Genomic DNA, 144179 nt, shown 5'->3' with positions numbered 1-144179 from the left:
ACCCACACAGACACAGGAGAAGACAATGTGAAGACAGGCCAAGACTGGAATGACACAACTACAAGCCAGTGAACGAAAAGAAAGTCCAGAAGACCCCAGAACTCAGAAGAGACAATGGGCAGATTCTTCTCCAGAGTCTACAAAGAGAGTAAGGCACTTGATTTCAGACTTCTGGCCTACAGCTATGAAAGAACATGTTTCTGGTGTTTTAAAATGCCAAGTTTATGTTTTGGTGATGGAGCCATAGGAATATCACACATTTGATATGATACAGGCACCTATAATGGCAGAGGCTCTAATAATAGCTCTTACTGAGTGTCTTCCGTATGCAGAGCATTTTGCATGTGTTGTTTCTTCTAATTCTCCTAACAATGCTATCAAGGAGGTGCCACAATCATTGCCAATCAACAAATGGGAAAACAGGCTCACTGGCATTCCAGGGAGGCAAGGAATAAGTACTGAAAAGATCATGGTTCACCCCCATCTCATCTGTTGTACAATTTGAAATGTGCACACATACATCACACTCTGAAGTCTGCTGAAATTTAAATATTTGCTTCCTAGATTTTCTTTTTTTTAAAAGATTTATTTATTTATTTGAAATACAGAGTTACAGAGAGAGAGGTTTTCTATCCGCTGGTTCACTCCCCAAATAGCTGCAACTGCTGGAGCTGAGCTGATTCAAAGCCAGGAGCCAGGAGTTTCTTCCGGGTCTCCCACGTGGGTGTAGGGGCCCAAGGACCTGCACCATCTTCTATTGCTTTTCCAGGCCATACCAGAGAACTGGATCAGAAGTGGAGCAGTCGGAGTTAGAACCGGCACCCATATGGGATGCCGGCACTTCAGGCCGGGCCTTTAACCCACTGCGCCACAGTGCCCGGCCTCTCTAGATTTTCTAATAGAAAAATCCTGGATAATTTAATAGAAGCTTCAGTTTTCTTTCTCTTTGGGGCCTCCACTTTACTGATATCTTAAGTCATACTTCATCTACCTAATAAAATTGCCTTGTCTGCCTGAAACAAAACTGTGTTAAAATACTTAGGAATCATGGCCTAGAAAAATTTTGTGATGGATGCCTTCTTGCAGCTGAGAGTGACTAGGGAGGAAATTGGAGCTTTCATCTAAGCCACGTGATGGAGAAGACAGAAAGCCCTATCTAAGTTGTCTGGATTTGGTGCTGTCATTGAAAGTTGGTGGAGCAAACCAAGACAAGATAATGAAACTCCTAACTCAGAGACCACAGGTGACCATGAACTGTTCACGCTTGGGTGCAGATAATGAGAGATTACAGAACTCTGAACTGAGCACTATAGGAATGCGAACGGAAACGCAGAATGAGGTTGCAATGGACAGGGTGGGCGTGAGCAGCAGCAGGTCAGGTGAACTTCTTCCCTGTTAGAGAAACTTAGTGGATGCGAGGAGAAAGATGAGAAAGGAAGCCAGTGATTTTTAACAATCTCAGGGTGCAAACAGAGCTCTCCTTAGATTTGAAAGCAAGCAGATAAAACGCAGTTCAGTAATTCTTCAAAAATGGTCTAGGGAGGGTCTGAACTATGTGGGAGTCCTTTGGAGAGCCAAAAGCCTAATTTCAGGGAAACTAATGTTTTAACAATGTGTTGATAGGCTTTGCATGAGCCAAAACTTCATTCAAAAAATATTTCACTAACACTGAAAGGACAGAGAATGGGAAGTAGGTGTTTCCTTCTAACTCTAACCCAACTGCAGCTCCTGGGATGCCCTGCACAGAGACGGTTTAATCAACAAGAACTGAAAGATTAAGTGCTGTCCTATAGCTTAACTCTGCCACCTATGAAGCCTAAGGCTATGGGCAGCTAACCTAGGTCTGTTTTTCCTGGTCTGTTAAGTGTGGATAATAATGTGCATTCACAGGATGTTTGTGAGCATTAATAGAAAAAACAAATATGCAGTCATTATAACATAGTAGCTGACACACAACACAACGCACATTTAAAAATTCTATTCTACTTTTACATAGACAAAATTGAAATAACTTAAAAATCGTTTGGATGTGTCTCATATTTTAAGGTTAGCATTACTATAGTACTGTACTTTCCTTAGTTTGAAAAATAATTATGTACTGATAAAGTTACTATCACCCCTTCTTTTCTCTAATGAAAGTGGTAAAAGTTTACAAATCTAATAACATGAAACTCCATAATGTTCCTTATTCTAGTATCCCTCTGGTTGGTTTCCATTCTTCAAGGTATATAAATCTAAGAAGTTTCACACGTCCTATACCCCAGATGATGTGAGACAAATGGGGAGGGTAGCAAAAAAGATTTGAGAAGATTTGAGAATGTATATTCTCACAGTTCACACTGCCTCTGAGTGCCAGTCCATAATATCACTTCTAGATGATTATTGAAGACATGAACATGAAAATAGAACAATTAAATATGACACTTCAGAGTCTAAAATCCCATGAGATTCTGCTTGATTAAAAATGATCCATGTGGAAATTTACAAAACCTGAAATTAGTTTGACTATATTCCAGAGTCTTCTCACACACACTAATAATTCAGCACAGACAGATGAACAGAATACCAGACCATGGAGATCGTTAAAAGGAAGCATTTTGATCTAATGCTATCAATAACAAATTGGAAATAATCATATGTTCTTACCTTCACTCCACACATGTCCAGAATGCAAAATGATTATGTGTTCATGAAACTCAGAGATAATTAAAATAATGTTGCTGGCACATAGGAGTTCAAGGTCCAAAGAGTGAAGCAGATATTCTTTAAGTGTTACAACAGAGAAATAGACAAAGGGTTATGGTACTCAATAATTTTATTTAATATAAGTGTTATAATAGAGAAATGAACAATGGCTGTGGGAATGCATCATTGACAGTAAATTAAACTACTAAGCATGATGACAGATATGACAACCATTCAGTAATCAGGTTCTTAATTCACTGGTTACAAATGGACAAAGACAGTCCGTGAGGCTCAATATTTATCTAAAAGTGAAATATTTCTAATTTCACATTCATTTTTTTAAAAAAAAGATTTATTTATTTTATTTGAAAGGCAGAGTTACAGAGAAGCAGAGGCAAAAGCAGGGAGAAAAAGAGAAAGAGAGAGAGAGAGAAAGAGAGAGAGAGAGAGAGGTCTTCCATCCGCTGGTTTACTCCACAAGTGGCTGCAATAGCTGGAGCTATACCAATACGAAGCCAGGAGCAAGGAGCTTCTTCTGGGTCTCCCAAATGGGCTCAGGGGCCCATTCTACTGCTTTCCCAGGCCATAGCAGAGAGCTGGATCAGAAGTGGAGCATCCAGGACTCAAACCAGTGCCCATATGGTATGTTTGGACTGCAGGCAGGGCTTTACCTGCTATGCCAAATGCCAGCGCCTAATTTCACATTCTTCCTTTTTAAGATCCCCATCTCTTCTGCTTGTGATCAGAAACTGAGGACATTATGCCAAAAAGCATTGAAAAACTTTTTTTTGCAAAACAGATTTTATATATATATGTACGTACACACACACACACACACATACAAAAGCTCCTACAGCCCATTGCTTATTTGATCCACACTATATATTTGAGTAGTGGATTACTGTATTTGTTTTTCATTCACTTGGTAGGTATACTAGCTATGAGACAAATGGATTCAGAGAACAAAAGGCTATAAGAAAATAAATCTAACAAGATGGATCAAAGATGGCTGAATAGGGTATAGAAACACTAACTTCAGCTGCTTTGGAATATGAAAAGAAAAAAGGGAAGACCACGATTCCAGGGACCTGACTGATGGAAAATCTTGGCAAAGAACTGAAATAACGGGGAAGACTCCACGGGGCAGAAGGAGAGAGGACAGAGACACCACTGCAGCCAGCCACATGATGTATCCAATTGTCAACTGTGAGCCAACAGCATACAAGAAACACACACCTCTGAATGTCCACTGAAGGAATACACACTCCAATAAGCCACAGAAGCATGTTTCTTTTTTATAGAGAATCATTCATTCTTTTTTATAGAGATTCGTTCATCCTTTTTTAAGATTTTATTTTTATTTATTTGAGAGGTAGATACAGACAGTGAGAGGGAGAGACAGAAAGGTCTTCCTTCCATTGGTTCACTCCCCATATGGCCACAATGGCTGGAGCTGTGCTGATCCAAAACCAGAAGACAGGTGCTTCTTCCTGGTCTCCCATGTGGGTGCAGGGCTCCAAGCACTCAGGCCATTTTTTACTGCTTTCCCAGGCCATAGCAGAGAGCTGGATTGGAAGAGGAGCAGCCGAGACTGGAACCGGTGCCCATATGGGATGCCGGCACTGCAGGCAGAGGATTAACCTACTGTGCCACAGTGCTGGTCCCCAGAAGTATCTTTCAAAGATAGAAGTCATCAGAGGAAAAATCTAACAGGTAGTTCCATAAATACCTAAAAATAAATGTAGAAGCACAAGAAACATGAATAAGGGAAACAACATGACTCCCCTAAAGGAACAAACAGCACTTCAATGTTAGAAGGTAAAGATGAAGAAATTGGTGAGATGCCTGAAAAAGAATTTAAAAAAAAAATGATCATAGGAGTACTCAAAAGCAATGAGAAGCAAATTCCTAAGTTAAAGAAATCCACACATGACATGAATGAAAAATATTCCCTGTGTCATGGAAAAATTGAAATCAAACTGAAATATTTGAAATGAAGAATTAAATATATCAAATAAAAAATACAGTGAAAAGCCCTAAAAACAGACTTGGTGAGGCAGAAGAAAGAATATCTGAGCTAGAAGACAAATCTTTGGAAATATCTCAGATCAAAAATTAAAGAAGAAATTTTAAAAAATTAATAATGTTTGAGTTTTATGGGATACTATCAAATAGCCCAACATATGGGCTTTAAGAGTTACTGAAAGTGCAGAAAGAAAAAATGGATTATAAAGCCTATTCAATGAAATGATTCTGGAAAATTTCCTGGATGTGGAGAAACAGAGAAGCCCAAGTACATGAGGCTTATAGAACTCCTAATAGATATGATCAGAAAAGATCTTCACCATGACACATTATAGTCAAACTTTCAACAGTAAAACATAAAGAAAAGATTCTAAAATGTGCAGGAGGGAAATGCCAGATTACTTTCAGAAGATCTCCAATTAGACTCACAGCTGATTTCTCATCAGAAACCCTACAAGCTAGGAGAAAATGGAAAAATATAGTACAATTATATATATAAAAAAAAAAAACTGTCAGCCCAGAATACTGCACCCTGCAAAGTTCTCATTTATGAATGAAATTGAAATAAAGACCTTCCATAACAAACAGAAATTGAAAGAATTTGTCGGGGCTGGCACTATGGCACAGCGGGTTAAAGCCCCGGCTAGCAGTGCTGGCATCCCATATGGCTCCTGTTCGAGTCCTGGCTGCTCCACTTCCAATTCAGCTCCCTGCTAATGCACCAGGGAAGGCATCAGAGGATGTTCCAAGTCCTTGGACCCCAGTACCCATATGTGATACTTGGAGGAAGCTCAAGGCTCCCTACTATGAATCAGGCATCAACTTAATTATAAAACCAGAAAAAGATATAACAAAGCAGGAGAAGTATAGGACAATATCACTGATGAACATAGATGCAAAAATCCTCAACAAAATACTAGCAAATCAAATCCAATAATACATCAGAAAGATCATTCACCTGGACGAAGTGGGATTTAGCCCTAGAATGCAGGGATAGTTCAACATACACAAATCAACAAATGTGATATATCACATTCACAAATTGAAGAATAAAAACCATATGATTATTTTAATAGATCCAGAGAAAGCATCTGATAAAACACAACATCCTTTCTTTTTTAATTTTTAACTTTTATTTAATAAATATAAATTTCCAATGTACAACTATTGGATTATAGCAGCTTCCCCCCCCTTCACCTCCCTTCCACCCACAACCGTTCCATCTCCTGATCGCTCTCCCATCCCATTCACAACAAGATTCATTTTCAATTATCTTTATATACAGAAGATCAATTTAGTATATACTAAGTAAAGATTTCAACAGTTTGCACCCATATAGAAACGCAAAATATAAAATACTGTTTGAGTACCAGTTATACAATTAATTCACACAGTACAACACATTAAGGACAGAGATCCTACATGGGGAGTAAGTGCACAGTGACTCCTGATGTTGACTTAACAATTGACACTCTCATTTATGACATCAGTAATCAACCAAAGCTCTTGTCATGAGCTGCCAAGGCTATGGAAGCCTTTTGAGTTTGCCAACTCCAATCTTATTTAGACAAGGTCATATTCAAAGTGGAAGTTCTCTCCTCCCTTCAGAGAAAGGTACCTCCTTCTTGGATGGCCCATTCTTTCCACTGTTTTCTCACTCACAGAGATCTTTCATTTAGGTCATTTTTTTCCAGAGTGTCTTGGCTTTTCATGCCTGAAATACTCTCATGGACTTTTTTAGCTGGATTAGAATGCCTTAAGGGCTGATTCTGAGGCCAGAGTGCTGCTTAGGACATCTGCCATTGTATGAGTCTGCTGTGTATCCTGCTTCCCATGTTGGTTTGTTCTCTCCTTTTTAATTCTATCAGTATTATTAGCAGACACTAGTCTTGTTTATGTGATCTTTTTGACACTTAATCCTATCATTATGATCAATTATGAACTGAAACTGATCACTTTGACTAGTGAAATGGCATTGGTACATGCCACCTTAATGGGATTGAAATGGAATCCCCTGGCATGTTTCTAGCTCTACCATTAGAGGTAAGTCTGATTGAGCATGTGCCATACTGTACATCTTCTTCTCTTATTCCCACTCTTATATTTAACGGGGATCACTTTTCAGTTAAATTTAAACACCTAAGAATAATTGACAACATCCTTTCATAATAAAAACCTTAAACAAATTGGGTACATTCCTTAACACAATCAAGGTAATATATGACAAACCCACAGCTGGCATCATATTGAATGGTGAAAGCTGGAAGCATTTCACTAATATCTGGAACCAGACAAGAATCATCATGGTAATCAATGCTATTCAACATAGTCATAGAAGATGTAGCCAGAACCATTAGGCATGAAAAAGAAGTCCATGGAATTCAAATTGGAAATGAGAAAGTCAAATTATCCCTGTATGCAGATAGCATGATCCTATATAGAGTGAAACCAAAAGACTACACTAAGAGACCACTGGAACTTAAGAGTTTGATAAAGTTGTAGGATATGAAATCAACACACAAAAATCAATAAATGTTGTATATATAGACAATGCCTTGGCTGAGAAAGAACTTGTAAGATGAGTCCCATTCACAATAAATACAAAAAGTTTAAATACCCAGGACTAAATGTGACCAAGGAGGTGAAAGATGTGTACAATGAAAATTACAGGGGCTGGTTCTGTGGCATAATGGGTTAAACCTCTGTCTGTAGAACCAGCATCCCATATGGGCACTGGTTCAAGTTCTGACTGCTTGACTTCCAATTTAGTTCCCTCTGATGGCCTGATAAAACAGTGGAAGATGACTCAAGTGTTTTAGCCCCCTGCACCCACACAGGAGACCCAGAAGAAACTCCTGGCAACTGGCTTTGGATCAGCCCAGCTCTGGCCATTGCAGCCATTTGGGGAGTGAACCAGAAGATGAAAGACCTCTCTGTCTGTAACTCTGCCTCTCAAATAAATAAATAAATCTTTTAAAAAAGAAAATTACAAAACAGAAAAAGACACCATTAAATGAGAGAATCTTCCATGTTAGTGGATTGGGAGAATTAATAGCATCAAAATACCCATACTACTAAAAGCAATTTACAGATTCTATGTGATCCCTATCCAAATACCAGTAAGATCTACTCAGATCTAGAGAAAATGATGCTAAAATTCATATGGAAACACAAGAGATGCCAAATATATAAAGCAATCTAAAATAACAAAAATGAAGCTAGAGGCATCACAGCACCAGATCTCAAGATATACTACAGGGCATTTATAATCAAAACTGCCTGGTACTGGCACAAAATAGACATGTAGATAAATGGAGCAGAATAGAAAATCCAGGAATCAGTCCTCACATCTACAACCAACTAATCTTTGACCAATGAACTAAAATCGATCCCTCAGAAAGGATAGTTTCTTCAGCAAATGGTTCTGGGAAAATTGGATTTCTGCATGCAGAAGTATGGAAAAATCAACTCAAAATGGATCAAGGATCTAAATATACAACCTGATCCCATCAAATTACCAGAAGAAAACACTGGGGAAACTCTACAAGCATTAGTATAGGCAAAGACCTCTTAGAAAAGACTCCAGAAACACAAGCAATCAAAGCAAAAATAGACAAATGGGATTACATCAAGCTAGGCTGCAAAGAAAACACTCAACAAGGTGGAGAGGTAGCTGACAGAATGGAAGAAAACATTTGCAAACTACGCAACTGAAAAGAGATTAATATCCAGAATCTATAAAGACTCATGAAACTCAAGAACAATAAGCAAACAATCCAGTTAGGAAGTAGGCAAAGGGCTTAAAAAGGCATCCTTCAAAGGATGAAATTCAAATGGCAAAAGACATATGAAAAAATGCTCAGAATCACTAGCCATCGGGGAAATACAAATCAAAACCACAGTGAGGTTTCACCTCACCCAATTAGAATGACTGTCATGCAGATATCAGAAAACAATAAATGCTGGCAAGGATAGGGGAGGTACCCTACTCCACTGATGGATGGTGGGAATGTAAACTAGTGCAACCATTGTAGAAGACAGTATGGAGAATCCTCAGAAATCTGAAAGTAGATCTACCATATGATCCAAAAATCTTACTCCTGACAATTTACCCAAGGAAAATAAAATCAGCATGCAAAAGAGATATTTGTACCCCCATGTTCATTGTGGCTCAATTCATAATAGCTAAGGCATAGAATAAATCCAGACGCCCATCAACTGGTGACTGGATAAAGAAAATGTGATAGGGGCCAGTGCTGTGGTGTAGTGGGTAAAGCCTCTGCCTGCTGTGTCAGCATCCCATGTGGGCACTAGTTTGAGTCCTGGCTGCTCCACTTCCAATGCAGCTTCCTGCTAATGTGCCTGGGAAAGAAGAGAAAGATGGCCTAATTGCTTGGGCCCACTGCACCCATGTAGGACACCCGGAATAAACTCCCGGCTCCTGGCCCAGCTCCAGATGTTACAGCCATTTGGGGAGTGAACCAGTGAATGGAAGTTTCTTTCTCTCAATAACTCTGCCATTCAAATAAGTAAATAAAAGAAAAAGAAAGAAGAAAAGAAAGGAAAGAAGGAAGGAAGAAAGAGAAAGAAAACAAAAAGAAAGAAAAGGAATGAAATGCTGTCTTTTGCAACAAAATTTCATGTAATTGGAAACCATTATACTTAGTTTAAATAAGCCAGGCCAAAAATGACAAGTTTCATATGTCTTCCCTGGTATTCATATCTAATAGAATACAAAAAAGTGCCATGTAGATGGGTGAAATTGACATTTTGAGATTTGATTATTTTTCACAGCTCTGTCTCCACTGCTGAGGAACAGTGTTTTTTTTTTTTTTCTTTCTTACTATTTGTTAAATTCTTTACTTAGTGAAGGTTAAGCTTATGAGTACAAAATAAACTGAAAGTAGCTCATTGTAAACATTAAAAATAAAGAATAAGGAAGGAAGGAAGAGGGAGGGTGGTGGAAGTGTGGTCAAGAGAGAGTATAGGGTGAAAGTATCACTATGCTCCTAAATCTGTGTACATGAAATACATGAAATCTGTACACCTTATATAAATTAAAAAATTATTTAAAAAAGAAATCTACCAAAAATTACAAGAAGATTGATGTTATTGCAAGGCAGATTTCAAAGATGTTAGTACCTTTCTTTTTAAAAATTCAAGGTTTAGACGACTCCTGAAAATCTGTGAACTGAGCATCTCAGGGGCTGGTTCTAGTCCTCCTTGTTCTGACTTTACCTGCATGTGGGAAGTCGTCACCCCTTGTCATCACTCTCTTAATGGTTTTTTTAATTTATTTTTAATTTATTTTTTTATTTTTTGACAGGCAGAGTGGACAGTGAGAGAGAGAGACAGAGAGAAAGGTCTTCCTTTACCGTTGGTTCACCCTCCGATGGCCACCGTGGCCGGCACATCGCACTGATCCAAAGGCAGGAGCCAGGTGCTTCTCCTGGTCTCCCATGCAGGTGCAGGGCCCAAGGACTTGGGCCATCCTCCACTGCCTTCCCGGGTCACAGCAGAGAGCTGGCCTGGAAGAGGGGCAATCGGGACAGAATCCGGCACCCTGACCGGGACTAGAACCCATGTGCTGGCGCCGCAAGGTGGAGGATTAGCCTATTGAGCCGCGGCGCCGGCCAATCTCTTAAACCTATAAAATTAGAGGCTTGTATTCATCTTTTAGATTTGAGTAAAAGCAAGCCGTTGAAACTGGATTAATTTTCAAAAGAAATTTTATTCACATCAGTAACTGAAATTGGTGGCTTCAGACCTAGCTGAATCTAGGAGCTTTAAATGTCACCAGAAAACTCCTTTGTGCCTAAAATGATCTCTTGAAACCTTTTCTTTTTATATTTTTAGAAGTTTAATTTTCATTTTATTTGAAAGGCAGAGGGAGATAGAGAGAGAGGGAGAGAGAGAGAGAGAGAGAGAATCTTCCATCTGCTGGTTCATTCCCAAATGCCTGTGACAACCAGAAGTTCGGAACTCAATCCAGGTCTCATACGTGGGTGGCAAGTACTCAGGCACTTGAGACATCACCTGTTGCCTCCTAGAGTGAGCACTAGCAAGAAGCTTGATGGAAAACTGAAGTAGCCGAGACTCAAGCCAAGCACTTCAGATATGGGGTGTATTCATCTAAAGTGGCAAGTTAACCATTGTGCTAAATGCCTACCCCAAAACTGTTTTTAGATAAGAAAATTTTCACCAAGAAAGGCCTAGTGATTTGTCCAAGTCTCACAGGTAGTCAATGATAGAATCCAAACTGTGCAAACCTGTGTTCTGCATCTTTTCAAGGGCACAAACTCCAAGCATCATGATAGAATCAAAAGAAAAAGGGTCACAAACTGAGCCCCACCACTTCACTACTCAGACAAGAAAGACCATAACCTATACTTCTGAAGATGCCATTAGGAACCTCTGTGTTGCCTAATTTGGTTGTTTGACTCTTCTTTGTACACATCACACCTGTTTCTGGACTGTAGAAGATGCTTTGAGTCCTTGTTTTTGATGTCTAAGAATACACTCATGGTTACCATAACAACTGTCTAGTGGTGACTCCTTTGTGGAGAGGAGGAAACCAACAACAATATTGTTTCTTTTTGTTGATCTACAATATCCCTGAAGGAGGGGCCCAGGCCTGGATGACTTCCTTTTTAAGCTTTTTAGATGATGATGTACAGGCAATGTTAGCAGTCCTGGTGTGGCCCTGTAAATCCTTATTAAGATAGATTTGACCGAAGTTTAATGTCATTCAATTCCATAACAGCAGTTTCACTGCAAAATTTCCCACATTAAATACTTGGTGAGTTATTTAAAATCTCATAATTTTATTTTTCTTATGAAAACATCTTGTTCTTGGGGCCAGCATTTTGACCCTTGTGGCATAGCAGGTAAAGCTGCTGCCTGCAATGCTGGTATCCCATATGGGTGCCTGTTCATGTCTTGCTGCTCCACTTTATTTTTTTTAAGATTTATTTATTTATCTATTTGAAGGGCAGAGTTACAGAAAGGCAGAGGCAGAAGAAGAGAGAGAGAGGTCTTCTATCTGCTGATTCACTCCCTAAACGGCCACAATGGCAGGAGCAGGGCTGATCCAAAGCCAGAAGTCAGGAGCTTCTTCCAGGTCTCTCATGTGGGTACAGGGGCCCACTGCTTTCCCAGGCATGTTTTCAGCGAACTAGATTGGAAGTGGATCAGCTGGGACTCGAAACAGCGTCCATATTGGATGTCGGCACTGCGGGCAGTGGCTGTACCCACTATAATACAGCACCTGTCCCAATACTGCTCCACTTTTGATGCAGCTCCCTGATAATATGCCTGGGAAAGCAGCAGAAGATGGCTCAAGTGTTTGGGCCTTGCTACTGGGGCCACCTGGGGAATGAACCAGCAGTTGGAAAAACTCTCTCTCTCTCTCTCTCTCTCTCTCTCTCTCTTGTAGCTCTGACTTTCAAATAAATAAATATTTAAAGAAAAAAAAAAGGATCTTGTCCACTCTGGCACATCATGCGATTGCTAGCTTTCCAAGGTGCAAATCCATGAATATTCTTAATTAGAACTGTGATTCTCAATCTCCTTCAGATCGGTTTATGTTGGAGCTTAATTGCAGCAAGGGACTAGGAATATCTGGCAGGCCTAACAGCCAAGATCTGTGCTTCCGAATGCACCATAGGAGTAACCAGCAGAGTGATGTGTCCCTGTGACTGCTGATATGCAGTGGAAGTGTGGAAGAAGAACAAAGCAAAGCAAATAATGACCTTTCAATTAAGACAAAGTTGGCTCTTCTACTGCAAGCATAAGCAACAGCATAAAACAGACAAATCTGCCATTCCCATAATTTAGAGATGGTATAAAGAAGCATCCCATGTTTTATATTAGTGGGCTGTTCAATATTTGGTAGCTCTTTTCAAAATAATTTTATCTTCCTTTCTTAATTAGTGTGAAGCTTAGAAATAAGTTAGAATCAACTTCATGTTATTGACTTGATTTATACCAAAACATTTGTAACATTTATGATCCAGGCAGTAATAATCTTCAAGGGAATGTCACTTGATATGTAAAATGTTTGAAAATGGAACAAAAATATTTAGTAGAAGAATTGTACCTTATCCTTGAGATTTTAATGAAATAAATTTAAATTTAGATGTTCATTGTTAAAAGTTATATGAGCTGTTTTGGTAAAGAATAGTGGAAAATGTATTCAGGAAATATTTATGGAGCATATACTGTTTATAAACTCTTTTTGGGATATAAAGATTATTGTTGGAATGTGTACAATTTATTAGAAGAGACAACAGAGAAACTAATTACTAGAATTACAGGCAATATGTGACAAAATGATAGGTGTTCAAAGAATGTAGACTTTGAATTTGGCAGGATCAAGCTGAAAGGATCAAAAGAAACAAAATTTTATAATGAACAAAGGAAAAGATAAGATGGAAGTGAGAATTACTGGGTACCTTCAATGAGAAAAGCATATTACAAATTTTATATATATGTGTATATATTATCACATTTAATTTCTGAAACTCTAAGAAACTATAGATGAATATACTGAAATTCAGAGTTGTAAAATTAGTTTCTACATGATCACTTAGGCAGCACCAGTGGCACTGGAATTTCATACTGGGCATGATCAGAGGCAAGTTACCAGCAAAGTTTGTTCATTTGTAAGGAGATATGGGGAAAGAAGTTAGAATGTAGTCAATCAAGGTAAGACCATACAGGGCTGGAGTACCAGACTATGAGGTCCAAAGTCAACTCCACAGATAATATGTATCATTCCAGAAAACTCAGCCATGGAATCTATACTCTGAGATCTTTGGAGCCTAATGCTACAACCTGTGAGTGTTTCAAGCCCTCTGTACATCTTCCATGCTTTCCTTCATTTATTTCCTCTCATTTCTCAATATATCCATGCTCCCGTAGTTTGCATATATATGCATGCATGATTACAACTCCGTTCCAGGTATCCATAAAAGTCTACTAGCTTCTAATATGCTATGAGTTTGGAAACTTTTCCATAGATGAATGAAGTCATGGGGAAAGATTACCTTAAACAGTGAGATGCCTTCTGCCATCACGTGGACCAACCCCTCTGTGCCTGTTTGTTGTTTTTCAACTCCTTTCTCTTATGACACAGGCAAGAAATTGCTCTTGTTTGCCCCTTGCTGAACAGTTCCACTCTCCCAGGGGTGGATCCTTGGCACTTCATCTTCAACCCCAAGACCTTGAGGTTTTCCCTCTAGACAAATCCAAGTTCTTTTTGGAAGCACTTCCAGCAGGATAGATGGATTGGATCAGTGAAAGCCTGAAGGTCATTGCCATTGTGCGCCATGAGCCAACAAAGACTTTATCCAGATGTTGGCAGTCAGAATGGAAGAATAAAGGATAGACGGGGGACATTAGAAAAGATAAATTATTTTTCAAACGACAGGAAGGAGAGCTTTGCTGTTTTGCAGAGTCCTTTGTACCCATGACAACTACCTAAATTCCTAATGTGTTTTATAGTATTTTTTCCTCCCTGGTCAAAAAGCTTTCTATCTAGGTTTTGGACATAAGGCAGTATTCTCTCCAGTTAGAAAACAGAGTATCAGCAGGTGGCCTCAGAAAAGAATTTTCCTAACACACTCTACACTTTCATCAGGAAATTTTTTCATGACACTCGATGTTTTTAAAGTCATGATTCAGTTTCCAGGTACTTAAACTCTTGTTTCCATTTAGTTTGCTTTGAAAAGCAACAGATTAGTCAGAGCCCAAGATTGTCTATGATCTGCTGAGCGGCAGAGATCACTGACACAGTGAGAGAGCTGGGAAGGCGAGCCATTTGTCTTTTCAGCAGGCACATACAAATGATCTTTTCCTGCCATATGTTCTAGAGAATTCTTTTCGTTCCCTTCAGGTATTTGACCCCCCATTGAATAGAGGCATTGATCAAAGTTGAAGCTTGGAGTGACTGGAGGAGGAGCTTTAGTTTTCAATGAATCAAATCTTTAAAAAGAATTGAAAGTGAAATTCTTGATATTTAATTTCTATTCCTGAATCTTTGGGTTATGTGAACATGAGGATGCTGCTTAAGTATTTTGTATTTCTGTTTCTTTTTTACAACATACACAGCCAAGAAAGTCGATCATGAGAAAGAAATCTTTTTGACTCGTCTTGACCTTAGAGATGGAACCTCTGAAGTGAAGGATGGTAATTTGAAATAAAGCTCTTTGTGTCTATTTTCCAAGGAATTATGACTTGGAAGGTTCATGTGAGGTGAAGGAGAACAAGAAGAAATAGACATCAAGTTGAGATGCTGAGCCAAACATCTGGAGGAGAGAATGAGAGCATTCTGGGAAAACAGATGGAGGGGAGCTTGGCCAGATAAAATTAAAGGCAACGCTGCCGAGTATCTGATTAGCTAAGAGAATTCTACTTAAAAGGAAAGTGTCTATAAAACCTGTATTTTAAATAGTCTCTTGACATGAGAACACTTTAAAAAATTACAGCTCTTGGCAGCCCTGAGGTTTACTTTGAAGGTTTTAATTTACTAATTACTGGGTGCATTGTTGCTTTGCTTTTTTTATTAGAAACAGGACTCTAATTGATAATCAAAAGGCTTAGAGATAAAGATGCACACTAAAAATTATTTCTGTCCTATTTCAATTAGCCCACTGAAATTCCATTTGAAAAATTATGTTCTAAATCAAGCATTTGTGGATGTGAGTTGAATATCTGTGTTTATTGGGAAAAGCTGATAAGCCCTCTTTGATAATTAGCTTTACCTCTGCAAAAAAGAGCTTGCTTTGGTGTATGAACATTTTTATGCATTAGCTTTATTGATTATGGGGGCTAAGGCTCACAAGCTTTGCAAAGTTACAATAAAAATTTTAAGATCTGATCTTAAAAATTGTATTCAATCTAAAAATAACTTCTATACTCTAAAATGGAAATTAACAATATTTAGAATATTTAATAGTAGCAAAATCAAAATTTCAGAGATGTTTGCACATTTTTACAGTCAAAATATTACATTTTGTTTAATGCGACAAACGTGACAAACGTGTGCATGCTGCACGGAGGTCTGAAATTGCCCTGCTGGGGTCTAGAGAAACATCTTTCTCTGAAAGCACACACATTCTTCTGCTATACATTTCCTTTGTGGCCCAAATATCCCCAACTCCCCCAGCTTTCAGGGAGGTCACTCTTTATTAGACAAATGGAACATTTGAGTCCCAAGTCCGTGAACTGGGTGGTGTCCAATCAGGCTCCTCAGGATTCTGTGGAACTCTGCAAAAGCCACTTGCTATCCCAGTTTACTCTTGCCCAGACTCCCTGCTTCTCAATTCTTCATCTCCTCTGACTTTCTCACCTTCTATAGCTGATCTCCTCTTCCCATGCTGTGTGAAGCTACCTTCTCATTGCTTCTAAAATTCACAACTAAATAGAAGCCGCGTGCTACAGCAGACATACAGCCTAGCAATTAAGATGCCCATGTCCCTCCTCTCAGTAGCTGAGTTCAATACTGGGATGAAGCTCCTGACTCCAGGTTCTTGCTAATGCAGATCCTGGGGGACAGCAGTGATGGCTCAAGTAATTGCCACTCACTTAGGAGACTTGGACTGTGTTCCTGTCTCCTGGCCTCCTGGTTTTGGCCCTGTTCAGTCCTGGTTATTATAGTCATTAGAGAAGTGAACCAGTAAATGGGTGCTATCTCTCTCTCTCTCTTTCTGCCTCTCTCCTGCTGTATGTTTCCATCTCTCTCCTTCTTTCTCAAATAAGAAAAGATTTTTAAAAGCCATTACACAAGACAGATTTTCTAAATATTTATAAATAATGAAGAAGGATTAAGAACCTCATGAAATAGCAAACAGCTGAAAAGTGGAGATGAGAGAACTCTACTTCTCATTCCTCTGCCATCCCTTCAGGGGAAATTTCTTACTAGTGCTTTCTTGCTGTGGGCCCCGGCCTGCCCCCATATTGCTGGGCCCACTGTCCCAATCAAGGTCCGCGTTCCAACCCTCCTTTATCCCAGCTCCCAGAAGAGTAAAAGTGAGCACTCCCATCCCAGACCAACCTGATCACTTCCCTGGTGCTTCCTTTTGCATTAGCGGTCATGCCCTTATGGGATTTTCCTAGAAAAGACACTTTTTGCCCTTAGATAAATTTTTGTCAAATCTTTAAAGTGTGGGATGTGCTAATGCAACATTTTTTTAAATGTTTGGAATAGTCATTTTTCCCTCCCAACAATACTCCTGAAGAAAACTCCTGTGCGTTGAAGTAACAAATGGCGTAGGTTTCAATTCCAAGATGGCAGAATAGGGAAGGAGCTTACTGCTCTAGTCTAGGGGAGATAGTTAAAAAAAAAAAAAAAAGTGGAGAGAATGCAATCTCAGAGAAGACTTGGAGAGAAAACAGCAGAAGAAACACCACACAAATTAGAGGGACACTGTGGATCTACGTGGACGGTGTGGATGTGTACAACTCAAGACCCCAGCAGCGGGGAGCCTCAGCACCAACTTTGCAGAGTGAGGTGAGACCAGACTGCAGCAGCCCAGGCACTGGCAATAAAGCTGCGGGAAGAGACTGGTGTGAGTCTGCCTGGGAGCCCTGAGGGGGACAGTGTGCCTGCCAACCTAGAGGGGAAAAAGGAGGGTACGTTCCTCCCTCTCCGACCACTTGGCACGCATGTTCTGTAACTAGCCAAAAGAGGGCAGGCCCCACTTTGGACAAACATAATAGCTGCACCAGCTCGTGTCTGTACCCAGCAACCAGCCAAGAGTAGACGCCTGAATTTGGCTGGGAGAACTGACAGGGGGTTGGGAACTTGTGACTGTGGGAACCCTGTTTTCTGGGACTATGAAAAAACTATGGCTGTCTGGGAAGACTCAGGGTGCGGCTGAGTCTTTAGGCAGTCATGTGGGTGGTTCCACACATTTGGGAGGCCCTGATTCCCTGGTGATGGTCATTGCAGCAGAATTTGTGCTCACATCGAGGACTGCATGAATCTTTTGTGTGGTTCTTGGGGCAGCTCAGATGAATATTGTATCCACTGAAGCTAGTGTCCAGGCATCAGTCTCCTTGGAGGAGAGGAGGTGAGTGGGAGAGTATGCCAACAGAGCTTATCAAACCTCACCTCTGATTTAAAAAAAAAAAGAAGAAGAAGAAGAGATTTACCATGCCCAACTTAGGTGTCAGCTTGGAACTCCCCTCACCCTGGAGCACCGAACAGAGCTTCCTGGCCACACACAGCACATGCCTCTGCATATTGACTGAAAGAGTGGACATTCTACTAAGCCACAAAGGCATAATCCAAAGACAAAAGCCATCAGAGTTGGGGGCGGGGGGGAACAAGCATAGTCACAAATGCCTAAATATAAATGCAGGAATCCAAGACAAGAATAAGAAAGACAACATGACACCCCCAAAGGAACATAACAACATTTCAATATCAGAATGTGAAGATGAACAGATTGAAGAAATTCCAGAAACAGAATTCAAAAAATTGATTGTAGAATTACTTAGAAATAATCAGAAGCAAATCCACAAATTAAAGAAATCTGTACATGACATGAATGAAAATTTTTTCCCATAAATTGAGATTTTAAGAAGAAATCAAAATGAAATATTGGAAATAAAGAATTCAAATTAAGATTAAATTAAAAATGCAGTAGAAAGCCTTAACAACAGCCTTGGTGAGGCAGAAGAAAGAATATCTGTGTTAGAAGACAAATCTCTGGAAATTTTACAGTCAGACCAAAAAAAAAAAAAAAGCAGAAATTAGAAAACTAAAAGCAGTGTTGTAGATTTATGGGATACTATTAAATGATCCAACATATGGATACAATGACTTTGAACAGCCCTTGTCTAGACTGTTGAGGAAAAGTTTTTTTATATATACTATTTGTTGAACTCTTTACTTAGTATAGAGTTAATTCTATATGCATAAAGTTAATTGAAAATAGATCTTAGTCTAGTCCCGGTCGGGGCACCGATCCTATCCCGGTTGCCCCTCTTCCAGGCCAGCTCTCTGCTGTGGCCAGGGAGTGCAGTGGAGGATGGCCCAAGTGCTTGGGCCCTGCATCCCATGGGAGACCAGGAGAAGCACCTGGCTCCTGCCATCGGATCAGCGCGGTGCACCAGCCACAGCGCACCTACCATGGCGGCCATTGGAGGGTGAACCAACGGCAAAAGGAAGACCTTTCTCTCTGTCTCTCTCTCACTGTCCACTCTGCCTGTCAAAAAAAAAAAAAAGAAAGAAAATAGATCTTAGTAAAAAATAAGGATGGGAGGCTGGCACCGCAGCTCAATAGGCTAATCCTCTGCCTGCGGTGCCGGCACACCGGGTTCTGGTCCCAGTCGGGGCGCCAGATTCTGTCCCGGTTGCCCCTCTTCCAGGCCAGCTCTCTGCTGTGGCCCAGGAGTGCAGTGGAGGATGGCCCAAGTGCTTGGGCCCTGCACCCACATGGGAGACCAGGATAAGCACCTGGCTCTTGGCTTTGGATCAGCACGATGCGCCGGCTGCAGCGACCATTGGAGGGTGAACCAATGGCAAAAGGAAGACCTTTCTCTCTGTCTCTGTCTCTCCCATTGTCCACTCTGCCTGTCAAAAAAAAATAATAATAAGGATGGGAAAAATAGAGGGAGGAGGAAAAATGATGGGAGTGCAGGTGGAAGGGTGGTTACATGGGAAGAATCACTGTGTTCTTAAATTTATATTTATGAAATGCATGAAGCTTGTATCCTTTAAATAAAAGGTTTCTGGGGAAAAAAACAAATGGCATAGGTTTCAGTGGATTTCTTTCCCTTGTATAATTTTCATCTTCTTATTTTTCTTTATTGTTTTGCTAAGTTTTTGAAAAATACTTCTTGGAGATTCAAGTCCTTACTCCATGATGGAAGAAACAAAGCTTTTGCTTGCACAGATTACTTATTTCAACCAAAATTCTGACTGAGCAACAATAAGGCATGGGGTGTGCTGTAGACACAATCACTATCAGAACAGTAGAATTAGAAGAGACAAACGTGGCACTGAGAAGTCAACAAAGGCCCCCAGGGAAAGGGCACATCTGCTCCAGACTCTGCCGGAAGCAGAGGATCATCTCCTAGGAACGTGAGGGGCCATTTTCTTTGATATTTTCCTTTTGATTTCATTTGACTGAAAATGTGGTCAAAAGGTTCATTTTGTCTCAGTGGTGTGATTTGAAAGACAAAACCCCCAATGACGTTCTAGACCACGATTAATGAAGAAAATATTCAATTATTTTTACAAATTTACTAAGCTATAAATGGGCTCAAGGTACTCTTTTTTTTTTTCAAAGATTTTATTTATTTATTTGAGAGGTAGAGTTACAGACAGTGAGAGGGAGAGACAGAGAGAAAGGTCTTCCTTTCTTTGGTTCACTCCCCAGATGGCCGAAACAGCTAGAGCTGCGCAGATCCGAAGCCAGAAGCCAGGTGCTTCTTCCCGGTCTTGCATGTAGGTGCAGGGGCCCAAAGACTTGGGCCATCTTCTACTGCTTTCCCAGGCCACAGCAGAGAGCTGGCTCAGAAGAAGAGCAGCAGGGATTAGAACCAGTGCCCATATGGGATGTCAGCACCGCAGGTGGAGCATTAACCTGCGCCATAGTGCCAGCCCCTCAAGGTACTCCATTAGTCTTACTTAGACCTAGTGTAGTAGTTTTCCCATCTCACAGATGATGGTTGTTTAAAATCCACTGATGACAAGTACTGTGCTGGGAGACAGGGACAGATGTGAGGGGACCAACACACTAAGATGTGGCCTCTCCTCTCTTGATAGCCAAGTGAGAGATGACACAGTACAGAAGAAAAATCACAAACCATGAAACAATTGGTATACCAGAAATGCACAGGGAGCTGCTTTACATTACTGGATTCCAGGTTGCATCTCATCTGAGAAAACAAGGAAACTGAACCTTAAAAAAAAAGCCAGTTATAATGAAAAGCAAGAAATGACACTGCAGATTTGTGATTTCAAAAGAGAACTCCAGTGTTATCAGAAAATAGATTGTAGGGCACATAGACCAATGCAGCATTTATTACAGTGGTTCAGGTCAGCAATGATGATAAATTGAACAAAGTCATAATACAGATTAGAAACTAAATGCAGCCCTGACGAGACTCTCTAATATACTTCAGGGCATTTTGTAAGACAGGAGTATGTTCCAGAGACCTACAATTATGTTGGGTGGTAGGGGAGAAGTGAATAATACATAAAAACATTCATTCCTTTTGCATAGACCCTGTGCTTCTTACTGCAGCAGGAGGAGCGTATGGGTATTAACACAAATGGCCTTACTGTCAGCTGGTTCAATGGTCCATTTAGGACTCTTGTCATGTCCCTGCGTTCTTTGTTAGTGGAATCCAGCTGACAGCTGGTAATGATGGGAGGCAGGGGTAGGGGACAGCAAAAAATGTCAATCAAAGACTTGGAATCCTGAAAGTGTCTGGTCAACGCTCTGTCCCAGGAGCAAGCAAGGTTCTTCATGCAGACATAGAGTATCCTGCTCTGACACATGGCCTCCATATCTATTGAAGAAATAGATTGTAAAGAAGTATATGGAGAAATCCACATACCCATACCTATACATACATTTATATAGTTCCACTATTTCATCTTTGAGCGAATCCTGGTTCTCTCAAAAACAGCAGGGCTGGTATACCTTTTCTGATACACTTACAAATATTGTTTCTGACTTAAATGAACTATTATTAGACACCAAAACATTATACTTTCTCTCTTAGAGTCACAAGCACGGTAGCAAGTACAGTCTAAAATAGAACAAACAAACAAACAAACAAAAAAAAAAAACAAGTCCCAGAGAACCACTAGAGGAGACTCTAGGTGCACTTTCAGAGCATCCTTGGTGACGGTCATGCTAGCAGCTGTCTCTTCTTCGCTGGTGGGGAGGATGAGTCTCACCAGTAGGGGGTGGGGGGTGGGAATCAGAGGTAGCAGTGGATAAAAGGGTATATTTTGTTAACTCTGGGAGCTCTTTCTTTTTCAAAATTTATTTTATTTATTTGGAAGGTACAGTTACAGAGAGAGGTAGAGGCAGAGAGAGAGAGAGAGACCTTCCATCCACTGGTTCACTCCCCAGATGGCTGCAAAGGCTGGAGCTGCGCCGATCTGAAGCCAGGAGCCAGGAGCCAGGAGCCAGGAGGTTCCTCTGGGTCTCCCACGTGGGTGCAGGGGCCCAAGGACTTGGGCCATCTTCTACTGCTTTCCCATGCCATCTGGAAAGGAAGAAGAGCAGTCGGGACTAGAACCAGCACCCACATGAGATGCCTGTGCTATAGGCCAGGGCTTTAACCAGCTGCCGCACAGTGCCAGCTGCTGGGAGCTCTTTCTACATTGAAGCCTCTAGTCTCCATTTTTTCTTCAATAAATTCCACTCCATCTTTCAAACTCTCTCAACGTCTCTGTAAATCTTCACCTTTTTACACTAATCCTTGACAATTTACTGCTCTCTGAACTACCATTATGGTGAAGTGGTTAAGATCTGAGTACCTTGGGATCAGTCCTGTTTGAGTTTGAACTCTGATTCTGATATGTATTTATTGAGTGAATTCTGGCAAGTTATTAACCTCCCTTAGCCTGATGGTCAAGAAACCTAATATTTATAGATCATTGACTCTATGACGGACCTTGTCTTAAGCACTAAACTTCCATGATCTCATTTAAAATCAACTCTGTGAGAGTCCATGATTACCCTTATGTTATAGATGAGAAAATGGGAGGAAAGAGCAAGGTGCCCATGCTCAAGGGATCACACGCCTGGTAGTGGAGACTGAGTACACTGAAGAAATACCTGGGGAGGAGTCCTCTCTCTGCTGGGAAAGGGCCAGGCCACATCTGGGACCAGGACTTTGCAGTCTGATTCGAGAGCCTGGCATTAACCCCTGAACTCACTGCCTCCCCCATCCCTGTGCGCTAGAGTTGTAGGTTATAGTTAAAAATGTGTAAGTGATAATAAATACATATAGTACTTACATGGTACCTGCACTACACAAATTAAAAGTATTATTATTAAGAGTGTCCACGTAGATTTTATTATTACCTACTTACCATTAGACATTCGTTTGTATTAATTCTAAATCTGTCCTATCTTCTAACCATCTCACAGTGTCCTTGAAAGAGGCCTGGTCAACTATCTAATTTCCCATAGCACATACAGAAAAACCTTGTACCAATGTCTATGGGTTATAGATAATTCTAGACTGAGGCAGTTTCTATTGCCATGTTTTTCCCCAGCATAATCCAAAACAATCAGCATTATGGCAAGCATGTGTTTATACAGATTCTTGTCTTCCGTCTTCATAATATGTGCTGGCCTGAAACGCATTTGGGTCATTGACCCTGTCATTAACCAGAGTTATCAAGACAAAGGACAAAAAGAAAGAAAAGGGGGATGGAGGGAGCAAGGGAGAAAGAAAGGGAGGAGCAGAAATTCTGTCTCCTTTTCAGACATCTTTAAGTGTCCTTAAAACAAGCTGTAGCACTGCTCTGTTTGATGCCATTTCTCTGTTTGTCCCAATCCCTGACTTCTGAGGGTGATTGCAAGTTGTCTCAACCACCATGTGGGGAACACGTTAATGCCTTTTCAAAAGCAGGCACAATGGAGTGCGTGGCAGGTCATGAAAACACCATTCTGCTCTAACAGAGCCAGTGTTGCCACCCTAGGAATCCGGAACGGGTGTCCTCTGCAAAGTTGTCAAGGAGGTTTCTATTTTTGGCCTCCAGTCTGTTTCGGCAGCAACGAGAAAAAGAAGGCCAGAAGAACACAAGACATCGTAGAGGGCATCTGTAATATCTGTGCGAGGGACGCGGAAGGCACTTGCATGTGTCAGATGGAGGGGAAAATGGGAAACAAAAGGAAAATCTGCAGGCACATGATTTAGCATTCATTTATGCATTCATTCAACAAATATTTGCTGAGTGCTGTCTTGTAAAGCCCAGCCCAGGGTAACCTTATGGAGGGGATCAATATTAAAGAGGCTCTGCCCCTACTCTCACCTTACAGGCAAGTCGGGAAGATTAGATGGGTACACATTTATTATTTAGTGACGTCCTGTAAACATTGGAGTGGGAATCTCTGACCTAAAAGTCTGTATTAGTCTTACTACCAAGAGCAAAGACACAGAAAAGCCTGGCTCACAGCATCATCAGCCAGCTCTCCCACTTTACCATAAATCAACAGCACCTGTTCCTGTGCCACAGACTCGGACTCAGGGAAACACAATTACTGAGCCCTCCTGCCCTCGGAAGTAGCAATGGCTGTGTGAGTTACACTGACTGCTGCGGGTTCAATGGCAGAGGATTTCAACACTCTAAAAGAAGCAGTGGTTTAGGACAAAAGCTATGGAAGCATATGTAGGACTTTGCTTCTCAATCCTGCCTTTTGGTTCCTCGACAAATGAACCTCTCTGAACCTCTCTCTTTCTTCTCCTTTAAAAAGTGAGTTGAGAGGATTCTCTGAAATAATGTTGTAAGATGCCTAGCAAGGAGGGTTCAAAAGACATTAAAATTGGTTGTGTGCATTTTGTATTCAGAAATCTATAGTTATGCTGAGTGCCAGTCCTGCAACTTAGTCTTGACTCTTCCTTTAGTCTTTTTTTTTTTTTTTTTTGGACAGGCAGAGTGGACAGTAAGAGAGAGAGAGACAGGGAGAAAGGTCTTCCTTTATTGTTGGTTCACCCTCCAATGGCCGCTGCAGCCGACCCGCTGCACTGATCCGAAGCCAGGAGCCAGGTGCTTCTCCTGGTCTCCCATATGGATGCAGGGACACATGCTACAACATGGGTGAGCTTTGAAGTTATATACAGGTGAAATAAGCCAGGCAACAAAAGGACAAATATTGTATCAATGCATTTACATGAGGGACCTAGCATGATCTGATTCCCAGAGACAGAAATTAAAATGGTGGCTGTCAGAGGCTGGGAGAGGGAGAAATGGAAAATCGTTGACTGGGTAGGGTGTCAGTTGGGGAAGATAAAAAATTTCTAAAAATGAATGGTGGTGATAGCTGCATAGCAATGAACATGCTTAATGACATCAAACTGTGTACTTAAATTGGTTAAAATTGCACATTTTGTCTTCTGTATGTCTTACCACAACAATAAAAAAGAAGGAAACGATGAAATGGTAACCCAACATCACACAAGACTAAAGGAAGGGCCAGCACTGTGGCTCACTAGGCTAATCTTCCACCTGCGGCGCCGGCACACCGTGTTCTAGTCCCGGTCGAGGCACCGGATTCTGTCCTGGTTGCCCCTCTTCCAGTCCAGCTCTCTGCTGTGGCCCAGGAGTGCAGTGGAGGATGGCCCAGGTGCTTGGTCCATGCATCCTGATAGCTACTGATATGGAACATTTTTCATGTGTTTGTGGCTATTTGTTTCTTCTTTTGAGAATTGTCTATTAGGGCCCTTTTCCCATATCTTAGCTATATTGGGTTTTTGTTGTTGTTGAGTTGAGTTCCTCATTGTATCCTGGATATTGATCACTTGTCAGATAAGTAGCTTGCAAATATTTTCTCCCATTCTGTCAGATGTCACTTTATTGATAATTCCCTTGGCTGTGCAAAAGCTTCTGAGTTTGATATGATCACATTTGTCTAGCTTTGTTTTTGTTGCCCATGCTTTTGGAATCTTAACCAAGAAATCATTGCCTATTTCCCCTATGTTTTCTTCTAGCAATTTAATAATTTAAAGTATTATATGTAGGTCTTTTATCCATTTTGAGTTGATTTTTGTATATGGTGAAAGATAGGGATCTAACTTTATTCTTATACATTCTTGTAGAGTTTTACTGGCACCATTTATTGAAAAGACTATCCTTTCTTCAGTGTACATTCTTAGCACCTTTGTCAAAAATCACTAGACTTTATGTATCAGGATTTGTTTTGGGGCTTTCTTTTCTGTTCCATTTATCTGTGTGTCAGTTTTCTGCCAGCATCATGCTGTTTTAATTACTATAGTTTGTAGTATTCTTTGACATCATGTATTATGATGTCTCCAGCTTGACTTTTTTCCCTCAGGATTCCCTTGGCTATTTGGGGTCTTTTGTGGATTCATATCAATTTTAGCAGGTTTTTTTCCTGATTTTTATTGGTATTTTGGTAAGAATTGCATTAAATATGTTGATTGACTTAGTTACTATGGGCATTTTCACAATGTCGAGTCTTCCATTTTTTGTGTGTTCTTGATAAATTGTTTCTTCAGTGCTTTATAATTTTCATGGCAGAGCTCTGTCATATATTTGATTAGATGTATCCTTAACACTTTTTTAAATAGTTATGATGAATGAGATTACATTCCTGAATCTTCTTTAAGCAAGATCACTACTGATGAGTAAAACTCTACTGCTTTTTTCTATGTTGATTTGTGTTCTATGACTTCACAAAAATAGATTTACTGTTTTTAACAGATTTGGGTGGAGTGTTTAGCTTTTTCCATGTACAAGATCATGTCACATATGCAAGCATGGATATTTTTATTTCCTTCTATCGAATTTTGATCCTTCCTCATTTCCTTCCTTCCTTCTTTCCTTCCTTCCTTCCTTCATTTATTTCTTTCTTTCTTCTCCATAATTGTTCTTGCTAATACTTCTAATGTTATATTGAATGAAGTGGTGAAAGTAGACATCCTTGTCTTGTTCTACATCTGAGGTGAGATACTTTCAGATTTTCCCCATTTGGCATATTGGCTGTAAGTTTGTTTTGTATAGCCTTTATAATTTTGATTCATGCTCCTTCTATACCTGATTTGTTGAGAGTCTTTTGTAATTTGTTAAGCATGATTTCATGTGATAAAGTACTTCCCAGTTCATTCAGGATAAAAGTTTACATGACTTTCATGTCTTACTGCTGTTATAGATCTGACTTTAACTTATCCCCCAGTCTTATCTCCTCATCCTTGCCCTCCTCCTTTCCTTCTTTGCCTTCCATTCTCATGGGAACTCCACATACTGTTAGCACTCCCTGCAGACTTCTCCCACCTCTGACTTTTTGTCCACACTGTCCTTCAACCAGGAAAATAGTCAATCTCTTCATCCATTGCATCCAGAACCCTCTTTCTTTGCATAGCTCCCCAGTTTCTTCTACAGGAAGAACTAGTAACTTGTCACTCTGTGCACTGTGACTGAAGTATCAGTCATCCCAGTCATGCCCTTGCATTAGTTTTTTCTATTCAGGTTTCTATCTTCCCTACCAGACCTTGGAAAGAATGAAAGATAGAAGGGAAGAAATAAATCAACTGATTAATACTAACATAAATAGCCTTATTGTATGTTATGACAAGTTACTTCTGCACAAGTTCATTGAACCATTATGTTGAGGTCAAAGGGAATGGAAGATAAAAACATAATGGTGAACAGAGTGAGAGAGATCTGATTTCATCCATTTTCTTCCATTCAGTTCAACAACTCAGGAAACATTTACTCGATAGCTGTAATGGCATCAGCAATAAAAAATAAGAAAACCAATTTCTTGATCTCCAGGAGCTCAGATCTAGGACAAACAATTTTTTTTCTCTTTTCCCCTTTATTTCTTTTTTTTACAAACTTTTATTTAATAAGTATAAACTTCCAAAGTACAACTTTTGGATTACAATGGCTTTCCACCCCCCCCCATAACTTCCCTCCCACCTGCAACCCTCCCATCTCTCGCTCCCTCTCCCATTCCATTTACATCAAGATTCATTTACAATTATCTTTATATATAGAAGATCAATTTAGTATATATTAAGTAAAGATTTCAACAGATTGCACCCACACAGACACACAAAGTATAGAGTACTGTTTGAGTAGTAGTTTTAGTGTTCTCATTGTACAATACATTAAGAACAAAGATCCTACATGGGGGTAGGTGCTGCTGTTGATTTAACAATTGACTCCTGCTGTTGATTTAATAATTGACACTCTCATTTATGATGTCAGTAATCAACCAAAGCTCTTGTCATGAGCTGCCAAGGCTATGGAAGCCTTTTGAGTTCACCAACTCCAATCTTATTTAGACAAGGCCATATTCAAAGTGGAAGTTCTCTCCTCCTTTCAGAGAAGGGCACCTCCTTCACTGATGGCCCATTCTTGCCCCTGGGATCTCACTCACAGAGATCTTTCATTTAGGTCATTTTTTTTGCCACAGTGTTTTATCTTTCCATGCCTGAGAAACTCTCATGGGCTTTTTAGCTGGATCAGAATGTCTTAAGTGCTGATTCTGAGGCCAGAGTGCTGTTTAGGACATCTGCCATTCTATGAGTCTGCTGTGTATCCTGCTTTCCATGTTGGATCATTCTCTCCCTGTTTTATTCTATCAGTTAGTATTAGCAGACACTAGTCTTGTTTATGTGATCCCTTTGACACTTCATCCTATCTTTATGATCAATTATGAACTTAAACTGATCACTTTGACTAGTAAGATGGCATTGATACATGCTACCTTAATGGGATTGATTTGGAATCCCCAGGCACATTTCTAGCTCTATCATTAGGGGTAAGTAGGACAAACAAATTTAAGCTTAAACTACAAAAAGTGGATTGTCCCCTAAAAAGATGTTTCTTAAAACTTATGGTAACAATTCATTAATGAATGTGAAATCCATACAGTAGAAATTAGCCAGCATCAAAATAGGACAAGGAAGAAAATATTAGAATGAAAGGTATAAGAGTTTTCAGTGTTATCTGTGGAAGGCATTATGTGTGTTATGTGTGTGTGTGTGTGTGTGTAGTTGATTAGTATAAACTATATTTCTCACAATGGGTTACAGTCAAATCATTGAGTAAATTGTATTAAAACATCTGAATTTAGCACAAGAAATTAGGAAGAAATTATTTATATATTTTGAATCAAAGGGAATTGTGTATAGATAAATTCCCAACAATTCATAGAAAAATAAGTAAATACTATTTGTATGGCTTTAAATGTGGCAACAAATTCTTTGACATTACTTCCCTAGATTGATGAGATCTATGTCCCTCTTCCTTAAATGTGAGTGGGTTTTTTTTATTGCTTTGACCAATTAAATACCATAGAAATGCCACAATGGGACTTCTAAGACTAGGTTATAAAAGATCATAGAGTTTCTACCTTCTTTGCTGGGGCCTTGGGTCACCCTGTAAATTCAATTACCCTAAGGTCTCCAAGCCAGAGTAGGCACATGTGAGCTTTCCAATCACCAGTACCATATGAGCCAAGCCTTCTAACCATCTCCAACAAAGTACTACACCTGTGGGTAAAGCCAGGCATACATTGCCCAAATTCCTGACCCATTTAATTGTGAGATACAGTTTTAAAAACCAGTGTTTAAAGCCAGAAAGTCTCAGTTCTTTGTTAGAATAGATGAATATCCAGAACACCAAATTAAAGTGAGTTTTTAAGCATAGGGGCACAATCTATGAATGGGACATAAAGTCAATCTAGTGGGTATTGACTATAATTTCTTTCAACTAATGAAATATGAAAGAATAGGTTTAAAATATCAACATGTCACAAAATAAAATTACTGTTTCAAGACACTGTTTCAGTTACACATATACATTTGTACTTACATGTTGGATTTCAATGTAATTTTTACCAAAGATTATAATCAAAAATCTTTTTGAGCAACACTGTATTAAAACAACTGAATTTAGCATGAAAATAGACAAAATATTTACAGACATTGTCATATAATGTAACTTCAAAAGGCATGGTCCATAGACATTTTCTAAGCTTTGAAGTCACAGAGACGTGAATCAATGCCATTTGTTCATCATAATTCACAGAAGCTTGTACTACTTCTATGTGTTCTTATAGCAATTTTTGCCATAATGTTTAGATATTGTAATTATAATTTGTGAATCATTGTACTTTATACTAACATGCATAAAACATTATGTTTTGAAAATAAAATATTTTCTAGTGTTTATTCTGGTAATCATTCTAAAGACTAGAATAATGAAACTCAGGGCTTCATTTTGAATGGCTCCTACTCAGTAATAAAGATTTGACCAAACTAAATACTGCATTGGAATTCCCTTCACTCTTGTTGGACTGATAAGATGTCAGTATCAACACTTACAGACTCAACCAATAAAAAGCTTCTTCCTTTGGGCTAGCATTGTGGTGCAGCAGGTTAAGCTGTTGCTTATTATGCTAGAATCCCACAAAGGAGCAGCAGTTCGAGTCCCAGCTCTCTGTTTCCAATCCAGCTTCCTGCTATTGTGTCTGGGAAAGAAGCAGAACATGGCCCACCTGCCGGGAGCCCTGGTAGCCATTTGGGAGACCTAGATGGAGTTCCTGGATCCTGGCTATGGCATGGCCCAGACCTGGCTGTTGCAGCCATCTAGGGAGTGAACCAGCATACAGAAATTCTTTCTCTGTCTCTCCCTTTGTTTTTCTGTCACTCTGCTTTTCAAATAAATAAATAAATAATTATTTTACAAAGCTTCCTCAAGATGTCCTGACACACAAGGGTGACTACAAAGAGTTTATTTTTTAGTGTGAATTACAGATTTATGCCATAATGTTTTATAATAAATTAGGTTACTATAGTAACTTGATGGAAAATATAAGTAGCAAGCTAACAGCTATTTGGATCATTTATATCATCATTTCGTTGTCACTCTGTTGATTTCTATTCTCCTCCTATTGAGTACTGATCAGAGTTGCAACAGAATTTCCACCTGGATGAATTTTGAAACAGCATTCCATAATTCACTACTCCTGAAATTTCCTCTAAAGATAGTTATAAACAGGAGAAACTGACTTATTCTTGGAAAATCTTGGTCCAAGCCTTGATTTCTATCACAGACAGTGATTTTGATCAAGTCAGTCTCTCCTTGAACTATTTTCTGACCAGTAAACCACTAATGGCAATTAGTACTTCCCAGGTTGTGCTTTTCAGAATTAAAATTTGATAATTAAATTATGTGATTTTTTCCCATAGCTGGGCATGTCATTTAGTAGTAAGAAACTTACGTGGTGAGAATTCTTTCCAAACATATCCCATCAAATGCTCATTAGGTGCCAGAAATACCCCATGCTGCATTGCTTAGCAATGAATAGAAGTATGAACCCTGCCCTTATGTAAGTAAATACATATGTAAGTAAAATGTACAGAGTGCCACGATGGAATGAATACGGTGTCCTGAGAGACAGGAAACACTTCAGAGGAGGTGATGCAGAAGGGTTAGTAGCCCCCAGAGGCGAAGCAGTGTCAGTCACAGAAAGGGGCAAGGCTTCAAGCAAATGATCAAAACAATCAAAACAAAAACAAAAATAAAACAACAAAGCCAGAGTCTGTGACCAAATGACATAGCTCAAGGGGGCTGGAGAGGTCTTCAATCACTGCATATGGGAGGAGGGTTTATACAATACACTTGACCTCTCCATGTGGGACCTGGGAGAGAAAGGAAAGTGTTTTTTAAAAATCTGGTATTTCTCAATTTGATGCAATCCCAAATGTTAATTTTGGTTTTGACTGCCTGTGCTCCTGGGGTCTTTTCCAAGAAGTCTTTGCCTGTACCTATATCTTGCAGGGTTTCTCCAATGCTGTCTAATAATTTGATGGTTTCGGGTCGTAGTGTTGGACCTCTCAGTTGTAGAGATGCCCACTTGCTCGAGAGGACGCCCAAAAATCCAGACTCCAGACCAGTTGATGCAAAAAGCATGAGGTATTTATTGTACGTTTGCGCAAACGGGCCCCCACCTAAGGCGGTGAGGAGCCCTGAGCGGCAGTTTCACACAGGTTATATAGTCAACAAATTAGCATATGGGATTGGCCGGTTCGGAGGGACAATTAGCATACCGGAAAGTGCTGAGGAGAGTGCTGAGGGAACCAGCTGAGGAGAATGCTGAGGAGAGTGCTGAGGGAACCAGCTGAAGAGAATGCTGAGGAGAGTGCTGAGGGAACCAGCTGAGGAGAATGCTGAGGAGAGTACTGAGACTCTCCGAAGGGGAGTGGCAGCTCTGCTCTGGGCATGCCTAGAGGTTCTCTAAAGGGGATAGACTTTTCCTTCCCAGAGAACGTGCCCGCTGGACCCTGGGGAACATCTATCCTCTTAAGAAGCCCCTGATATCTGCCCAGGCCTAGTTTCTTGTCCCTCTCCCCCCATAAGGGTCCTTCAGTAGATTTAAGTCTTTAATCCATGTTGAGTGAATTTTTGTGTAAGGTGAAAGGTATGGGTCTTGCTTCGAGCTTCTGCACCTGGAAATCCAATTTTCCCAGCACCATTTATTGAATAGGCTGTCCTTATTCCAGGGATTAGTTTTGGATCTTTGATCAAATATAAGTTGGCTGTAGATGTTTGGATTGATTTCTGGTGTTTCTATTCTGTTCCATTGGTCTATCCTTCTGTTTCTGTACCAGTAACATGCTGTTTTGATAACAACTGCCCTGTAGTATGTCCTGAAATCTGGTATTGTGATGCCTCCAGCTTTGTTTTTGTTGTATAGGATTGCTTTGGCTATTCGAGGTCTCCTGTGTCTCCATATGAATTTCAGCATCATTATTTCCAGATCTGAGAAGAATGTCTTTGGTATCTTGATTGGTATTGCATTGAATGTATAAATTGCTTTTGGGAGAATGGACATTTTGATGATATTGATTCTTCCAATCCATGAGCATGGAAGATTTCTCCATTTTTTGGTATCCTCTTCTATTTCTTTCTGTAAGGTTTTGTAGTTTTCATCGTAGAGATCTTTAACGTCTTTGGTTAAGTTTATTCCAAGGTATTTGATTGTTTTTGTAGCTATTGTGAATGGGATTGATCTTAGAAGTTCTTCCTCAGCCATGGCATTGCCTGTGATTTTTGTGGATTGATTTTATAACCTGCTACTTTGCCAAACTCTTCGATGAGTTCCAGTAGTCTCTTAGTAGAGTTCTTTTTCAAAAAGGGAGAGAAAGATCCAACATGGGAAGTGGGATACACAGCAGACTCATAGAATGGCAGATGTCCTAAACAACACTCTGGCCTCAGAATCAGCCCTTAAGGCATTCGGATCTGGCTGAAGAGCCCATGAGAGTATTGTAGGCATGGAAAGCCAAGATACCATGGAAAAGAAAAAGAAGAAGAAGACCTAAATGAAAGATCTCTGTGAGTGAGATCCCAGTGGAAAGAACGGGGCCATCAAAGAAGGAGGTACCTTTCTCTGAAGGGAGGAGAGAACTTCCACTTTGACTATGACCCTATCAGAATAAGATCAAAGTCAGCGAACTCTAAAGGCTTCCATAGCCCTGGCAACTCATGACTAGAGCCTAGGGAGATTACTGACGCCATGAACAGGAGTGTCAAATTGTTAAGTCAGCAACAGGAGTCACTGTGTACTTACATCCCATGTGGGATCTGTCCTTAATGTGTTGTCCAATGTGAAGTGATGCTATAACTAGTACTAAAACAGTATTTTTACACTTTGTGTTTCTGCGTGGGTACAAACTGATGAGATCTTTACTAATTATATACTGAATCGATCTTCTGTATATAAAGAGAATTGGAAATGAAAAAAAAAACTGGTGTTAAATTGGAAATGGCATAGAAAATTAATTAATTTTAAAAAAAATATTATGTAGGATCTCTGTCTTTAATGTGCTGTACATTGTGATTTAATGCTATAACTAGTACTCCAACAGTTTTTTTTTTCACTTTGTGTTGCTATATGGGGCAAACTGTTGAAATCTTTACCTACTATATACTAAACTGATCTTCTGTATATAAAGAGAATTGAAAATGAATCTTGATGTGAATGGAAGGGGAGAGGGAGCGGGAAAGGGGAGGGTTTTGGGTGGGAGGGAAGTTTTGGGAGGGGGGAAGCCATTGTAACCCATAAGCTGTACTTTGGAAATTTATATTCATTAAATAAAAGTTTAATAATAAAAAAAAGGTAATCTCTAAAAAAAAAAATCTGGAATTTCTTGGAGTACATCATCCATGTACAATATTGTTTAAGAATCATATAAAGAAAAGAATTATACATTTTCAGTATTAAAAATGTTGAGAGTACCTAATGTCTTCCTTTTTCTTTTTTTAGTTTTGGGTTATAAAACCAACATTGTTTATTTAAGTAATTACATGTGACCAAGAGCAGGAAATAAAAGTCCTCAAATCTCCATTCTTCTAGTTTTAATGGTGATTATAGAAAATGATCCTATCTTTAAACCTTTTTTTTTTTTTTAGTAACCCGATGTCACACTGCTGTTTGACACAGTAGCAAGAGACTTTGTAGATTTACTCATTCATGCATGCATCCAATTAGCACTTGTTATGGACTACACACTATATGCGTCTGGCAGGGCACTGGAAAAGATAAAGACACAGTCCCTGTTGCTAGGGCCTCAGAGCCCAACCCAGGACAGATAAGTAAACTGGAGGGGGTGGCAGCTGGAGGGAGGCTCCCAGAGCAGGCATGTAATAATGGTAGGCACGAGGCAGCACACCCAGTCAGGATGTTGTACATGGTTACATAATGACAGAGCAGGATCTTTGCATTTTGGGGGACCAAGGGAAGGAAAAATTGGCTAGTGAAGGAGGTCTGTTTGGGGTAGGATTATTGGTTATGGATAACCAGTAGATGAGCTTTTAAATGTTTGTTTATTTAATAAATTTGAAAAACAGAGCAAGAGACACAACCAGTTCTCCTATTTGCTGGTTAACTCCCCTACACCTACAATAACCAGGGCTGGGTTGGGCTGCAGCCAGTAGCCAAAAACTCAATTTAGGACTCATGCTTTGGTGGCAGGAACCCAAGCACTTGATCCATCACCTGCTCCCTCCCAGGGTGTGCATCAGTAGGAAGCTGGAATCAAGAGCAGAGCCAGGACCCAAAACCAGGCTTCAATATGGAATGCAGACATCCCAAGCAGCATCTTAACTGCTATGTCAAATCCTGCCCCTGGGACTGGCGCTGTGACATAGCAGGTAAAGCCACCGCCTACAGTGCCAGCATACCATATGGGCGCCAATTTGAGTCCCAGATGCTCCACTTCTGATCCAGCTCTCTGCTATGGCCTGAGAAAACAGGAAGATGGACCAAGTCCTTGGGCCCCCTCACCTGCATGGGAGACCGGGAAGAAGCTCCTGGCTCCTGGCTTCTGATGGGCACAGCTCCAGCTGCTGAAGCCATCTGTGGAGTGAACCAGCAGATGGAAGATTCTCTCTCTCTCTCTCTCTTCTCCTCTCCTCTCCTCTCCTCTCCTCTCCTCTCCTCTCCTCTCCTCTCCTTCTTTCTGTGTGTAACTCTGACTTTCAAATAAAGGAGAGAGAAGGAGAGGCAGAGAGAGAGAGAGAGGTTTTCCCTCTGCTGGTTCACTCCTCAGATGGCCGCAGCAGCTGGAGCTGTGCCAATCCGAAGCCAGGAGCTTCTTCCAGGTCTCCCACATGGGTGCAGGGGCCCAAGGACTTGGTCCATCTTCCACTGTTTTCTCAGGCCATAGCAGAGAGCTGGATAGGAAGTGGAGCAGATGGGACTCTAACTGGAACCCATATAGGATGCTGGCACTGCAGGTGCTGGCTTTACTCACTATACCACAGCACCAGTCCCAGTAAATAAATCTTTAAAAAAAAATCCTGGCCCTAATAAATGGCCTTAAACACAGAAGTGATGTGTCTTTTTTATATCCATGAAAAAATGTTATTATATTTTAAGAATAGCTTTTAGAATTTTATATACATAAAATACATAAATCATAAGTGTACCACTCAGTGAATCAAGAATTATATTTGAGGGAGAGATGATGCTATTCTACAGCAATTTTCAGTCATATAGTTGGTATCTCATATTTTAGTACAAGCAGGTGTTTACATCTTTCTATAAATCTATGCTGAGGTTTCAACTAAAAATTAAGGCTTTATTTTTTTCTGACCTATACTATGACAGGACAGTGTTCTATTACTGAGTTGTACAGATGAGGATCGAAACTACTACAGTAAGCAAGACATTGCTAGTGGGCTGTGGCCACAGGCTGCCCTTAGGTTGCCTTGTGCAGTGGCTGGCTGGGGCAGGTACTTTCAGAATATAGCAGGAAGAGAAACCTCAGGAAAGAGAAGCAGGGAGAGCCCCGTGGTCAGTCTAGCTCCAGAGCCTCATGTGCACTTGCTTGAGGCCCAGTGCCCCTCTAGAAGCCAGACCATTTTGATTCTTTCTTTCCACTTTCCAGCAGCAACCTGGATCCCTGGTTGGGGACCCAGCATCTCTGTGCCTTGGTTTCCGCCTTTGTGCCACAACCAAGCAGCTCCCTCTTTTCCGGGTACTTTTGCCCCTGCCCCTTATGCTTATCCATAGCCCTGCTCATTTCTGCCTTACTCAGAATTCTGCTCTCAGGGCTCCTGCAGCCTCATGATATTTCTCTGTGCTTCCACTCCTCTACCCTCTGCTACTGCTGCTGCTGCAATAGCCAGAGTCTGTTTGGAGCATTTTGTTCAGCACCCCTAGCCTCGTTGAGCAGAGAAGCCTGTACTGGCTCCTTCACAAAACACGGACCACCTGGTGTCTCTCTTGCTTTGACCAGCTGGGCTAGGGCAATAGGACAGATGAGGTAGAATATAAAATTCCTCTGTACGAAGAATGCCTTGGGCTGCTGTCTAAGCAAGAAATTTGGTATCGAACTTTCCCTCTGCATGGGGCAATTTTTGCTATAATGACAGACACCTCCTTTATAGTAGTGCCATGACAATTGATAGAATTCAAAATTCGTATCAACACAGCAGACTCATAGAATGGCAGATGTCCTAAACAACACTCTGGCCTCAGAATCAGCCCTTAAGGCATTCGGATCTGGCTGAAGAGCCCATGAGAGTATTGTAGGCATGGAAAGCCAAGATACCATGGAAAAGAAAAAGAAGAAGAAGACCTAAATGAAAGATCTCTGTGAGTGAGATCCCAGTGGAAAGAACGGGGCCATCAAAGAAGGAGGTACCTTTCTCTGAAGAGAGGAGAGAACTTCCACTTTGACTATGACCCTATCGGAATAAGATCAAAGTTGGCGAACCCTAAAGGCCTCCATAGCCTCGGCAACTCATGACTAGAGCCTAGGGAGATTACTGACGCCATAAACAAGAGTGTCAAATTGTTAAATCAACAACAGGAGTCACTGTGTACTTATGTCTCATGTGGGATCTGTCCTTAATGTGTTGTCCAATGTGAAGTGATGCTATAACTAGTACTAAAACAGTATTTTTACACTTTGTATTTCTGTGTGGGTGCAAACTGATGAAATCTTTACTAAGTATATACTGAATCGATCTTCTGTATATAAAGATAATTGAAAATGAAAAAAAAAAACTCTGGTGTTAAATTGGAAATTGCATAGAAAATTAATTAATTTTTTAAAAATATCATGTAGGATCTCTGTCTTTAATGTGCTGTACACTGTTATTTAATGCTATAACTAGTACTCCAACAGTATTTTTTTTCACTTTGTGTTGTTTTATAGGGGCAAACTGTTGAAATCTTTACCTAATATATACTAAACTGATCTTCTATATATAAAGAGAACTGAAAATGAATCTTGATGTGATTGGAAGGGGAGAGGGAGTGGGAAAGGGGAGGGTTGCGGGTGGGAGGGAAGTTATGGGAGGGGGGAAGCCATTGTAACCCATAAGCCGTACACTGGAAATTTATATTCATTAAATAAAAGTTTAATAAAAAAATCGTATCAGAAAGACAGTGTAGAGTAGATGATTGTTTCAGAAGAAGAGGTAGGTTGAACCTTATTGTTGTATTGTTGCTCCCTAAGAAGGCTCTCTCTGCACAGCACCATGAATGTCCCCTTACAATGGATCCTGTGTACTCAGAATTCCATCTACCCTCTTCCCCAACAGCCAACAGGCATTGTCTGATCAGATCCTTGCTTCCTCTACAGTGTCAACAAGAATCCTTCCCCACCCACGCACCTGAAGCTTCAGCCCCACCAGCCTCCTGTCTGTTACTCAGCACTGAAGCTCTTTTCTCAGCTCAGAGTGTTGACACCAGGAGTGTTGTTCCTTCCACTCCCCCAGAATCAGATTCCTTCTCATCACTTTGGTCTCAACTTGAATGTCAGATCCCCAAAGAGATCTTCCCTGACCTAGTGAATCAGAAATTCCAGGGGTAGGCCCAGCTCACACTAAACTTGGAGAACCACTGATTAAGAAAACATATGGGAAGAATTACAGTGTTAGCCAGAGAGAGTCTGAGTGCTAAGGGATTTATGCGACACCACAGATTTATACGGATAAATAAATATGCTGTGTAGGTATTTATACATTGTTAATGTCACAAGTTCTGTAAAGAAAAGAGATTAAACCAAGGGCTAATGATGAGAGTGTGCTGTGAGTCCTGAAGTTCACAAAAATTATTTTATTCATTAAACGAGGTAGTGGTGATGGTCAAATCTAATGGAGGCAGAGTGGTCAGTGTAGGTGGCCTGTGTCCTAGATGCACCTTGAGCTGTCATGTGAATCGGAGGTGCCCAAGTTGCTGCAAAAGCAGGCCCAGGCAAACACCTTGGAATAGAGAAATACTGGGTATGTTTGAAAATCAGAGAGATTGAGGTGCTTAAAGCACAAAAGCCAGGGGCAGGAAGCGGATATTGAATGTACAGGGTTAGACACAGCCAGATGACACACGGCCTTGACCAATGGCTGTATTTCATCCCTTGTGGTGGGCAGTACCTGGGGTATTTTAAGGAGCCCGAGGACATAAAGGGATTCCCACTTTTTTTAAACTTGATTTATTGATTTGAGAGGCTGAAAGAGAGATGCATACACAGAAAGAAACAGATAGGAAGAAAGAGAGATCTGCAAACCACTGGTCCACTTCCCAAATACTTGCAGCTACAGGAGTGAGAAACTGAGTCCAGGTCTCCCACATTGACATCAGGGACTTAACTGCTTGAGCTATCACCTTTGCTTCTCAGGTGTGCATTAGCAGGAAGTTGGAGTCAAGAATTGGAGCCAGCCTTTCTCTCTGTCTCTCTCTATCTCTCACTATCCACTCCGCCTGTCAAAAAAAAACAAAAAAAACAAAACAAAACAAAACAAAAAAAAAAAAAACGGCCGGCGCCGTGGTTTAACAGGCTAATCCTCCACCTTGCGGCACTGGCACACCGGGTTCTAGTCCCGGTCGGGGCGCCAGATTCTATCCCGGTTGCCCCTCTTCCAGGCCAGCTCTCTGCTATGGCCCCGGGAAGGCAGTGGAGGATGGCCCAAGTCCTTGGGCCCTGCACCCGCATGGGAGACCAGGAGAAGCACCTGACTCCTGGCTTTGGATCAGCGCGATGTGCCGGCCGCAGCAGCCATTGGAGGGTGAACCAACGGCAAAAAGGAAGACCTTTCTCTCTGTCTCTCTCTATCTCTCACTATCCACTCTGCCTGTCAAAAAAAAAAGAATTGGAGCCAGAACTCAAACTCAGTCACTCCAACATGGAACGCAGGTGTATCAACTGCCATCTTAACAGCCGGGCCAAACGCTCGCCTCTAAGGATTGTGTTTTTAAAAGATTATTACATTGCATAGAAAATTAATCAATTTTTTAAAAATATCATGTAGGATCTCTGTCCTTAATGTGCTGTACATTGTGATTTAATGCTATAACTAGTACTCCAACAGTATTTTTTCACTTTGTGTTGCTATGTGGGTGCAAACTGTTGAAATCTTTACTTAATATATACTAAACTGATCTTCTGTATATAAAGAGAATTGAAAATGAATCTTGATGTGAATGGAAGGGGAGAGGGAGTGGGAAAGGGGAGGGTTGCGGGTGGGAGGGAAGTTATGGGGGGGAAGCCATTGTAATCCATAAGCTGTACTTTAGAAATGTATATTGATTAAATAAAATTTTAAAAACAAAAAAAAAAAAACAAAAAAGATTATTCTGGGCATTGCGTAGCAAATGGTTCATGGAGGTAGGGGTGTACCTGATGCCTTGAACACCCGACAAATATGAATTCATCTTATCCTTACACTCCATGGCAGAGATGTGACATACCTCCCCCTTCCATTTGTGAGTGTAACAACTGAGGCATGGGAGCTCAGTAATTTCTCTGAGGTCCCACAACCGGTGGATGACAGAGCCAAGATTCAAATCCAGGCAACGTGAACTCAGAGGCAGGCCTCATAACCACTATGCTAAAATAAGCATGCTATTCCTGCCTTCCGCACTGACAAAAGACAGCTTTGAACTGAAAATAGTAGGCTCTAGTAAAGTGTTTTGAATACTAAGAAGGGAACTCTGAGAATTTAACAATGCCATTATATTATATAAATATAGCTCGTTAAACAAAGCATAATGAATAGGCTCCTAATCTTCTGTATATTGTGGTTAAAAGCAGCACTAATATTTGTGACAAGAAAAACAATTAGTATATTCATTAAGTAGAGTCCTGCTTATACTTCATTCATTAACATTCATCATCTATGGAACACTTGAACCAAGCTAACCCATCAGCCCCAGAGTCATTAGTGCTGTCAGCAAATGATGAAACTTTAATTTTTAGGGCATGTTTTAATTTTATAGACTAACAAAGGACCCACTTTAATCACTGTTTTCCCTTAATGATACATGTGATCAAAATATCGACTATTATTGAAGCTAAAATTTATTATCCTTCACAAGAGAACCATAAACTGCATCCTAATTAATAGTTCTATTTATTTCCCTCACTTTCTCAAATATTGTAACTCTTATTTGACCTCTCATCAGAAATACACATTCTGAAGTGAAACCTATTGGTATTTCTAATGTGGTATAGTTCCCACGTCTAAGTCACTCACAGAACTCCGTGTGTGATGCCAGAGAAACAAGAATACCTAGAAAGGAGGCTCCCTAATATTTTGGAGTGTCTCAGACACCACTGAGAGTCTAAGTAAACCATAAGCCTCCCATCAAGAAAAATGTACAATGCACACATTTTGAAGAAATTCGCAACACTCCTGAAATGTATCCTCTGCCCACTAGTAATCCCAGGTTAAGATCTGTGCTCGGGACATTGGTTAAGATGTCTGCATCCCATATCAGGGTACTGGGGTTCAACACTCAGCTCCACCTACTGACAGCAGCTTCTGCTCATGCCGATCCTGAGCAGCAGCAGTGATGGCTCAAGTAATGGGATTCCTGCCACTCACAAGGGAGACCTAAAGTGAACTGGCTCCTGGTTTCAGCCCCGCCTAGCCCAGGTTGAAGGCTGAATGAGTAAATGAGAAGCATATTCTCTCTCTCTCTCTCTCCCTCCCTCTCTTTATCTCCCTCCCTTCAAAAAATTAATTTAAAAAGACGTTGAATGGGAAGTGGGATACACAGCAGACTCATAGAATAGCAGATGCGCTAAACAGCATTCTGGCCTCAGAATCAGCCCTTAAGGCAGTTGGATATGGCTGAAGAGCCCATGAGAGTATTTTAGGCATGGAAAGCCAAGACACTCTGGGGGAAAAAAAAAAAGACCTAAATGAAAGATCTCTGTGAGTGAGATCCCAGTGGAAAGAATGGGCCATCAAAGAAGGAGGTACCTTTCTCTGAAGGGAGGAGAGAACTTCCACTTTGACTATGACCTTGTCTAAATAAGATAGAAGTCAGTGAACTCAAAGGTTTCCATAGCCTTGGCAACTCATGACTAGAGCCAAGGGTGATTATGGATGCCATAAACAAGAGTGTCAATTGTTAAGTCAACATCAGGAGTCACTGTGCACTTACTCCCCATGTAGGATCTCTGTCCTTAATATGTTATACAATGTGAATTAATGCTATAACTAGTACTCAAACAATACTTTATACTTTGTGTTTCTGTGTGGGTGCAATCTGTTGAAATCTTTACTTAATATATACTAAATTCATCTTCTGTATATAAAAATAATTGAAAATGAATCTTGATGTGAAGGGAATGGGAGAGGGAGTGGGAGGGGGAGGGTTTCAGGTGGGAGGAAAGTTATGGGGGGAAAAAGCCACTATAATCCAAAAGCTGTACTTTGGAAATTTATATTTATTAAATAAAAAATTTTTAAAAAGACATTGTGCTTTAATTTCACTTGACTGTTTAAAAGTAACTAAAGTAGGCCAGCGCCACAGCTCAATAGGCTAATCCCCTGCCTGTGGCGCCGGCACACCAGGTTCTAGTCCCTGTCAGGACACCGCATTCTGTCCCGGTTGCTCCTCTTCCAGTCCAGCTCTCTGCTGTGGCCCGGGAGTGCAGTAGAGGATGAACCAGGTGCTTGGGCCCTGCACCTGCATGGGAGACCAGGAGAAGCACCTGGCTCCTGGCTTTGGATCAGCGCGGTGCGCTGGCTGCTGTGTACCTGCCACAGCGGCCATTGGAGGGTAAACCAACAGAAAAGGAAGACCTTTTTCTCTGTCTCTCTCTCTCTCTCACTGTCCACTCTGACTGTTAAAAAATAAATAAATAAATAAAAGTAACTAAAGTTTATCACTGGTTGTTGATAAAAGCCCTCCTTTAAAAAGAATACTAGTTGAGGCTGGCCCTGTGGTGTAGCAGGTTAAGCTGCCCCCTGCCGTGCCAGCCTTCTACATGGATGCCAAATCCTAGCTGCTCCACTTCCAATCCAGCTCTCTGCTATGGCCTGGGAAAGCAGTAGAAGATGACTCAAGTCCTTGGGCCCCTGAACCCTCATGGGAGAATCGGAAGAAACTCCAGGCTCTTGGCTTCAGATCAGCCCAGCTGCACCGTTGCAGCATTTGGGGAGTGAACCAGTGCAATGAAGATCTCTCTCTGTCTCTCTGCTTCTGCCTCTCTGTAACTCTGCCTTCCAAATAAATAATTCTTTAAGAAAAAAATGAAATTAAAAATTTAAATAAAATAAAGAAAAGAATACTAGTTAATAGTAGTAGATGGAAAGGTAGAAGTAGAAAATTTGCCACGGAGAGAGTTTTAATATTGGTATGATATTAGATGGCTTATGACATCATTGTTACTTTCCAATGTGATTTAATAGCATTGTATTATATAGTAGGGTGTTCTTATTTTAGGAGACTCATGTTCAAGTTTTCACTACTTAGAATTTTTTGTAATTAGTATTTGAAAATAGAAGCATTCAGTTTTTTGAGTATTTTAAGATGTTGAAGAAAAAAATGTAGGTTTTACATGGATATTCTAAATTAAAAGCTGATATTAGAAAATTGCACTAAAATAAGTTTTAAGGTTTTTCTAGAAATATGATTAGGCTTAGGTTACTAAAAAATAAGGGTACCTCCATTTAGGATTATAAATTGCAACAAGTCACCTTAATTCAAGTAATCTGAAATTTATTTGCAGATGTGTTTTATTTAATGTTTTCTATTTGTAGCTATTAATACCAAACTCAAGCATTGCATTATAAATTTCTCAATGACTCTGAAATATTATTCCAATTTAAGGTATACCCGAATTTCAGCATACAACATCATGACAGGTGGAAGTGATAGCAAATAGTCATTTCTACCGCACAGAATCAGTAGATAAAAATAATTTTAATGCTTCATTATTGTATATAAGAAAAATTGAGGGGCCAGCTCTGTGGCACAGTGGGTTAAAGCCCTGGCCTGAAGTGCTGGCATCCCATATGGGCACCGGTTCTAGTCCTGGCTCTGCTCCTCTTCTGATCTAGTCGGAGTTACACAGAGAGAGAAGGAAAGGCAGAAAGATAGAAGTCTTCCATCCACTGGTTCACTCCACAGATGGCTGCAATGGCCAGAACTGTACTGATCTGAAGCCAGGAGCCAGGAGCTTCCCACAGGTCTTCCCACACAGTTGCAGGTGCCCAAGGACTTGGGCCATCTTCCACTGCTTTCCCAGGCCATAGCAGAGAGCTGGATCAGAAGTAGAGCAGCTAGGACTCGAACCGGCACCCATATGAAATGCCAGCACTGCAGACAGCAGCTTTACCCACTACACCACAGTGCTGGCAATGATGAAACATACATTGAAATAATAACAAGGTACCATTTGTATTCACCAAATTGAAAAAATAAAAAAAAAATCTTGTAAAGTCATGGAGTCCCATACATTATCAAGGAGCTGTAGAAACAGGAACACTGAGATGCAGCTGATGGAAATGTATATTGACTCAACCACATTTGCCAATAAAGTAAAAAATGTATATACCTATGGACTAGTACTTTAATTCAAAGCATATATTACAGAGAAAATCTTTCACATGTGTATCAAAAGACACATACAATAATGTACATAACAATGTTGTTCATTGGAGCAGAAGACTGGAAACAAACAAAATGATGAACATGACACCAAATAAATAATGTTCTATTCAGCCAATGCAAATGAAATTAATCAAGTGAGTTACAGCTAAATACTCTAACATGGATGAACCTATAAATACAGTATGTAAAAGCAAATTGCAGTCAGATTCTACTTCCATAGAGTTCAAAGCATGCAGAGGTCAACCTTATGTATTTTAGGGGTGCATGTATATGGAGTTAAATTAAAGACATAGTACTTTATTATTATTCTTTATCACTTTCCATCCAGGTTTTGCAACCTCACATAATTCTTTGTTGTCAGTAGCTGTCTTGTGTAACTGCAGAATGTGTAGCTGCTCACCCGGCATCCCTGAGCAGATGAGAGCTTCACTCACCCAATTTTGACAACTGAAAATGTCTGTAGGCATTGCCAAGTGTCCCCTGGGGGCCAAAATTCTCCCTATTCTGCCTTACTGAGACCACTGCCCTACCTTAAAAAGTACATAGAAAAGGTTTATTATGAAAAAACTTTGCATGAATTTTTTCCTTAAAATTTATTTATTTATTTGAAAGGCAAAGACCCCAAATGGCTGCAATGGCCAGAGCTGGGCTGGTCCAAAGCCAGGAGCCAGGAGCTTCTTCTGGGTCTCCCACATGTGTGAAGGGGCTCAAGGACTTTGGGTCATCTTCCACTGCTTTCCCAGGCTCATTAGCAGGGAACTGAATTGAAACTGGAGCATCCAGGACTTGAGCCAGGACCCATATGTGATGCTGATGTCATAAGGACAGCTTCAATCAGTATGACACAGCGCAGCTACTTTGAGAGCATTTTTAAAAATTTTGGCGATCAAATAAGCTTACCTTTTCTTTCCACAAACTTATTGAAGTACCCTTGTACATATAACTTTTGTAAATCTTGTTGTTATATGCGAATCATTACATATTTTAAATTTGTTTTAGAAATAATAAAACTGCTCATGGCCAAATTCATGAGATTAGTTTATTGATGAAATTAGACTTGGTAGAGCAAACAGAAATCTTGTGTTCTTTCTCTAATGTTTTTTCAAACTCATGTTACATGAACTTGATAATTTTCTGCCTCTATATGATACCTCAGGCAGGTTTTATGCCTTTTTTATCTATAAAAGTAGCATTTTAATAAAGTTAAACCTAATAAGTAGACAAGAGTTATCATGCTTTTGGATAGAAGACTTGGTATAATGAAGGTGTCATTTCTTTCCAACTTCACACACAAATTTAATAAAATCCTAATCATAGTCTCAGTAGCAATTTTGTTAACCTTGATAATGATTCCAAAATTCATGTGGAAAGATAAAAATACAGGGCAGTAAAAGGGGATGGACATTTCCCTACTGGAAATCAAGCCTTCACATGAAACCAGAATAATTAAGACAATGTGTATCTTAGACAAATGAAGCAATGGAAGAAAATAGAGAGCCCAAACCAGTAGCCTGGGATATTCAACAAGGTAAGCTATGGTAACATATTTGTCCTGAGATCCCAGAGGCTAAGGACTTAGAGCTCACTTCTTGCTCACAGGGAACCCTCTGCTAACACAGATGAGGCGATATAACAACCCAGGCAGCTCTATCTGCTGCTCTGCCATCTCAACACAAGGTTTCCCATTCTTTTCAACAGAGAGAAGAGACAAACTGAAAGACTGAGTGGGACTTTTCAGTCTCATCCCAGAATTGGCATATGTCATTTCTCTTCACAAACCGTTTGCCATTCCTAGTTACATGGCCCAGTCAAACTGGAGAAGAGCTGGAAGTAGAGACTTTCAGGTAACCAGAAAAACAAAATAGCCAGGTATTGTTTTAGTGGTGGCTACCTTACATATGCAAGAACTTGATATATGAAACAAGTGACATCACATACCAGAAAAATGAAATCTTCAAAAACTAGTAATGGATAAATTTTCCATTTTGAGAAAAATGGAAAATTAGATCCTTACCTCACATTATGCTCAAACATTCCAAATGTATAAAGATACAAAAGTGGAAAACAAAACTCTAACACTTCTAGTAGAAATCAGAGGTTACTATCTTTGTGAAATCTAACATAAATAGATATCTTCAATAAGACAAAAAGCACCAAATATAGAGAACAAAGTTGGAATATTTAACTAAGAACAAAGGAAAGAACAATATTTAAAGTAAAGCTTAGACTTGGAGAAGGTATTTGCATTATACTCCTATAACAACAACAGATTGTATTGGAAATTTAAATAACTCCCCAAGTGAATGAGAAAAAGGAAATGGAAAATATACAAAAACTGAATTACGTGAATAGGCAATTCCACTTTCAGGTAAAAGATATTTATTGAAATATTATTCGTAGTAGCAGAAAATGAGAAGCAATTAAAATGCTTAAGAATAGAGAAATGGATGTATACTCTGTGGCATATCTCAAGCAATGAAATTCTAAGCCATAGTTAAAATAATCAAGACCCACTTGTGTCCATGATAGGAGTTGGAAAACATAATGTTGAATAAAAAAGCAAGTTGCATAATATGTATGGGAATGGAGCCATTCATGTACACTTCTGTTCTGTATGCTGTTTATGCATGCACATGAATGAAGGCATCATAGAAAAGAAGACTATACATCCATCTCAAGATGTGGGTTTTCTTTGAGGAGGGAAACAATGGCTTAGAAGTCCTTCCCATTTTTACATCGAGTGTTTTCTTCTTCATACCCCACCCCAAAGATCTGAAGCAAACATGGTAAAATGTCAGCATGTACTAAGTCATGGTAATTGGTAAACGTATTTTTTATATTGCTCTCTATACTTTTCAGTACATAGAAATATGTCTTAATAAGAGGAAGCAGAAAATGCTAGAAGAACATATTTAGATATATAAGCTTCTCCTGGATCAATAAGAGATCCTAAATTAGAACCAGTGTACAAACAATCCATCCCTGGATACTGTAGCCTGTCACGGATTGATCTGCCATACTGAGTTCCTTTTGGACTGATTCTTACCTTTACCACTGGTGCCCATTGAAGGTCTTTGTAAGAACTGTAGTATTTGTAAGAACAGATTCTCCCTTAACACTGGGAAACTTCAGAGGTGCATTGTGTTCATGGGTCACAGGGATTACAGTTTTGTCCATAGGCACAACATCTTATTTTATTTTATTTTTTAAAGATTTTATTTATTTGAGAGAGAGAGTTACAGACAGTGAGAGGGAGAGACAGAGAAAGGTCTTCTATCTGTTGGTTCACTCCCTAAATGGCCGCAATGACTGGAGCTGCGCTGATCCAAAGTCAAGAGCCAGGAGCTTCCTCCAGGTCTCCCATGTGGGTTCAGGGGCCCAAGGACTTGAGCCATTTCCCACTGCTTTCCCAGGCTATACAGAGAGCTGGATTGGAAGAGGAGCAGCCAGGACTAGAACTGGCACTCATATGGGATGTTGACACTGCAGGCAGAGGATTAACCTACAGCACCACCGCAAAGGCACTAGGAGCAATATTTTATCTTTCTTTCTTTCTTTTTTTTTTTTTATTTGACAGGTAGAGTTATAGACAGTGAGAAAGAGAGACAGAGAGAAAGGTCTTCCATTAGTTCACTCCCCAATTGGCCGCAACGGCCGGAGCTGCGCCGATCCGAAGCCAGGAGCCAAGTGCTTCTTCCTGGTCTCCCATGCAGGTGCAGGAGCCCAAAAACTTGGGCCATCCTCCACTGCCCTCCCAGGCCACAGCAGAGAGCTGGACTGGAAGAGGAGCAACCAAGACTAGAACCCGGCACCCATATGGGATGCCGGCACTGCAGGCGGAGGATTAACCAAGTGAGCCACGGTGCAATATTTTAAATAAAGGCATGGATGACTTCCTCAGAAAAAGCAATCTTACAAATATCCCCATTTTATGGTTTTGAATATGCATGGATCATGTTGCCGGTAATAATCAATGGCATTTTAATAGCTGACATCATGTTGGCTACACTGTAAGGTCAAACTTATATCGTATCTGGTTATGAGGCTGCCTGGACATCTACTTCTTACATTAGGAAGTTTAGGCCAAGTTGTGGCAAATGAGGTCTCAAGTTGACCGTCTTCCTCCATAGTGCAGCTCACTTGCAAGACAGGGCTCCACGCTGTGTCATGCACAGACACATTGCTTAAAGCTCCACGTTCATTCACAGATCATTTGTATCTTAACTCCAGGAAGATTTATGGAGCAGACCCACAACTAACACAAAGATTTTGCTTTAGAGAGATTTAGTAGATGTGATCAAATCCCTTTAAATACAGACTGGCCAAATGGTTACAAATGGATGCTTTGTGTGTGGTGTCGCTTTCTTAAATCAACAAATCTTATTTCACATGATATATCACCATAAAGGTGACACAGAAAGCACCACTCTAAAACAATTCTAGTGTCATGGCCAATAGCTGGCACTTCTTCTTGGGAAGAACAATAGTTTTCAGGATAGTGCAGTGACACCAGTTTTGAAATCATCTTGAATATCTGATTATATTCAAAGCTGCCTCACATGCACTATTATTGTAGCCTTTCTGGCTCACTGTTGCAAAAACCCCACAGAAGTGGATTTTCATACTGTTCAAAAGAAGTTAGATTATTGAGTAAGATCAAGAAGGAAAGGGAGAGATGAAAAAAGGAAAGAAAGAGGCAGACTCATTATCTTCTAGAAGTTCTGAGTTATAAAATGTGGGAGTGAGGAGTGTGTGTGTGTAATCCAAGCCTTGATTTTCCATCATAAAATTCGGAAAATAATCCCCTCATATTTCCTCCCTCCTTCCCTCTCTCAATTCCCCCATCTTTCCTTTCTTTTTTAAATTTTTGCAATAAATATTTTCAATACAGTTATCTTCTTAGAATTGTATCTACAAAACACATGAAATCTGTTCTCTTCATATTATTAAAAAATTTTCTATAAAGAAAAAGTTAGGGCCAGCACTGTGGCACAGCAAGTAAAGCCATCACCGCAGTAACCAGCATACCATCTGGGCACCAGTTCTAATCCCACCTGCTCCATTTCTGATCCAGCTCCTTGCTGATGGCCTAGAAAAGCAGTGGAGGATGGCCCAAGTGCTTGGGCCTCTGCACCCATATGGGAGATCTGGGAGAAACTTCTGGCTCCTGGCTTCAGCCCAGCTCCAGCCGTTGTAGCCATCTGAGGAGTGAACCAGTGGATAGAAGATATCTCTCCCTCTCTCTCTGTCTCTCTCATTTTCTACCTCTCAAATAAATAAATAATTTTTTAAAAAAGGAAAGAAAAAGTCACTTCATGGTGGTATCATTGTGACTTAAAATTGCCGTATTTCCATTCATACCTTACCAAGAATTATTGGTGAATAATTCATCTCAAATTTCACTTGTCTATATTTCCTAAATATTTTGTAATGCACTTGTATAATTCAATAAGCAGAAGAAAAGAAGTACTTCGATTCAAAAATGCTTCAGAGTTTGCCAAAATATTTTGATTTCATAGTATAAATTTATTTCTTCCTTATCTAGTTCTACTACTCGCAAATGTGAAGTGTGGTGCTGACTGGGAATTCCTTGATCTCTTTTGCTTTGCTATAAATTTGAGATAACTATGTCATACTATTTACAAAGTTATTGTTTTGTCCCTGTCATTTCTAGCAGATTACAATATTCAACTGGCAAATTTTAACTAGTAACAAAGCAAATACAAGCAGCATTTCCTTTTTTTTAAACTTTTATTTAATAAATATAAATTTCCAAAGTACAGCTTATGGATTACAATGGCTTTTTCCCCCCATAACTTCCCACCAACCTGAAACCCTCCCCTCTCCCGCTCCTTCTCCCGTTCCATTCACATCAAGATTAATTTTCAATTCTCTTTATATACAGAAGATCAATTTAGTATATACTAAGTAAAGATTTCATCAGTTTGCACCCACACAGAAACACAAAGTGTAAAATACTGTTTGAGTACTAGTTATAGCATTAATTCACAATGTACAAAACATTAAGGACACAGATCCTACATGAGGAGTAAATGCACAGTGACTCCTGATGTTGACTTAACAATTGACACTCTGGTTTATGGCGTCAGTAATCACCCTAGGCTCTAGTCATGAGTTGCCAAGGCTATGGAAGCCTTTTAAGTTCACTGACTTCTATCTTATTTAGACAAGGTCATATTCAAAGTGGAAGTTCTCTCCTCCCTTCAGAGAAAGGTACCTCCTTCTTTGATGGCCCATTCTTTCCACTGGGATCTCACTCGCAGAGATCTTTCATTTAGGTTTTTTTTTTTTTTTAAATTTTTGTTTTTGTTTTTTGCCAGAGTGTATTGGCTTTCCATGAATAAAATACTCTCATATACTCTCATGGGCTTTTTAGCTGGATCAGAATGCCTTAAGGGCTGATTCTGAGGCCAGAGTGCTGTTTAGGACATCTGCCATTCTATGAGTCTGCTGTGTATCCTGCTTCCCATGTTGGATCATTCTCTCCCTGTTTTATTCTATCAGTTAGTATTAGCAGACACTAGTCTTGTTTATGTGATCCCTTTGACTCTTAGTCCTATCATTATGATCAATTATGAACTGAATATGATCACTTGGACTAGTGAGATGGCATTGGTACATGCCACCTTGATGGGATTGAATTGGAATCCCCTGGCACATTTCTAACTCCACCATTTGGGGCAAGTCCGATTGAGCATGCCCCAAATTGTACATCTCCTCCCTCTCTTATTCCCACTCTTATATTTAACAGAGATCACTTTTCAGTTCAATTTCAACACCTAAGAATAATTGTGTGTTAATTACAGAGTTCAACCAATAGTGTTAATTAAAACAAACAAAAAAGTACTAAAAGAGATAAAGTATTAAGTTGTTCATCAACAGTCAGGACAAGGGCTGATCAAGTCACTTTTTCTCATAGTGTCCATTTCACTTCAACAGGTTTCCTTTTTGGTACTTGGTTAGTGGTCACTGATCAGGAGAACATATGATATTTGTCCCTTTGGGACTGGACAAGCAGTATTTTCTTTACTGAATTTTAATAGGCTTCCCTTGCTGTAAGGCCTCTTGACATCATAACATATATATACACAAAATGGTACATTAAATAATGAAATAACAGTATAATGTAAGTACATCAATAATTTAATATATAATAAGACTTGACAAAAATAAAGAACATAGCAGTAAGATGTGACTTCATCTAGTGGATGAGACCAGCCTGCACAGATAAATATACATATTTTAAAGGTCAATAGCCATAGAATCATGCACAAATGTTAAATGTGTCATTTTTGTCCTATTCAAATGGTTCTCCCATGAGACTTTTCCTATATTTCTAAAATGTGCTCTCCTTCTCTGGCTTTTTCCAAAAATTTATTTATTTTTATTATAACATTTACTACTTTACAAAATGTATTGTCTGTTTTCTGCAATATATATTATGCACATTTTAACATTTCTGAAATTGACATCCATACAGTAAGCTGCATGGAGTATGCACACAATTGGTATTCCCTAGCTAAAGGTCCTATATCTGTAGGTTTAATCAACTGCAGATCAAACATGTTTTGAAAAAATTGCACCTGTACTGAACATGTGCAGATTTTTTTTTCCTTGTGGTTACTCCCTAAGCAGTATTTGCATTGTATTTGGTATTGTAGTTAATTTGGAGTTTATTTCAAATGTACTAGAGAATATATGTGCATTATATAGAAATACTACATATTCTATAAAGGACTTGAGCGTCTCCAAATTTTGGTGTCTGTAGCAGGGTATTGGTACCAATCCCCCAAGGATAATGCAGTAATGTTTTCTTGCCTTCTTTTCCTCCTGTACCTCCTAACCATTTTTTCACTCTACTAGTTATCAAGCTGAGAATAGCCTTGCTCTCCACCTACCTGGAGGCATATAGCATGTCCGTTAATGCTTGTACTCTCTAAGAAGATAACCCATTGTTTCTCCCCAGGATAGAAACCTAGGAGAAACTGAAATTAATGGCCTCAGGCTCTCTTAGACTGAGAGAAGAAAAGAATTCTAATGAAGTGACCACAATCATTTTTCAGGAATTTTTGGACTTATACAACAGGAGTGCCATCCAATGGTTTCTGCTTTATCTCTCCAAATTCAGATTGGTATTCCAAATCTGAATCTCAGACAATTTCATAAGATCAGATTTGTCCACACAAATAGCAAACAAATCAGACTGTCAATGTTTTCCTAAGTGCCTTGAAGTTGAAAATCACAACTTGCCTTCATTCTGCAGTGGATGCTGCATGAATCATGCAGATACTCACCCCCTCTTTTCAAGACAGACACTGTCATTTCTCCAGTTCCTGAGTAACTGAGTCCTGCTAACAAGGACCAGCTAACCTCAGCTCCCCTCCCATCCCACATCCAGTGACTGACCAGGGACATAAAGGCTGGGTCCCCAATACCAATGTGAGATAATGACACAGCATGACCACAGCTCCAGAGCGATTTGTGGAACTGAGGGCTCAGTGCTGATGTCTCATACCACTATTTCTTCCTCTGTCCACTATTTCTTCCTCTGTCCACTCTTGTTCCTTCTCTTTCCAAAAAGGGCTGATCTGGAGATTACTATCTCCCATGAAAACTGGTCTGCGGCATTTTTTGTATTAGAAATGGTCAAAAAAAGTGGAAGTTCTCTCCTCCCTTCAGAGAAAGCTACCTCCTTCTTTGATGGCCTCATTGTTTCCACTGGGTTCTCACTCACAGAGATCTTTCATTTAGCTCTTCTTCTTTTTTTTTCCAGAGTGTCTTGGCTTTCCATGAATAAAATACTTTCATGGGCTCTTGAGCCAGATCCAAATGCCTTAAGGGCTGATTCTGAGGCCAGAGTGCTGTTTAGGACATCTGCCATTCTATGAGTCTACTATGTCTCCCACTTCCCATGTTGGATCCTTTTCTCCCTTTTTGGTTCTATCAGTTAGTATTAGCAGACACTAGTCTTGTTTGTGTGATCCCTTTGACTCTTAGACCTATCAGAGCCATCAATTGTGAACTGAAATTGATCACTTGGACTAGTGAGATGGCATTGGTACATGCCACCTTGAAGGGATTGTATTAGAATCCCCTGGCACGTTTCTAACTCCACCATTTGGGGCACGTTCGATTGAGCATGCCCCAAATTGTACATCTCCTCCCTCTCTTTTTCCCACTCTTATATTTAACAGGGATCACTTTTCAGTTAGAATTTAAACACCTAAGAATAATTGTGTGTTAATTACAGAGTTCAACCACTAGTACTAGAACAAAAAATATACTAAAATGGATAAAGATTTACATTGTACCTAAACAGTCAGGACAAGAGCTGGTCAAGTCACCGTTTCTCATAGTGCCCATTCCACTTTGACTATGACCATGTTGGGATAAGATCGAAGTTGGCGAACCCTAAAGGCTTCCATAGCCTCGGCAACTCATGACTAGAGCCTAGGGAGATTACTGATGCCATAAACAACAGTGTCAAATTGTTAAATCAGCAACACGAGTCACTGTGTACTTACTTCTCATGTGGGATCTGTCCTTAATGTGTTGTCCAATGTGAAGTAATGCTATAACTAGTACTCAAACAGCATTTTACACTTTGTGTTTCTGTGTGGGTGCAAACTGATGAATTCTTTACTTAGTATATACTGAATCGATCTTCTGTATATATAGGTAATTGAAAATGAAAAAAAAAAACCTGGTGTTAAATTGGAAATTGCATAGAAAATTAATCAATTCTTAAAAAAATATGTAGGATCTCTGTCCTTAATGTGCTGTACATTGTGATTTAATGCTATAACTAGTACTCCAACAGTATTTTTCACTTGGTGTTGCTATGTGAGGGCAAACTGTTGAAATCTTTACTTAATATATACTAAACTGATCTTCTGTATATAAAGAGAATTGAAAATGAATCTTGATGTGAATGGAAGGGGAGAGGGAGCGGGAAAGAGGAGGGTTGCGGGTGGGAGGGAAGTTATGGGGAGGGGGAAGCCATCGTAATCCATAAACTGTACTTTGGAAATTTATATTCATTAAATAAAAGTTTAAAAAAAAGAAATGGTCAAAAAAATTACTCAAAACAAAGATTTTGTAGCTGGATCACCCATGATCCAGTGAACAGTGTTGTTCCTGGTCACTGATGGTAACAAACCCAGGAATGAGGAAAAATTTTCATTGATGATAAGCTGCGATGATATATTGGTGAAGTGGAATGTCGAGGAGCTCTGATGTATGAGGCATTTGAGAAAAACAGAGGAAATAGTAATAATAAAAGTGATTAATCACTAATTAATGTCAGTGTGAAATTCAAAACTGCTTTGCAGCATATAAAATAACTCTACAGGGAAAAGTTGAGAACAAAACCCAGGACATAAAGCTAGAAGCAGCATAACTGCTAATAATTCAACATGGCTCTAATGCCATGGCCAAGGCTCCAATTGGGAAGCAATGGACTTTGAGACATGAGAAGTGGATGTCTAGATTGATGCACTCAACAATCTTAAATCTCCATATTTTCCTGAATCCTCCACCAAAGTGCTCATTTTTCCCTTTTACAGGCTAATACTCCCTTAAGGGACCACAAGGTAGAGGGACTCTGCCCCTGCAGACAACTTGCACTCCACTCAGGATCTGCCCCAACTTCCCCTTCTGGCCACCAAAACAATTAGGTAAATCTGCCTGCAGTGCCAGCATCCCTTATGGGCACTAGTTCAAGTCCCGGCTGCTCCACTTCCTATCCAGCTCTCTGCTATGGCCTGGGAAAGCCAAGTCCTTGGGCCCCTGCACCCACGTGGGAGACCTGGAGGAAGCTCCTGGATCCTGGTTTCAAATTGGTGCAGCCAATTGGGGAGTGAACCAGTGGATGGAAGACCTCTCTCTCTCTCTCTGCCTCTCCTATCTCTCTCTCTTTCTCTCTCTCTCTCTCTCTCTCTCTCTCTCTCTCTCTCTCTCTCTCCTCTCTGTGTAACTCTGACTTTAAATAAATAAATAAATAATTTTTTAAAAAGGAGACAATGATCCACACTAAGTAATGTAGAAATACTGTGGCATAAAGTGGAAGAAAGGATGAAAGGATCTACAGCATCAGAAAAATAGGCAATCATAAGGACAGCACATAAAGTTGAACTCTACTTCCAGTAGACTAACTCACAAGAGGACCCATAAAGCATTATATCTGACAAAACAAAAAATGAGTGTACAAAAAACAGAAGCATCATTGGGAAGTTCACAGTTGAGCAATTTCTGTAGATCGTGGTTGACCGGTAAGAGATGTTATTACAGAATTGAGCTCCCTAGTACCGTGTGGATCACTGGATCTCAAAATAATAAAGATGGGGGAAGGACAGTACAGCCATCAGAAGCAAGGCAAGGTTGTACCATTACTGCCATGAGTATCAAGGACACAGTGACTTCTACAGAGTGTTGACCCTTAGAAACAATGGAGATGCTTAAAATAAAAAAAGCATCCTAGGTAAGAGTCTTTGAAATCCCTTCAGGTGATTTTAAAGCTCCCCCAGATGACCATTGTGTGCAGTCTGATGTAGAAGTTACCAATATGTCAATAATTCAATTAGCCTACAACCTACAACTTGCTCCATTTTCCTGTTTAGCTAATTATACAAGAAGTAGTAAAATGGTCAAAAGTTTGGTGCTGGATAAATAAAATGTGGAGAACTAGTATATAACGTTCTCTTGAGCAACTGGTATGTTTTGGGCCATTGGCAACCAAACTCATTTCTTCCTTCACTTAAGAAGTTCAAAACAGGGTTTGTGGCCAACTTATTGCTTTGAATAGAACTTTATCGTTTCTTCTGCCAAATGTTAACCTCATCCCTGGCTGTCTCTCATTTTTGCAATCCGACTTCACTTTCACCTCAATTTTTTCATGCATTTCTTGTCATATTTTATGTTTTATGTATTTTTGTAGGCAACCTCAAATCCATATTTTGGTATAAAGAGGAACAAGTGAAGAATAGATTAAATGAACAAGAAAAGGAAGCAAAAGTAAAGGGGAAGAGAACAAAGAATCATGTTGAGCTAGTAGGAGTGGAGGCAAGAATGGATGTGCAGGACTTGAATTATTCAGAACATAGATTATCAGAAGCTGCTTTTAAAAGACCATTATTTTAGAGTGAGAATTCACTACCGCCATTATTTTAACACCGGACAGATAAATTTGTAAGTTGCATACTTAAGTGAGAGGATGAAGAGCGGGAGGATGAATCTGGCCATGGTTGTTCTGAGTCCTGTTACCCTGACTGAAGATTGTTTTCAGTGTTTGCCCTCAGGCATTGCCAGGTCTCTCTGTCTGCCTTTGGTGCTTAAATCCCAGAGCATTCATAACATGTGCCCACAAGGCTGTCAACAGAGGAGGCCGGGTGTGGGGGTTAAGACAGGGGGTTATGTTTGGAAATCATTCTCATCTTGTCCATGGAGTGATATTTATTGTAACTGCAGATCTCTAAAGTTCTATCTGATTCTTTTATATCCACTAGCCCTTGTGTGTTTTATATTAAGATTCTATGTCATGAGAGGGAAAGTGAAAGCTTTCTCTGGAACCAGTCTGGAGTGGAAACCTAATAATGCTTTTTCAGGCTAGATAAATGTCCTAAATGAAAGTGCCCAAAAGTCTGGCATTAAGCCTCTGATTACAAGCTTTTGCTCTCTCTCTTTATCATTGGTAATTACTTAGAATAATACAGCCATGCTTTCCATATGTATTAGAAATTTAGAAAAGTAGCATGCACACATTGAACTTTATTTTTCCTCTCTGGAAGGTAAATGACCATGATTAATAACAATGACACTAGGGAGACTCCTGGGCCACTTTGCCCCCTAAGGAAAAAACGAGAAAATAAAATCAAGCTAAAACGCATTTGTCTTCATTTCTAGAGCAGCGTTATTCGCCTCTGTTTATTTAATGGTGTGTTTTATCAGACTTAGGCTGGAATTGCCCAATATTCCTGTGACTCCTAGAGGATTTATAAAGGCCCTGTTATAGGTCCTGGACTAGACTTATCATGCAGTCTGACTTCCCACTCTCAGGTGCCTCAGGGTACTCTAGAGACATCTACTTTAAAGGAAGTAAATACGGGCCCCTTGGACCATAACAAAGTGTAGAATGAACCTCCAAGATTCTTAAGCCCATGGAAGTCCTTCACATTATATATAGGCTACCCAAGCCTTGTGCCAGAACTCCATAAATGCTTATGGGAGCTGGGAAATCTGAAACCAGAGGGCTCTTAGGGCAGCAGGTAAGCTCCTCCCTTGAGTATAAACAGCTGTGAGAACCTATGTAGTATTTATCTCTCCTGAACTGAAGCAGAAATAAGGGCTCACATTTGTATGATGCCTCAATGCTGACCATGAACTTTTCACAAACTTGGTCACAGGATCTAATAATAAAACTGTAAAAGAGGTAGAACTGGTATTATTTTCTTTACACAACCATTCTTGCATCATCCCCTAAATATTTATGTCCCTTGGCCTATCATATTTTTTGATATCTATGAAGACTATACAAAATAATTAACCAGTTTCATTGGTCAAGCTAGTAGAGATGCTAAACAATTATCATCACATCTTTTTGCACAGGATGACAACTTCTAGGCTTCAGCCTCCTTGTCTTAAACATTAAGGGTTGGTTGCTTCCCTATCCTAGCTATTATGAATAATAATGTAATAAACATGAGAATATAGATATTTCTTTGAGGTACTGATATTGCAGGTGATTCATATGTTTGTGGAGATTATTTCACAATGTTTATTGTATCAAAACATCAAGATGTAGACCATATATAGATTTAGTTTTAATTTGTCAGTTATACCTCAATAAAGTTTAAAAAAAAGGGGGGGGTGGTATTGTAGGATTTTTTTGACATCCATCTACTCTCAATTCTCTATTGGCATATTAAAAAGGCCTACCTGGCATGCTAACCTGAGCAGGCAATAGTGCAAAGTACATGACAAACAGGTAAAAATGTATGTAAACAAAGAAGAGCAGAATTAACTGGATAAGTTATAGCCTATCCAAGAAAACAAACACCATGGAGGACCAGGGAAGGTATGTAGTTTAAACTGTCAACGTTACCAGTTTGGGTCATCTGTCTGTAAAACTTGTAATACAGGAGAATTAAACGAGGGATATTTGCATATGTAGGGAGGACAGAAGTGAATCCAACTATGAGACAAATGAAGAATATTCTGGATTTCAAGGTTGAGCAGACATCCACATAGGATAAGATAAGATCTCTTACTGATAAAAAGATCTGGCTTCTGTAACAATGGTGGAAAAATTCCATTTTTCCATTTACCTTGCTAGTCTGCCTTCTAAAAGTTTTGCTAGGTTGTCTCCCTTGATTTTAACCTCTAAGTACAATTGTGACCCAAGGCTCAGTTTCAGGGCTTTTTCTCTTCTCTACCTTCCATCTATCCACATATCATCTCACTTAGACTCATAACTTCAAACAACATCTCTATGCTACGACTCCTATGTTAGTGTTTAGACCTGTCTGCCTCAATGAGATTTATATCCAAACCATCCCAAATAATTCATGACCAAAATTTACTCATGAGCTCCTCTCTACCCATAAGTGCCATCAACCAGAATCACCTTCATCCCTTAGTCTTCCAATCTCAGCAAATGGCATCACTTTCTGATGGTTACTTGAGCTCCAAATCTAGGCATTATCCATTATTTTTTCCTTTCTCCATCTTCCACATTGACAACTACTTCTTTCTATAAATCCTATCAATCTCCTCCCAGCAGCATATCCTAATCCATCTACTTTATTCCATCTCTACTGCTACCACAATCCAAATTGCCATCATCTCCTGTCTGGACCACTGTATTCATAGTTACAGTATATCCATTTGCCAGACACAGTATTGATCCTGGAGGCATGGATATCGACTATAGCTAGATCAATCTGATTCTCTCTAGCAAGAATTTGAATTTTGTTTGAATGTGATAAGAACACTTACAAATTCAACCCTCTTAGCAAATTTTTAAGTATATTCATATAATACAGTGTTGTTAATTGTACACTGTGCAACAGACCTTTAGGACTTACTGATATTGCATAGCTGAAACTTTTTACTCTTTGAATGAAGGAATTTTAAACCTAATTAGGGACCAGTGCCACGGCTCACTTGGCTAATCCTCCACCTGCGGCGCCGGAACCCTGGGTTCTAGTCCCGGTTGGGGCGCCGGATTCTGTCCCAGTTGCTCCTCTTCCAGTCCAGCTCTCTGCTGTGGCCCGGGAAGGCAGTGGAGGATGGCCCAAGTGCTTGGGCCCTGCATCCGCATGGGAGACCAGGAGAAACACCTGGCCCCTGGCTTCGGATCCGCGCAGTGCACTGGCTGCATTGCACCGGCTGTAGTGGTCATTTGGGGGGGATGAACCAACGGAAAAGGAAGACCTTTTTCTCTCTCTCACTGTCTAAATCTGCCTGTCAAAAAAAAAAAAAAAACAACCCTAATTAGGGGGACACATAGAAATAACTATCATATTTCCATTTCAAGAATCTAGTTGGAGCCACAACAGTACTAGCACCAAGGGGAGCAAATCAAATGACTCCTGACTCTGAGATCAAATTCACAGGAACTCAAGGCCTTGTCATTCAGCTTGTCTTTGATTAGGTCAGCCAGCCAGTGCCTCTCTCTAGGGAAAGGTGTAGTGACAAGTTTTCCTTGGGGGTCCCTGTGAATTCACAAATAAGTCTTGGTTGGATACTCACCATGACAAATGACAAAAAATGCCTAGTACAGCTCTAGTCCTGATGTTAGACATGAAACTTCTGTATTTTATTCAGTATTTTTCCTTACTGCCTAGAATAGTGCCTTGATGACACTATAATACATTAACTAAATATATGTTAAGTGGATGAAATAGAAGAGGTGGGAAGAGAAGGATCAGACTGAATTTGCATGCTGAGATGAGAGATAATATGTCGTTCTGTTTATGAAACTAGAAGATCAATTTTTGTGTAGCCTGGATAGCTGGAGTATGAGGGTTGGTGAAACAGCTGGCAGGAGAGGAAACTGGCAGTCAGTTCATGAACTTTTGTAATCCAGATAAAAGCTTGAACTTCAGGAGAGAATAAAGGGACATCTTTTTAACAATTTAAGTAGGGGAGAAAATGACAAAATTTATATTCAGAAAAGACATTTAGGCCATGATGTGGAGGTGTGGTTTGGGAGAGGAGATGGACTGAATATAAGAGAATAGTTCACTTAATTTAAGAAACCTTGGTGGCTATCTGTGGTACCAGTTCTGTGTAGCACTATTTTGAGAGGGTCTTCACAGGTAAGATCATGATTTTGGAGAACTAGTGTATAGTGATGATGTCCTAATTTCTTCTTTGTCTAACAAATGAATGGAGATGACACTGACTAATCTAGAGAACATGGGGGAAGCAGCAGGTGATAGGGGAATGAGTTGAGTTCTAGGTGATGAACTGAGGTCTGGACTTGATGCATTTAGAACATACAGGTGCAGAAACCCAAGAAACATGTGGAGATAAGGGTCTGAAGCTAAGAAGAGATGTGTAAGCTGGAGATGTGGATTTGGTAGTCATCAGCATAAAGATAAAACTGAATACATGAAAGTGAGTGAGATTATGCAACAAAATAATGGAAAATGAGAAGAGAGGAAGACCCAGAACAGTTCTGGGGGACACAAGTACTTAAAGACAGACAGAAAATACGGAACCTGCAAAGAGTTGCTAGGCAGATTGGAGACACAGGAATGTTTTTGAAACCAAGAGAATATTTCAAGATTTGAAGAAAAAGTCAAAAGTTGGCTCCCAGGGTACATATTAGCAGAAATGTGGAATCAGAGGCAGCATTTGGACTCAAATCCAAACCCTTCAATGTGGGATTTGAGCATCCAAGTCATATCTTAACTACCAAGTCAAATGTCCATACGAATATACTTTCATTTAAACACAGAAAACTCTCCCACAAACCAATCCTTTTCTAGCAATTATCATCTCTCTCCTCCCCTACAAAGAAAAACTTCTAAAAAATTACTGCCCTCACTTCTTGACGTTCTCCATTCTTTTTCAGTGCTCCCTCACAGACTCTCTTGTATTCCCTTCAGTGAAATCATTCTCTGCAAGTCCTAGTGATGATGTATTTGCTAATGTAATGCAAACTTTAGGTCCTTATATCATTTTATTTCAGAGCGGCTTTTGAAATGCAAGTATGTGTTTATCCTTAAACAAAAAAAAAAAAAGGAGGAGATAGTAAAGGGAAAGATAGCAAAGGCAGTAAATACAAGGAAATGCAAGTAAATACAGGAAATGAGAGATCCTAAATGCTTCCAGACAACCCTTTATGTAGTTCCCTATAATCTGTCTCATATTTTCCACGGAAACTGTTTCAGTTTTCTTTTTTAAAACATTTATTTATTTTTAACCTATTCAAAAGGCAGAATTAGAAAGAGACAGAGAGATTTATTTTCTATTCCCCGGGTTCATTCCCCAAGGGCCTGCAACATCCAGGGTTGAACCAGGTTAAGGCAAGGAGCAGGGACTCACCTGCTTGGCCATTGTCTTCTACCTCCCAGAATGCATTGGCAAGAAGCTAAAGAGTAAGCAGAGCAGCTGGGGCTCAAATTGGTTCTCTGTTAGGGGATACAGGCATCCCAAGAGGCTGCTTAACTGACTGTGTCACACACCTACTCCCTATTTCAGTTTTTCACTCTCCCAAAACTCTTGACCTCCTCAACCCCACTCAACTATCAACTGAAGGTAGCTCTCTGGACCTTGCAGAGTAGACAGAAACCATGAGATAGCAACTCCCGGGACTCTGTTTTCCTGTATATCTCTTCTTACTTTCCTTCTGATATGCCGAAGTCAGTTTTTCAACTCCTTATAGAGTTATTGGCCCATTCCTTTCTCTTTTGTCCATTCCCTTAACATTTCAAATAGCCTATACCCTGTGCCACATGTGCAGTAGGCCTTGAAGATTCAAAGCTGAAGACAGAGTCCTTCCTGTCTAGGAGTTCAGGGTCTATGGGAGAGGATGATAAATAACCACATTATAAAATGGATAATTGAAATAAAGTATTACTAGTGCTATGGTAAAAGTGTGAATAGTCCTGAGTAAACCCAAATGGTTCCTTCAGACTCGGTTGGAAATCCCGAGTGCCTACTTAACACACTAACATCTTTTTAACATCTACTTAACACACTTAACATCTTTTATTAAACAAATGCCATGTTTCAGGTATCAAGTTGTGGAACAACACAGGAAAATCCATAACATACCCTTAGTCTTCCCTTGAATCAAGTTTACAGCAGGGTGGTAAGTATGATAGACAATGCAATTACCACCATGTTGAGTTTGCTACATTAAGAATGAAGTGCATTCATGTATGAATAACTGAAATGGATGAAATATTCAAATTGTATAAGTTTTAAAGTGACATTTGAAATATGTCATTTCCAATGTCTTCTCTCTCAGTAATGCCCAGTCACCATCTGGGCATCATCAGTAAGAAACAAGACTCCTTCCAAATACCCTCAAAATGAAACTTACCATTAAGAAAGAGGATAGTCACTAAAGAGATCAAAAGAACTGTGTGGCAGACACTGTTGCATACCTCCCAATATCATCATTTTTTCAACTTCCTTTTAGTGCTAGAAAACTGAGTTTTGGCTGAGGATCCCACCATTCAACTAGAGGCTCTATTTTCCAAGCTCCTTTGTAGATAGGCATGGTCATGTGATGATATTCAGATCAATGGGTTATATACTTCACATATTCATTTATTTCAATTTATTTTATTTGTTTGAAAAGAGAGAGAGAGAGAGAGAGAATGAAGAAGAGCTACAGAGACTTTCCTTCCACTAGTTCATTCTTCAAATGCCCACAACAGCCAGGCTGAGCCAGGCCTAAGCCAATATCCTTTAACTCCATTGGTGACAGGGACTCAAGTACTTGAGCCATCACCTGCTGCCTCCCAGAATTCACATTAGCAAAAAGTTGGGTTGACAGCAAAGGAGACAGGACTCAAACCAGGCACTCTGATGTGGACCAGGCTGTGAATGAATTGCTGTGCCCTTGGGCTGAAAAGAGGAAGTGATACTGACAGTAAAGTGTGACATAGTCCTTCTAGCACACTAGTCATGTGGGTTCTCATTACACTGAGTGTCACAGAAGCAGTTAATAATTTTACATCAAGGTGTGAGAGGGAGCCAAAAATCAAGTAGTTGAGGTAAAGGTATCTTTTACCTCTTGGTGCCACATTCCTACAATTTATCTTTAATACAGACAGCAATTAAGTAGTGAAAGATTTTATAAATGAAAATTATATAAGCCAATGATTTTAAAAAATCCCTTTATGTATACTAAATGGTCAGCAACACACTGTTATTTGTTCTGAGAGCTAGTAGCACCATTCTCCCACACATGGTAACTGTTCATTATGGATATTTTTCTCCCACATCTTTTTCTGTTACCCACTGAATGTTATCCTAAATACATGTTAAATATATTTTTCTGAAATTTTTTTAGAAGCTCCTAAATTACTAAACTGGGACAACAGTTTCATTTTCATAAAAGTTAAGAATTATTGATTAAAAACTGAATAAATAAATATCTTATGCCTCATTGACAATTACACAATACCTCTACCCTCTTACCTCCCAAGTTTTATGGAAACTATTTCAAGAGAGTAGACATTCATCACTGCAAAAGAAGATCCCATTTAGACATTAACTACCTTAGCTTTATTTGAAACTCATTTTCTACAGATTCCCAGCCATGATTTGCTCCTTTTTTATCAGCAAATAAATAATATCAGGTAATAGCTTCCTGTGGCAGAGGTTACATCTTTATTACACTCAGGGAAATATATACTAACCAGTCAGAGAAGTCCCAGATGGCTTACCCTTCTTATCAATAAAATGTAATTTTCACTAAGCCAATTGCTATCAAGCTAATTTTAAAACAGGAAACAGACATTTAGGGTTCTCATAAGAAGCAGCAAGCATTCCAGCTATGAGAGTTTCAAATTTATTCTAACACATATCCAGGCATCAATGCTCACTTCCTCTCCAGTCTTGTATCCTAGGCCAGAAGCCTGGGCATCTTCTCTGGCACTAAGTCATTCAATGAGCAAATGCTATCAGTTCTAATCTACATTGTCTCCTGAATTTGTCAATTCTTTATATTTCCAATGTCCATGATGTCGTCAAAATCATCTTTAACCTGGTTCACTCAAACAACCAACTCATACCCGCACCATCTTTCTCCTCCATGCCATCCCAATAGTCTTTCAAAAATGAAAACTAGTGCCTCTTAGGAGGGAATGAAATGTCTAAACGTGGATCTCAAAGTCTGCATGATCTTCTCACCTGCCTAGTTTCCAGGCCTCAATTGTTACATCATCTACTTCCTATCCTTACCTCTGACATTGTATTCCATTTAAGTTCTCATGGGTCCCTCAAATAGACCAGATCAACTTTGCTTCTGTGCCTTTGTTGACACTGTTCTTTTGGACTGAATAACATTCCCCAGCCCTTTCCATTCCCTTCCACCTTTACCTTAGCCTAGTTAACTGCTGGTTTTCTAGCGTTTTCCACATACACATCACCTCCCTGATGAATTTTTCTCAGCTCCCTCAAAATTAGATTAGATGCTTCCTCCTGTGTGCTTCCCTAGTATCTAAGTGAATGTCTCATAGCATTAAACACTATCAACAAAGAACAATGCCAATACTACGTAGGTAGTCTCATGGCAACTTGCACAAATGATTAGCCCAAAGGCATGTTCAGGCATGATTATTACTCTGATTTCCAATTCTGATACACATATCCCCAGCTCATTGAACTTGATGACATCACTGATAATGCTAGGGGTATAAGTCAAGACCTGCAATAGCTGCTGACATCAGAGAACAGAACTAATAGAGACTTAAACAAAGTAGAAGTTTACTCCTCTCTCACAGAAAGGAAAGTCTAAAGATGAGCAGTTCAGGGCTGGCATTGAAGCAACCAAGTCCTCAGGGCAACAGCTCTGCCATCTTTAGTGCGGAACTTCCACTGTCAAAACTACAGATGCCTCTGGGTCTCTGGACAACTGACCTTCGTGCCAGATGAGAAAAAGGGAAAGAGTAAGGGGAAGACGCAGACTCCTCCTGATGCCTCACCATTGCCTTCAGTTTACGTCCTATTGCCCATCCCTAAAAGGCAAGAAGCATTTCGGTATGTAGTCCTTCAGCTGAGCACACCCATGCCTCAAATAACGACTTCTGAAAGAAGGGAAACGGGAACACTGGATAGGCAATTAACAGTTTATTTCACACTCAGCCTAGTTTTATAATCCATTCTTTAAGCAAATAACTACCCTGATTTATAAATTCAAATTTCATGTAATCTTAGAAACAACTGTTTAGCAAGGGTCTCAGCTGGGGCATTTAAAGCAGTACACTTCAAATATGAGAGAGGTTGCAAACCACATATGCACTCACATGTTATCCACACAGTGAACTAGTTTTGGATAACTTTGGATGTGCCGCATTATTTTCTCTTCACCTTATGGAGCATGATTATTATCCCATTTTGTGGATCAGAACACTAAGGCAAAGAGAAGTTGAATGACTTATGAAGAAACGTATTACTAGTGACAGCATCAGCACTCAAACCCAGCTCTGCTCAACAGTCTCCCCTTTGTAATAGAACCTGTCTACTAAACCCACCACTACTCTACCCTCAACAAAGATTAATGAATCTGTTGCTCCAGGAGTAGAATTTCTGCAGTGACGCCCAAGAACTGAGTCTTTGTTAGCCTATTTCTACTCAAATTATTGGTCACTTTATTGTGCTTGAAAACATGATGAGTAATTTTGTTAGATTACTTGGGGTCTTTCAGTTAGAAGGGGTCTATATAGATAATTTAGAATGACTATACCCATTTTTGAGGCAAGAAGGTTAAAACTGGCCAAGTGAATTAGAGTCACACCAATGAGTTCTCCTGCTAAGGAGATAACCCAGGTTCCCAGGCCATCTTTATTTTTAAATGTACTTCTTCTGCTGCACCCCTCAGCTTTCTCTTTCCCAAATCCTTCCAAAATCTAACTTAAATTTCATTGTACCCTTAAGGCATGCCATAACTTTCCTAATGATAATTAATTCTTCCTTGGTGCCCACTTAAATGTTCTGAGCCTATATTTTAATACCCACTTCCTTGTCCTTTATGTTATTTTGTATGCTGGTGTCCTCTTCTAGATAACAAGACCCTTAAGAGGTTTATTTTTTCACAGCATCCAAGCATAGAGTTTTGTTTTGTACATACTAGTTGATGAGCATTCATTTATTGAATGAATGAGTTATTGAATAATATTTTAGTGTTTCTTTTTTTTTAAAAAAAAGATGTATTTATTTATTTGAAAGGCAGAGTTACAGAGACACGGAGGCACAAAGAGAGAGATAGAGGTCTTCCATCTGCTGGTTTACTCCCCAATTGGCCGCAACAGCCAGAGAGCTGCACCAATCCGAAGCCAGGAGCCAGGAGCCAGGAGTTTCTTCTAGGTCTCCCATGTGGGTGCAGGTGCCCGAGGACTTGGGTCATCTTCTGCTTTCCCAGGCCATAGCAGACAGCTGGATCGGAAGTGGAACAGCCAGGACTCCAACAAGCACCCATATGGGAATGCCAGCGCTGCAGGGGGCGGCTTTATCACTATGCCACAGTGCCAGCCCCTTTGGTGTTTCTTTAATTCTAGTGTTTCCATCAGAGTAACTGACTGGGCTTGAAAATATATAAAACAAACAGTGCTCACTCCTCTCTGTTAGTAATTTTCACAACATACTGTCTTTTTTGTTTGTTTATTTACCCATTTAAAGTATCTTGCAGTAGAACTTAAACTCTGTACAAACAGGCTTACTTACATTTACCTGCCCTCCCCATCCCCTAATGCCCAGTGCAGGGTCTAATATAGAGCCAAACCCAGCACTGAATAGATGAATGAATGCTCATTCTCCAGACACTCATGAGACTTTTTGTAATTTCAGCCTAAGTCTTTCAGAAGCATGGACTCATTAGACACAAACACCACAAAACAGCCCTGTACGCTTTCAAAGAAACTGCTGTGGGGTGTATGAGAACACCAAGTTGGCAGATATGTAATATGTCTTAGGAAAAATGGGAGTGCAGTTGTCAAGGAGAAAAGATATGAGGACAACAGTCTTTGAAGCTTTATCATTAACTGTTCCATCAATAATGCTGACTACTTATCAACCATAGCACCTCAGTGGCATACAACAATAAACAATTCTCACTCATGACTCTGAGATGGTTGATTAGGCAGCTCTGCTGCTCTTGGCCAGGTTGGCTTGGTGCTTCTTTTCATCTTAGTTGGACAATCTTACCTATATTCATGTAGAAAGACCAGCTGGTTTTCAGCCAATATAGGATGTTCTTAATCATTATGACTGGATTAAGTCATTTCTTGTCCAAGAGTCTCCAAGCATCCAACACAATATCATAGATACTTTTACGATGATGAGAGGGTAAGAGTGGGAATAAGCCTCATTTCACAAGTGCCCTCAAACTTTTGCTTATGTTATGCTTGCCCACAACTCTTCAGACAAAGCAAGTCCCATGATGGAGACAAGTCAAAAAGGAAGAGCACCATACAGTTAAATGGCAAAGATGAGAAGAGAAGTAGAGCTATTTAGTCAAATCTACCACAAGGGTAAAGCCTGAATATTATTTGCTTACACTATTGCCCCTAGCCCATTAATAGTAGGCTCAATAAATATGTGTTAACAGGATGCATGGATCAATGGATAGATGGATGAATGGGTGAATTAATGAAGCTAGTTTATAGAGCTCTTAACAGAAGAAAGTAATCCATAATTCAACTATTATCTTCATGATGCCAGCAAGAAAACATTTATCAGGATATTTCCATAAGGTCTAATATAATATCTTACAAAAACAGAAACAAGCACAAGCTTGCTAGCTCTGTCCAGCAACTGTGAGTATACATTTTTCAGACTCCTTCTATGATGAATATGAAGTGCTTTCCAAGGCATCTGCCCTTCTTTTTGTACTGCAGATCATCCTATGCAATTAAGCTGAGTTATTATCAAGTTGCATTGAAGACATTCTAATATCTCCAATTCTTATTTTCTTACTAGACAGGACATCAAGGAAGTATTTTTTATCTCAAACACAGCCTCTTTTATTTCAAAAGCAGCAACATTAAAAACCTCCTGAACCATAGCTAACCTTTGGCAAGGCCATGCAAAAATTTCTAGAGTCTTTTGGCAGATCTCCAGTCAGTAATCTTTAATGGAGAGGAAATTTGCCATTGTTGATTAGATTGCAACAAAAATTACAAATTTAAACTCAGAATTGCTACAATTTCCTCTATAGTCCCTTAGCATTCTGGTGAAATATAGTTAATAATAAAATATAATTCATTGAAATGGAAGGTTTGGATGGCAAGACTTCTATAGTGTACTGAAAGGAAGCAGAAGAAAATAACACACATGTTCTAAGATATAAACTCAAGGTCTTTTGGTGAGTTATGGTAGAGATTAATTATTGATACTATTAAACATTTTGTATTGCCCTGAGGGAAACTGACACTTGAATATGTGTTCAAAATAACTAATATTTACTGATTATTAGTCTAAGCCAGCCTTTGTGTTAAGCACTTTTTAAACTTTTCTTATTTTACCCTCACAACTTAAAAGACAGGAAGTTTTCAAATTTTACATTTTTCTTATGCATTTTATAGAGAAAACACCTTATTCTGCTTAGAGTAAGGGGACCATACATGTTACTTTTTCTAAGACCATTCTGATTTATACTTATTGTCCCTATCAATACCATCACCTTTCTCTCTCAAAAATGTCATAGTTTGGGTGGTTATTAAGATCACCCTGGTTAAGAAACTTGTCTACATAACTAGGCAGAGCCAAGATGAAGTTGGATCAGTCTGGTAGCACAGCCAGTAATTTTATCACTTTAAAACTCTCATTGTCTTACCAATTCAACCATAATGATGACCCACACAAATTCCTCCCTCTAGTATCTACCAGCTTAAGAGCTTAAGCCTGGGATCTGATTCTGCGGAGATGCTCAAATGGATTAAAAGGAATCATCATTTGGGATCCCATATCCCATATGAGAGTGTCTGGGTTCAAATCCTGGCTCCACTTCTGATCCAGTTTCCTGCTAATGTACATCCTGAAAGGAGTCAGATAATGGCTCAAGTACTTGGGTTCTTGCCACTCATATCTGAGACTCCCACTGAATTCCAGTCTCCTGGCTTAGGCCTGGCCCAGCACTGGCTTTTGTGGAGATATTGTATGTAAATGAGCAGGTGGAAGATCTCTCTGTCTCCTTGTCTCTGTCTCTCTTTCTCTGCCTTCCAAATAATTTAACCTAAATAAATTTAAAATTTTTTTAAAGATTAGAAAATATAGTTTCAGTAATTCTACTTGTATATCAAAATACTGGTGAAAAAAATTGAAGGAGCTGAAGGGAGGAAGAACAACTACTTTTTGAAGTAAAATTTCTGAAATTAATCATTTGGATAGAACTTAAAATAATTATTTTATATACTTAAATGCCAACTTATTTATTAAACTGCTACTATGTTCATTGGATATGCACATTGAAGAGTCTAAGATTCTATCTCTACTTGCAAATAAAAAGGACTTTACAATTGGAATATCCTTCTTCTTCCCCATTTGTCTTGTTACCAGTAAGTGGCAACACTTTCCTGCTTTTATGCAAGAGAAGGGTAGCTTATGTTTCCAAAGAGGGTCAATGTATGTTAAAATGGAAATCAACAGAATCAGAAATTCCATCTTTCAAAGGCCTCCCTGTCTACTGTCATGGAAATACATACATTACTGAAATGTAAGAGATCTAAGGAGGGAAATGCAAATAAGTGCATGTCTTCTATTTATTCATTATGAGTAGGTTCCTTGAGAGAAGAGACAATCGTGTTCTTTAGATCCTATTAACTGTTCTTTGCTAATGCATTTGATCAGGAATTCAAGCCCATCTCCTTATGCAAATCAAGAGCGGGGGAATTAACTTGGAAGAGTGGTTGCTTGCTCTTATAAAAGAATAACCAATAAATTCTTTTGATAAAATATACTGACTAAATCAAAGGAGAGGGAAATAACTAGTTCAGAGAAATTAGAATGGAAGTCAGTCCAAATTACAGGAACAGAGAAGAAAAAAAGCAACTGGGATAAACACATGTAGATGTGAAAGAAAAGGAGACATAGAAATAAAGCCTTATTATAATTACATAGTATGGTATTGACATTAAGAAATTGCTCTGCTAAATATGTTGAGGGAAGCCAGAGAAACTCCAACTCATAGGGCAAAAGCCCATTTTTAGAGAGTGAAAAAGAGATGTTTTCAGTTGCCAGTTGCCCTAAAAAGAAAGGTGGGAAAAAATAATGCACATCTTCCTAGGAGATAGTTCCATTGGATCCAAGGAGAAATTAAAGAGAGAGCACGAAAGGAAATTCACTGATCTTATTGGAAAGAAAAAGGGTGACCTCTTGGACGTCTGCCCGACATTACCCGGAGCCACACCTAAGTCATCCCAAGCAGACCTCCAGAGAGCAGCTCCCATAATCTCCCACAGTTGCAGTATCACAGGGTGGAGCAGTGGTCAGAATGTTTTCCTTTCTACTAATCAACGCCCACGTGCTCCCATTATGCTTTCAATCTGTTTGCAGTACAGCTACAGCCCAAGCTAACCCCTCACTGCCCTGCTTTCCTATAGGGCTGACAGGCATTGGCATTCCCTTACTCCACAGATACCATGTCCTGTAAAAACATTATCAAAAACTCCCACTGCCATCTCCAGATTTACGCATCCTATCCTTTAAGCCTCTGCTCCTCTGAGGGATTTCCTAGGTTTTGAGAATTGGGCATTTTGAAAAAAAGCAGTTTAAAAAATTACTAATGATGAAATAGACCTGCTCATAATAATAATAAAGAAAAAAAAACACATATTAAAGCAAGGTACTAGGGAAATGAAACTCTGTCTCAGTGGTGGGTTTCAACCATGTACCCAGCCCAATCTCTTAGAGGAAGACTGGCAGACAACAGAGAGGTGACAAAGTTGGGGCAAGCCAGTGATTAAGGCAGCCCCTGGTTTTGACAATTCTCTCTGCCCTGTTAACTCCTATTTAAGCTCCCTTTTAGGTGGGGTAAGTACCACCATTACTAATACCATGAATAATAATAATGACAGAACATTACACAGTTACCTTTTATTTGCACCTATTGTGTATGGAAGACAGAGTAATGTTCCCCTCTCTAAACCCTTAGAGCTATGTTACTCCTCAGAAAATGAATATGCTACTTTCTGTGGCAAGGTTACATTAAGTTTGCTGGGATTTAGGTTGCTAATCAACTGAACTTGAAGGGAGATTATCCTGAATTCTATCAGTGGGCACAATGTAATTACAATGATCTTTAAAAGTGGAAGAGGGAGATAGTTATTGTTAGCTGATGTGCAGTGGGTGAGACTCGACCACCCACTGATGGTATGGAAAATGGAGGGTGGGGCCACATCCAAGGAATGCAGGTGACCTTGAGAAGCTGGGAAAGGCAAAAACAAAAATTATCTTAGAGAATCCAGAAAGGAAGACAGCACTGCTGACACCTCAGTCCAGGACCCATTTTGGACTTCTGGCCTCCATTATTGTTTGATAATAAAAATATGTGTTGTAAGCTGCTAACTTTGTGATCATTTGCTATAGCAACAATAGAGACTAATATAGTAAGCCAAATCTTGGCCTAGAGATTTCCTGTCCACTGATCCCTAATTTTTATAAACACTTTAAGAAAGGCGTGATCATCTGGTTTACACACATGATGACACTCGGGTTCTAGATAGGAAGTGATTTGCCCAAGGCTTCAATTAATAAAATGGGGAGCTAGAGTATAAATCCTGGCATGTTTGCAGAGCCCATCTTACTGCTCTGTTCATAACAAATCCATGTGGCATCAAACCCCACACAACCTTCGTTCCACAAACACACATGCATTGCATGGCCTCGACTGGTTGACAGGCTCTGCATGAGCTGAACAAAGTCAATTACTATTTTAAGCAGGTTCCTATCAAAATGGCCAAATGAGAGTATTATTTTGCCCTAATTGATCCAACTGGCTCTGTTTTATACTTCATTTATTCAGTACATAGGTCTCTTCTGAGCAAAAAAAACATAGAGGGGCCAGGGGTGACTGGTGAACACAGGCTAAAAGCTTGGCGGAAAGCACTTTGAATCGATAAGCAAGCAAATGCTTTGGTCTGGGAAATTTATGACATTTGAGTCTGAAATGCATTTTTGTTTTCACTTTATAATTAATTACAGTTGCTAATGCTCTTGTTATTATTTTTATAATTAACTACCATGCGCCGATAATAACCAGCAACTTTTCATACATTGCTTAAATGTTTGGAGATAAGAAATCAGAATCATAACTGGAGTGTACGTTCATGGATTACTAAATGCTCACATAAGAATTACACACTAATTCAACTACAATAAAAAAATTACACTTGAAGAGCTTATTATATACTATTCCTTCCCTTTCTGAGAAACATTTGAGCAGAAGCCTAGCATGGTTACCATGGCAACTATAATGCAAAATTGGCAGTAACTTTATGAATTGCAAATTCCTCTAAGGGTGTTGGGGATTTTTTTTCTACTTCCATTTTTAACCATCTCATATGCATTATTCCAGCAATATGTTAAACAAGGTTTTTGGGAACTCATGCATCACTTTAAAACAAGCTATGTTATAAACCCTCAAATTCCATTACTCTAACAAGAACAGGCTAACCAGGGGGCACCCACTTTACTGGATTTTAAATTGTATATTGTTTTTAACTGAGTAGTTAATACGTTTGATCATCCCTAATTTTTCTGAAAAGAATCCGGGTAGGCAAATAAGTGGAATCACTATATTCTCTGCAATTGCATGCTCTTACATCTGACATTAGAGAGAGAGGATCGTTCCTGTTTAAAAACAAGAACAACAACAACAACAAAATAAACCTTATAATCTCACAATCTGCATCTCTGTCCAAGTAATTTCAGAAGCTTTAATCAAATGAATGGTCAATTCTCATTGTTCTCCTTTCCGAATGCCAAGTTTCCCTTAGATGCTAAAGAGTATGACACAGAGAAGCTCCTTTAGCAGCCATGGGATTACACAGTTCCCAATAGCAGAAAGGTGGCCAAAACATTGTGCTGCGGTATATATGCATCTTCATTTATAAATCCTTTCCGTGGAGAGGTGGGGATTACTCACAGAATCACAACTGGTTCTGGTTTTAGCACTGCCATTTCTTAGCTATGTGACTTTGAGCAAATGACTTCTGAGCTCCAGGTCCTCATCTATTATATTAGTCAGCTTCTCGTCGCTGCAGTTAAATACCTGAAGAAACTATCTTCATGAGCAAAAACATGTTTATTTAGCCCGCAGCTTTGGAGGAACAAGTTCAAGATCAGTGGAGTGCAGGTGGAAGAAGGATCACATGGTGTGCCAGGAAGCAGAGAGAGCGCAGCGGGCATTGACTCAGGCTTTTCTAATCAACCTTCTTGAGAGAACTACCTTCCAAGGGCATGCCCCTAATGGTCTAAGGACCTCCCACCAGACCTCACCTCCTAAATAACAATTGCATTGTTTCCACTGAGTTTGGGGTTTAAACTTTTGCATGAGTTTGAGAGCCATATCCTACTCAAAGTGCAATATCTATAAAAGAGAGATTTAAATTTTGGCTCACTGCATTTCTCAAGTCAGTTACAAGAATCACAATGTGTTTGAAAACAACCATGTCCTTTTAAAATATTACTATCAATTCTTCTGAAATTTTTTGAGGTAACCAATACCAACAATGTCTAAACCACAAATATTCTTTATTTTCAGTGTCTGCTATCAAGAACAAAGGTGCTTATTCATAGATTGGGTGTCTGAAGGTTTGCAAAATTAGTGAAAATAAAGGTAAGAACAAAAAGATCAGAATTAAATTCTATTTTATAAAATAAGAATTATTACCTTGCTCAGGTTCAATTGTGGGAGACTTATTTCTTTGCACAAAAGAAACAGAAAAAAATGACTGCATTTAAAGAATTTCTTTAAGACAAGCAACTGTCTATGAGTCACTGAATTCAGGAAACAACCATATTTTGTGAAGACAATCAAGTCTACCCATGTGTTCTGTTCTATTCTATTTCATAGCAACTTCTTGAGGTCAGAGGAATGTTAGTGGTTTTCCTACCCTAGAATGGTAACCTTCAAAAATGATTAAAGTCTGGCATGAGCCTATGATAGGCATAAATTATAATATACCAGAAAATCAGAGAAATATAGCAGAGAATTTGCAGAAGATTGAGCCTCTGCTTGGCTTCAGGGGGCTTCCTCCACACTCACTCAGCGAGAATCACCATGTTCCTAAAGTTGTAATTTTTAAATGTGTGAAGTTTGTATTCCTTAAATAAAAGGTTGCTGGGAGAAAAAAAGCAAAAACAAAAACAAAAAAAAGTATTTACTGAGTCAACAATTCTCTTCTCTGGTGAAAAAAAAAAAAAAGAAGAAGAAGACGACGACTCAGACCCATTTTCTCTCATGAAGAGCTTCCTGATACATTGGTAGGAGATTAGGCAGCCATCCTTTCTAGTCCTGACTACAAGGAAGATTTGTGGGAACATAGAAATGACAAGGACTAACCAAGTACTGGGATGGAACAAGTGAGGAGACACTCAAAGAAATGTTATTGAACTGTATTGATATAGGAACTTTCTGGGTGAAGAAAAAGTGGCAGGGATTCTGCAAATGACTCCAAAAGATGAGTCCTGGAAACCGGTGAAGGCCTACGAATGGCTGGAGCACAGGATGCCAACGATGGGGAATAATGACCAGGGAACCTCCAATGTACATTGAGACCCAACTTCACAACACTTGCACCAGCAATGAGGGCTCTCAATTTTTTTAAATAAAGGGGAAGAATGATTTTGTCAGATCTGGATTTTAGGCAGAACCCTTTAGGGGTAGCAAAGCCAATAGAACTGACATGTCCAATGAGAGGCTCTGCTCTCACCACGGCAGACCTAAAACCCAACCACCTCCAGGGCAAGAGAAGCCTGGAAGAGCTGCAGGAAGGAAATAAGAATCCACTGGACTCTACAACTTCCTGATTAGGGAGGGAAATTTTTGGAAAACTGTCAGCATTATCTCAGAAGGTGAGCAACACAGATTGCAGAGTATATCTACCTTTCCAAGCTTGGCAATAAGACAAAAATGCGGTCGATTCACTTCACTCTGACTAACTCACACCAGATGTCGATGCCCTTAGACTCTTCCATAGCTACAGTTCCCAAAATCATTTCTTTTCAGAGGTCAGGCATATGGAGCTCATTAAATCCCATACAGCAACATTTTCACCGTGTAAAACTTTCTGTTTGCAGTGCAATTTAATGCTGAATTTGATTTACGAAGCACTGCATATTTTAGTCCTAGGATGACAGCCTATTCTTCTATGAGCTTAAATTATGGTTCATAGCAATGGGGATGACTCTTGACCAAAAGATAGAATTAGAAATATGGGCTTAAGTGAAATATTTGCAAAGAATGAAGAGCTTCATGTCTTGGAGATGGTCTATCCCAACTTCATTATTGTTCAGCAGAAGAAACGAAGCTCCAGAAAATTTAAATATAGAGGAAGTGACTGGAACCCAAGTCTCCTGGATTCTATTTCAATGGCCTGTCTTTTCTCTTTCTTGCCTCCCTGTAGTTTAAAGTACAAAGAAGAAGAGGAGGAGGAGGAGGAGAAAGAAGAAAAAGAGGAAGGGAGAGGAGATGGAGGAGGAGGAGTTGGAGGGGAAGGGGAAAGGGAAGAAAGAGGAGCGGAAGGAGGAGAAAGAGAAGAAGGAGGCAACAATGACAAAGTGGCCTTTTTTTTTATCCATGATGAAATTCACTCTAAAGTGAATAAAGAAATTTATCTATGTATAATATACTGGTACTTTATATCTTAACATAAAGATGAGAGAAAATTAATAAGATGTTTCTTTGAAAATGATTTATTTTCTATTTGATTAGTACAGAGTTATGTAAACTACAATATATTGTTCTGGAGACAAATCTAAAAGTTTAATAATTTGCTCCAAATCACATGGCTGGTAAGCCTGTCTTTACGATGGAGATAATATCTCAAAGATTGTTTTATTTAATTAACCTTTGAGTAAATGCTTAAAAGACAGTGGCTACTCTTCTATGTTACGTTAGGTATGTAAATTTGTGATTAAGTCTCCAGGACCAAAAACTTTGGGAAAGTCGTAAGCCCTGGAATCAAACCCTGCCTCACACTTGAGAAAGTGGGAAATGGGACAGTGTGGGGGGAGGGGTATTCTGTGAGGGTGCCCTTTGTGTGTGAGATACCCAAATACTGGCTCCTCCTTACAGAGGGCATTTTTGTAGGTTCTTAAGAGATAGCTCTACCCCTACTTCCCTTTCCATCTATGGCCCTTACATCACTGTACTCTCAGACCTGACCTCTGAGAGGTGACCCCAGCTTGACTGTGAAAACCTTACACAGCTATTTTTGGCGGAGGCTGCGGAGCTCTTGCAGGAGGTGCTCTAGGGCAGGTGTCTTTTAGGATGAGCCGCATCTGCTGGTTTCCTCAGCAGCCATTTCATCCACAAGAAATACTATGCATCCAGGTAATTTTTCTCAGAAAAAAACTTGGAAGTTAAAGCTTTTACACAGTCCCTGTTTTCACTCTGCCATCACAAGCAAGCCCTGACTGCCTTCTGCCTGTGAGCTATTTTGGGGATGGGGGTGGGGTATCCAGGCTCCTATCTCTGTTCATCTGCCCACCCCCTAAGCCCTACTCATATTCAAAGAATCCATATCAAGCTTGAGTTGAGGACTCTATCATGTACTTGACATGTGACTCTACCTCATTGATTAAAGAAGTCCAAGTCACTAGACCTGACCTCTAGGATTGGGCTCATGCCTCCCACCCTTCCTCTCTATACTTGGACTGCTGTATGGCAGGTGGCTTTTCCAAGGATTACAGTCATTTTGCTCTTGAGACTTTTGAACTTATCTAAAAATACTAAGCATAACACCCTTTTCTATCACCGTCTTAGGCAATTCAGAGAGATAAACTTATGATTTCATGTCTATACCACATAAAGTATGGATTTTCAAGATTCATTAGAATATATAATTTTCACATATATAAAACTTTATACTCATAAACAGTATTCCCACAAAACCAAAGCCAAAGATGATCTCATTCTATACATAGTAAAACTCATCTCTGAAGAATTACAATTAATCTTGAAAATCTTGACAATCACATAATACATGTTGCCTTACACATTCATCAAGTCTAAAATGGATGGATGCATGGATAGATGGATGGATGGATGAATGACAAAATATTTTAAAGCACTGCATCTAGGAACGCAGCAAGGAATTAGAGATGGATTTCATTTCTTATTCTTCAACAAAATATTTGATGACTTTGGGAAAAGTCATGTAACCTCATTTAGTGTCTCAATTTCTCCACCTATGAATAGATGTAATAACCACAAAGACCTGCTGTGAGAACAGGTGATATAATTTTGGGAGCTCTAAAGCTACATGCAACAGGAAAGGGGTGGTCAGACAAGGTCAGAGGATCAGCAGCCCTGTGGTTGCCTTGAAAGATTTCCATGTTTCAGTTCTCACTGATACTACCTGAAAAATGGACATTGGAATATTTCTCTCCAATTTTCTTAGAGGACTGTCCACACTGGTGGAAGCATTTTGATTTTAGGGCCCAGCAAATGTAATTAGCTGTACAACCATGGACCAACCATCACAATCTCTGTGCTAAAGTTCCCTCGGCTGTAGGGAGGATAATGTTGACTACTTCATGGACTTATGAGAATAGAATGCCTTAAAGTGGTACAGTGGCCAGTATATAAATAGCAATGCTCAGCCTATACAATGTTAGAATCAATAATGTCCTGTGGGTTTCCAGTGAAAAATACCATAGTTACCTCCCCCTTTACTGCCTAGGTTCAGTCATTTCTGAATAAGCTTAGTTGCTATGGTTACCTTCCAAAGACACCACATTTAAAAATGTGGTGGGAGATGGGGATTGATGGCAGAAGGCTTTAGTGGAGGACACAAAGCGACTTCAGCTTCAGACATTTTAATCCATGTGAATTCTTTCCCCTGGAAACCAAAGTCACATTGTGCCAAAATGGAAATGAACTCAGGAAGCAGAGTTTCCGAAGTTCTGCATTTGGCCAGCCTCCTTCCCCCATCACCGGGACCTCAAGGACAGGTATCTCTGGCCATGAACCAACCCTGGAGCATCTCAGTTTCTTCCCCCAGGATCTGGCAGTTGGAAAGATGTTGTTTGCCAGACAAAATTCATCAGATTCACTTCCCAGATGCTATCGCTTCTGAAGCCGAAAGAAAAATAGGTTGCCCAGCAATGGAGGTTGGAAAGGACGGGTATAGCTGAGAAATGTGCAGTGTTACCCACAAAATAACAATGGGCAATTCTTGTTGAAATGCATTAGCAAGCATATTCGTATATGCACCCCTCAAATCCCATACTTGTCTCTGAAGGGGCTAGCGCTAACATCCCAGGTTAAACTGTCTCCACAGCAGTATTATTACTGGTTTTTTATTCATCGTAGTCAGTCATGATTCCAATAGCTCTCCTCCAATGAATAAAAATTAACCTGATCCTGGCGTCCTGTTTCTAACTAAAGCAAACCCAAGACCTGACGAGGCCTCATGGTTAGAGTATTATACACTCAGTCCTGCTGAAAGACCCTTTCTGCCTGGCCATCCAGACATCCCAGGGAGCAGCCCTGCTCTCATCTGAAATTCAAACCAGAAAGAAGTCGTCCCTGAAAATATCAAATATCCTACTTCTACTTCCACGATGATTCAGCACCACCTAGGGGACACTGTCATTCATTTCTTGATATTTCCACTAGAAAATTCCTCTTAAAATATTGAAATCATCCCCCTGCACTGCCCCCTACCATGAGAAAAGTACTGAAGCTTCTCTGCACACACATATTTTTCAAGATTCAGTCCTGTTTTACTGAAACTGGAAACTGTGATCCACTAGATTATCACAAAATGGTCACCACCAAGGATCACAGGGAATTTACTTTATTATTATAAAGCTATCATTGGTAAGCACCCACTCACTAGGTATATATGTTTATTTCTAACATATACCATGGCCCTTCAGTTTGAGTGTTAGCATCCCCATTTGACAGATAAAGAAACTAAGGCTTTGAGAAGTAGTGACATACCCAGGATCCCAAACAAGGGCTGACTTACTCTTTTCCCTATAGAGTGCTACTCTCTTTATCTCACTGTGCATTCAGCTGACACAGCAAGGCTACTCGTTTTACTGACTCTAAAGTGGAACAATCAAATCAATATTGTCCTTCAAAGAAGCCCCTTTGAAGCCTTTTCTGTCATTCCAGTAACTAATGATCACAACATTTCTGAGTCTCTTCTGAGGGAACTACCTTCAGAGCTCTCGGTGAGATATCCACCCAACCACAGAAGCAGGTCAAATGTATACTGAAAACACAGTGGAGCTACCCTGAGCAGTGTGATCATCCAGTCTCCCCTTCCTCCAACCCCTATAGAGTTTGATCCAGTGTATCTGGAATAGGCTCAGGGATGTGCATTGTTGTCAAGTACGCAAGTGATTATGATCACCAGAAAAATCTGAGCAATAGCTTTGGGCTGAGGACTTGGATTACAGACCTGGCTCTGCCTTTTTCCTAACTGTACACCCTTAGAAAATTCCCTTAAAACTGATGAGTATCAGTTTCTTCATCTATAAAATGAATATTAATATTTAGGAATCATCCCCAAATAGAGTTGTGCTAGGACTGAATGAATAATGGGTGTGAATTGCTAGGTCAATGTTTGGACAAAGGGCATGATGTTATGGCTTAGAAATACATCCTTTCAAAAAAAAAAAGGTATATTCACACAATGGAATATTACTCAGCTGCGAAAAAGAAAGAAATCCTGTCATTTGAGGTAAAATGGATGGAAATGGAGGACATCATGTTGAGTGAAATAAGACAGAAAGGCAAATACCGTATGTTCTACCTTATTTGTGTGAGCAAAAACAAACAACAGCAATGAAAACTGAATGTTGATAACTACAGGCTTGGATGCGTGGAAGGGATAAAAGGAGTTCAGATAAAAATAATAGGGAAGTTCATTAATTGTGATAAAGATACTACTATGAAATGCTAATGGGGTAATAGGGTGAGAAGTCTATGGAAACTCTTTGTATTACCTCGCCTCACAATTTGTTTTGTAAATTTAAAAATATTGGGGCTGGCACTGTGGTGCAGTGGGTTAAGCCTTCACCTGCAGTGCAGCCATCCCATATGGGTGCCAGTTCGAGTCCCAGCAGCTCTGCTTCCAATCCAGCTCTCTGCTATTGCACCTGAGAAAGCAGAGGATGGTCCAAGTGCTTGGGCCCTTGCACCCACATGGGAGACCCTGAGGAAGCTCCTGGCTCCTGGCTTTGGTTTGGCCCAGCTCCAGCCATTGCAGCCATGAAGGAGTGAACCAGCAGATGGAAGATCGTGCTCTATCTGTCTCTCTATCTCTCTATCTCTGTAACTCTGACTTTCAAATAAATAAATCTTTAAAAAAAATTAAAACTATTAGGAAATGATTTAAAAAAAAAAAGAAGCAAGTTAATTCACAAGTAATTTTACATCTAGGTTCTCAAAAAATCTGATCAGGCTTTGATTATTTACACTTTCAAGTTACATGTTTACCTGAGATCACTCAAGAAGTGTCCTTGAAAAAAATGGATGCCCTGAAAATTTTCAGGATCAAAATGGAGCCACATTTGTCAGTTCCATCAAAAAGCCAGCCAGTCAGCCAGCTAGCCAGGAGGTTGTGAAGGAAGGCATCTTACACCCAATCGCCTTATAAAACTGTCACAAGAGACTACAGAACCACGAGTCAGAAAGACCAAACTCACACAAAAAGCACTTTCTGCAGACGCCTGCCCAGGCCCTGCCTGTCCAAGTTGACATCCACCTTGTTATTAATCCTTGTGACCAGAGATTGTTGCAAAACACCTCATGTAATTCTCATTTTTGCCTTTAGAAACTTTCCCTTAGCACACCCTGGGAGGCGATGGTGATGGCTACAGTGACTGGGTTCCTAACACCAACTGGAAGACCTGGACTCTGTTCCCAACCCCAAGCTTCAGTCCCAGCCCAGTTCCTGCCAACAAATTTGAGTTCTCTCTTGCCTCACTTTCTCTGTTTCTCAAATAAAGAACCTTTCCCTTGCCTCAACTTCTTTGAATATGTGCAGTTTACTATGACACATGTATTCCCATTGCAATGCTATTCCCAAATAAAACTTGATCTTACTTTGGCTTTAACCTCCTTTGTTTTCCTCAGGTGACACAGCTGAGACTGGAAATCCTGTTCTGCTTTAACTTCTCTGCCCTGAGGGATGCTTTGAGAAAAACGGCTTGGTGCACGGAGCCCTCATAGGAAAACGCTCCTCTCATAAAACACAGTGGCCTGTGCAAAGCTCTGCCCTGGGGCAGCTGGGTGAAGGAAGGGTGAGCACACAGGAGCACAGCCTGTGGACTGGACCGTGAAGCAGCACTAGTAGCAGCAGCAGCGGGTGACACTGTATTTGAACCTCACGCTGGTGAAGAGCTTCCATTTATCTTTAATTGATTTTCTTCAAGACTAGATATTCTTCAGGATTAATGAGATAGATGGAGACTTTTCTGATGACTTTAAGCAACATCCAAGCACTTCAAAGCTTCCCAAATATGACAGCATTGGATCTTGGTCTAATTTAACTTAAAAGTAATGACAAGATGAAAGTCTTATTTATATATTTAATAAATTATATATCTTTCTCCTGTTCTACAGTTTTTAGCAAAGTAAGGAATGGATTTCCTGGGGCTGAGCAAAAGTTTGATGCTGTCTTCTCTTTGTTCCTCAGGTTGATGCAGGTCCTAGTACAAAGAGGTTGCAAGTGAGGGAACTGGCAGAGGTGCAGTGAAAAGTATGGGGCAGCATGGTGAAAATCAGATGCAGGAACTAGAAGAAAACAGGCCTTCTTCCTTCACCTGCCAGAGTAGTTTTATTGCTACCTGGAGAAATCTGCTGAGGGTGAGGTCCATGGAAAGCCAGCCAGCAGGGTTCCTGGGTGCTCCTAGTGTGCCTTAATAATCTTGTGTATACCTCTAACCCTGAGTGAAATTCTTCAAAGCAAAACTTGGAAAATTTGAGCATTGTGGCTCAAAGGGTTAAGCAGCTGTTGGGATGCCAGCATCCCACAGTGCTGTTTCAAGTCCTGACCATTCTGCTTCTGACCCAGCTGCCTGCTAACATGCCTGGGAAGTACTTGGGTTCCTGCCACCCACATGGGAGACATGGGTGGAGTTCTGGCTCCTGGCTTTAGCTTGGCCCAGTCCTGGCTGCTTGGTCTTTTGGGGCATAAACATGGATAAAAGGTCTGTCTCTCTTTCTCTCTGTCCCTTTTTCAAATAAAAAGAAAAAAAATGTTAAATAACAAAATAAAGTACCATATTTTTTTTAATTCCATAGACACACACACACACACACATCCACATATAGATGAAAATTCTTCAAAAAGCTCATGGAAATGTATATTATAAAAAATATAGATTGAAAATTTTTTGTATCACAATAAACTTATGTTTTAATTCCATTTTCCACAAATTTTTCAAAGGACTTTCATACATGTATATATCATATTATCAATCAGGATTTAATTGCTGATAACAGAAAGCACTCTATCTAGTCTAGACACAGGGTGCTTAGATGCTAACTTCGACCTGCACAGAAGCCTCCTGCTGAGAAGATGATTGGAAGGCTGAACAGCCTTTAGGCTATCTTCCAGGGACTCTCAGAGCACCATTACATACCAGGCTGCCCAGCAGAGCTGCTGTCTCTGCCTACAGACAGGCAGCTAAGAAATCATGCTGATGTTGTTCAGTCATTGATTCCAGAGCCACCCTACCTAGCCACAGTCCTCACTAGCAAAATGAATGCCCTATATCCTACCACAACACACCCTACAATTTCTGCTATTGCTATTCCAGAAAAATCAGTGTTCCATGGTTGTTGGCAGAAATGTGGTCTCTGTCTCACCTGGCTTTCCTAATTTCAAGCAGGTATATCTGGCTAGAGGAAGCTAAGTCGCTGTAGCAATTTAAGCTGGGAGCCTGGGACGCAGAGACTTCAGCTATTACTGGGCCCTCCATTGAGCCATAGCACACCCAAATGCACAAATGGGTCACAAGCATGTCAAGAGAGCTACCTCCTCAATTTTCTGGGTACACAAGGGGCTGGGCGCTCAAAACCCTCTTAGCTCAAAACCCTCATCTAAGGCTCCCTAAACCATAGCACAGACAGGGTAGGGTCTGACAACCTACATCTCCATCAAAAATGTACCAGTATATAGGCATCTGGCACTCACTGCTCTGCTGTGAATTGTTGTGTGAAGCCAGGAACATATCCAGTCACTTGGATAGCTACATTAGCAGCCTGCAGCTGAGTGAACCGCCACAATGAGCACTGAACCTTCTAGCTGCTGGTTAATTGCATGACGAAGTATAGTTAGTTGGTGTTTGAGGAATGCTGCTCCTCACAGGTACAGCTCCAGGTAGATGCTTAAAGATGTCCAGGCTAGCCACAGAATGACTCTTCTAATAACACATAACCAGTCTACAAATTAGACCATCAGTATTATTTGGAAATATCTGATATGAAGAAAATTCAATTACATTTGAGACCCATCTGTATTATCACCAAAAATTACCAATGTCATCTTTTTTCAATGATAGGTAAAGGGCTGTTAAGACTAGAAGTTTCCACTTTTTGAATGGTATTTAAAAGTTTCGAATTGTTTCATCAGTCACTTATATAAGCCAAGTTTCTTGCCAATGGTTACCTACCTACCAAGGATCTAAAGAACCTGATGCCTTCAGGAATTGCATGTAGCCATTTGAAACATAACACTTGAAATTGAACCACTGTATCTGGAAAGCAAAATCAAACTTCTAAGAATTCTGAAAAAAAAAAAAAAAATTTGGAACTCTCCCACAGAATCAGTATTTACTATCTTTCCTAAAACTTTGGACTTAACTGATTTTAGTTCTTATTCTATACTTTCTTTTCTACTAAGCTCCAGACATCCCAAATGATCTGCAGCTAGTGCTATTTTCTATGTGCACCTTAGATCAATGGTTTCCAGGCCACAGAAGAAAAGCAAAGGGAAAGGAACATTTTAGAGCGATGGATATGTTCCTTATCCTGACTGTGGTGATGATTTCATAGCTATGCATGTATGTACTCACATGTCAAAACTTACCAACTTGTGCATCTTAAATACACACAGCTTGTCATGTCAACTGTCCTTCATTAGAGCTATTTTTTTTGTAAATATGGGAGAAAAAACCCCATAAAGTATATTCCAGAAAGGTTGCATTCATTTACATTCCACCAGCAGTGTGTGCAATTGCTTGCCTCATTACACCTTTGTCAGCACTGTAATTCTTAAAGGAAAAGAGACTGCTAATTTGAAAGGGCAAAAATACCTCATTTATTTGAATATTCATGTCTTTAGTAGTAGACTGAAATGTTTTCATGTTGATCAGCTAGCTCTTTGTCCAATTCTCTTTCATTGCCACAAAGCAACAAAGAATGCTAACACTAGTAATGCTAGCAAAAGAGGAATGCTTTTTTATCTTCCACGTCAATCGGGACAAACTCAAGAAAATTGCTACTCCAGGCAGTGGTTATAAATATTCATAAATTTGTCCAATCCTTTGACTACAAGTCGTAATTAGTCGCTAGAAGAAACTGATACATACTTAACACTTAAAAAATGAACTTTGGTTTCTTTAATAACGGAATATTTTCATCTCCATCTGAAGCTGGTGAAGGTTTAACCACTTCACCAAGTACACGAAACTAGGGGATGTCCAGTTTAGAAGCAGAATCCAGACCTCCTGGGACATAAGCTGCAGGGCAGCAGAAGGTGAAATGATGTAGAAATCAGTGGCATGGCTGAGACCTCAGAAAAATAAAATTCTTTGAACCTTCACTTTCTCATCCATAAAATGAGGGAAGTGTGTAGAATAATCTCTAAGTTTATTGTCAGCTCTAACCTTTTCTGAGTGCAGGTTGAGTAAGCTGATAAAACCTGACAGCTGCTGTCACACTGCTGCAGTGCTTCCACGACTAGCCTGGGGATCCCCTACTACTTTTCTTGTGAGCCCACGTTGGCTTACACTGAAAGCCCATCCCTGCCCTACTATCCATGTAACTTGGGCAACTGTTACCACCTCATATTACAGAGGAGGAAACAAACACCTGGAGAGAATTGAACTGCAGCTCAGAGGGCTGTAAGACAATGAAAACAGAATATGTAGGAACATTTCACAGGGCTGGGCTCATAGTAACGTTGAGGAACTGCATGCCTGTCTACGTGGGGGTGATGTCACCCCACCTGGCATGGAACCCCTGCTATCGGTTCCACAAGTGACCATGCCTAGTGATCACTGAGGTAGGTGAGTTATTAAACAAAATATTTGAAAAACAAAACATAATTGGAAAACAGTCCTCAGGTCTCATTCACAACAGTTTAGCTACATATTCAACTTAAAAGACTTCATGAAATAGCAAGAAGAGAGGAGAAGAAAGCAGAAGAAATAATCTAACAACAGCAAGTTACCATGTTGCCAACTGATAGCCTATTGGCTTTAATAAATGTAGACTCCTTGCCATTTATGTATTACCTCATTTGTGTTTCTCTTTTATGGGCCATGAAATACCTCCTCCTGAAATGCTTGCTACAAATACAAGTGCCATCTGCAACCATCTGTAACCTCCTGCCTTACTAACTCTGATACACTGTACAGTTTGAGAACCGGGTCCAACTGCTATCTGGTCAATGCTTGAAAATGATTTGGAGGGAAAAACCCCAAGTCTCAGACTAACTTAGAGTAGGAGCATAAATACACAGGATTTTCCACACAAGGACTGCCTGTACCCACTCACCAGTGACCCAACAACAATGAAGAAACTGGGTTTTAATACATCGAAGCTGAGGAGAAACATTGAAACCTACAGCTCATGAATTTTTCAAATATCTCAGCACTATTTGGAATAGGTGTGGTTGGAAAACCAATCCCTCTGAAATTTGTTCAGCATATTCTAAAATGCCAGTAGTAAGATTTCTTCCAATTTTAAAATCAACTTTAACAGTGAACTGAAGTAACATTTTTTGTTATGGTGAATAGCCAAGTTAATTCCATTGAAAACTGAATTATAGTCTTTATTAAAGTCATTTTTACAAATCTGTGTGTCCTAAGGTGAAAGGCTGACTTTTCCTTTACTATGTGCTTTGACAATTTGCATTAACAGTAGGAAGGGCTTCAACTGAATAGATGTTAGTTTTCAAAAATGCTACTGCATTCTCCATCTCCAGATTGTCCATTTCCCAGTTATTGACCTTAACAAAGAGAGAAGAAAACAGTTTGTCAGAAGGCAACATAAAGTAAAAGCTAGTTTAGAGACCCAAGCATATTCAAGTATCATCAAGTCAATTAAAAATAAATGTTACCTTTTAACACACAACTCATATATTTTAAAGACCTAATAAACTATGTGCTTGGGTTGAAGGAAACTCTGAAGTGAAAGTCACACAAATTTTAAAGATCCTTTTAATGGCATAAAGATGACTTGATTAGAAAAATTTTCCTTAGAATACATATAATGACTGTCATGAAAAAAGAAGTCTTAAATAGCAGTCTTTAAGAGAAGAGGGGCTATCTTACCCTCAGTAGTCCACACATAACCCATTTCTGGATCCTAAAGTACCACAACAGGAGACCAGAGAGCTTACAGTTCACATCATGTGGAGAACCAACCGAGTGGTGTTTAGGTAGATCCCAACACTCACATAAGTGTACATCTATTTGAAACGTTCTTGCTACGACAGAGACATCTGAAGAGGCTATTCATGAAAAGCTGTGGTGCTCAGAATCAAAATGCACACTAGGAGGCAACAGGAACAGCCAGCCTCTTACAACCAGCCAGTTTCCTGATGACATCCTCAACAACCTAAGACTGGCCATGTGCCGATACTTTACCACCTCTTCTTCCCTGTTCAAGATAACCTGGAAATTAATTTTGGTTTCATGTGTCAAATTAAATAAGAAAAGATATTATCTACATTTTTTCCTCTTAACAAAAAAAGATTATAGTTGACCAAAATAACATTTATAAAACCACTAGTAAATGACAGTAATCAGCTGAGTAGGAACAACTCATGTACTAGAAATGTTCTTTTTCAAAGAAAATGAAAACTAAAACTCTTATGCTGATAATTCTTTTAAAGTCCTACTAACCAACTGCAACCACAACATTCCTGGGAACTAAGAATGTACGTCAGTAACTAAAGAATATTTCATCTGCATTTTTTCTTACCAAGATCACATGAAAACCCATTAGATTTAAATGCCGCATTTTCATAGCAAGGATCCCTCTGGGGTGGCTTGAATACAAACAGTAAGAAGATCTAGGAACACATAGCACAGCTACTCTGAAAACAAAAACAAACAACAGTTATTGAAACTGACATTTACAATCTTGCTGCATTCCTGCTCTCTGGAGATTTCAAACTTGAGTTTTCCACTAATCACAGCTGTTACTATTTCCTACTGCTCAGTGCCTCACTTCTCTGTCATGTGAACTCTGCAGATACTTTAGTATTCAAGGAAACTTCATGAATCAAACGCTTACGACAATGCTTTACATATTGAGTTATCTCTCACCCATCTTTAATATGGTTCCATTTTGTGGATGTGGAAAATTTTCAGCTATGAAAGAAAGCATGAAAGGTTTCTGTGTAGTGCTGATCCTTGAATATGATTTAAATTTATATTAGTTGATGTTTCCATGTAGATAATACTAAATAGCACATGTTTTTCTTGTATATTGCCTGCATGTTAAAACCAGAACTGGGAGGCCAGGTACAAAGAAGAAAACTCTAAGAGAAAAGTAATCTATAAATGTATGGGAAATATAATTTATTTTTTTCTTATTCTATTATGTCTGACATTTTGGAAAGATTAAGTTCATTGGGAGGAAAAAATTAAAAAAAGATACTTACATCCTTACTCTCTTCTCCAATGCTCTGGCTGTTATAAATTTCATATTCTTTAAAATAATACTCGATTCCTCACTTCTCAGAACTATATGCTAAGAACTGCTGTTATTGTATTAGCCAGAACAGTGGAGTACTTGAGAAAGAAAAATGACTTTGAATGGGGCTACAGAGTAAGCCTTCCTTGAGAAGAGAGGGATACACAGGTATGGAAGGTAGCAGAAAAAGATGGTCAAGAACAGAACTTGGATTTAATAAGCCTAGATGAATTCAGAATGGAGTAAAAGTCATACAACTGAATATGAATGGAGAAGGAACAGTTTGAATCCCTACAGATTCTCTCAAAATCTCCATTTTCCTCTTCCTCTCTCTCTTTCTTGTATTTATGGCCATGTCCAATGGAGCAACAAGGGATATGAGTTCACTAGGGTCAGGACCCACGTGTGACTCATCTTCTTGTGCCACAGAGGGTGTACAGAGATGACCTCATGCTACATGTCTACTGAAGAGACAGGCATTCTTGAAGGAAGCAGCATCACCATTTCCCCAAATGCACTCTATCTTTGTAATGCCTGAATCAAGGAGATGACCTACAACTAGCTTCAGTGTGCTCTGATCCATACACAAAACCCTGTAATTAAGAAGCTGTGCTTCCTCTATCTTTGGGAAGGTTCTGTATAAAGTGAGGTATTTGATTTCTGGTATTGGGTATTTGATTTCTGTAAAAGTTTCAATCCTTTATGATCACCAGTATATTATCATGTCAAAATTTACACCACACTGATAGTTTCAACTATGTTCTATTGTTTTACTCAACTGTTTAACTTCAAAACTCAATTTTGGAAAAAATGTCTATTTCAGGAAATGGTCCAATTCCAGTCTATTGTATTCAACCATAATGTCCACATTTCCACCTAGGGAGTCGATTCATGAATGAGAAACCTCACAGGGTATTGCAAACTCTATACAAACATAAGGTTTTAGTATTATTATTCCTATTTAATATGAAGTCTTTCAGAATTAAGATTTAAGTTCAGACAACTCAGCAAGTAAGTATAAACCAGCAACCTTTGAATATTTGTAGCACAAGTTATATCTGCATCAGAAAATGGAAGCACTTGACTCCTCTTAGTATCCATTCTGATTTCAAAATCTGAAAGAAAAGAATTGATATTAATTTTCCAAACATTGCTCAAAGTGATATTCTGCTTCAAAATGTCTATCACTCCTACCACAGTAGCTAATGGCAGTAGCTAAAATATACTGAGAGTTTGCCATGTGCCAGACACTTGTTTAGGATTTTACATGTATAATTTCATTTACTGGTCCCAAGAATCATATAGGGTTGGCACTATTATTATTGTTGTTTCACAGGCAAGGAAACTGAGGCTAGTGGCAGTCTAAACTTATAGTACTACTAAGTTTTTGAGCAAGACTCAAACCTAGATAGTACAGCTCCAGAGGCAATGTTATACACTTTGTCAAGAAAATAAATAAAACAAAGGCAAGTCACATGAAGTCATACCGATATGATAATTATGTGGCAACTGCACATTTTTTGAGAAGTATCCTTCACCTCCCAGGAGTCTACTTAACACCTCTGCCACCTTTGTATTTGGACATGATGCTACCGCAGGTGGCTGTGGCAGGGCTAAGTCTAAGGTCTTGTGATAAGCAGTATCATCAAGTTTCAGACAAGTATCCAGAATACGAAGTTTGTGAACATTCTTCTCCCTGTCACCTAAAAAATAAAAGAAATAAAAACAGAAATCACACTGTTAAAAAAAAAAAGAATGTCATGGTTTAAAAGTTGTATTAATGTACTTATATTTCTAATCATCTCCCCTACCATGAGGAATTTCTCTATGTCTTCCTGTTTCCACAGTGGCTGGATCAATGAGATGCATTTGACAATGTGTTAGGGACTAAAATATCTCCAGGGGTGATTTAATCAAAACTTCATTCTATAGATGAAGACATGCCCACGAGTGGTAAAAAGCCTCATGAACAGGTAAAAGCTAAATCAGGACTAGAATCCAAGTCTCCTGAGCTCAAAGCTGTTTCTCCAGCATTACACTGCTTGAAAAATGAGCACAGGGTATTGGTTTTTCACAACTCAATCTAGAGATTTCATGACACTGCTTTAAAAAGAATTTTAAATGTTCTATTCTCAATTTTGTACATCTACAAGGATATTGCTTTTCCTTGTTTAAAAGCCAACGATTAATTTGGTTCCACGAGTACATAAATTCACTACTTTGGTAACTATTTCTTTACTTGATCTAATAGGCTGTGTCTTCATGACAGGCCACATGTGGCCAGGTGTTCATAGCTCTTCACAAAGCTCTTCATATAACTCTTCTGCAAAGGTTTACGTGAGTTGGCTTATGTCTAATGTGAACATCAGGACATGCAAGGTGCCCCTACTCATAACACAATACAGCTTAATCTGATCAAGGAATAACTTGAATATTTAGACTTTCTGGAAGTACTTACAGGGTAAAAAAATAGTAACACGGAGGGGGCTAGCACTGTGGTGCAGCAGGTAAGGCCGCCACTTGTGATGCAGGTATCCCATGTAGGCAGTGGTTCAATTCCTGACTGCTCCGCTTCTTACCCAGCTCCCTACTAACAGCCTAGGAAAGCAGCGGAAGATGGCCAAATATTTAGGCTCCCACACTCATGTGGGAGACCTGGAAGAAGCTCCTGGCTCCTGGGTTCGTACTGATCTAGCCCTAGCTGTTGTGGCCATCTGAAGAGTGAACCAACAGATGGAAGACCTTTCTCTCTAACTGACTTTCAAATAAATGAATCTTAAATAAATAAATAAATAAATATTAGGACTGAGCATTTGGCACAGGGGTTAAGCTGCCACCTGGAATTTCTGCACCCCTTCAGAGTACCTGGGCACCTGGGTTCGAGTCCTGGCTCTTATCCCAATTCCAGCTTCTGATAATATGCATCCCGGGAGGCAGTAGGTAAAGGCTCAGATAGTTACATCCGTGCTACCCATGTGGGAAATGGGATTAGTTCCTTGATCCCAGTTTCAGCATGACCCAGCCCCAGCTGAAGCAGCTTAAGGGAGCTTACTCTCTCTCCCCCTCCCTTTCTCTGTCTCTCTACCTCTCAAATAAATAAAACTTCTTTAAAAAGAAAGAATGATGATTCCTTCCTTATACTTCTCTTCATATGTAGGAGCTGTCATTAAAAGAGGGCCCTTAGGCTTGTAGGTTTGAAGCACTGACTCTGACTTCACCATATCATCACTTGTCTCAGTAGCACCCATTCTGCACATTTCAACTAACACTGTTCCAGCGACAATGCCATTTAGAATCACAGGTAGCTGGTGGCGTGGGCATTTCAGTCACAACTGTGCACTCACATCCTACCTGATGCCAGTAGCTCACTGATGATGTCGTCTTGGAGAAGCTGATTAATAGGAGCCAGAGGGAAATAATTCATCATGCAAAATGAGTACACAGCGTTCAGTAGGTTTTCAGAAGAGATTTGGTGAAGACAACCAGTCAGAGCAGCAGCCATAACATCCAGGAACCTTCCAGGGAGCAAATATCAGTCAGTTTGCAAATATAAACAGAAGGAAAGCTTATTAAAAGAAGTTAAAAAAAAAATCAGGCTTGCAAATAAGTATCCACACATTGCTCAGGGTGCTATCCACAAGTGTATAGACTCAATGAATAGTGCCTAATGCTCTATGTCCTACAAAGTACAAATATCTTATAGGCTTTAATTCTCATTAAAACTCGATGGCATATAATTATTTTCTTCGTAATAAAGATGAGTATACAGGCTCAGACAAGTTGACTGACTTGGCCAAGAACACACAGCCAAAAAGTAGCAGAGATAGTACTGGAACCCAAATTATCAGGCTCCAAAGCCTTTAACCATTATGCTAGATTTTCTAAACAGCCTAATCTACCACTACAGTTTTATAACCAATTAAAATTCTCAAGTTATCAATACTTTGGGTTAAAAATACTGTAAAGCAAATCACTCAGAGCCAATGTTACACAGTATGACTATGCAGTTAAGCACAGATAAAGACAGAAAAGAGCAAAATTAGGTGAGGTCACTTGCCCAGAGTGCACTGGTAATAGATGGCACAGATATCCTTAGAACCTAGGTCAGTAAGGCAAGAATTATGAAGATACTTAAAAAAAAAATTCAAGGTGAATGGGCATTTGGTGCTGTAGCTAAGAAGCTACTGGGGAAGCCTACACCTCATATGACAGTGCCTGGGTTTGAGTCCCAGTCTGCTCCTGATTCCAGCTTCCCACTGATGCACACCCTGGGAGGCAAGTGATGGCTCAAGTACTTGGGTCCCTGCCACTAACATGGGAGACCTGGATTGGGCTCTTGGCTTCTGGCTTAACCTTACCCAGTCCCAGCTATCACATCCATTTGAAAAGTGACCCAGTGTCTCTCTGCCTTTCAAATAAATAAATAAATTCTTTTTCAAATTTCATGGAGAAATGAAATTAAAAGATAAGCTTATTTTGGCCCACCAATTTTTTAATTCATACACAATTTTTTTAAAGATTTATTTATATATTTGAAAGAGTTACACAGAGAGAGAAGGAGAGGCAGAGAGAGATAGAGAGAAAGAGAGAGAGAGGATTTCCATCCACTGGTTCACTCCCCAATTGGCCGCAACAGCTGGAGCTGTGCCGATCTGAATCCAGGAGCCAGGACCTTCTTTTGGGTCTCCCACATGGGTGCAGGGGCCCAAGGTCTTGGGCCATCTTCTACTGCTTTCCCAGATCATAGCAGAGAGCTAGATCGGAAGTAGAGCAGCCGGAACTTGAAAACGGTGCCCATATGGGATGTCGGCACTGCAGGTGGTAGCTTTACTCGCTATGCCACAGCACTAGCCCCATAATTTTTTTGTAATTTGCATTTTTCATAGAAAATCAAGAGTACATATTCACAGTTAAAAAAAAAATCTTTTGCACAAAATATACTTATCATTTAATCACATTTCCCACAACTTTTTGAAGTAACCTTGTATATGCAGAGTACCATGACAGCAAAGAGGAAAGTACACAAAGTTGCTTTAGGGAGAAGGGAAATTTGTATAGGTAGTAAAAGACGGGAAAGGTGGAGGAACTGAGTAGTAGGAAAGGGTGCATCAAGAATAATTGGTTCGTGTCCAGAATTACTGAACTTGGACACTTCTATCCTGAGATGCACGATAACCACATCCAACCTAGGAAAGCAGATCTGCAGTTCAACACACTATTGGTGACAGATACAAGTGTAGGATTGTCCATAGGGTGGAAAATATAGATCAACAGAAGAAACCACAGTAGAGCCCTGAACATACATGCTATTTGCTGGACAGTGAATTACTAATGGGATGCAGGCACAGGGCTGTGAGTCTCACAGCAGGGGCAAATATACCTAGAAGTCTGTATTCTTTTTGAAAGCTTTCTTTTAATTTTTAACTGACACATAAAAACTGCACATACTTATGGGGTATCATGCAATGTTTTGATACATGGATACACATGTAATTTCCAAACTGGGTAAACAGCTATCTCCTCAGACATTTATGATTTGCTTATGATGAAAACATTCAAAATACTTTATGTTAAGAGAAAGCACCTTATTATCTTTGAGACTAAAAGGGAAACGTTTGAAGTCAACTGGGAGGCCCTCAGCAGTTGGGTTAGAGGGAGGGGAGCCTGATAGGCTAGGAGAACTGCCTGAGAGGAATATACCAGGTCCTAGAGATGACAGGGAGGCAACGCTTACTAAAATGGTAAGTAATCGCGTTTGGAGTATGCAGCAGGTCAGGGTGAGGCTGCAAATGAGCAGGATGAAGTCTGGAGCTGGGTGGCTACCACTGTGGTCTTCTCTCACCCCAATCCTCACACTGTGCCCCACACTGCATGCTGTTCCCTGCTGTTTCTTTCTTCTAAACCCAGCACATAGAGTGCCTTCCGCTCAAAATGTCCTTTCCTGCTTCTCTTCTCCTGTGAACTCCCATCTATCTATCGCTTGGGTCAGCTTGGGTAACCCCTTCTCCAGGAAGCACCGACTATACCCACTGACCTTCTTCTTTGCCAGGCTGACATCTGCAACCCTCCTCTCGTTCCACACATTCCAAATGAAACCTGATCACCCTAATTTTCATGCTGTGTTTAATTACCAACTTATGTGTCAACCTGTCCTTTAGACAGAATCCTCTGGCAAAAAAAGACTGTGTCTTATTCATCTGTGTCCCAAGTCCCCAGGTGCCTGCTAGACGTTTGCTAACTAAATGGACAAACACACCCAGATGAAAAAGAAGGAGGGCCTGGGGAGTGGAAAACGATGCATCAAGACTAGTGGGCTCTAGGCTGATGTTGTGTGTAGTAGGTGAAGTCACTGGCTGAGACGCTGGCATGCCATATTGGAGCACTGGTTCAAGGTTCAGCTGCTCCACTGCTGATCGAGCTCCCTGCTAATGCTTCTGGAAAGGCAGTGGAAGATGACCCAAGTACCTGGGTCCCTGCCACCCACATGGGAGATCTGGATAGAGTTTCAGGCTTCTGGCTTCAATCTGGCCCAGACTCAGCCATGGCAGTCATTTACAGTAAACCAATGGATAGAAGATCTCTTTCTCTCCGTCTCTCCTTCTCTGTTGTTCTTATTTTTTAAAAAACTTGTTTATTTAGTTGAAAGTCAGAGTTACAGTGTGTGAGAGAGAGAGAGAGAGAGAGAGAGCGCGCTATTCCACCCACTGATTAATTTAACAAATGGCTGCAATGGTCAGCACTTGGCCAGGTCAAAGCCAGGAGCCAGGAGCTTCATTTGGGTCTCCCACATGGGTGGCAGGGGCCCCAACAACTGGGCCATCTTCTGCTGCTTTTCTCAGGTCATTGGCAAGGATTTCAATGAGACATGGAGCAGCCAGGACATGAACTGGTTCCCATATGGGGTGTGTTACCTGCTACACCACAATGCCAGTCTGTCTTTCAAAAAAAAAAAAAACAAGAATAGCAGGCTCATGTCCAGACAGAATTACTGTACTTTAAACAATTCTGAGATGCACAGTGACAGCATGCCACACAGGGACTTGGGTCTGGGGTTCAGTACATTAGTGGCCAGAGATACAAGTCTAGGATTGTCCATAGGGTGTAAAATATAGATCAAGATAAAATATCAAAGGCTCAAAATGACAAAGTTTAAATGTGAAATGTTTTCTTTCTTGGGTTGCAAACTCAGGAAGACACTAAGGATTTAATACCCCCCCACGGGCTGTTCCATAAATATAATGATTAATGTACAGCCTGAATACATACAATGTGTCAAGCCAAATTCTCCACTACTCTCCTATCTAATCTATCTCTTCTAGTCAACTCCCTTCGCAAATGCTTTCAGTTCTCCTGCTCTGAAACACCAGCTACTCCAGACTACAATGCTACCCTCCTTTTTCATTTCTCATGCTTCATAAAGCACTCATCTGATTCCTTACTGCCTTCATTTGGAGATTTGTCTTCTTAACTGGTCTAGGAAGGCCAGAGGACATACATTTTCTTTTTAGTTTTTGTCGTTGTGTTTCTTTCTTTCTTTCTTTTTTTTATGATCCTCAAAGTGCCAAATTCAGGTGACTCCACATGTATGGGCATTCAGGGCCAAGGGCTAGATCAGGGTTTCTTGGTTTCAACACTGCTGACATTTGCAACTGGATAATTCTTGGTCATCAGGGGCTGTCTTGGCATAGTAAGATGTAGCTAGCATCTTTGGTCTTCACTCCAGTAGAGGGCAGTAGCACACACACTCCCTCTAATTGGGATAATTAAAAACATGTCAACATCACTACATATTCTTTGGAAGGCAAAATGACCTCTGCCTGGGAATCATGGGGCTAGAAGAAAGCACACAGACAGACGGGCACTATCCATGAATTCCTCCGGTACTAATGCTGCTACTCCTAGTTACTGGCTTTCCCAAACTTTGTTACTTCGTTAGCTCCTTCTCCCCCCATTTCCAACTTAACAATTTTACTGCACCAAGTTATCTCTTGAGCTGCCTAGAGTCAGCTGGAAAACTCCCTAAACACCCAGTGCTTATTCTCTTAATCCCATGGAATCTGTGGGGTTGCTTTGGAGTTTGAGTACAATCCAACGTCATTACAAACAATTCATCCCATTTTCACAGATGAATACTCTGAGGCACAGATAAGAAACTTGCCAAAAGCCAAGCAGCTCATGAGTGGCAGGGTTGAGAGTCAAGCTAAGCAAGCTGTCTCCAGAGCCTGTGCTTTTAAAAGCTGTGCTAACCAAAGACATTGTAAATGTGTTTCTGGTTTTTAATGAACCCTAACTAATCCAGAGAAGAAGAAAACATGTTCTGGGTGGAAAGGAAAAGTATGAAAGAACCTGACATATTTGAGGTATTGCTGCATTTAACAGTAGACTTCATGGTTGTGGTAAAATGAAAAAAACAGAAAGCAGTAGCTCGGGACCAAATGAATAGTTAGGGTCAAAACTGAACTATAGAGGAGCAACATCAGCAAGATGGTAGAACAGGAAGACCCAGCTCCTGCTGCCCCACAGAAACACTGACTCTACAGTGATAAGCAGACCAAAAGCCTCTGTAAGGAGTACAGAATCCAGCTAGAAGGTTGCATTACTCTGGATGAGCATAAAACTAAGAGCAGTTGCACTGAAAAGGTAAGAAGAGCACTTTCACTTAACTCATGTCAACCTCTCTCTCAAGCTTATCCAGCTCAGCACCAAGAGATCACCTGTACCTGTGATGTTTTCCTCATCAGGGAGAGTACAGCATGCACCTAACATCCAGCCTTTTAGTGCACTGACCAGAGAGCTGCTTTCTGTCTCACCCAGATGGAGTAGGGGTGGAGCCAGATGGAGTGTGGGTGCCCCAAACATCCAAACTATCTCAAAAGGAGATCTGCATTCCCACAATCACTCCAACATTATTCACAATGGGTAAGGTAGAGAACCAACTTGACTGTCCATCAACAGATGACTAGTTCAAAAAACTATCCTCTGTAAATACAGGGAATATTATTCAGACTTAACAAAGACAGAAATCCTGCTATATGCTACAACATGGATGAACTAGGAGGACATTATGCTAAGTGAAATAAGCAAGTCTCCAAAGCAAAAATACTGTATGATCTCATTCACATGAAAAGCCTTAGGAAGTCAAACTCAGAGAAAAAAAATAGGATGATGGTTACTAGGGAGAGTGGGAACAATATAAAGTTACAGATATGCAAGATGACTAAGTTCCAGAGATCCACTGTACAACACTGTGTCTACAGTGTGTCTACAGTTAACACTATATTACATAACAAAAATCTAAGCAGGTAGACTTCATTTTAAATGTTCTTGCTGTGATAAAAACTGACAATTGATAACAATTATTAAAGATATATTTCTCAACTTTCCAATAAAGTTAAGCAGAAACTGAATCATGAACTTGAGATCTAAAGGGATAAGCTGGGTGAGTTTGAAATGAAGTCTTACACTAAATGAACAAATATAAGGAACAAAGACACAAACAGGAGTAACAAACAATGTTTTACATCTTGACATGGACAATGGCTATGGATGTGTTCACTTGTAACAGCTGATTAAGTGTATAATTTATAATCTTTTAATAATATGTTATGTGACCCTAAAAAGGTAAAAAACAAACAAACAAAAACCATAAGTACATACTCTTTGTCCTGAGATTGGCAGCTGTGATTGAGAGAAGAATACACGTGAAGAATAGAGACAATGCTTTTCATGTTTAAGGATTCAGGTTCCTCTACTACTTTCTTCATCAACAAGTTCATTAAACCAATAGGCCGAAAGCCAAGGTTTTCAAATAAAATGAGGAGAAAAAGTACCTTGAAAAAAAGAGAATTGGAGAAAAATGAATAGTTATAGTATGGTAATAGTAATTTTTTAGAAAAAAATACTAAGTGAACAAATAGGCTTCTTGAAAGTTTCTGAGGCCTATTCTAAATTGTGAGCATACTCACTTGTTTCAACGTCCAGATGTCAAAAGTTGTAAGTACATAATCTGCTATTCCCTCAAAGAGTTTTAAATTATGATATCGGAGGTCTTTGCAGGATCGCAATATGTTGTTCAATATTTTAAAAGGACAACCATGGATATTATCTTTAAGAATGAGTCAAATAAACAGACAAAAGTTACCAGATGATTTTGAAGGTAAGAATCAAGATCCTCAATACTTCTGTTTCATTAGAAAAACATAGCACTATACTTTGATAAACAAACAAAAAATCTACAGGTAAAAATAAAATTTAGATATATCTTCGGATTTTCTTTATATAAAATCAAGTCTTTTAAACAAACAAAACAAATATAATCCAAAACAGTAGGTCAGGTGCTATAAATCCTGAAAGAAAAATTCCCCTTACCTATGACCTTCTCACTGCATTCATTCAAGAGAACAACAGACCGGTGATTCATGGCAGCTAGCACCTCAAACATATGCTGGCTATTCAACAAAGAAAATCTGTCTAATTCCTTCAAGGCTTTCATCTAAAGAAAAACAAGTTTCAATGTAACATTTATGGCATGAAAATTAAATGTTTATCTTTAAAAAGGATGAAGTATGAGAACAATGATTCAAATAGGTATATATATATATATATACACACACACACACATACACACATATACATATATATATTTGCACAAATATATACAGGTAAATATAATTCTACTTCTATTAATCCAGCTTAGCAAAGCTAAACACAAAGGCACAACAATGTCATCCTAAAAAGCTGATTTCAGAAAGTGATGGCAGGACACCAGAAATTTTTTTCTTTCCAAATTTCACCAACTAAAGAAAATTGAGGAATTTACCTCCAGTTTCCTTTTCAGAGCAATTGGTGTATCCTGTCCAATGAATTTCATCACAGTTTGTAACGTAAAGATGCTTTTTATCTTCCAAACATGTTGATCAACTAGTATCCTGTCATCAGACACAACACATATTGTAATCCTAAAATCTTCCAACCAGAGGGGAAACCTGGAAATTTCCTTTGGCCCAACTCCCACTCCTTACGTGCAAGAAAAAATGAAGGCCATAGACATGATGTACTTGCTGAAGAGAGTATAAACAGTTACTGAAAGACCTAGAACCAGTAAATAACTATTTCCTCTACATTATTGTGCTATCTTTATTAATGAACAAATCATAACAGGAGATTATGGTAAGATATCTGATTCACAGTCAACAAAAAAGTAAATTAAGTATTATTCTCACTAACCTATGACATTAGATTGGCTGCATCAGTTTTACAAATTCCTTTACCAACTGGGCCATTGTTGTGTAATCCCCTATACAGTGCCCAAATAACTATTTTGAACTGAATCCAATGCCAATTCTCTTCCACCCCACATCAGTACTATGTTTTAAGATATTTGGATTTCAATGTTATCCACACCTGTTTTAGTGGAGAATGCTAAGACATTTTGAAATCCATAGTCTTTTTAAAGATTTATTTTATTTATCTGACAGGCATTTTTTTGTAATACACATTTTCCATGAATGTTTTGAGGACTTTTGACATTTTAATTTTGCCCAAAAATAAAATTATCTTTGAATTCCATTTTTCACAAAGATTTTGAAGTACCCTGGTATCATTTTCAGTTTTATCTCATCCAGAGTTGGGATTTCACATTTAATAAGGTATTAGAAATTATAACTAGCAATATGCTTCCCCTCATCCCAAAAACAGTAATTCAGTTTTTCATCTTAAATTTTCATTCAAGATGGAAAAGGAGCAGAGAAAAGCATGTAAAGAAAGCATAAAAGTTCCTACCGCAATCCTGATCGAAGAGCATGTTCATTTTTGCATGGTTCCAGTGCCTCTAAAACAGTTGACAAAATCGAAAGACATCTCTCATCACACTCATTTAGACGTTCCTGTTAAAATGCAATTACAAAAACACTAGAGGTAATTAGCCCATAGTAGACTATTTCACCCAGGCAAGACTACTGAACCAATGCTATCAGTTAAAGGATTCAGTATCAGATCAATACTGCATAGTCAGTCCACAATAAACAGTGTCATTGAGAAATAAGACATCATATATCAATAGCTGTTACACATCTCTTTGCATCAACACTTTTTAAATTTCACCATTATCGGCCAGCGCTGTGGCTCACTAGGCTAATCCTCCGCCTGTGGCGCTGGCACACCGGGTTTTAGTCCCAGTTGGGGCGCCAGATTCTGTCCCGGTTGCCCCTCTTTCAGGCCAGCTCTCTGCTACGGCCCAGGAGCGCAGTGGAGGATGACCCAAGTGCTTGGGCCCTGCACCCCATGGGAGACCAGGAGAAGCACCTGGCTCCTGCCATCGGATCAGCACGGTGCGCCGGCCACAGCGCACTGACCGCAGTGGCCATTGGAGGGTGAACCAATGGCAAAGGAAGACCTTTCTCTCTGTCTCTCTCTCTCACTGTCCACTCTGCCTGTCAAAAAAAAAAAAAAAATTTTTTTTTCACCATTATCATCAAAAATCCATTTCATTATACCTCTCTGCTTCTAAAATAACTTTTCTCAAACATTACTTTTACCTCTTCTTAGGACTCAAGCTCACATGGAAATGAGTTCAAATGTATACAAGAGCTATTGAGATATAAAAGGCAATTTTTCAATCCAGAAGGACCCTTAGACCTTTACAATTTCTCTATACTCTTTCCAGGGTATCAAGCCAACTTCAGTTGTGAATCTTCTGATTATATCTTCTGCCATATTTTACCACCATAATCTGGACCTCAAGGGGATCCTAGGCTCCACAGACACAACTTAAAGGTCCCTGTAGAGCACTAATTTAGCAGGCAGCATATATAACTGGGAAAATGCCTAATAACAGCACAGCTATCTAGTTGCAAAAGCATGAATATTTGCCTCCATCCCAAATTCAGGAGTTTAGTTCCCAAAATGTTATGTTAATGGTACTAAGAGGGTGGAAACCTAATCCAATGATGATGTTTAGAGACTTAGATTAGGTCACTGAAGTAGCACTCCCGTGATTCAGTACTGGAGATTTTCTAAGAGACCACACAGACAGACAGCAACTCTTGCCATGCAATGCCAGATGAAGTCCCTAGACCTTGCACCTCCAGAACTACAAGCCAAAATAAACCTCTTTTCTTTATGAAGTTGACCTGATTCAGGTACCCTGTTATGGAAATGAACTTTTAACTAATACACTAATACTCTGCAATCTAATCAAAACTCATCTATACACTTCACACGAGTAATTATGATCACATCTGAGGAAACTCGGGCTGAAAGAAGTAAGCTCTTTTGCGAACACTATATATCTAACTGGTCACAAGGTCTCAAGTAAGAACCAGATAATAAGAAATACATCAAGCTAGAAGGAAAAAAAGTTTCATTCCCATGGGAGGATTTCCTTAACAATGTACAACATTTCGGGGCCTCCACCTGCAGTGCCAGCATCCCATATGGGTGCTGGTAGAGTCCTGGCTGCTCCACTTCTGACCCAGCTCTCTGGTATGGCCTGGGAAAGCAGAAGATGGCCCAAGTCCTAGGGCTCCTGCACCCACATGGGAGACCCAGAAGAAGCTCCTGGCCCTGGCTTCAGATTGGCGCAGCTCCAGCCATTGTGGTCATTTGGAGAGTGAACCAGTGGATGGAAGACCTCTCTTTCTCTCTCTCTCTGCCTCTGCCTCTCTGTAACTCTGCCTTTCAAATAAATAAATATTAAAAAAAAAAAAAGGAAAAGAAGGCACAGCATTTCATCAATACCTGTTGTGATGAAAAGACCACTTGGCTGTGTGTTTGAAGGGTAGATTCATTGATGGCACAATGTCTCTTCACCTCTAGCTAAAATGTCTTTTCCACAACCCAACAGGTCAGTGAGATACAATCATGCATGTATAAACATTCTGACTCCAAATCACCACTGCTCAGACATCACCAATGCAGATTTTATGCTGCTGTATATACCTGCCCAAAGTCTAGAAGAAGCATCATTGACCAGCAAGTTGATTTACTATAACCACCTTTAAATAACTACATACAATGGCTGGCATTGGCCTAGACATTAAGATACCAGTTAAGATGCCCATGTCTTACACCAAAGTATCTTCTTCCCACCACGAAAGCAGAACTAAGTTGGAAGCCTCTATTACACAATCTCCTAACACCCTGTATTTTTCTTTCATTGCACCCAAAGCTCTATAAGGCCAGTCTTTTCTTCACAATTGGATTCCCTTGAATTCAGCACAGTGTCCACAACAGAGTATAATTCATTTAATGTTGGTTATTGTTTCTGTAATTTCCTGTATAGTATCTGTCTTCTCTAGGTTATAAACTTACTAAATTTGGAAATCATGTCTTGTGTATCTTTCTATCCATATTGATAAGCTCAGTAACTAATACTAGGCTGACACTTAATACACTGAAGGGGTTTCAAAACGCTCATGGAAAATTCACATCTTTTAATTTCGTTTTTCCACAAGTGTTCTAAAGTCCCCTCATATGTTTCTTGCATGAAAAAGTCAACCTACTAGCTTTGTGACCTTTGCCAAGTTACTTAACACCATCGAGTCTTTTTCCTCATCTGCAAAACTGAGGTAACATTGACTTTGCGGGGGACTAAATAAGATTACACAAGAGGACTTCAAAAACCTCATGGAAAAAAAGAAATTAAAATATATAGATCTGGAGCTAGTGTTGTAGCATAGAAGGTAAAGCCACCAACTGCAGTGCCAGTATCCCATATAGGTGCTGGTTAGAGTCCTGGCTGCTCCTCTTCCGACCCAGCTCTCTGCTATGGCCTGGGAAAGCAGTAGAAGATGGCCCAAGTCCTCGGGCCCCAGGACCCACGAGGGTGACCCAGAAGAGACTCCTGGCATCAGATCGGCCCAGCTTTGGCCTTAGCAGCCATTTGGGGAGTAATCCAAAGGATAGAAGACCTCTCTCTCTGTCTCTCTCTCTTTCTCTCTGCCTCTGCTTCTCTGTAACTCTGCCTCTCTAACTCTCTTTCAAATAAATAACATCTTTAAAATACATATATATGTGCAGAAATTTTGAAACCCACGCAGTTTTTTCATATTATTCATTTTCCATGAACTTTGTGAAGACCTCCAATATAAATAAAAGGCACAGATACTCAATAAATGTTGGCTCTGTTTTTTTTTTTTCTTCCGCTTCCCAATCTTTATTTGTATCTATTTATTTATTTGCATCTCTCCTTTTAGCCTGTTCACTTCTCAACTTTACTAGAGAAGGGGAATGGGACAGGCTTTTATCAATAACCATAGTAAAAAGAAGAAATGACATAGCTATCTTAAGACCTCTAACTCATATCATAAATCTACATATATAGAAATAAATACCAGTAAGGGAAACTCATTCTGTTGATAGCCTCTTTGAAGGAGGCTGCATGTCTTTTTGCTTTCATTCTTTCAAGATCTGATAAGACAGGTAACATCATTTCAGCATCCTTTTGATTTTACCTGGATGGTCCTCAGCAAGGTCTGTACCAGCAGGGTGTTCTGAGGGATGCCAAGCTTCACCAAGGCATGCAGGCTGAACAGCAGGTGGTCAAAGTACATGATCTTGGCTTCTCTCAACAGATGTTCACACAACTGGTTAAATGCAGGGTGATTAAACATCAATTGTTTTTCAAAGCGCCTCTGATCATCGGACATCCTTTTGGCAATTGTCCACATTGCTGAGAAATAGTTACTACTAGGGAATGTAGGTGCTTTTGAAAATGTATCTAACACATCACTCAGGGAATTACACTCCTCAGACAGTTTTCGGGAACTCAAAGGGGTTGCTTTTCTTTCCTTGATGAGAACACCTTCACTGGAGGCCTCATGATGAAAGCTTAATTTCTTCAGTCCATTATCAGGTATACCAACACAGACAACAGAATATTTTGCATCAAAGAATATTCTTCTGGGACAAAGCAGTCTATGAACTGTAGGGACCCTTACAGTGCTTATGCCTTTTGCTTGACAGCTATCTTCTCTTGATTTAAAAATAAATGCATCCTGAAAGAGATATCTAATAGATGATTGCATTCTATTATCTAAGTCATTTAAGAGGCTTCTTAGTTTCCAGTTGGAACAAACAATTTTTGGTCTGCAAAATCCCAAAGAATATAGCCTCATGGTTCTGCTTGTTGGAATTAAAGTATTGAATTGTTTGAAGTTCCATAAAAAGGAGCCTGCTTTCTTATTCATTTTGCTGTTCACAGAAACACTTTCAAATGGCTTTCAAATTGTCAATATAAAAGAAATAGCACTTCTATTAGGGAAAGAGAACACATGCTGTTGTTTGCCTGTAGGGAAACAGGTAGTACAAGGAATAAAAGTTAAAGCAAAACTTTCACTTAAAGAAATTAAATGCATTTAACAGTGGCTAGCATGAGAAACTTTTGAGACACTAAGAGATTTACACTAAGTTGTTAAAACTGTTCCACAGTATGGGCTTCATCCACTTCCACAACATATACACTGTTTTTAAGTTTACAAGAATTGTAAAACTGTGCTTTTAAATATTTATATAAGTACACATATACAAATTATATCTAAATGATAAATATATATATACTATAACCTTTATTTTCATAATTTATATATATAATGATTTCTGATGGGCAACTATCCCACAAAGCTTCCTTTGCATGAGGGATTTTTTTATAGCACTGCTTTGGAAATGTCTTCACGAAAATAAACGGTTTAACATTGATGGTTGCTTTTCAACAAGAGGATTTAGCAACAGTGAAATTTGGCCTATTAAAAATAGGCACTTGAATAGCCAGAACGGCTCAGGAGAGGGAGACAGAAAATCAAAGTGATGTTAGCTTGTGGCCGGCCACCCGCCAACCTCACCAGAACCCAAATCAGAGTCAGGACCCCTTCCTTCCGTAATACTACCCTCCAGCTTTAACCTACTTCCCTAAAGTTAATGCCAAGGCGACTCGTGAGTCCCGAAGGAAAAACGAAATATAGCGTCGGATACTGCCAATCATTCTGCCTACACTCGTCTCCCACTCACCTTAGAGGAGAACCCCGTGGCCACACACAGGCGCAGCCATGACAGCTGCCCGAGAGGTGCACACATCGCGAGATTTGACGGAGTCCTCCTTAGGTCAAAATTAGTGTGTTCGCGGCGATTGGAGGACTTTGCTTAGAAAGACCCCAGCAAGGAGAACTGCCACGTTTCTTGGATGCAGAAAGAAAGAACCATAGAGATTGTAAAGGCAGTGTGTAATCGTGTAAAGCGAAATAACCGCTGAATTCGTAACTTTGAACACCGAACACCTCCTGCTGAGCGCCAGCCGTCAGAGCGCCAGCTTCAGCCTGCGCCTGCGCTTAGCCTTGGGCTGTGCAAGTTGCCAGGAAACCGCGACGCCGCGGTCTCGCCCTCAGCCTCTGGTCTCGCTTTATCATGGCCAAATTCGTAATCGCGGGTGAGTGAGACGCCCGTCTGCCCCCAGATGGCTTAAAATGCCGACGACCGCTTACCCAACACGGCCGCTTGGCAATGATCTTAAATGGTTTAGACGGAACAGCCCGTGCTTGCAGCATTGCTGAACCCCGGGGATACAGTGGATGTTTGTCTCAAGGGATTTGCATGGTAACAGGGTGCTCTTAAAGTGCTGTTGATGCGGTGTGATTAATGCAATGAGGGAGCCCCGCACAGGCCTCTGGGATCAAAGACCCTTAATTTGGGGTTGGGGGTCGGAGAGAATCTAACACGAGGAACTTGCTCAGGGAAATGTTAGAGGAGCTAAGTTGTGAAGGTTTTGTTCCAATGGAAGGCCAGTCCATATAAAGGCCCAGAGGATAGTAGCCTCCTGGCCTAATGAAGAATCTGTATGAGGAGTGGAGGTGAGTGACCGGACGTGGGGCTAGACAAGGAGCAGGAGCCAAATTCTTGCACCTTACCGTCACCAAGCCAAGGTGTTTCAACTGTATCTTGCAAGCAAGGAGGAATCATTGAAACATCTTAGACGGGGAAGTAGCGTTAATGGGTTTACACTTTAGGAAGCCCTTCTTAGTAGCAGTGGAGGGAAAGGATGGAAGTGCAGATCAGCTGCAAGGAGGCCACTGAGGAGGCATTTGTTTTTCTTTTTCACCCAGCCTGCTGTATCTACCATGCCCTCTTCTCAGTAAAATTACAATAGAGTAGACTGCACTTCTGTCTCCAGCTCTTCATTCCACTCGGTCTGACTTTTACCTCCATATGGAAACAGCCTTCTACAGAATCACCAATACTTTTACAGAAGCTGTTCAATCTTTCTCTTACGTATTTGGTGCATTGAACACAATTGGCATCTACTATCTGCCTAAAAATGTATTTCCTTTGCTTCTTTATTCACTCAGAATATGTTTGAACACTGGTTAACTGTATTCTGGGGACAGAGGAAAACACACTTATTGAGAATGTTGTGTGTATGTAGTGGCAGGGCTGGCACTGCAGAGTTAAATAGGAACAGGGGCAGCTGGCCTTATTAATTCAATTAAGGGCTTCCCAGAGGGAGAGATGTTAAGCAAATACTTGAGAAATGAGAAATTAGCTAGCAGAGAAGAGGTAGGGAGAAGGAGAGCAATTTAGGCATGGGTGGCAGGGAGTGGATTTGGAATGAAGAGAATTAGTTTGGTGGTAATTGAGAGTATACAATAAGCATAAATTTAAAATAAGATTAGTAGGCCTTAAGCAAAGAGTACAAGGAAGTTAGTAGCAGAAGCTTAGGCCAAAAGTAAAGAATGTAGACTCCTGGGAGCCATGTTCAGTACTTTAGCCTTTATTCAAAGTACTTGGAAAGTTTATGCAAGGGGAGAAAGTAATCAAACTTGCATTTTATGTTATAAATATATAAAAATAAATATAAAATCTGTATGACTGCAATATGGAAGAGAAAGACTGGTGCAGTAGTCCAAGAAGGAGTTAATGGTGGCCTAATATAAGATGGCAGACAATGAAAATGGAGAGAAGTGAGTAGATTGGAGAGAGGTTATAGAGGCAGAATCTGTAGAACTAAATGTCTAAGTGGGTGGAGGAGTTCCAATAGGAGAGAAGATGAGGGTAAAAATTATTCCCAAGCAACTGTTTGGAAATTTGGGTAGACTGAGTCATTGAAAAAAATTAAGCAAAAGAGTAGTCTTAATACTGAGGATACTCTTAGATGATTGGGGAAATAGACCTAAAGGATGTAGAAAAAAGAGCATATTTGTCATGAGAATGATGACAAAACCCATCACAGACATGGTAAGTGCCTGCAAGGCTTTTAGAAGCAGATGAAAGAATATAGGAGGGTACAGGCATCTACATAAAGAGATAGGTCTAAACTAGAAATACAGATTGCTACTTTAAACCAAAAGGGAGTAAATGAGATTGTCCAAGAAGAAAGCTTGGTATGAACATAAGATGCTCTATACAATTATACATTTTCAACAGGTTGATTAAATTATAGGATCCTACAAAGTGTAGGGAAAGTACAGAGAGAAGCAGGAGGAACAGGTCCAGAAGTGGTCCACCATAGTGAGTGCTTCAAAAGGATGGCAGAGGACAGCAGATGTTGCCAACAGTCAACAAGAAAAGATCTATTTGTGTGGATGTTATAGTAACCTTCTAAACAATTGTAAGAGAATCCAGACTACAGTGGAATGAGAAGGAAGAAGAAGCGAAGCGGTAAAGATGGCAAATATAGAGAATTCTTTCAAGGAGTTTTAATAGGAAAGGGCATATGGGAAGCAGCAGAACACATTGTTATTTTGTTTTGTTTGTTTGTTTTTGTCTTTTGGAACAGGAAAGACTTAAGTATAACTTGAATATACTTAAAAATGATGGAAAGAGATAATCAAAGACAGATAAAATCTGAAAAGAGGGGAAGTCAATTGAGCAAGGGAGAAGAGGATGGATTAATAGAAGAAAGTGTTGGGATTAGAGCTAAAAGGAAGTGAGATTTCTTCTTTATTGAAAAGAAGGAAGGAGAAAAGGATGAATACAAATGCTGATGGGTCTGTAAGTGCAAAGACAAGAGATTGGAGATTTTCCAACTGGTGCCTTTTTGTTTGGTTTGGGTTTTGTAAAATAAAAAGCAAGGTTGTCCACTGTCTTCTGATAGTGTGGAGAAATATTGAGGAAAAGGAAGAGATTTGGAAGAAGTGGACAAAGTTTACAATAAGTAAATAAAGTTTATGGAGAACAGAAAAGAGTGCTGATAAAAGAGACAGTGGAATCTGCACATAGAGTGGAGGACCAATTAGGGCTGATGACCATGAACTATGACAGTGCCCCTCTGCGTGGTTTACCACATTTTTCCAGTGATGCCTAGCAGGTGGGACCCAGATGCAGAATATGCAGTTGATTGGATTCATTTAGGGTGGAGAGCCTCTACCAGGATGATTTTCCCAAGGAACAGTAGGGAAACATAATTTAAGACATGAGCCACAGAGTGATTTGAAGTGATGAAGAACGGGTTTGAATTAAACACACAGGCTAATAGACAGGGGTGATTGAGAGGAGTTGAGGACTTAGAAGTTCCCATGGTGCTGAAAAACTAATGATTGGGAGTAATTAAGAATGCTACAGAGAAGGTTCTTCACTTGGACTCTGTCCTTTGTGCTGTATCAGATGCCAAATCCCATTTTCTGTGGCAACGTTAGCTTTCTATATGTTAATGACTACAAAATGTGTTTCTGAAGCCCTTCGATTGCACCTGCACCTCATCTTATATGTCCAGCTGCTTGTTCATCATATCCACTCACATACACTACAGTTACCTCAAACTATACTTGTCTGGAATTAAACTTCTCATTCTTGATCTCTCTACTAAAGATAATCTTTCCAAACCAGAAAATAGTAGTTATCCCAAACTCTTCTGTCTCCCTCAACTTTTCCCTCCCGAACAACTCCTTGCCAAAGATACCAAATCCAAAAGTAACTTTATCAGCACTCCTCACATCTTTCCTTTTAGTGGCTACTGGGGAATCATTCTGTCATTGTTAGTAGCTCATGTTTAATGAGTAGTATTGGGCAGCCTCTTAAAGGAGGTGAGGTCTAGCATAGTACTGGAAAATGACAAATGTTCAGGAGTTTTTCTTTCCCACTCCACATTTTATTACATAAGATTCTGGCTTCCTGTGGCATTTGTTTTATTCTTGTCAATATAATAAAAATAAGAAGTCTATTTTGTGACTGTTTATGGTATAAAATCATTATACAGTTATATTCAAAACTATGATATATTATGTAATTATATGGCATGATGAGTACATGATAATATCTATGTAATGAAAGAAAACCTGGCTAATTTAAACTCTTTTAGGTAGAGCAGATTGTCCATATTATGCCAAAGCAGAACTTCTAGGAGACTATTTACAAAAGAATCTTCCTGATTTTCGGATTTATAAAATTACACAACATCCTGATATTTGGGAGGTAAGAAGCCTTTACAGTTTGTTAGACTCACATTTGGACAAATTTGTGTTTTATTTTAATTAAATGCTAGCTAATGTGTCAGATTAGCTTCCAGTAATGAATAGCTGAATCCTAGTAAAGTGAGCCCTACTTATCAATCTCAAAATGTTATTGTATTCCTTAATATGCTAACCAATAACTAGCATAAGTTTGATTGTTCTCCCCCCACCCCCGCCAAGAATCCATGTAGATTATACAAGGATACTTCAAGGAGTTCATGGAAAATTGAATTAAAAGTAAGTTTTATTTTGGTACCAAAAAAATTTAAAATAAATGAATATACAAAATCTTCCAAAAGAACATGGAAAGAACATTATTGAAAAACTATGCCTAGAGAGATTCTCAGCACGGAGCCATCAGCAGCCAATATACTTGGTGGCCGAGAGCATAAGTGCCCTGGTGCCCTCTACATCTGACATCATCTCCTACAGTCCCACTGTTGTGACATTTGGATACACATACTCTATACTAAGTTCACACCATCTGGTGACAGCTCCTGCAGGATTCTGATTGGCATCTGACACTAGGGAGACTTTGTAAGCAGAAGGCTAGTCAGATTAACCATAATCTCCACCATACAAAGTTTCATGCCAGACTGATACTCATCACCTTTCTTTTCTTCTATCTGTTCCCCTGCATTCTCTGTTGATCTAGGTTGCTTATTAGTATGGCAGCCTACATATGCATCCTTAAGAAAACTGAGACTTAGTTTCTATTCATTGTTTAAAATATTTATTTATTTGAAAGGCAAAGTGGTAGAGAGAGATGGAGAGAGGGATACAGAGACAGAGACAGAGAAGTGGAAATATCTTCCATCCACTGGTTCACTCCTGAAATGGCCACAACAGCCAGGGCAGGGCCAAGCTGAAGCCCAAAGCCCAGGTCTCCTATGTGGCTGGTGGGGACTGAAACACTTGGGCCATCATTTGCTGCTTTCCAAGGGATATTGGTTAGGAACTGGATCAGAAGTGGAGCAGCCAGGACTTGAACTGCCCCTCTGATACTGAATGCTGACATTGCAAGTGGCTTAACTGGCTGCAACACAGTGCCAGACACTCTGTTCCCTTTTGGGGATGTTACTGCTGCATTTGTTTTCAAAATTAGGTAGGCAGTACCAAAGATTCCCAAGGGTAACCTAGATGCTAAATACCCTTTCTCACCTATGTTCAGTAATCAATGCCCCACACACCCCTGGACATCAGGGCCAATAACACCTGCCAGCATAGTAAACCCTGTCCTTGTTTACTGTTTTTTGGGCACAGTAGCTCAAAGTGATCAAGTGGAAGCCACAGCTCAATGTTTAAGACACTCTTTCTGTAACCCCTGGTAGGAGCACTGCCCCTTGTGATTTAGAACCTATAGAACCATACATTCTAGCTTGATGGGGATTTAGGATGCATAAATTCCCTAAGTGGGCCACTGGAAGTGATGGTAAGCAGAGTCACTCAATTCTCCTCTTTTGTTCCTGGACTTACATAGTCTACCTATTGGGACAAAACACTATATTAATTTATGGAGTATATTGCATCCTTAAAGAAGTTCCCATCCTTGTAAAGGTATCAGACTCCAAACTGGAACCTTTAATTTTGATTTCACACTTATATCAGGCTGTATGATGTGATAAATGAGAGGACCAATGGATCCCACGGTTATGTGCCTAAAGCCACATTTCTTTTGCTACAAAGTGGGCCACTTGGTTTAAAGTGATGCTACCCATGATCTTTCTGTTAGTAGTATGTTAAATATTCTGTAAGCTCTTGGTCCAGGTTTCTGGACAAAGTCTTACAATCAAGAAAGGCAGTTCTCTTTTTTTAATGAACTAGTTAATTTTATTTGAAAGGCAGAAAGATAGGGAGACACGCATACAAGGGGAGAAGGTATCGAGGGGTGGAGGAGAGAGATTTCTCTTTCACTGGTTCGCTTCTTAAACACTGAAAACAGCTGGGGCTTCTAGGCCAGGTTGAAACCAGGAGCTAAAAACCCAATCTGAATCTCCCACATGAGCCACAGAGGCCCAGTGCTTGACCTTTCACCTCCTGCCCCCAAGGGTGTATACCAGCAGGAAGCTGAAATCAGAAGTAGAGCTGAAACTCCAACTCAAAAACTCCAATATAGTATGTGGGAGTCCCAAGAGGCATCCCAATTGCTATGCCAAATGCCCACCGTGGAAAGGCATTGCTTTACCCAAAATATATATTGATTTAAATCACTGCTGTTTACAGGGTAGGAGTTCCATGTAATCAACATGCTACCAAGAGACTTTGGATGTCTTTGAAGGATGGTGCCATTATCAGAGGGTCAGCATTAGTCTCTGTTGCTGACACATTCGCTATGTAGCAGTAGCAACAACTGGATAGGCTTTGGTGAATGGTTGCCCATTACCTTGCGTTGTTGCATGGCCTTTTGTGTCTGTTGTAAATTCATTGTGCCTGCATTTATCTAAGTTATCTCATCTTGTCTTTTACAATAGATATTTTCTGGTGGATACTATCTCTTGGATCCTTTCTGGGTTTTATCTTCTCCATTGCCAGGAAGTCCATCTCTATGACAGTGTTTCTGTAATAGGCCTGGCCTTGAATGGACAGCCATACCAGGTTTCTCAGTGATACCAGGACCCCCTCACCAGAGTATTTCTTATCACTTTAACAAATGGAGCCCTCCAGGCCCTTTCTGAGAACATAGTTGACTAGTAGATTTCCATCTTTCCATGGAAGGATCTTCATCCTTCTATCCACTTGCTTTTTGATCCCTTCTTTCACTGTTCTCCATGGGAATTCTGTGTTTTCTAATATGAGTCTTCTCTTTCTCCAAGCCTCTGTGAATCAGTCCAGCAACCACTATCCTCTCAGCTCCCTACGAGGGTAGGCACTCATGAATTGCAGAAGAATGACTCATGCTCATGATTCACCCTTATACAACCTTATGCTCTACTCTTGATCCAGCCTTCTCGAGCCCCATCCCTGCAGGTGTTCTCCCAGCTCCTGCCAGGATATCAAGATGGTGTGCTTGCTGCTGAAGGTCCTTTGGGACAGATTCCCTTTCCTCAATAGGCTTGGCACTACTGTTCAGGCTATGATGTGATTAGAGGGACCATGGAGGGATCCTCATGGCCGCACTGTTTACTTTATGGTGAGATAAAGGCAGACAGATCTTCAATACAAGCAAGGGAAATTAACTTCTAAGATTGTATTTGTACGGTAATCTCATTACACATGCCTCCAGTGCCATGATTTTTAAGACTGCTGCCCTGTACTTTATTGATAACAGTGTTGTTCCCTGTGTCTCCTCAGATATTGTCATTGGAAGCCTGGTTTACACAGACCAGGAGTAATTATTTAAGCTTCTGATAAGTATTATAAATCAGGCAGTTAAGATGCCAGTTAAGATATCCATGTCCTACATTGAAAAGCCTAGTTCAATTTTCAGCTCTAGCTCCTGACTCTGACTTCTTGGATGCAGACCATGGGAGGAAGCAGGTGATGGTTCAAGATATTGTGTTCTTGCCACTCTTGTAGGAAACGAAGGTTAGGTCTTAGCCCAACATCAGCCACTGCAGTCATTTGGGGAGTGAATAAACAAATAGAAGTGCTCTCTCTCTCTCTCTCTCTCTCTCTCTCTCTCTCTCTCATCTCTCTCTCCATGCTTCTCAAATACTTTTTCTTTTTTAACTTTATTTCAGAATACTTTTAATTTACAAAAAAAGTTGTGACATAGTATGAAGAGTTTCTATATACTCTAAATCCAGCTTTCCCTAGTAACATCTTAGTATGATATATTTGTCACAATCTATAAACCACACCCAGCTTACTCTATTTTCAACACTGCATATTAGTACAATATAAACCAAAAACTCAAATAAATCTATTTACAAATTTTCAAAAATATCAGAAGTCCTTAGGTAACATTTAGCTTTTTAACTCATGCTGAACTAAACAAACTATTTTTACAGATTTGAAAAAGCAATATGAAAATGTACATGGCCCTAAGACTAGAAACATCTCATTTATAAGAAGAATAAAAGAAAGCTCAATCAATTTTCTTGATATCAAATAAATTGGAACACGGGCCTCTCTTCATGCTAAACAATTGCACTCCAGGTTTCAGCCCAAAAAGTAACTTTCAGTACCTTTTTGTGGTTAAGGAATTTGAAAAGAATTCTTTCTTCTTTGGTGAACTTTTCCTTAACTCATCAATATTTTATATATTTGCATTTTACTACTTAAAGATATCTGAATTGTACTGTGTGCATAGCAGAATTCCAGACAAGCTAGTGTTTTAGTGTTTGATATATGCCTTCACTTGGAATTCATTCTGCAGGAGTGGCTGAGAGGTGTGTGTGAAAAGAATAAGTGGAGTCACAAAACATCTCCCATCATCTGGAGAGAGCTGTTGGATCGTGGTGGAAAGGGCTTGCTTTTGGGAGGATATAATGAATTCCTAGAGCATGCCCAGGTAATAGATTGCTTTACCTGTTCAAAAAAATTATCATTCTGTTACTTTATTTTTTAAATATCTTGTTCTCTGGGACATTCTCTCATCTTCTGTGCCATTTGGTCTTAAAAAAAAAAAACTCTCAATTGTTGCCATTGTCAGCCAGTTATCTATTTTTTGATGTCAACGTTTTCTTTCCAATATTAAGCTTTACTATGGAGTCACCTCTAGCATGTCAACTCAGCTGATGATGGTGATTGCTAAGGAGAACCTGAAGGCACATACTGAAAAAGAGGTGGAGGAAGAATCCCTAAAAGATCTTGTCAGCCCCTTGCAGGTCTGGATCACCAGGTGGGACAGTCGCGCCCCAGGGTTTGTGAGATTGGCTTTGAGATAGTTAGAAAGGAAAATGAAAGGGGATGAAAGAATACCTAAATGTCAAATTTGAGATACATATATGTACAGGTATGTGAGTGTGTGTTTATACACATGTAAATAACCCTATGTGTGTTTGTGTGTAATTATACATACCCTCCAATATAGCCCCATGTGTGAGTTTTAGGTTTTATGTACTATATACTACACACACGCATGCTACTTTTCTTAACTCTGTCCCTGATAGTCCGCTCTCTGTCACTCTTTCCCTCTTTCCCACTTCCAGCATTTTCCTTGGTTTTCCTAGTGCACTCATGCACACTCTGAACCCCACCCCCCCTTACTTTGCCTCTTCTCACCTCTGCTCCTCCTTCCTCCCAGTCTGGGACACCTGCAGCCTGTGTTGTCATTTTTCTCTTTGTCTTTCTTACTCTCTTTCCTTCCCCTCTCTTCTCTCCACCCCTCAGTCTATCTCTCACACTATCCTTCTCCCTACATGTGTGCATCCTAATACATGTATATATACACTCATTTAAAAGGTTGTTATTGTGAAATATTTCAAATATAGGAAAGAATTGAGAATGATGCAATAAACGTCCATGACCCTATCACCCTGATTTAATAAATTTGATGTGTTGTCTTGATACCTTTCGAAGGACTGAAATGATGTAGATACTGTTGAAACCCCGGTTGTAGTCCTTCCCCGGAACCACTGTGAATACCAGAAATATCCAGATGTACTTTTGAATTCCCCACAGGGAGTCATTTCTGCTCACAGTTGGTCAGCGTAACTATAAAGGGCCCACATATTTGCTGAACTGTGGTTACAGATATATGATACGCAGACGGTTTTTACCCCAGCCATCTTTATAAGGATTTGCCTTTGTGAGAATTTGGAACAGATAGTCCTTTCCAAAAGAGTTACTACCTTATTGACGAAAGTATAAAGTAAAAGCGAGCGATGGCCATCACACTTACGTCTTCATGTCTTCAAAGGGAAATGTGAAAATGTTATTTGAATAATGGGATACAGCTCCTTGAAGTTTTGCTTTTTGAAGACCAAGGCTTCTATTTGAAAAGCCCTTGTAAGACAGCTAAATTACATGTTTTGTGATTATTTTCAGATGGCCAGAGCAAAGGGAGACTAGTGAGAGTTTTTGTTTTGCTTTTGATTGCTAGCCTTTTAATAAAATGGCTATGCAGCTATCTGTATGATTACTAAAAATAGTAAATCATAGGAACCAGAGCTGTGACGTGGCAGGTTAAACCTCAGTCTGCAGTACTGTCCTCCCATACAGATACTAGTTCAAGTCCCGGCTGCTCCACTTCTGATCTAGCTCCCTGCTAATATGCCTGGGAAAGCAATGGAGGATAGCCCAAGTCCTTGGGCCCCTGCACCCACATGGGAGACTGGAGGAAGCTCCGGGCTCCTGGCTTTGATCTGGCCAGCCCTGGCCATTGCAGCCATTTGGAGATAGAAAATCTCTCCCTCTCTTAGTTTCAAATAAATAAATCTTTCAAATAAATACTAATGATAATAATAGTAAATCTTCCTAATAATGCACGTACAGAAGTATCTGTTAAAAATAAAGGCATCCAAAGGCAAATAATCCAATCATTCATAACCCGCCTTTGCATTCTGATTAGTGCAACTGCTCCTGCCTGCTACCACCTCATTCCCATACTGACAAGTGGAGAAGTGTTTGGGATGCAGACGGAAATCAGCCTGGTGCTACTGGGCAGCAAGCACGTGGAAGAACGTCTCAAAGCCCTGGTGATTGAGGCGGAGGACCTAGCGTCACCTCTGCTCCGCAAGGTCTCCGTCTGCACCAAGGAGGAGGAGGCCTTCCTCGGCGCCCAAGTCGTCATCGTTCTGGATGACCACATGGACGGGGAGGTGTACACTTTGGAGGACTGCCTCCGCAGCAGGGTGCCCCTCTGCCGACGCTACGGGGGCCTGATGGAGAAAAACGCCCACGCCTCTGTCAGAGTTATTGTGGGAGGCAAAAGCTTCGTGAACCTTAAAACCGTCTTGCTTATGAAATTCGCCCCAAACATCGCGCGCAACGTGATTGCAGTGGCGATGGGCGTGGAAGGTGAAGCTAAAGCTGCGCTGGCCAGAAAATTGAGAACAACACCTGCCTGTGAGTGGACGCCTTTGTGTGTGTTTGCTTTTATATTCAAACAATGTGATTACGAAGCACCTAGGAAGAGCGCTCCCTCTAGAAGCATTCTGGAATCTAGACTAGGACGAAGCCATAGTACTGAACCCTCTGTATACCTCTTTTCTATACATACATACATACACACTTAGAATAAATCTGTGAGTTGGGTACAATAAGGGATTAAGGGCAAGCACTAGTAAAAAAAAAATAGAACAAGTACAACCACATACTGTATAAAGTGATTTTTTTTAATTCTGGAATTTTCTATGTAATGTTAAGACACTTCACGGTAGGTAACTAAAACCATGGACATCTGTGTCCACATACATTCTTAACTGGCCTTTAACTGATTTTTTCCATCCTTATAACAATTGATAAACAAATATTCAATATAAGATCTCTATGAGTCAAATCATTCGAATCCTAATATTCCTTTTTTATGATAACGTTCATAATCAATGTTGTTTAAAAGGAAACAGGGCTATTTTAAAGTGGCTTTGCCCCACTTCCTGTCTGTGTAAGCATGCTAGTGCCTCAGTTTCCTCATCTGTTAAATGAGGATGTTAACAACACCTGCCTTCTGCAATGGATGCAAGGATTCAATGTTCCTAAAGTACTTAGAAGCGTGCCTGGCACCTGGTTAACATCCCCAGGAACGTTAGAACTCTCATACCAGATCAGCGTGTACCACTGTCAGTCTTTGAGCTGCTAGACATCAGAATCATATGAATCATATGGATCCAAAAACGGAAGATCACATTGGACATATGTTGGCTATTTGTGCCCTTAGATGGAGAGTCCACTGAGAATGGAAGGAGGTATCAGCCATTCTCTGGAGATGTGATCACAGAATGCTCTTGGTCAAGGTGACAACAGACTTCAGCATCAATGACTATTTGTAAGGCCTGATCTCACAATGAGAGCTACCTTATCCCCCCCCCTTTTTTTTTACAACGAAGGCCTAGAAATTATAACTTCTGTTATTTCTGTATATGTATCTTTTGTATTTTACTCTGGAGTCACTGTAAGACTGAGACAAATTGATTCTGAAATAATGCAATAGGAAATGAAAACATTTTTCTAATCATTTTGTCTGTCATCAACCTTTTAGATATAGTTATTTACATATCACAAAAACTCTTACAGTACCCTGATAAAAAGTGTTAAAAGGCCATGATACAAATTTTAAAGCTTAGTAGGTGGGATGGGGAGAGGGGACTAAGGGCTTTCCACTAGAAAGCTGCTCTCTCATGTGTCTGCTAGTACCATAGTTCTAAGCTGTGCTCTGCTCCAAGCCAATAAGCATGTGAAAATCAGAAATAAAAGTGAAGGGAAGTTAGGAAAAAGAAAGAGGCATTGGTGAACGATAGTCAAATTAGAATTGTCAATGTAACAGCAAGGAGAAGCTCAGCAACAACAACAACAACAAAAAATAGTTGAACAAAATGACATGAAAGTGAAAAACCACCAAGGAAATCATCCAGGGATCATTCAGAAGCCAAGATGGTAGTAAACTTTTCCAGGAAAGCAAAGCTCAAGAAATCCTCCAAAGGTCAGTTTCACAGCCACAACTATTTCTTATTTATTTATTTATTTGACAGATAGAGTTAGACAGTGAGAGAAAGAGACAGAGAGAAAGGTCTTCCCTCTGTTGGTTCACCCCCCAAATGGCCGCCACGGCCGGCGCTGCACCGATCCGAAGCCAGGGGCAAGGTACTTCCTCCTGGTCTCCCATGCAGGTGCAGGCGCCCAAGCACTTGGGCCATCCTCCACTGCCTTCCCAGGCCAGAGCAGAGAGCTGGACAGGAAGAGGAGCAACCAGGACTAGAACCAGGCACCCATATGGGATGCAGGCACCGCAGGCAGATTAACCAAGTGAGCCACGGTGCTGGCCCCAGCTACAACTAGTTCTCAGAGCATGGCTTGGTTGAGACTCCTTCCGTGGCAAGTGAGAGGAAGTGAACTCTAAGTGAAGTCCTCTAGATGACTTCTGTTTCACATAACTAATGAGCAGAAGACACTGTTCTTATTTCAGGCATAACTAGATGCTGGGGTTTAAATGGTGACACCAGGACATGTTTGTACCTTCCCTTGGCCTATCCCTGATCTCTGCCATCCTCACTGTTGGTCTTATACTCAGGTCAGCTAAGATGTGACAAGATGGCCACTGGCATCCCCAGGCTCTTATGCTCCCAGCTTACTCTCACTGTTAAAAAAAGGGAAGGAGGGGCTGAACTGAGCTGATCAGGAGCCAGGAGCTTCCTCCATGTCTCTCTCCTACATAGGTTCAGGGGCCCAATGACTTGGGCCATCCTCCGCTGCTTTCTCAGGTGCATCAGCAGTGAGTTGGATCAGAAGTGGAGCAGTTGGGACCTTAACCAGCACCCATATGGGAGCCCTGTAGGCCAGGGCTTTAACCTGCTGCACCACAGCATCAGTCCATAGGGTCCTCATGTGGTAACACTTTCATATCACAGAGGATGAAACCCACCTGGAGAGTTAAGTGGTTTCCCAAATTTCTACTCCAGTCCACAACCGAGGACTCCTTGTCAAAATCAAAGTAAAAATCTCCCCCCTACCTCTGTCAAGCAAAGTAATTAAGTTAGGACCAACACCAATAGGAGAACTTTCGGTAGGAATTTCTTTTCTTTCAGAAAACATTTCTTTGAACTTAATCATATATCCATACCATTCACAGAGCACTACGAAGAGGCAAATGCTGGTGATTATGGTGGGTACCCACAGCCCTCACATGGATTTAGGGAATATACTTAGATTGTTTTTATATCAGAAGGAATAAACATACAAATAAGAAGTAGGCTTCAGACACTATTTTATATTAATATACTTTGTTGTGATTGATTTTCATTTCTATTCTTCACAGACATCAAAGATGTGATAATTTGGGGTAATATCAGTGGAAATAACTACATTGATCTGAGGAAAGCTAAGGTATACAACTATAAGAGTGCCATTTGTGGACCTCCTCATTACTCTCAGCCTGTTTTAAGCTTGATTTTTGACAGGTATGGTATGTTTTTAAGTGATGCTGCTAGCAATGTTAAATGGGCAATAATCGCTATCATCTTTAAAATCTTAGAAATCTTTGCTCAACAATGTATTTTTCACACCCATATTTGTTCTTGTTCTCTACTAAGCAAATATAGGAAACTGCAGAATATCAGTTAGTCATTCTCTACCCTCAATTTATTTGGTTCTGAAATTATGAATCTTTTATTTCAGATTATGGTACTCTCCCCTATCCCATGGTTTCACTTTCTGTGGTTTCAGTTAATTATGGTTAACAGCAGTCCAAAATATTAAATGGAAAATTTTAAGAAACAGATTACATTCACATGAGCTTTATTACATTATATTATTATTTTATTATTATATTATTAGTTCTTTTTAACTATTAATTATTTTTCATTTCTTACTGTACCTAATGTTTATATTATACTTTACCATAGATTTGTATGTATAGGGGAAAAAACACACTATATATTTAAAGCATTCAGTACTATCTTCAGTTTCTTTTTTTAAAAAAAATTTTTAAAGATTTATGTTTGTTTGAAAGGCAAAGTAAAGAGAGAGAGACAGAGACAGAGAGAGATCTTCTGTCCATTAGTTCACTCCCCAAATGGTGGCAACAACCAGAACTGGGCAAGGCTGAATCCAGGAGCCTGGAACTCCAGCCAAATTTCCCACATGGGTGACCGCCAAATACTTGAGCCACATCTGTTGCCTTTCCAGGCACATTAGTATGGAGCTGGCTGGGAAGCAGAGCAGCCAGGACTCAAACTGGCATTCTGATACAGGGCACCAGCGTTGCAAGCAACGGCTTAACCTGTGGCACCACACATTGGCTCCTGTCTAATTTCTGACATCCACTGGAGATCCTGGAGCATATCCCCAAAGAAAAGTCACTGTAACTTAAAGTCACTCATATATTCCCTTAAAGTTATGTCTAAAGCAAGCATATATGAAGGAAATCTTATTGAACATAAAGCCAGAGATTTGCCTCCATGTTGAAATTAGTTAAAACATTTGGAGAAAAAGCAATACGATGATGAGCATTCTGGGCCATGCTGCTGTTCTGTCCCAGGAGAGACAGAACTGAGAGGTGGTAAGTAGGACAGTCCTAGGACCAGGCCACCTGGATAGGAAATTCTCACTCAGCCACTTGTTAGCTATGTGACATTAGAAACATTACTTAATCTCTCCATGCCCTCAGTTGCTCCCTCTGCAAGGTGGAAATGGTAACATATAGATAAGGTCATTGGCAGGACTAACTGGATTAATACAGATAGAGCATTCAGAGCTGTGCCCTAAACACTGGCATTATGATGAGCAGAGGAAGAGAAACGGGCAAGGACACCTTCGAAGCAATTTTGTAAACTTTGTTGCATATTCCCAGTTATAGCTTCCCTTAGCCTTGTCTTACTTTCCTTCTCCTCCTTAGACTTAGAACTACATCATGCCTAGGAAATGATGGGTCCTGGGTTCACCCTCCTAGGGCAGAGCCAGTGTTGCACGCCCGGTTAGTAAGGTGGTACTTCAACACCTGCTCTAGTCCTGCAGGCCTTTTCCCTGAGTTTAGATTTCAGAATATAGAAATATAACTCTTTCCCCAATTCTCAATAGGAATAATTCAATGTTTTATGAAATTGTTTTATTTCAAATAAAGGATATCACTTGTTCAAAGATAACATCTACATGGGACAAATTCTTTGTAATGCAAGAATTTTCATTAGTCTCTGACTACTTTTTTTGCGTTCCATATTAATATTATTATGTTTGTAGTTTCAAATTTAGGGATTCCTCTCTGCCACATTCCAGTATTTTTCAATCACCTTTTATGAGTATTGAAGACACTTAAAGAAAAGGCACACCAAGAAATGTTTCTAATTTAATTGTGGGTATGATTTCTTATAGTGAATTCCATTGATCCAGGGAGCATCCCTTTTCATTTCCATTCCACCCTCCACTGTAAATTATTTCTTTCTCTCCTTACAGTGAGTGGGTAAAAAAAGAATTTGTGGAAACTCTGAAAACTTTGAGTGTCACAGGAAGACACTTCGGAGGCATTTTAGCTGCGCACAGTATAGCCACCACATTGAAATACTGGTACCATGGTTCACCACCTGGGGAGATTGTGTCTTTAGGAGTATTGAGTGAAGGTAAATCTGAGTCTTTCATAAATATTTTTAAACTTCCATCTGTGCCTTGTGGTTCTTCTTCTGTGTCCCTACCTGTCTGAAATTAATGTGGACCCCACAGTTCCATAATCATTCAACCATCCATTCAGAAATTCAACAATATTTTGTTTTATGAATTGGAATCATACTTGGGAATTAGAACTGCCCTCTTCCTTCAGGAAACTTACTGCAGGGTGAAGGAGTGCCAGATTCATAAATTAAATAGTGTCATTAGGTTTGCCTCATTGTACTCTGCAGATCAAGCAAAAGCAAGGTCACTTGTAGGCAGAAAGCAGGAGGCATCAAGACGGGCTTCATAAAGGCGATGACACTGCAGGAAACCTTAAAGTCTGAGCTGTGCTGGTCTGGAGGTCAGTGTGGGGTGAGCGCTGGACACAGGAAACCCCAAGGACCAAGGCACACAGGCAGGGTTCAAAGTGGCACACATCAGGACCCAGACCTTAGGCTGCGGCAGCACAGGAAATGTGGAAAGGGCACCCTGCACCCACAGACACTGTATGTAAGTGTTTACAAGAGCTTCAGTTTCGATCTACTAAAATCTCTTCACAAAAGATCTGTCTTTGTTCCAAAGTACAAAAGAGAATAGCTGATGTTCTGTGCCCTGGAGATTCTATACAGAGCATGTCTTCCCTTCTTGTTTTACGGGCTTCCTTAGCTGACAGATCTGGGCTTCTCTGCAGAGCTCTAGCCTGGGATACAGTGGTGCTTGGATGTTGGGCAGCCGCTTCAAACCACGTATGCCAAACTGAACTGTCTTCCTCCCAAATCTGACCCACCTCCTGTATTCCTTATGTCCTTAGTAGAACCTCCATCTTTCTCACTGGTTTGGTGACTACCATGCAACTCAAGGACATCTCCCAAAGTCCCCCAGTCAGAATTAACCTGACAGGCACAAAGAATGTTGTTCCTCTCTCAGAGAGCATATTGGAGTGTGCCTGTTTCTGACTTAGTTGCTTGTGTCCCCTTTTGTAGACTGTCTACACCCTGAGAGCAGAGGCTTTGGCTGGCGCATCTTTAAGTTCCTTGCCGGGAGCTGAATTTTATATGATGGACACTCAGTGAATGTTGCTCGACTGAAGTTAAGGTGCATGAAGATTGCCATAGTTTGAATTCAAATCAGTACTCAATCTTTCTAGGGAAATAGACACTTTATCGTTGTTTGTAGAAAGTTTGGTTAACTTTTGTAGGAATTTCAAAAGAATTTCAAAAACAATGTTACATGCACCCCCATGTTTATAGCAGTTCAATTCACAATAGCAAAGATATGGAACCAACCTAGATGTTTATAAACTGATGACTGAGGCTGGCGCCACAGCTCACTTGGCTAATCCTCCGCCTGCGGCGCTGACACTCCAGGTTCTAGTCCTGGTTGGGGTGCCGGAGTCTTCCAGTCCAGCTCTCTGCTGTGGCCCGGCAGTGCAGTAGAGGATGGCCCAAGTCCTTGGGCCCTGCACCTGCATGGGAGACCAGGAGGAAGCACCTGGCTCCTGCCTTCATATCGGCGCAGCACGCCAGCCGCAACACATCGGCTGTAGCAGCCGCTTGAGGGTTGAACCAACCGAAAAAGGAAGACCTTTCTCTCTGCCTCTCTCTCACTGTCTAACTCTGCCTGTCAAAAAAAAAAATAAACTTATGACTAAACAAAGAAAATGTGAGAGATATACATTTTGTTATATATGATATATGTATATATTTGATGAAATATTACTCAACCATAAAAAGAATGAATCTTCATATTTGAAACAAAATGGATGCAACTGCAGATCACTATTCTAAGTGAAAGAAGCCAGACCCAAAAGACAAATATCACATTTTCCTGTATTTGTGGAAATTAATAGAGAGAGTATAAAAATCATGTGGATGATTGTGTGTATGTCCTATCACTTGGTATTTAGTCATAAATATTGCTTCCCTGAGTCGCTAAAAAGAAAAAGAGACCCGTGTTATACTGGAGAGAAAAGGATCGTTTTCTGCCTCCCTGAAGCCATACTCTACAGGTAAATTCTCACACATTACCCAGAAAGCCAACTTTTCATAGATAAAACAGAAACAGAATGAACAGAAGACTGGGGAGCTTTCTTGGGAAGTCTGATGGATCCTGATTTCCTGTCTGTCATCAATTTCTTACCCTAGTGACTATTTTTAGTGTCTATAATGGCAGAAATAATTTTCTTATGTTTTTAAGGCATCAAATGGGGGGGGACTTTATGTGCACGATGCTCAGTAATAAACATTGTGAATCTTTTTATTTAGAGAATATCCAAATGGAGACCTGGGGGCTTCAAGGAAATAACCAGCCTTCCTGCCTGTGGTTTTCTTCCATGTCCCATCCAACATAGCCTGGCTGTGTGATTGCATGGTAGATGAGAAGAGTGGAGGGTCAGATTGAACAAATGACCTAGGCTTAAGGGCTGTGTGTGTGTGGGTGGGAAGCAGGGAAAGGGAAAGCTATGAAAACAAACAAGAACACACGCAAGCTTTAGTAGAGAAAGACTGCCTTAGTGCCTGGATTTTGGGAGAAACACAGAAGGAACAATTGTCCAAACTTGGATAGGTACTCAATCAGTGCTTGCAGAGTGACTGCTTTGGTGCTCCCCAGAGAAGAATTCTCAGAAATTCAGTTCTATCATTATCATTAAAGGTCATGTATTGTGTCTGTCCTATAATGCTGTCTGTCTACAATGCTCAACAGGAAGTGGTTTTTTAAAAAATATTTATTTATTTGAAAGACAGAGTTACAGAGAGACAGGGAGAAGTAGTTAGAGATCTTGCATCCACCGGTTCACTCCCCAGATGGCTGCAATGGCCAGACTTGAACCAGGATGAAACCAGGAGCCACAAGCTTCCACTAGTTCTCCCACATTGGTGGCAGGGGACCATGTGCTGGGCCCTCTTCCACTGATTTTCCCAGGTCATTAGCAGGGAACTGGATAGGAAGTGGAGCAGCTGGGACTTGAACCAACCCAGGGTCCCAGACAGTGGCTTTACCCACTACACCACAATGCCAACCCCAAACAGTGTTTATTTTTCTGATTTCATTTGTTTTGCTTTATGTTTGCTCACTGCAGGCCAATTTGGTATTCCTGAAGGGATTGTCTTTTCCATGCCTGTGAAATTTGAGAAGGGAACTTGGGTAGTTCTTACAGATCTCAAAGATATTGAAATAAGTCAACAAGTAATGACCAGAATGACAAATGATCTGATTCAGGTAATGTCAGAATAAATGCAAGGGAACTGACTTTGCTGATAACCTCAAATTGATTCTCCTAGGCCAAAGCATACATTGATTTTCTGCGGGTTTAATTTGCATCTTATTCCTAAAAGTAATGGGGCAATAAAAGTTAGAAGAAATCAGCAGAAGATCACTATCCATTTACTCATATAATTTCTGGTGTGTTAAAAATATTTGTTGATGGCCGGCGCTGCGGCTCAATTGGCTAATCTTCCGCCTGCAGTGCCAGCACCCCGGGTTCTAGTCCCGGTTGGGGCACCAGATTCTGTCCCAGTTGCTCCTCTTCCAGTTCAGCTCTCTGCTGTGGCCCGGGAGTGCAGTGGAGGATGGCCCAAGTCCTTGGGCCCTGCATCCGCATGGAGACCAGGAGGAAGCACCTGGCTCCTGGCTTCAGATTGGCACAGTGCGCCGGCCGTAGTGGCCATTTGGGGCTTGAACCAATGGAAGGAGGACTTTTCTCTCTGTCTCTCTCACTGTCTAACTCTGCCTGTCAAAAAAAAAATTGTTGATTATTTAAAAATCAAGAATCAAAGAATTTTTTGTTAAAGATAATTTAAGTTGGTAATTGTGATCATTTAGGTCTGTGATAACTTTCTTCAACAGGAGAAACTTGTTGCACTTGGAGACCTGCCAACTTTTCAGTCATATAAATCAGGTAATCAGATGTGTTGCTTCATTGGGCTTCTATTAAAAGAGGTTGAGAATACTTGTTATAACTGAATCACTAATAATATAGATAATTATAACCAATATTTTATCAATTTTGAACTAAATTATTTTCAGAATAGACTACCAAATTGAATGTATCCTTTAAAATAAAATATCTACTAAAAAGTATTTGACAACCAGTATGACACAGATTCCAACCAATTACAATAGTAGCTGCATGTCAGAATGGGCTAAGAAACTGACGATGACCAAGGAAGGCCATTGTTGCAGACCAGAGACCGTACAGAAACAATATGATGGGCAGAGACCTAGATGAAAAGAGGTTGTGAGCAGAGGATGTAGTTTGGGAACTCAGATGGGATTCTGACTGATGGCCAAGATATCAGGAATAGGTCAAACTAAAAGAAGGCCAGAGGCATGCACGAAGGAGAGGGTGCAAGCACAGAGAGGTATATGTCAAGGGGACATTGCTTGAAACTTTAACTCTTGTTCCCAGAATTCGGAGCCCCTCTGTGTGACTTCTGCAATGCCAACTAGGACTACAAATCCTTTTCATGAGAATGGACTCCAATGCAGTCATTCTAAATTTGACTCCATTGATTGCTAGTCCTAAATTTTCCACCTATATTTGTATGATGGAGAAATTGTGAAAGAAATGGCTTGATTTGCTACTGTGTTTTTATGAATAAAAGTGAAGGTATACAAGCGTACCCCATATTTTGATTAGTCCTGACTGTCACTTTTGGACCTTGCTGCATAAATAAATAAATAAATAAAATGCTATTTCAAGATTTCAAAGCCACAGCAGTATAAATAGTCAGTGCTATGCACCTTCTTCCAGTTTGGAGATCTTTTCTTGTTAATATGTCAATGAGGTGATTCATATATGAGGCTTATTTAATCACTTCAAATAATTTGATTCTTGATTTCCTGACTTTTAGAAACTGATTTATCCAAAAGACATGAAGAATTCATTGTACCCCATATAGATGACCACCAAGATGAGCAAAGAGTCTCAGATGGTAGGTACACAAAAATGAAAGGAAAATGTCCATTTTATCTGGGGGTTAATATTCAGTTTAAAAGAAAGGAATTTGATCATCCATTAGCCATGAAATGAGAATTAAGTCACTCATCACTCTAATCCTATGCTCAAAAAGATCATATTTTAAGTCTGTTTAAATCTTCAGAGGAAAATACCAGATGTTCATTGAGCATCTTCTTTCTGTTGGTTGCTATGAGAGACATTGCAGGACACAATATGGAAGTTATAGCCACACAAACTGTCTAGGAAAAATAAGCATTGGGATTATTAAGACGTAAATGCCAAGACACACATTGAATTAAAAATCATAATAAAACAGTGTAAGGCAGGTCAAAAGGAAGAAAGTATCTAACAAGAAACCTAAAAAATTATGAGAAAAAGAAAGATCATTGAAATTCATGGAGAAAATTTAATCATTTCTTGAAATCTATTGGACACTTAAGATGCCTAAAGAGAAACAAATAGTATTTATTCAGAAACTGTGCAGGTTCAGATATTCAGGATTAAAAAGTTCTAGAGATATGCTGCTTTCAACAGTTGCATATATTGAGCAGTGGTGTGCTGTACACTTAGAAATCTCTTAGGAAGATCAATTTCATATTAAATTTTTTTTCAGCATAGAATGAAAAAAGGGGGAGAGAGAGAGAAGAAGGAAAAAGTGAAACAGGAAGGAAGGGAAGGGAAGGGAAAGAAGGGAGAAAAGTAACTGTGCTAGATGCTAGGCACATAGACGTTAATCAAAAGTGATACCTACCCTTAAAATGGCCCCCCAACCCTTGTCTAGTGTAGGAAATAACAAGAGATATCTTAATCTTTTTGGGAACTGTAACAAAAATACCATTAATTGAATGGGCATAGAAATAATAGAAAATTATTTCCCACAGGTTTTTTTTTTTTTATTTAGTAAATATAAATTTCCAAAGTACAGTTTATGGACTACAATGGCTTTCCCCCACAATAATTTCCCTCCCACTCGCACCCCTCCAATCTCTCATTCCATTCACATCAAGATTCATTTTCAATTATCTTTATATACAGAAGATTGATTTAGTATATATTAAGTAAAGATTTCATCAGTTTGCACCCACACAGAAACACAAAGTGTAAAATACTGTTTGAGTACTAGTTATAGCATTACTTCACATTGGACAACACATTAAGGACAGAGATCCCACATGAGGAGTAAGTACACAGTGACTCCTGTTGTTGATTTAACAATTTGACACTCTTGTTTATGGTGTCAGTAATCTCCCTAGGCTCTAGTCATGAGTTGCCAAGGCTATGGAAGCCTTTTGAGTTCGCCGACTTCGATCTTATTCTGACAGGGTTATAGTCAAAGTGGAAGTTCTCTCCTCCCTTGAGAGAAAGGTACCTCCTTCTTTGATGGCCCCGTTCTTTCTACTGGGATCTCACTCGCAGAAATCTTTCATTTAGGTCTTCTTCTTTTTTTTTTTTTTCAGAGTGTCTTAGCTTTCCATGCCTAAAATACTCTCATGGGCTCTTCAGCCAGATCTGAATGCCTTAAGGGCTGATTCTGAGGCCAGAGTGCTGTTTAGGACATCTGCCATTCTATGAGTGTGCTGTGTATCCCACTTCCCATGATGAATTGTTCTCTCCCTTTTTAATTCTATCAGTTTGTATTAGCAGACACTTGTCTTGTTTGTGTGATCCCTTTGACTCTTAGACCTATCAGAGCTATCAATTGTGAACTGAAATTGATCACTTGGACTAGTGAGATGGCATTGGTACATACCACCTTGATGGGATTGTATTGGAATCTCCTGGAACGTTTCTAACTCCACCATTTGGGGCAAGTCCGATTGAGCATGTCCCCAATTGTACATCTCCTCCCTCTCTTTTTCCCACTCTTATATTTAACAGGGACCACTTTTCAGTTAAAATTTAAACACCTAATAATAATTGTGTGTTAATTACAGAGTTCAACCACTAGTACTAGAACAAAAAAAATAATAAAATGGATAAAGCATTACATTGTACATCAACAGTCAGGACAAAGAGCTGATCAAGTCACTGTTTCTCGTAGTGTCCATTTCACTTCAACAGGTTTCCCCTTTGGTGCTCAGTTAGTTGTCGCCAGTCAGGAAGAACATATGATATTTGTCCCTTTGGGACTGGCTTAATTCACTCAGCATAATTTTTCCAGGTTGCTCCATCTTGTTGCAAATGACCGGATTTCATTGTTTTTGACTGCTGTGTAGTATTCTATAGAGTACATGTTCCATAATTTCTTTATCCAGTCTACTGTTGATGGGCATTTGGGTTGGTTCCAGGTCTTATCTATTGTGAATTGCGCAGCAATAAACATTAATGTGCAGATGGCTTTTTTGTTTGCCAATTTAATTTCCTTTGGGTAAATTCCAAGGAGTGGAATGGCTGGGTTGTATGGTAGGGTTATGTTCAGGTTTCTGAGGAATCTCCAGACTGACTTCCATAGTGGCTTAACCAGTTTGCATTCCCACCAACAGTGGGTTAGTGACCCTTTTTCCCCACATCCTCTCCAGCATCTATTGTTGGTAGATTTCTGGATGTGAGCCATTCTCACCGGGGTGAGGTGAAACCTCATTGTGGTTTTGATTTGCATTTCTCTGATTGCTAGTGATCTTGAACATTTTTTCATGTGTCTGTTGGCCATTTGGATTTCCTCTATTGAAAAATGTCTATTGAGGTCCTTGGCCCATCTCTTAAGTGGGTTGTTTGTTTTGATGTTATGGAGTTTCTTGATTACTTTGTAGATTCTGGTTATCAACCCTTAATCTGTTGCGTAGTTTGCAAACATTTTTTCCCATTCTGTTGGTTGCCTCTTCACTTTCCTGACTGTTTCTTTTGAAGTACAGAAACTTCTCAATTTGATGCAATCCCAAATGTTAATTTTGGTTTTGACTGCCTGTGCTTCTGGGGTCTTTTCCAAGAAGTCTTTGCCAGTACCTATATCTTGCAGGCTTTCTCCAATGCTCTCCAATAATTTGATGGTGTCAGGTCATAGATTTAAGTCTTTAATCCATGTTGAGTGAATTTTTGTGTAAGGTGAAAGGTAGGGGTCTTGCTTCATGCTTCTGCACCTGGAAATCCAATTTTCCCAGCACCATTTATTGAATAGACTGTCCTTACTCCAGGGATTGGTTTTGGATCCTTGATCAAATATAAGTTGGCTGTAGATGTTTGGATTGATTTCTGGTGTTTCTATTCTGTTCCATTGGTCTATCCATCTGTTTCTGTACCAGTACCATGCTGTTTTGATAACAACTGCCCTGTAGTATGTCCTGAAATCTGGTATTGTGATGCCTCCGGCTTTGTTTTTGTTGTACAAGATTGCTTTAGCTATTCAAGGTCTCCTGTGTCTCCATATGAATTTCAGCATCATTTTTTCCGGTTCTGAGAATAATGTCTTTGGTATCTTGATTGGTATTGTATTGAATCTATAAATTGCTTTTGGGAGAATGGACATTTTGGTGATATTGATTCTTCCAATCCATGAGCATGGAAGATGTTTCCATTTTTTGGTATCCTCTTCTATTTCTTTCTTTAAGGTTTTGTAATTTTCATCGTAGAGATCTTTAACGTCCTTGGTTAAGGTTATTCCAAGGTATTTGACTGTTTTTGTAGCTATTGTGAATGGGATTGATCTTAGAAGTTCTTCTTCAGCCGTGGCATTGCCTGTGTATACAAAGGCTGTTGATTTTTGTGCATTGATTTTATATCCTGCTACTTTGCCAAACTCTTCTATGAGTTCCAATAGTCTCTTAGTAGAGTTCTTTGGATCCCCTAAGTAAAGAATCATATCATCTGCAAAGAGGGATAGTTTGAGTTCTTGCTTCCCAATTTGTATCCCTTTAATTTCTTTTTCTTGCCTAATAGCTCTGGCCAAAACTTCCAGAACTATATTGAATAGCAGTGGTGAGAGTGGGCATCCTTGTCTGGTACCAGATCTCAGTGGAAATGCTTCCAACTTTTCCCCATTCAATAGGATGTTGGCCATGGTTTTTCATAAATTGCTTTGATTGTGTTGAGGAATGTTCCTTCCATACCCAGTTTGCTTAGAGTGTTCATCATGAAATGTGTTGTATTTTATCAAATGCTTTCTCTGCATCTATTGAGATAATCATATGGTTTTTCTTCTGCAGCTTGTTAATGTGGTGTATCATGTTGATTATTTTGCAAACATTGAATCATCCCTGCATACCAGGGATAAATCCTACTTGGTCTGGGTGGATGATCTTTCTGATGTGTTGTTGCATTCTATTGGCCAGAATTTTTTGAGGATTTTTGCATCTATGTTCATCAGGGATATTGGTCTGTAATTCTCTTTCAATGCTGCATCTTTTTCCAGCTTAGGAATTAAGGTAATGCTGGCTTCATAGAAAGAATTTGGGAGGATTCCCTCTTTTTCGATTGCTCTGAATAGTTTGAGAAGAATTTGAGTTAATTCTTCTTTAAATGTCTGGTAGAATTCAGCGGTGAATCCATCTAGTCCTGGGCTTTTCTTTGTTGGGAGGGCCTTTATTACTGTTTCAATTTCTGTGTCAGTTATGGGTCTGTTTAGGTTTTCTATGTCTTCCTGGTTCAATTTAGGTAGGTTGCATGTTTCCAGGAATCTATCCTTTTCTGATAGATTTCCCTGTTTGCTGGCATACAAGTCCTTGTAGTAATTTCTGATGATTCTTTTTACTTCTGTGGTGTCTGTTGTTATGTTTCCTTTTTCATCTCTGATCCTATTGATTTGGGTCTTTTCTCTTCTTTTTTAGTTAGTTGGGCCAGTGGGGTGTCAATTTTGTTTATTTTTTCAAAAAGCCAGCTCCTTGTTTGGCTGATTTTTTGTAATGTTTTTTTTGGATTCAATCCTGTTGATTTCTTCTCTGATTTTAATTATTTCTCTTCTTCTACTGGGTTTGGGTTTGGTTTGCTGCAGACTTTCTAGATCCTTGAGATGACTTGAAAGCTCATTTATTTGGTGCCTTTCTAATTTCTTGATGTAGGCACCTATTGATATAAACTTTCCTCTTAACACTGCTTTTGCTATAACCCATAAGTTTTGGTATGTTGTGCTGTTATTCTCATTTACTTCCAGAAAATTTTTGATTTCTCTTTTGATTTATTCTATGACCCATTGTTCATTCAGGAGCATGTTGTCCAATTTCCATGTGTTTGCATATGCTCTAGGGATTCCTGAGTTGCTAATTTCCAACTTCATTCCTTTATGGTCTGAGAAGCTGCATGGTATGATTCTAATTCTTTTGAATTTGCTGAGACTTGCTTTATGGCCTAGTATGTGGTCAATCCTAGAGAAGGTTCCATGAACTGCTGAGAAGAAGGTAAATGCTTTATGTGTAGGATGAAAAGTTCTGTAGATATCTGTTAGATCTATTTAGGCTATAGTGTCGTTTAAATCTACTGTCTCCTTGTTGATCTTCTGTCCTGTTGATCTGTCTATTTCTGAGAGTGGAGTATTGAAGTCCCCTGGTAGTATTGTATTGGAGTCCAAGTCTCCCTTTAAGTCCCTTAACAAATCTTTTAAATAAACCGGTGCCATGTAATTAGGTGCATATACATTGATAATCGTTATATCTTCCTGTTGAATTGATCCCTTAATCATTATATAGTGCCCCTCTTTGTCTCTCTTAACAGTTTTCGTGTTAAAGTTAATATTGTCCGATATTAAGATGGCTACGCCTGCTCTTTTTTCATTTCTGTTGGCATGGTATATCTTTTTCCAGCCTTTCACTTTCAGTCTGTATGCATCTTTGTTGGAAAGATGCGTTTCTTGTAAGCAGCAAATAGATAGGTTTTGTTCCTTAACCCAATCAGCCAATTGGTGTCTTTTAACTGGACAGTTCAGGCCATTAATGTTCAATGTGACTATTGATAAGTAGTAACTTTGCTCTGCCATTTGCCAAAGATATTTTCTAATATATGCTTTGAGTTTCCTGTGATCTTTTGCTGTGAGGTTTCCTTCCTTTACCTTCTTTCATATTGATGTCCGTGTTTCTGTGTTTCTGTGTGTAACACATCTTTTAGCATCTTATGCAGGGCTGGATGAGTGGCAACAAATTCTTTCAATTTCTGTTTGCTATGAAAGGTCTTTATTTCACCATCATTCACAAATGAGAGCTTTGCAGGATATAATATACTGGGCTGGCAGTTTTTTTCTCTTAGTACCTGGGCTGTGTCTCGCCATTCTCTCCTAGCTTGTAGGGTTTCTGATGAGAAGTCTGCTGTGAGTCTAATTGGAATCCTCTGAGAGTAATCTGGCGTTTCTCTCTTGCACATTTTAGAATCTTTTCTTTATGTTTTACTGTGGTGAGTTTGATTACAACATGTCGTGGTGAGGATCTCTTTTGGTCATGTTTACTAGAGGTTCTATGGGCTTCCTGTGCTAGGATGTCTCTGTCCTTCTCCAAACCCGGAAGTTCTCTGCAAGTATCTCACTAAAAAGGCCTTCTAATCCTTTCTCTCTCTCCATGCCTTCAGGAACTCCTAGAACCCGAATGTTGGGTTTTTTAATAGTATGCTGTAGATTCCCAACAATATTTTTTAGATTTCTAATTTCCTCTTCTTTTCTTTGGTTTGACTGTATACTTTCCTGTGCTCTGTCCGATATTCTCTCTTATATTTCACTGACTCTGTTTTTAAGGCTCTCTAATGTGTTTGTCATTTGATCTATTGAGTTCTTCATTTCATTTGGATTTCTCTTCACTCTCACACTTTCCGGTTCTACTAGTTTTTGCGTTTCATTTTGATTCCTCCTTAAGATTTCATTTTCACGTGAGAGATTTTCTATCCTGTCCAGTAAGGAATTCAGTAGCTCAAGCATTTGTTTTTGAAAACTTCTAATTGTTCTTATCTTAAATTTTTTGAGATCCGCTTCTTGCATTTCTTCCACCTCATCATCCTCATAATCTTGGCTGGTATGTCTTGTTCATTTGGGGGCATCATAATGTCTTCCTTGTTCTTGTTTCCTTGGTTTCTGCATTTGTTGCTTGGCATTGTGGGGATATTCTTTGGATTCTTCTTCCCTTGCTGTGGTGTTTTTTCTTGTTATACTATGACTGTATTAAGTGGACTGTCTGCTTTCAATGGAGCCTTAGAGGCTTGAGATGGGTGTGGCCTGAGAGCTCTCTTTGGTTCCTCAGGGTTAAGGGTGTGCCAAAGGTGACACTCCCAGGTTAGGCATGGTAAATCTCTCTTTCGTTCTTTTTTTTTGATTCAAAAGGGAAGTAATTCCTCACAGCTGAGCGGAATTGGAGGTAGTTAGCAGGTGAATGATATACCCACAGGAGCCAGATTGGAAGCTCTTTCCCAAGGACCACACAGGGAATCTGTGCTGCCCTCACTGTGGGCCTAAATTCTCCTGCAGTCTCCCACTGGGTTGCCAAGGTTACTGAATTGTAACATCTCTGGAGAGTACTCACATGAATTCTGAGAGTTCTCTCACCCACCATCTCTTTTTTCACAGTCTCAATTCATTAGCACCACACATTCACTAGGTCCTAAACTCCTGTTATTTTACCCCCTCCCTCCCAGAGTCAGGTTTTTCTGCTTGGCTGAGGGCGGGTTCAGCCCTGAGGTCGCCCCACTTATGACGTATGTCCAAAATGGTGCCTGCTCTTTGTCTTGCTCGCCTTTGAGAGGTGAGTGGAGAGAGAGAAACTTGTGTCCATATCAGTCACTTTTTTTTCCCTCTCTCTTCTAGTTAGCCTGGTGAACTTTTCCCCACAGGGTTTCAAGCCTCGTTCCCTGTAGTCTCCTCTTTCTGCTTTCCCACTGGTGTCTCAGGCTATTGAGGTTTGGCTTACCTTGCGTTCCAGTGCTGGTGTGTTGAATCTGCCGCTAGTGTCCCGAACCATGGGCTCCCATGCTCTCCATGCAGGTCCACTGTGAATCACTAGTTCTGGAAGAGATTCCTCTGCTGTTTCTTCCCCTACTCTTCCTTGAGCCTGCAGTATTTCCACTTTTATTAAACTGTCTCTTCCCGGACTATCAGTGTGCTCCCTTCCTATTCTGCCATCTTGCTGCCTTTCCCACAGTTCCATAGGCAGGAAAATACAAGTTCAAAATTTTGCCAATTAAGCTTCTGCTACAGGTACCTTCTCACTGTGTCCTCACATGGTATGAAAGGACAAAACTCACCCTTGGTTCTATTTTAAAGAGCACTAATCTCATTCATGAGAACACCACCCTTTCACTGCCACATAGGCTCCATCTCTTAATACCATCACATTGGGATTTAGATTTCAATGTATGAATTTGGGAAACACAAACATTGAGACCATTCATAATAGGTAAATGCTATGATAAAGAGAGGCCCAGGTATAATGGGGTCACATAGGTGGTCTCCTAACATAAGGCTGAGTATTAGCAAAGGCTTTCTAGAGAGATGGCAGATATGGGAGTTGGGTCTAGAAAGATGAGAAGTATTTAAACATGCTATTTAGTGGAAAGGAGGTTTGCAAGCAGAGGAGTGATTAGGAAATAAGTTGTGAAAGGCATCCCATCAAAGGGAAAAGAGCATGGATGAAACGGATATGTCAGGTGATTGAGACGTGGTTCAGAAGTACAAACCTGGGGAAGTTTAAAGCTATTCAGACGACAATAAGTAGGGAAGCTCAGCCACAGCAGACAGTGCAAAAAGGATGTGTAAGACTGGAAAGGTAGGCGGATCATCTACTCTCAAGCAGCTCGAATCACCACACAGAGGAGTGGGAGGGACTGAGTCACAGAATAGGTCTGTTAGAGGTCTGGTCAGTGAGATGGTGGCTCTAGATATCTGAATGGCACATTGCTTTTAAAGTTGGCCCAACCACTGTTAAACAATACTTAAAGAAAAGACTGAGAGCATTAAAGTCCTTGTGAGAAAATTGTGAGAACAAGCAAGAAACTGGCAGTTTTCCAGTATGAAGAACGAGAAGGCAAAATGTAGATTATGTGTTCCCAATTCCTCGTTAGAAAGATTTCAGCTGCAAATCAAAATTTTAGGTTCTCAGTCCCCCTACCAAATCATAATCTTAGGCAAAGTAAAGTACTTTAGTGAAGATAAAGTAGAGAAAATAGGCTTGGTTTCAGGCTGTTTTGGGGACCATTGTGGAATTAGCATTAGAATCAAATGTAACTTCTTATAGTGCTTTCCATGTTGTGGAAACAATTTCCACTACTTTACATGGGTTCTAAAATAAATTGATGTTTAATGAAATCAATTTAAAAACTAGCATTTTTTCTCACTGAAATAAAATAAAATCCATAAAGAAAATGTAAATACCAGTTTTTCCCGCAATGAACTAGAGTAGACTATAAAGAAAAACATAAATAGAAAAATATTTAACAGGTAAGACTAGATTAGAAAGGGTGTTATTTCAGGTACTTTTTGTTTTATTGGAATCCATAAAGTGCACATATGAGGCTATAATATAAAATGCATGTTTTACTTTAAGTCTTGATTAACAAAGTTTGCAAAGACACTGACTTACAGCATCTCACAGATTGTTGGCTGTATTCTAAAGCTGTGTTTGTTTGTTTGATTCTAGTTTCAGAACATAAAGATAGTATGTATTCTGATTTAGTCGCAGATGAAGAAAAAGACCTGGCTATGTCAGATGGTAAGTCAATGGAGTTAGAGACACTCTTTGCAGTGCTGAGAGTCATGGTTGTCAGTCATGTTGTCAGTCTTTGAGAATGCTATTGTGGTCAGAAGATCATAGTCCAGCAACCAAAGTCATTCATAAGTTACTTTCTGTTTCTTACACTTCCTAAACAATTTGAAAGTGAGATTAAAATGCCAGAATTTTTTTTGCATATTGAAACTGCTTCCACATCACTCTCAATGTCAATCTCTCCCAAATTACTGTCATCTCAGCTCTAGTCCTTTGTGTCTTATCTTTCTCAACTTTGCCTTTTCTACTTAGTTGTTTACAAAGTCCAGATTGGCCAATATGGTGAAACAGAAACTCCTCAAAATGCTTGTGAGAACAAGAGACTGGGAGTACCAAGTCAGAATTCTCCTTAACAGGAAAAATCTGGGAATATATATATCAAAAGATCATGGAAAATGAAATTAAAAGATAAGTTCAGGCCAGTGCTGCGGCTCAATAGGCTAATCCTCTGCCTGTGGCGCCAGCACACTGGGTTCTAATCCCAATTGGGACGCTGGATTCTGTCCCGGTTGCCCCTCTTCCAGGCCAGCTCTCTGCTATGGCCCAGGAGTGCAGTGGAGGATGGCCCAAGTCCTTGGGCCCTGCACCCGCATGGGAGACCAGGAGAAGCACCTGGCTCCTTCGGCAAAAGGAAGACCTTTCTCTCTGTCTCTCTCACTGTCCACTCTGCCTGTCAAAAATAAATAAATAAATAAATAAGTTCATTTTGGAGCAAAAATTGAAATCTATGCATAGTTTTCTGTACCACCAACTTTTTGAAGACCCTTAGTATATTGTGTATTCATATATATTTGACATTTATATATATGTATTTATATTCTTGCAAATATATAGAGAAGCTTGTATATTTTCTCTATCTGCCTATGCAAATTATGTATCAAAACAATAATCTATTTCTACATTTGCTACTTCTCTTTGCAAAGAAAGAAGCTGTATACAAGGAAGCTGACAAACACTAAGAAGTTACCCAGTGATTTATATTGTTGAGAGCTAAGGTTTCATAAGGAAATCATTATAAAAAGGCTGTACTGAGCTGTTTGGCTGGACATCTACAAGCTCTTGATGTCCACAGGATCATGGGCAAGCCATTCTGTGGGATTGAGGCTCCATAGAAAACTCCTAAGAGAGCAAAGCAGTCAGAGAAACTTAAGAGTGAAATGAACAAGCTAAGAGAAAATGAGAATAAATATAAAGATCGATGTGTTTTAAATCCTAACGACCATTCTTTTCATCCTCTACTTATTGTAGTGGATTTTTTGGATGTGATTCCTCAAACTACCTCTGAAAAACTTCTTCAAGAATCCATCAATGGTAGGGGATAAATGTTAATGAGTATTTTCTTATTCTACAATGGACTTGGGTAGTAGAGGGTCTAGTTTCTCTGCCATACAATTATTTTTGCCCCCTCCCCCTCACCTCCTCATGGAGTCAGCTTTTCTCACCAACTCTTCTGGAACAAGAGTTTCCTCTTTTATAACCAATGCTATGGCAATAAGAACTTAATGGTTCCCTCACAGTGAGTAACTCAGAAAATAGACACAAAGACCATTAAAATATACAACTGAACCACCCCAATATTTTATGAAAACATACGATGTAGATATCTTCATGACTGACCATTCAGCATATCCACCCAAACTTCCACACTTCCATTCAAATGTCCAATAAAACAAACATGACCCAGTACATCTTCCTTTCTGAAAATGTACAGCAGGATGGGTTTTGGAATGGGGTTAAGCATGTGGAATTAGAATTGGTACACAGAAGAGAAGTAGGGGCAAGAAAAGAAATGGAGCTGGGAATGCAGCTTCATATGCAGTTCAGAGTGAGAAGCCAAGGGAGACTGCACACAGAAATGGCAAGATGTCAGGAAGGAGGCCAGAAGTAGTTCTGCTGTATGAAAACATCTAATGATGATCTTGTAGTTTTATTTCCCCATATATTCCCTCTACCAATCAGATTGAATATAAGAATCCAATAAACAGAAGGAAGAGAGGAGCAAAGGAAAAGCTAACAACAACAAAAGCTAGAAATGTGTTTTTAAAATACTTAACAGCTTTTCATTTTTCTTCCTTTTATAGACTCTGAAGGCTAAACTATGAAACACTAGCAGATCAACTTGGACCAAATATAAACTCATTTAGTAATACAATAAGGGTTGAAAGACCCATGGATGTCTGTATCTGTATTTACAGCAGAATAATTTGAAGGATTTACTTCAGTTTTAGGTAATGTACTAGGCTATTAAATAAAGTGACAACACAAAAAATTCATTTTTGTCAACAGTAGTCACTCCTGTTTGTTATTATTACATTTTCTCAGAAATAATTTATCAACGGCTGTTTTTTAAAAGTATATTAAAATAAAATTTCCCATCATTCCATTGTTACCTGTACTTTCTTCTGAGAGAAGCTGTATCTTCTACCAGCTGTACCCAGAATGTAGGCACACGTGCCTGTGTTTGCTCACATGTTCTTACTGCTCAACTGATAGGGCCAGAATAGAGTCACCTTGCTCAAAAAGAACCACCAGTATTTTCTTTCTCGCTCTCAAAATAACTGAACTGAGACAAACAAATAAGTTAGTGCCTGAGCCAGATTCATGGTAGCAAACTAGAGAAGATCCCAACATTCTACCTGTGAGAACTGCAGAACTGGCCAGGTTCACCACCTTCATATGACCTGGCTGGGAACTGTTTTCCCTTGGATTTGCTTGGGACAAGTGTCTTTACAATAAATCTCACTGTTTCATTAGTTTAGATTGAATGCATCTCTCTTTCAGGACACCAGAGATGACCTGAAAAACTGAATTTTGAAAGAACAGCATGTTTTTAATCATAAAATTGCATGGTTTAAGTACAAATTACACTCTTTTATTAAGGCGGTAGTAGTCAAACCAATATGCTCATATATTTTAAAACTAATAGGACCCCATAAAGCTGCCAATTAGGAACTGTCTTGAAAGCCCACGGGTCATGTTAAAAACTGCTGAAACCTATGCTTCCTCTGTATGTTTAAATAGCTCTTAAAGTACAAAGGAGCTTCTGAAGGTCCAGGGACGTTCTGGTTGCTTCCACAGTACTTTACACCGTCATAATGAAAGGGATAATTTCAATACCATGAGCGACTTTTGCAGATTCCCAGAGTTGTCATTGTTAAGAAAGATTAATGATTTTGTGAAAGACTTTCATTCTGGGCCTTCAATCTACCATTCTCACTGTGGGGTCCTTATCTGAAGGTGTGTGACCACAAAGAACAGTAATTGGGTAGGAAATTGAGTGGGGCTCTGCACAGGCACAGGCAGTGGCCCCTCAGCAGGCAGGGCTTTTTCTTGGTAAAATGCAGCCACATTAGGAAGCACAATTCAGACCAAGAAACCCAAGCAGAACTTCCTGCTACATCCCCCCTGTATCAGTTATGTGAATCACTTAGCACCCAGCGCCAGGTGGAAAAGCTGGAGCAGAGAGTAAGCCATGACCACACATCACCTTTCAATACGGTGGTCCTGCTGCATAGTAAAACCTAATGGGTATCAGATTCTGACCAATGAGATAATCAGCTTCTCCAATTGGTGGGTATCTAGGAAGGAGCTGGCCATTCAACTGCATCCCCAACATTCTGTGTTTTCCAGCATGACCATGAACTGTTACATGTTTTAACAACCTGTAGGATGAGCAGAATGCTCTAGAATAGACTCTCATAGGAGAATACAACAAATTGATATTAATCACTATATCTACACACATTCCTAATTAATATAAAATATGCAACTATACTGAAAGGAAAGTATTAGTATTTCCTATTTATTACAGAAAGTGGTGCCATTTTCAAGAAATTTTTCTTTTCAGCTTATATACTATGTCATATATATATATATATATATATATATATATATATAAAATGGTCAAACATAGTTTTCCCATGAGAAGTAACTTTAATGTTAGGCTACTAAAAATAATTCCCTATGTTCTTAAAATGGTTGTGGTAAAGCGATCTGCAAAGATAGAAGGGGGTACCTTTCTCTGAAGGGAAGAGAGAACTTTCACTTTGATTATGGCCTTGTCTAAGCAAGGTCAGAGTTTGTGAACTCAAGAAGCTCCCATAGCCTTGACAGCTCATGATAAGAGCCTCTGGTGATTACTGGCATCATAAATAAGAGTGTCAATTGTTCAATCAACAACAGGAGTCATTGTGCACTTGCTCCCTTTGTAGGACCTCTGTCAATGTGTTGTGCTATGAGAATTAATGGTAAAACTAATCTTCAATCAGTACCTTATATTTTGTGTCTGTGTGGGTGCAAACTGTTGAAATCTTTACTTAGTATATACTAAGTTGATCTTCTGTATATAAAGATAATGAAAAATGAATCTTAATGAAGAATGGGATGGGAGAGGAAGTAGGAAATGGGATGATTTGCAGGTGGGAGGGTGGTTATGAGGGGAAGAACCACTATAATCCAAAAGTTGTAATTTTGAAATTTATATTTATTGGGGCTGGTGCCATGGATCACTTAGTTAATCCTCTGCCTGCGGCACCAACATTCCACATGGGTACCAGATTCTAGTCCCGGTTGCTCCTCTTCCAGTCCAGCTCTCTGCTGTGGCCCAGGAAGGCAGTGTAGGATGGCCCAAGTGCTTGGGCCCCTGCACTCACGTGGAGATCCTGAAGCAGCTCCTGGCTCCTGGCTTTAGCCTAGTCCAACCCACTGCATTGATTTCAGGAATGAACCAGCAGATGGAAGACCTTTCTCTCTGTCTCTCTCTCTCTCTCTCTCTCACTGTCTAACTCTACTTGTCAAATAAAATAAAATAAAAATAAATAGAAGAATCAATAAATATGTATTTAAAAATTTATATTTATTAAATAAAAGTTTTCTATTAAAAAGATATTCAGTAGAAAAATTAGAATATGATTTGGATAAAGGCTTTACATGAATAAGAATAATTATTGCATTGAAATATGAGTTAAGATGTATATATTCTTCTAACTATAGCAAGAACTGTTAGTTACTCTCCAGTAAGTAGTTTCAGGATTTCTTAATGCCATCAGAACTGGTTAACCTACAATGCTATGAACTCTAGATCTGCTGCCTCCTTTTGTACATATTATTTACCCTGCCTGGAATGCCATTGAACCTCATCTCACTGATGCCTCTTTGGTCTAACAAACACAGTAAACTGGTCTTTTCTTTCATTTTTTTAAAATTAGAAACAATATTCATTGCTTCCTGTTAAAATAGAGTGCTATAGAAATAGAAATATTAAAATAGAAAAGTATGTGCAAAAAGAACCTCCCTATATCCTGGGATTTATCACTTATCCCAGCAGGCTGGGGCTGTCCCCACTGGGGCAAAGCTTTCCACCCACTCCTAGGAAATTAGGCTACTCTAGCTTTTGATTTTGTTTTATGGGCCATAATAATCTTCTCCATATCATTCCAATTTTGGTGTATGTGCTGCCAACATGAACACCTACAGTTTTACTTTTGATTATTTGCCTGCATATAAAAACTCAAAAGCCAATGGTTGATAGGCTATCTATTCCTAGACATATACACCCTGTCCACTTGGACAACAGACATGGGCCTTAAATCTACAGCACCCTGTGTAAAGCCTAGGATTAGATGACACCATGGAAATCAGATGAATATTTTCAACTAGGGACTGAAAAAAAAAACAGCTCCTGAATGGCTTGAAAACATGCACAGTACCTCTAGGAAGAGGCTGAGATTGCCTCTTTAGTGAAAATTTTGGGTGTAGTAGGACCAGCAGTCAGGCAGTAGGTAGCACTCTGGCCACAGGTGTGTCTGTCCTAGAAGCTACTTAGTCAATTCACACATCCTCTTGAGATCCCTTAAACTGACAAGAATGAATTCAAGTTCCAAAATGGCACACTAAGTTATATAAGTAAGAAGATGTCATTAAGGCAACAAACTCACCAAGTCCATGCACAGGACACTGATCCACAACCCCCCTCTCCTCACCCTTCAGGACTGCCTAGTCCAACCCACTGCTCCTCATTGATGACAGCTTCCAGCATCCAAAAGCCTTGAGCAACCTTTAACCTCACAAGTTGAGGATAGCTCAATTAAGAAACTTCATGACAACTTCAAAGTCAAGGAAACGAGCCACATTGACTGGGAAGGTTCAGATCATCACTGCGTTGACACCCTTTGTACAATATGATTCCTTCATCCCAGATCAGTTCCCTCAGCACATCTTGGAAACCAAGGCCTTTCCTTTCTTAGGCAACCTATTATTTGTTTCTATTTCATGAAAATGAAAATTATGGGACTCCAAGAGACAAAAAAATGGATAAAGAACATTTTCTTCCCTCTATTACCTTCAGATGTAAGTGTGAAATAATAGCATATATGACTTCCATTTGCTCCTGTGCTAGCCGTAAAGTGAGCATCTTTAACTCTAAAATGATTTTGGCCCAGAGTTCAATGCTTGTTCATTCTGCAGAGGACACAGAAAGGTTACCCAAGCTTGCATCTGAGCTTCTGGAAGCAAACTGGTAACTTTTCCAACAGTGAGCAGCTGCTATGCCTCTCATTTTAATTTCTTCTGGCCAGAAATTATGAACATACAGAAATTTCTAATAAAAGGGGTTTTTTTTCCACATCATTGGTACAAAGAAGCATGACTTCTATCCAAAGGAGCCATAAGCAAGGGTGGGCAGTCTCCTTCCTTCTTGTATGTGTGCCACCTATCTCTGGGAGAGAGTACACAAACTCTATTGTGTCTTGTTCAAGAACCACACATAGGAGTCACACTCATGCAATTCCATCAAATCAAGTTTTCATCTATACCTCCAAAAATAACCTCCATATTTGCAAGATCCAGTGATGAGCTGTCGACCTTTATGCTTATCTTCTCTCTCCATAATAAAATCACTTTGTTTCACTTGCCTTCCAATATTTCCCTAGGAAAGAGAAGCAGAACTGCAGCTGGCAAGCCTAGATAATGCAGATGCCTTGTGTAAATAATCATCCTTCATGTGTCAAGCTGAACAAATGCTGAAAACCTCTGGACTAGAAAATTAGTACTTCAGGTCCAAAGCTCTGTAACAACAGTCCCATGCTTTCTTGAACTATCAGCAACACCTGACGTATATTTTAGCCCTTTCAAGATGCTATAGCAAAACACAACAAACTGGGTGGCTTATAAACCACAGAAATTTACTTCTTGCAATTCTGGAAGCAGAAAAATACAAGTTCAAGGTGCCAATAGATCCAGTGTCTGTTGAGAATTCATTCATTAGTCCATGTACAGTGCCATATCACTGCATCCTCACATTTGGCAGGGGCAAGGCAGCTCTCTGGGACTTCTATTATAAGGACAGATATTCACTTCCCTCATGACATAATCACGTCTCAGAGGCCTCACCTCCTAAAACCCTAATGTTGATTATTAGGCTTCAACATGTGGATATCATGGGGGACAAAAGCATTCAGAACATAGCAACATAGTTGATAACTTCCTTACCTCAGATACACCACTTCACTTTCCTTCCAGGATATGACACTTATGGTTTCCTTCCTACTTCATCCCTATGAATGGTTCCATTCTCTGGTCTCCTTTGTTGGCTCCCCCTCTTGTTATCTTTGTAATGTGGGAGTGTCCCCCAAATCTGTCCTTGGTTTTCTTCTCTATCTGCACTCATCTTTTAATGATCCAATCCAATCCCATGGCTTTACATACCATCCATATGCAGATAATTCTCAAATTAACATCACCAGACCAAATCTCTTCCAAACCTCAGACCTCTCTATCCTATTTGAGATGTGTACTTAAATGGTAACAGGCAAATAAAAATTCCAGAGT

The 144179-nt window shown here is 39.8% G+C and overlaps 2 protein-coding genes across 2 annotated transcripts; one reads left to right on the top strand and one right to left on the bottom strand.

Annotated features, from left to right (window-relative positions):
* Nucleotides 1-86235: 86235 nt before the first annotated feature.
* Nucleotides 86236-105220, bottom strand: FASTKD2 (FAST kinase domains 2). Its single transcript, XM_062190300.1, has 12 exons — nt 105124-105220; nt 103572-104404; nt 99901-100004; nt 98939-99047; nt 98488-98611; nt 98085-98224; nt 97777-97949; nt 91471-91634; nt 89607-89822; nt 89150-89234; nt 87403-87517; nt 86236-86425 (listed from the first exon to the last, which is right to left on the bottom strand). The coding sequence occupies exons 2-12, from the start codon at nt 104304-104306 to the stop codon at nt 86309-86311; spliced, it is 2082 nt and encodes a 693-aa protein (XP_062046284.1). The 5' UTR covers nt 104307-104404; nt 105124-105220; the 3' UTR covers nt 86236-86308.
* Nucleotides 105221-105485: 265 nt separating this feature from the next.
* MDH1B (malate dehydrogenase 1B) lies at nt 105486-138574 on the top strand. The gene is made up of 13 exons (XM_062201591.1): nt 105486-105538; nt 109403-109515; nt 113872-114006; nt 114194-114336; nt 116008-116504; nt 119410-119551; nt 121542-121705; nt 124813-124952; nt 125580-125631; nt 126587-126667; nt 136227-136298; nt 137601-137663; nt 138434-138574. Exons 1-13 carry the CDS (start codon nt 105517-105519, stop codon nt 138445-138447), a joined length of 1638 nt encoding a protein of 545 aa, XP_062057575.1. The 5' UTR covers nt 105486-105516; the 3' UTR covers nt 138448-138574.
* The last annotated feature ends 5605 nt before the right edge of the window (nt 138575-144179 follow it).

Source organism: Lepus europaeus, chromosome 1 (assembly GCF_033115175.1).
Source record: "Lepus europaeus isolate LE1 chromosome 1, mLepTim1.pri, whole genome shotgun sequence".
Lineage (NCBI taxonomy): Eukaryota > Metazoa > Chordata > Mammalia > Lagomorpha > Leporidae > Lepus > Lepus europaeus.
This window is presented reverse-complemented; position numbering and strand designations above follow the sequence as displayed.

What these genes read in the sequence shown, in the direction of transcription:
- FASTKD2 (XM_062190300.1), bottom strand. Translation starts at nt 104,306, where the DNA reads ATGAATAAGAAAGCAGGCTCCTTTTTATGGAACTTCAAACAATTCAAT. An exon ending in GCCACATAATTATCATATCG is followed by an intron (nt 89,235 to 89,606) that starts GTATGACTTCAT and finishes CTTTTCTTTCAG; the next exon opens with ATTTTGAAATCAGAATGGAT. An exon ending in TGGGTTTTCATGTGATCTTG is followed by an intron (nt 86,426 to 87,402) that starts GTAAGAAAAAAT and finishes CTCTTTGTTAAG; the next exon opens with GTCAATAACTGGGAAATGGA.
- MDH1B (XM_062201591.1), top strand. Translation starts at nt 105,517, where the DNA reads ATGGCCAAATTCGTAATCGCGG. An exon ending in TTGCAGGTCTGGATCACCAG is followed by an intron (nt 114,337 to 116,007) that starts GTGGGACAGTCG and finishes CATTCTGATTAG; the next exon opens with TGCAACTGCTCCTGCCTGCT. An exon ending in TGAGCAAAGAGTCTCAGATG is followed by an intron (nt 126,668 to 136,226) that starts GTAGGTACACAA and finishes GTTTGATTCTAG; the next exon opens with TTTCAGAACATAAAGATAGT.